Source organism: Acinonyx jubatus, chromosome E2 (assembly GCF_027475565.1).
Source record: "Acinonyx jubatus isolate Ajub_Pintada_27869175 chromosome E2, VMU_Ajub_asm_v1.0, whole genome shotgun sequence".
NCBI classification, from domain to species: Eukaryota; Metazoa; Chordata; class Mammalia; order Carnivora; family Felidae; genus Acinonyx; species Acinonyx jubatus.
The window spans coordinates 53150274-53268009 of NC_069396.1; the positions used below are offsets into that span (position 1 = coordinate 53150274).

Consider the following 117736-nt stretch of genomic DNA (forward strand, 5'->3'; position numbering starts at 1 on the left):
TTGTTCAGAGGTTCAGAGGCTGTTGTTGCTGAGGCCTGTCTGATTCGGTTTTTTCCTCATGGTCACAAGATGGAGGCCACAGCTCCAGGCATTGTGTATGAGTTCGAGGCAGGAGGTCAAAACTTTCTTAGCTTGGTAGATATCTGCCTGCATCTCCTTGTCTGGACCTATGTTACGTGGATATTTCTATAATTCAGTCTTAAAAAGGAGGTGAATTCTGACAGCCGCTACAACATGGATAAGTTGAGGACATTATGCTAAGTGAAATAAGTCAGTCACAAAAAGAAAATTAGTGTATGATTCTGCATGTATTCTATACCATTCCATGCCCTAAAGTTTTATGCCAAAGGATCATATGGTAATTGCATTTTTTTTTTTTTTGGTAATTTCATTTTTAATTTTCTTGCGAAATGCCTAACATCCACAGCGGCCGTACCATTTTTTGTTCCCGCAAACAGTACACAGTTTCCAATTTCTCCACGTCCTTGCCAATATTTATTTTGTGTGTGTGTGTTTTTTTTAATTTTTTTTTTAACGTTTATTTTATTTTTGAGACAGAGAGAGACAGAGCATGAACGGGGGAGGGGCAGAGAGAGAGGGAGACACAGAATCGGAAGCAGGCTCCAGGCTCTGAGCCATCAGCCCAGAGCCCGACGCGGGGCCCGAACTCACGGACCGTGAGATCGTGACCTGAGCTGAAGTCGGACGCTCAACCGACTGAGCCATCCAGGCGTCCCATATTTTGTGTGTTTTTAATAGCGGCCATCCTGATGGTTGTGAGATGTATGCCTAAAATTCTTTTTTTTTCTTTTTTAAATGTTTATTTTTGAGAGAGAGAAAGCACGAGCGGGAGTTGGGGAGCAAAGAGAGAGGGAGACACAGAATCGGAAGCAGGCTCCAGGCTCCGAGCTGTCAGCACAGAGCCCCACGCAGGGCTCAAGCCCGCGAACTGCGAGATCATGACCTGAGCCGAAGTTGGACGTTTAACCAACTGAGCCACCCAGGCGCCCAAGATACATGCCTAAAATTCTTAATTCAAAAAAAAAATCAAGGGGTGTTTTTAAATATATTTTTGATTAGGATACTGATTTGAGGGGCACGTGGCTGGCTGAGTTGATAGAATACTCGACTCCTAATCTCAGGGTCATGAGTTCAAGCCTCATGTTGGGTGTGGAGCCTACTTAAAAAAAAAAAAAAAAAAAAGACATTGATTTCATTTACTAAAGACCAAATAACAGACGCTTTAATAAGATAGAAGATGGGTTAAAATTCTTTTTTAATGTTTATTTTTGACAGAAAGACAGAGCATGAGTGGGGGAGGGGCAGAGAGGGAGGGAGACCCAGAATCCGAAGCAGGCTCCAGGTTCCGAGCTGTCAGCACAGAACATGATGCGGGGCTCGAACTCACGAACTGTGAGATAATGACCTGAGCTGAAGTCAGACACTCAACCAACTGAGCCACCCAGGCACCCCTCCTGGAGTTCTTTTTGTAACACAGATTGCTGGATCCTAAACCCCAGAGTTTCTGATTCAGTAGGTCTTGGATGGAGCCTGAGAATTTTCCTGTCTCACAAAATCCCAGGGGACCGAGCTGCTGCTGCTCATCCAGGGACCACACCTGGGGAACCGTTATTCCAAGGAGTTTCCTTCCTGGGGCACCTGGGTGGCTTAGTCGGTTAAACGTCCAACTCTAGGTTTCGGCTCAGGTCATGATCTCATGGTTTCGGGGTTTGAGCCCCGCATCGGGCTCTGCGCTGGCAGTGTGGAGCCTGCTTGGGATTCTCTGTCTCCCTCTCTCTCTACCCCTCCCCCACTCGCTCTGTCTCTCTCAAAATAGAGAAAACTTAAAAAAAAAAATTAAAAATAAGGTGTTTCCTTGTTCAACCCAGTTGAAGGGAAGTCACCACCACCACGACCTCGTTACTGCAAGCAGGAAGGGGGACAGGGATATTGGAGAGCATGTCGCCTCTTAAGGACAAGAGCTGGGCATTTTCTACATCTTTTCGGTGCCTTTCCTTTGAGCGGAATTTAGTCACATGGTCAAGCTTACCTGCAAGGGAGCCTGGGAAATGTAGTCTCTAGATGGGTGGCCATTTTCCCAGAGAGAACCTAGGTGGTCCTATTACTATAATAAGAAGAGAAAAATCGACGTTAGGGACTATGGTCAATAAGATAAAACTCAAAAGCTCAGCAAGGGTCAGTCAGGAATGCAGGGGTTTCTAGTTCAGCGGTGTTGTCTGGTGGCCTCGGGATCCCCAAGACCCTTTCAGGTGATTTGCATGGTTACAGTTCTTTTCATAATAATACCAAAATGTTATTTGCCTCCGCCCCCCACCAAAATGTGGAGTTTTCCTGAGGTTATGTGATGTGTGATGACATCAATGGTCTGACAGCTGATGCAATATGTGCTTGTGTATTCCTGTGATTTAAAAGTTTTGCAATTTGGGGGCGCCTGGGTGGCTCAGTTAAGCCTCCAACTTCACTCAGGTCGTGCTCTCACTGTTTGTGAGTCCGAGCCCTGCATCGGGCCCCGTGCTGACGGCTCAGAGCCTGGAGCCTGCTTCCAATTCTGTGTCTCCCTCTCTCTCTGCCCCCTCACCTGCTCACATTCTGTCTGTCCCTCTCTCAAAATTAAATAAATGTTGGAAAAAAATAAAGTTTTGCACTTTTAATTGCTAAAATTGTAAAGATGGGTAGATACGACCATGCAAACAAAAGTTCTTTGTGGCCGCTGATATTTATTTATGAGTGCCAAGAGGTCCTGAGACCAAAAAGTTTGAGAACTCCTGTATGAGTATTTAGTTCCACTTAAATTCAAATCTGGAGATTTTGGGCCATCCAAGCGTCGTGAGTTGGGGCTGAAATCTCACCTGAGGGCTGGCCAGTCCTTAGAGCTTCTCAGAGTCAGCTTTTCTCCTTCTCCATCTTTACTTATGACAGTGCTGAAGTTTACCTGAGCCTTGTGCATCTGGAAGACAGCTATGGTTAAGAAATCCTCCCTCGGCTTTTGCGTTCCAGGGACTGGCTTATTGCAAAGAAGCCATCTTCCCCATGATTTAGATAAGAAGACCCACCCCCAGCCCCCCACCGATGACCCCCTTGTTAACCTAAGACAGGGCCATGCACAGCCCCTTCAAATTCCCCACCCCTTTTTTGGAGGGTGGGGATGGGACCCATAAACGATTAGCTGAACTGTTTCGTCCCCACTGATCCATCAGAACAAAATGTTTGTTAACCGAACCTCGGTTAAGCCGCGCCTCCCCCCTACCCCGCTCCCCAGAATCTGGAACTGTAGTTCATTCTCAGCCTGAACTCTCCTCCACCTTGTAATAATCCTTGCTAATAAAGTTTCTCCTGACCAGGTCTGAATTTTGTTTTATTAAACACTTTTATAATTTTTTTAAACTTTATTTTGAGAGAGTGAGAGTGGGGGAGGGGCAGAGAGAGAGAGAGAGAGAGAGAGGCAGAGACAGAGGATCCCAAGCAGACTCCTCACCGTCAGCACAGAGCCCGATGCAAGGCTCAAAATCACGAACCACGAAATGGTGACCTGAGCTGAAACCAAGAGTCGACGCTTAACCGACTGAGCCACCCAGGCGCCCCTAAAACTGATCATTTTATTCTTTTTTTTTTTTTTTTTTTACAAAGATATCCTCTTTACTTTTTTTTAACTTTTATTTATTTTTGAGACAGAGAGAGAGAGAGCATGAACAGGGGAGGGTCAGAGGAAGAGGGAGACATAGAATCTGAAACAGCCTCCAGGCTCTGAGCTGTCAGCACAGAGCCTGACGCGGGACTTGAACCCACAGACCGCGAGATCATGACCTGAGCTGAAGTCGGACGCTTAACCGGCTGAGCCACCCGGGCGCCCCAAACTGATCATTTTAAAGTGAACAATTCACTGGCGTTTGGTACATTCACAATGTTGTGCCACCACCCCCTCTACCTAGTTCCAGAACACTCCCATCACTCCATGCCCATTAGGCAGTTACTTCACATTCCCCTCACCCCATTTTTTAAAATGTTTATTTTTGTGAGAGAGAGAGAGAGAGAGCCTAGAGAGAAAAGGGGACAGAGGATCTGAAGCAGCTGCGTGCACGCTCTCTCTCTCTCAAAATAAATAAGCTTAAAAAAAAAAAAAAAAAAAAAGGAAAAATAGGAAGCCCTCCTGACCGCTGGTTGCTACCTGGCAGGAAAAGTGCAAATGTTGAGGCCTAAGTTCAAGTTCACCTAGCATTTCAGTGCTAACGCCTGTCTTGGGTTCCCACCCCATGGACTTTGGCCTGGGTGGTCCCTGACTACGGCTGCCCAGAAGACAATGTTCATAGTTTACTTGTTGCCTCTACATCTATTTAAGTGGGTTTGTTTGCACGGTGGAGAATAAACACAGACTCTTTATCTCCACCTCAGACTCATTTTGTGACATAATGAATTTGGGGCCTGCTTTGCCACGCCTTTAATTTCCATCGTACATTACAGGAAAACAGGAGGCCAGGGCAGCTCAATCGTGTTGGCCGAAATGGAGAAAGGACTAAATTAAGCGTTGCTCAGCAGTAAAATTAGGAGCATTTAGTGGTTTTTCTCCTGGAGAAGTGAGGCAGAAGCTGGCAGTCCACCGCTGTGTGGACTGAACAAGTGTCTTCACCTCCCCGAACCCAGGTTCCTTGTCTGGAAGTCAGGGGATAGCAGGCAGGGACCCTAGAGGCGGCGTGACATGGAGGGAGATCACCCTGGGTTTGGAGGGAGTCCGGCCTGGGTGCTCACCTTTGCTCCATCATAATCTTTCTTGGCGAGCTGGAGGGGGGAGGGGGGAGGAGAACGGCGCAGCAGGGCGCCCGTTATGGAGTCAAAGAATCAATTTAAAGGATTCTGATCAGCGTTGAAAGACAGGAACAGTATAAGAAAACTCATGCCGTACAGGGTGGCATTTCCCGAAACTATGGTGATGTGAGATGATTTCTTGCTGTGCATCACGGTCAGAAAGGCCTGGAAGCCAATAGACGGTTCCCAGCTTCACACTGCTTTCCGGACCACCGCCGGGAACGTTCTGAGAGCCTCGCCCAGAGCGAACCCCCGTCTCTCGGCGGGCGCTGCGTTGGCGGGACCCCGCCGCCAGGTGGCGCCCGTGTCCCGCCGCGAGAGGGCTCGGCTCGGTCCGACCTTCCAGGCCCGGGTTTCCTTCTGGTTCAGCGTCGCCCAGAGGATCCGTTCGCTGGGACTGGAGGCCCCGCCACGAAGACAGCTCCCGGAGCAGAGCGCGCTGGGAGGGCTTGGGAGGCCGGCAAGGGATGCGGCCATCCTGAGCCCCACCCCTCCTTTCTTATTCCGCAGTGTTCAGCCAATACCTCTCTCTGTGCCCCAGACGGGGTCGCTGCTCCCAGAGCTCGCATCCCAGGGGGGAGGACAGACAAGAAGCCACAGTCGCGACCCCGCCACCGCAGGGACGCCTCCCCGCCTAGGGCTCAAGAGGCTGGTGTAGTATACAGGACAGCCCGGGTGGAATCCCACCCTGCTCCCAGCTGGCCGTGTTATTTTGGGGAGCTTGCTTAGCCTCTCCGTGCCTCAGTTTCCAATGCTATAAAATGGGAAAATAGCACCCACTGCACAGGGTTGTCGTGAGCATTAAACGAGTTGATATCTGTAAAGCATTCAGCGGGGGCCTGGTATGGTTGTTAAATCAATGGATACAAATTCCCATTTTACAGGAGAGAAAACTGAGGACCAGAGCAGGGTAGTGAATCGTCAAAGCCACATTTGTACCCTCTAGGAGGATCTCTGAATAGAGTCCAATGATTCTGATTCCCAGCCCGGAGGTTTTTCCTCTGCATCACGCTTGTAGGAGTAAGCGCAGCTCCCTTTGCATTGGTGGAGGGCAGGGAAAGCCCAGAGTGAAATCCTCAGGCGAGAACCAGGGCCCCAAAGACACCAGTCAGGGGTGGAGTCCGGGCTGGACCTAGAGTGAGACCCTGTGTCTGGGTCAGTGGAATAATTAGACAAGTAAATAAATCATTTTCCTCTTTTTTTTTTTTTAAGTATATTTACTTTGAGAAAGCGGGGAGGGGGAGGAGCAGAGAGAGGGAGAGAGAGAGAGTCCCAAGCAGACTCCACACTGTTAGCACAGAGCCTGAGGCAGGGCTTGAACTCACGAACCTTGAGATCATGACCTGAGCCGAAATCCAGGGTCAGATGCTTAACTGACTGAGGCACCCAGGCGCCCCTAAATCATTTTCATGTTATGAACTGCATCCTGGTTGCAACAGAACGCGGAAGGAAACTGAAGTGAGCTGGCCGATAGCAATCGTGGAGAGGTACCGGCTCTTGGGTGCCGAACTTGATGGATTTTGAAGGTTGGGCATTGAGATTCCCGGCTTCAGAATCTCTTCCCTCAAGAGAAGGGATCTAACGAGGCCAGAGCGCACGGGTCATCTGCATTAACAGATGTCCCAGGTGCCCTATCATCTGCACCTCCTGCTCTGTGATCTCACCCTGAACGGTCAGGGTGACGCCACGACACCCCATGGGGTTCCCTATGACCATGCGACCAAGTGTACTGGGTTGGAGAGCGTTTCCCCCTCTCCTCCCAAATTCATGTCCTTCTCGGAACCTCAGAATGTGACCTTATTTGGAAATAGAGTCATCGCAGATGTAATCGGTTAAGATGAGTCCCCCACCCCCGGGCGCCTGGGTGGCTCAGTCGATTGAGTGTCTGACTTTGGCTCAGGCCATGATCTCGCGGTTCGTGAGTTCGAGCCCCCATCAGGCTCTGTGCTGATGGCACAGAGCCTGCTTCCGATTCTCTTTTTCTCCCTCTGCTCCTCCCCCCCTAAAAAAATAGACATTTTAAAAAATGAAAAAAAAAAAGTGAGGTCCTATCACAGGAGGGTGAGTGATTAACCCAACACGACTGGTGTATTTATAGAAAGAAAAAGAAACACAGAGACAGACATGCAGGGAGGCACGTCGTTCAAAGACAGAGTCAGAAATGAAGTGATGATGTCACGAGCCTGGGATTGCTGGCAACCACCAGAAACTGGAAGAACCTTCCCTAGAGGCTTCAGAGAGAACACAGCCCAGTCCATACCATGATTTCAGATTTCTAGCTCCCAGAGCTCCCAGAAAGAATAAATTTCTATTATTTTAAGCCCCACAGTTTGCAGTGCTTTGCAAGAATTTGTAAGAATAGGGGCACCTGGGTGGCTCAGTCAGTTGAGCGTTTGACTCTTGATTTTGGTTCAGGTCATGACGCCAGGGTCCTGGGATCGAGTCCTGCGTCAGGCTCTGCACTGAGAATGGATCCTGCTTAAGATTCTCTCCCCTACTGCCCCTCTCCCCTGCTTGGGCTGTCTCTCCTTCTCTCTCTCTCTCTCCTCTCAAAAAAAAAAAAAAAAAAAAAAAAAAAGAAGGAATTTGTAAGAACATAGATGTGCTGAGAAAGAAAATGAGCCCTTTTAAAAAAATTTTTAATTTTTTTTAATTTTTCAGACAGAGAGAGAAAGAGAGAGACAGAGTGTGAGCTGGGCAGGGGCCGAGTGAGAGGGAGACACAGAACCCAAAGCAGTCTCCAGGCTCCCAGCTGTCAGCACAGAGCTCGACGTGGGGCTTGAACTCACGAACCATGAGAGCATAACTTGGGCCGAAGTCAGACGCCCAACCGACTTAGCCACCCAGGCACCCCTCCTTCCCTGTTTTATTTATTCATTTTTTTTAAGTTCATTTATTTTTGAGAAAGAGAGAGCAGAGGAGGGAAAGAGAGAGGGAGAGAGAGAATCCCAAGCAGGCTCTGTGTTGTCAGCATGGAGCCTGATGCTGGGCTGAATGCAATGAACCGTGAGGTCGTGACCTGAGCCGAAATCAAGAGTTGGACGCTTAACCCGCTGGGCCACCCAGGAGCCCCGCCCCTACAAACATTCCTATAAGAGGAGATTGGAAACAATCTCCAAAGCAAAGGGAGATCGAACACAGAAGAAAAGCAGCTCAAGGCAGAGCAAGAGGGAGAAGTTGCCGCACCCCTGGCTTTGACGATGGAGGAAGGGACCTCGAGGCACAGAACGCAGTTCTAGAAGCTAGGAAAGGCCAGGAAGTGGATCCTCCCCTGGAGCCTCTCAAGGGAGCAGGGCTTAAACTTACATTTAGTGGCTCAGACAAAACGAATGCATTCGCTTACGGTTCTGCAGTCCAAAGGTCCCAACTGAGTCTCACGAGGCTGAAATCAAGGTGTCGCCAAGGGGTTGGTTCTTTCTGGAGGTTCTAGGGGGAGAATCTGTTCCTTGCTTCTTGAGGTTCCCGGTGGTCGCCAGCACTTCTGGACCGATGGCGTCACTACAGTCTCTTTTGTCATCACATCCCCTCCTATCCCGTCTGTAGTCACATCTCCCTCTGCGTCCTTCTTACAAACTTGTGATTACACTTAGGCTACACCTGGATAACCTCTCCGTCCTGAGATCTTTAACCTCATGACACGTCCCCTTTGCCCTGCAAGCTCACACATTCACAGGCTCTAGGGATTAGCGTGTGGACATCTTTGGGGGCCACCATTCTGTCTGTTACATACTCTGCCTTCTTGAATCCTCCCCCTGGAATGTGGCATTTTCTCTGATTTTCTGTCTGGGGGAGGAGAAAGAAAGAAACGCCCTCTCAGCCCCACCCCCTCGCCACCCACTCCATCTCTCCCTGGGCATTGTCACACTTTCTAGTCTTAGAGGTCCCGCCTCTGCCCCTGGTCTGAGCCCCTCCCTGCCCTCAGCCCCAGGGAGCTCAGCCGAGACCCTGGGAGGAGTCTGGGGAGGTCCCGACTGACTCTGCACCTGCAAATCTCTAGCTTATGTACCGGAGCTCAACAGGTGAATTCACCTGCATGCCCGGAACTCACCTGGGGCAGTCCCAGGACTCCAGGGTTCAAGGGCTGTGAGCGGCTCAGGATTCAGCTCTCCCTGGCCCAGCTAGGGCTCACAGGCACGTTACCGTTGGTAACACAGATCAGGCACAGAGATACCCCTTTTAAGACGAAGAAATGAGTCTCGCTGTGCAGAACGAGTCAGAGGCAGGGGGGCAGCCACTTCTGGGTCTTCTCTAATGAGTGATCAGGCTCTGGAGGTCCACTCAGTATTTTCATTATTATAACCACAAATTTCCTGCTTTTTAAAAAGATATTTATTTATTTTGGGGAGAGTGCAAGTGGGGGAGGGGCAAGAGGGACAGAGGATCCAAAGTGGGCTCTGTGCTCACACGCTGACAGTGGTAAGCCCGACGTGGGGCTCGAACTCACAAACTGCAAGATCGGGACCTGATCCCAAGTCGAACGCTCGACTGCCCAAGCCACCCAGGAACCCCAATTTTCCCACTTTTAAACATTTCATTTATTAAAAAAAATTTTTTTAAGTTTATTCAGTTTTTTTTTTAATTTTTTTTCAACGTTTATTTATTTTTGGGACAGAGAGAGACAGAGCATGACGGGCGAGGGGCAGAGAGAGAGGGAGACACAGAATCGGAAACAGGCTCCAGGCTCTGAGCCATCAGCGCAGAGCCCGACGCGGGGCTCGAACTCACGGACCGCGAGATCGTGACCTGGCTGAAGTCGGACGCTCAACCGACTGTGCCACCCAGGCGCCCCGAAGTTTATTCAGTTTTGAGAGAGACACAGCGTGAGCAGGGGAGGGGCAGAGACACATGAATCCAAATCGGGCTCCAGGCTCTGCAGCACAGAGCCCGACGCGGGGCTTGAACCTACGAACCGCGAGATCATGACCTGAGCGCAAGTCGGACGCTTATGATCCAGATACCTAACATGGTACCCAAGGTGTATAAGGTTTCTCTCAATGTTAACTTCTGAGGCTGGTTTCAAATACCTAGAGTGTGAACATATAGACACACACACACACACACACACACACACAAACAGGTATCCTCACCCCATATGGACACATGAGTACAAAACACACACTCAGAGACACAGACGTGCGCACCCACGGACAGACACACAGATACGGACACATACACATCCAGATGAAACAAACACGCAAGACTGACGCGTACGTACACGCACGCACACACATTTGGGTGTTATTCATTGTGCGTCCGGCAGACTCTGTGCCCTGTTATTTGTCTCAGGAACGGTGGCCTCTGTATCCAGGCAATGGGACTCGGTTGTTAGGCCAAGGAGACCCAGAAGCAACGAATGATGCTTTTTGGGGAAGAGAAGGAATTAGGGTTTCTCTTGTCCACTGGACACGGCCTGGCATTGGGTGACTCCTCGGTCCTCAGCACCCATACCGGGTCAATGCCATGGGGTCCCCGGTCCCTGGGATCCTGCCAGGGGCTCGCCGCTTCACCCTCATTCTTTCTGCTTGCCTATTGGAAAAGTAAGGAATTGCTTACTTGATTTGAAAGGAGGGAAGTCTGAGGGGCCCATCTTGCAATTCTGCAGAAATCGAAAAACTGGCTCAGACCAAGACAAGGCAGAGTGACTGAGCCGGAGACGGCGGACGGTCCTCTGTCCCCTCTCCACAGGGCCTTCCCCGGAGACCCCTTCAGGGCTGCTGTCCGTGGGACCCAGGCCGGGCTGTGGACAATACAGTAACAATGGCAATTGGAGCGATGGGCAAGGAACACAGTGACCTTGGGTCTACATGCCAGGGGGTGGGGACATGCTCTGCTGACACCGTGCGGCGTCCCTGTGGTACGTCCTGGGACCATTTAAAGTGACAAGTTGCCTCATGTTTGAGAGACAAGTGGTTAAGGAGTTAAGTGAGGGCCTGGTTACAGATGAAAAGGAACTGATGCCTTCTCTGTGCGGTTTCGGATTGTGCACATCCTGTTTCCTTTTCTGTATTTGCGATGAACTCGGTGGTTTTCCGGTTCCCCACGCACCGGAGCTCGGGCTGGGGCTCGCTGCGAGCAGAGCGCAGCGTGTCCACGAGGGGGCGCCCCGCGCGCGCGCGCCGAGCCGTGGTCTGCGGGCGGACGGAGAGATCCAGGCCGCGGGGCACCGCCCCTGCCTGGCTTCCTGCACCCGAGTCTGAGGAGGGAGACAGATGTTCCGGGGGTCCCTAAGACCACCCTGCAGCTTGATGAGTCACTAGAAAGACCTGAAGAACGCAGGGAAACTGTTGTATGCATGGTGTATGCATGTATGTATATAATATTTTGTTTTTAAGTGATCTCTGCCCCCCCAAAGTGGGGCTCGAATTTACAGCCCTGAGATCAAGGGACGCATGCTCTACCCACTGAGCCAGCCGGGCGCCCCTGTTGTACTCGTGGTTTTTAACAACGAAAGGTTACAGATTAAAATCTGCAATGGTCGGGGCGCCTCACTGGCTTAGTTGGTAGAACATGTGACTTAATCTCGGGGTTGTGAGTGTGAGCCCCACTTTAGGTGTGGGGCCTACTTAAAATAAGAATATAAAAATATATAAAAATACAGGGCATCTGCTCGGCTCAGTCGGTTGAGCGTCTGACCTTGGCTCAGGTCATGATCTCGCAGTTCACGAGTTCAAGCCCTGTGTCAGGCTCTGTGCTGACAGCTCAGAGCCGGAGCCTGTTTCGGATTCTGTGTCTCCCTCTCTCCCTCTGCCCCTCCCTTGCTCGTGCTCTCTCTCTCTCAAAGTAAATAAATGTTAAAGTATATATAAAATGAAATAAAATAAAATAAAATAAAGTAAAATAAAATAAAAATCTGTAATGGGAAATGTGCACCGGGCAGGGCCAGGAGAGACCTGGCTCCCGCTTCCTTCTCTCCTCTCCTCGTGGAGTCATGTGGACAGCACTTAATTCTCCCAGTGCCGTGGCCTGAATTGTGTGTCCCCCAAATTCATGGGTTGAAGCCCTAACTCCTGATGTGACTGTATCATATCATGTGGGGACAGGGAGGTAATTAAGGTTCAGTGAAGTCACAAAACCACAAGAGGACCTGAAACCACAGGAAAAGTTTTCTTATAAGAAGAAACACCAGAAGGGCGCCTGGATGGCGCAGTCGGTTAAGCGTTGGACTCTTGATCTCAGCTGAGGCCATGATCTTGATCTCTCGGCTTGTCGGGCTCTGTGCTCAGCACAGAGCCTGCTTGGGATTCTCTCTCTCTCTCTCTCTCTCTCTCTCTCTCTCTCTCTCTCCCCCTCCCCCGGCTGTTCTCTCAAATAAATAAACAAATAGATAAATAAATAAAAAGTAAAGAAGAGACATCAAAGATCTTTCTCTACCACGTGAGGACACAGCAAGAAGGCAGCCGTCTGCAAGCCAGGAAGCTGGGCCTCCCCCGGCCGGCACCTTGCTGTCTCCAGAACTGTGAGAGATGCAGTTTCTGCTGTTTGAGCCCCCCATCTCTGGGCTTTCACGTCTGTGGTGTTTTAGGGCCCAAAGCTGACGAATGTACCCAGCGATACCGTGTCACAACACCCGTGGAGCCTTGCCAATCGAGAACTCCCCGGCGTCTTGACGTCCAGGGTTTTATGGGTCCTGCTGTGCATTGTCATCTTGCCCCCCCCACCGCAAGATCCTCAAGTCCTACCCCCCAGTACTTGTGAATGTGGCCTTATTTGGAAATCAGGTCTTCACAGGTGACCAAGTTAAGGTGAGGTCACGAGAGTGGGCCCTAATCCAGTAGGACCAGTGTCCTTATAAGAAAAGGAAGGTGAGACACAGAGGCATAAGCATACTGAGAGAAGCTGATGGGAAGACACAGGGAGAGTGTGGTCTCTAAGCCAGGCCTGCAGCAGCCAGAAGCCAGGAGAGAGGCCTGGACGCATCCTCCCTGCCGACACCGGGATCTCAGACTTCCAGCTTCTGGAGGTGTCAGCCATGAATTCCTTTTGTTTTTGTTTTTGTTTTTTTTTTAATTTATTATTTACTTTGAGGAGGTGGAGGGGCAGAGACAGAGAGAGAGACAAAATCCCAAGCAGGCTCCGCACTGTGGGCACAAGCCCGATCCGGGGCTCGAACTCACGAACCATGAGATCATGTCCTGAGCGGAAATCCAGATTGGACGTTTAACTGACTGAACCACCCAGACGCCCCTCAATTCCTATTGTTGTAAACCTCCTAGTCTGTGCTGCTCTGCACGTAGACAGGGATCGCCAGCATGGCTGACCTCAGTTGTTCAGGTTCTAACCCCCTCCCCCAGAAGTCAAACTGATCCAATGCCTTTGTGCTGTGGCCCAAGGCCCCCAGGTAAACCAGGGCACTCTCATCAGGCAGGACACTCCCATTCCAAGGGCTCAAGGGTTCCCTCAGGCAAAGAGCAGACCTCTCTTTGCTTAAAGGCTAATTTTTTTTTTAATGCTTATTTATTTTTGAGAGAAAGAGAGCCAGAATGAGAGCGAGAGAGAGAGAGAGAGAGAGAGAGAGAGCGAGCAGGGGAGTAGGGGAGAGGCAGAGAGAGAGAGGGAGACACAGAATCGAAGCAGGTTCCAGGCTCTGAGTGGTCAGCCCAGAGCCCAAGGTGGGGGCTCGAACTCACGAGCCGTGAGATCATGACCTGAGCTGGAGTTGGACACTTAACCGATTGAGCCACCCAGGCGCCCCCTGCCCTCCAGATCTTAAACTTTATATAAAGAGAGGCCTTAACTGTGTTCAGTCACCTTTACCTCGCGGGTGTTCTCGAAGCTGTGTCCTTGGAGCGGACTCTGGGAGCAGAAAAGGCAAGCAGGACCCACGTTCCAAGGACGGGGGAGGGGATGCGGAGCCTCCAATGGCCTGGGTCCAGCTCATGGGTCAACTGGTGGTCACATCTTTTTTTTTTTTAAAGTATATTTATTTTGAGAGAGAGAACGAGAGAGAAAAAGCCCGAGTGGGGGAGGGGGAGACAATCCCATGCAGGCTCTGTGCTGACAGCTCAGAGCCTGGAGCCTGCTTCGGATCCTGTGTCTCCCTCTCTCTCTGCCCCTCCTCTGCTCATGCTCTGTCTGTCTCTCTCTCTCTCAAAAATAAATAAACAGTATTTAAAAAAAAAAAGAGTCAGACGCTTAACCAACTGAGCCACACAGGCTCAGGGACTTAAGGTCAAGGACTTAAAGTCAAGTCCCCCTCAGGCTTGACTGGGAGGTGGGCATCACCGGGGGGTGGGCAGTGTAGACCTTCACAGGTGCCTAGGGCTCCCACCTCTCAACTCGGCAAGGCTCAGACCCTCTCTGTGCCCAGGTGGGGCGTGCGAGTGGGAGTGGGGCCCGGGGAAGGAGGAGGTGGGGGCATGGGGGAGGCTTGACGGCGTGTGACCCAAGGTTCCATTTTCTCTAGTTTGTGTTCCTTATCTCATTAGGGCTTCACTTACAAGCACAAATTCAAAAATAAAATTATTAAGCATTTCAAGATGGCAACCTCAGAGCATCACCCGCCCCCCCCCCCAAGCGTGAGGCCCTTCTGAGTGCGGGGACCCTGTGTCCTTGCTTGCTTCTCACCGTGGAACCCGGAGCGTGTGTGGACTGCAGACAGATGGACAGACAGACGTGGCCCGAGGCATGCAGGGAGGCTGAGTGCCCTTGGGGAGCGGGGTGGGCACTGGGTTCTCTTCTTTGTCTCTGTATGTAGCAGATGTTTGCCTGGTGAAAGAAAGACAGACAGACAGAAGGAAACAAAGAAAGAAAAAAGAAAAAGGGAAAGAAAGAAAGAAAGAAAGAAAGAAAGAAAGAAAGAAAGAAAGAATTCTGAGAAAGAAAGAAAGAAAGAATTCTGAGAAAGAAAGAATTAATGAATGAATTCTGAGAAAGAAAGAAAGAAAGAAAGAAAGAAAAGAAAGAAAGAAAGAAAGAAAGAAAGAAAGAAAGAAAGAAAGAAAGAATTCTGAGAAAGAAAGAAAGAAAGAAAGAGGAAAGAAAGGGAGAAAGAAAGAAAGAGAAAGAAAAGAAAGAAAGAGGAAAGAAAGAAAGAAAGAAAGAAAGAGGAAAGAAAGGGAGAAAGAAAGAAAGAGAAAGAAAAGAAAGAGGAAAGAAAGAAAGAAAGAAAGAAAGAGGAAAAAAAGGGAGAAAGAAAGAAAGAGAAAGAAAAGAAAGAAAGAGGAAAGAAAGAAAGAAAGAAAGAAAGAAAGAAAGAAAGAAAGAGGAAAGAAAGGGAGAAAGAAAGAAAGAGAAAGAAAAGAAAGAGGAAAGAAAGAAAGAAAGAAAGAAAGAGGAAAAGAAGGGAGAAAGAAAGAAAGAGAAAGAAAAGAAAGAAAGAGGAAAGAAAGAAAGAAAGAAAGAGGAAAGAAAGGGAGAAAGAAAGAAAGAAAAAGAAAGAAAAGAAAGAAAGAGGAAAGAAAGAAAGAAAGAAAGAAAGAATTCTGAGAAAGAAAGAAAGAAAGAAAGAAAGAATTCTGAGAAAGAAAGAAAGAAAGAAAGAATACTGAGAAAGAAAGAAAGAAAGAAAGAATACTGAGAAAGAAAGAAAGAAGGAAAGAATTCTGAGAAAGAAAGAAAGAAAGAAAGAAAGAAAGAATTCTGAGAAAGAAAGAATGAATGAATGAATGAATGAATTCTGAGAAAGAAAGAAAGAAAGAAAGAAAGAAAGAAAGAATTCTGAGAAAGAAAGAAAGAATGAATGAATTCTGAGAAAGAAAGAAAGAAAGAAAGAAAGAAAGAAAGAAAGAAAGAATTCTGAGAAAGAAAGAAAGAGGAAAGAAAGGGAGAAATAAAGAAAGAGAAAGAAAAGAAAGAGGAAAGAAAGAAAGAAAGAAAGAAAGAAAGAAAGAAAGAAAGAAAGAAAGAAAGAATTCTGAGAAAGAAAGAAAGAAAGAAAGAAAGAAAGAAAGAAAGAAAGAAAGAAAGAATTCTGCCTCTAGTACCTCACCTGGAGCCCTTACTCACTGACTCCCCCGAGAGCCCCCACTGCCAGGACTGTCCTCCCCACCCCCACCCCCCCACCCCCGAGGCTGGAACAGGGCTCCTTCCCTGTTGAGGCCCAGCCTTGAACCCTGTCTGCCCTGTTGCTGCCTTCTGTGAAAGGAGAAGTTGGAAGAAGGGATTCTCCAGGACATTGTGGTTCCCTTCCCGCGGTTCCCCTTCTGTGGATGGTCACCATCCACTTCTTCCCCCACAAGAAGCTTCCTGTTGGAGCTTCCTTCCAGGACAGACAGGCACGCCTAGAAGCCAGACCGTTCGGTGGCGGGCCCAGCCCCCGGGGACCCCAGAGATGCTGCTGCCTTTGCTGCTGCCGCTGCTGTGGGCAGGTGAGTGGGTTGAGGGCCGGGGTGGGGGGTGGGGGCGGGCAGGGGCTTCGCGTGTCACTGTCGCTGAGCCTCAGTGTGCCCCCAGGGTCCCTGCAGGAGAATCCCGGGTACAAGCTGCAGGTGCAGAAGTCCGTGACGGTGCAGGAGGGCCTGTGTGTCCACGTTCCCTGCACCATCTCCTACCCGGGGGTTCGCAGGAGCCCCTCTGCACCTGTTTACGGCTCCTGGTTCCGGAAAACCTACAACTCCAGAGGGGATGTTCTCATGGCCACGAACAACCCTGCCAAGGGCGCAAAGAGGAAGAACAGATTTTCATTTCACCTCGCCAGAGACCCTGGGGACAGGGACTGCTCCCTGAACATCACAGACGCCCAGAAGGGAGACAGTGGAAAGTATTATTTTCAACTGGACACAGGTTCCATGAGACACAGTTACCAAAGTGACCTGCTCACTGTGACTGTAAAAGGTATGGAGGGGCCCCGAGAGTCCGTGACAGGGATGGGGGAGCACGTCTTCGAGGGCAGACATGGACCTCCTGCTGCTCACCTTTTTTTTTTTTTTTAAGTTTATTTATTTATTTTTGAGAGAGAGAGAGAATCCCTAGCAGGCTCCGCACTATCAGCGTGGAGCCCTGCCCAATGTGGGGCTCGAACCCACAAACCGAACCGTGAGATCATGACCTGAGCTGAAGTCAGATGCTTAACCAACTGAGCACCCTCCCCAGGCGCCCCCGGTGCTCACCTTTAAGGGGGGAACAGTGGAGCGTGGTCAATTTAGGGTTGGGGTGCCTCTTTCAGAGGCACACACAGAGAGGTCCCCTCTGGTCTCGTGTCTCCTCTCCAGCGCTGACACAGACCCCAGACATCCGTATCGAGGAGCCCCTGGAGTCTGGCTCTCCCAGCCACCTCACATGCTCTGTGCCCGGGGTCTGTGATGGGGTGACGCCCCTCACCCTCTCCTGGACGGGAGCTGCGCTCAGACCTCCGGGACCGGACCTGGAGGCCTATAACTCCTCGGAGATCCTGCTCACCCCCCGTCCGCAGGACCACGGCACCAACCTCACCTGTCATGTGACCTTCCCCAGGGCTGGTGTGAGCACCCAAAGCACCATTACGCTCAACGTCTCCTGTGAGAGTGGGGGAGGGGGGAGGGGAGCAGGGGCAGCACTCAGTTGTCTACAGATGCCTGCGGGGCGGGGCAGGGGGCTCCGAGGGGCTGCAGGGGGGACACGGGACTTGTCTGTTTCTATTTCCATTTCTGCGTCTCCTGGGGGCGGGCGGCGGGGGAAGGGCCAGCTTTGACTCTATTCCTCTCTGTGTCTCTCTGTCCTAGATGCTCCACAGAACTTGACCATCGGCATCTCCCGAGGAAATTGCACAGGTGGGTCCAAGGGCCTCGAAGCCAACCCGGGAGGGCCAGGGTGATGCACAGCGAGAGCAGAGGCGGGAGGCTTCCCTTTCGCTGTGTGACGGATTGTTTTTGCTTACTATTCATTAGCCGCAAAGACAACTTGTCAAATACGTGCACGTTATGGAGAATCACCACAAAATGAACACCTTGGTGGTCAGTGACGAGGTTAAGAACTAGAACAGGGGCGCCTGGCTGGCCCAGTCGGTGGAATGTGCAACTCTCGATCTCAGGGTCGTGAGTTCGAGCTGCACATTGGGCATAGAGGTTCTTAAAAAAAAAAAAAAAAGGAACAGCAACCCCACTTTTGGAACACCCTAAATGTTCCTTCCTAATTTCAGCCCCTTTCATCTGGCCTCAGAGAAAGCCATCACACGGGACGCTGTGTTATCATTCTTTCTACTTAATTTTACTTTATTTTTTAAAGTGTATTTATTACAAATTTTTTATGTTTATTTATTTTTTGAGGGAGAGAGAGAGACTGAGGTTGAGCAGGGGAGGGGCAGAGAGGGAGACACAGAACCCGAAGCAGGCTCCAGGCTCTAAGCTGTCAGCACAGAGCCCAACATGGGGCTTGAACCCACAAACTGTGAGATCACGACCTGAGGCAGAGTCGGGCACGTAACTGACTGAGCCACCCAGGCGCCCCTATTTATTTATTTTGAGAGAGAGAGAGAGCACGAGTGAGCCAGAGTGGGGGGAGGAGCAGAGAGAGAGGGAGAGAGAGAGAATTCCAAGCAGGATCCACGAGGGGCTCGATCTCCTAAACTGTGAGATCGTGACGGAAGCCAAAATCAAGAGTCAGATGCTTAACCACCTGAGCCACCCAAATGCCTTTATTTTACTTTGTTTTTGACGAAGGTGTAATTGATGAATAAATTGTATATATTTAAAGTGTACAACGTGATGATTTGATATAGGTAGATTCGATATGTGTAGACTTGATACACGTTTACTCTGCTAAAGGATTCACACAATCTAGTTAATTAACACATCCACGTATCTTCTTTTTTTCTTACCATTTTGCCAAATATGTTGGAATCTCTACGCGATGTTTGCTTGCCAGTGTTTTTGAAAGCTTATGTGACACAGGACTGAAACATACGTGTTCCTCTCTGACGTCTGAGTTATCTTTTTAAGTTGAAATTCAGCTCCCATCCCATGAAATCAGCCCTTTCAAAGTGAGCAAGTTCGGTGACATTTAGGACATTTGTGATGTTGTGAAACCACCGCTGTATGTAGTTGCAAGGCATTCTCGTCACCCCCCCCTCCAAAAAAGCCCTGTACCCATTAGCAATAACTCCCTATTTCCCGCTCCCTGCAGCCCCTGGCCACTAATCAACTTTCTTTGGCCGTGAACTTGCCTTTTCCGGATATTTTATATAAATGGAATCTTACAGCATGTGGTCTTTTGGTCTGGCTTCTTCCACTTAGCATGATGTTTTCTTTTATATATCCATCTATCTCTATCTCTGTCTCTATCTCTATATCATCTATATCTATAGATAGATTTTTTTAGGGGCATCTGGGTGGCTCAGTCGGTTAAGTGTCCGACTCTTGATCTTGGCTCAGCTCATGACCTCATGGTGTGTGAATCTGAGCCCTACATCAGGTTCTGCGCAGACACTGTGGAGCCTGCTTGGAGTTCTCTCTCCTCTCTCTCTCTCTCTCTCTCTCTCTGCCCCTATTTTAAAGTGTATTTATTTATTTTTGAGGGGGAGGGCAGAGAGAGAGAGAGGATCCCAAGCAGGCTCCACACCATCAGTATGCGGAGCTGGACTCAGGGCTTAAACCCACGAACCACGAGATCATGACCTGAGCTGAATTCGGACGTTCAACCAACTGAGCCCCCCAGGCGCCCCTCACGTTCCATTTTCAACAGGCACTTGAGTTGTCCACGGGTTTCAGTTTTCATGATAATGCCGCTTGGAACATTCCCCTTGTCAACAGAAGAGCCTTTCTTTAAGGCACGTAGATTTCTCAGGGATCTTGCGACGATGCAGATGTGACTCAGGAGGCGTGTGTGGCCTCTGGTTCTGCATTCTTTTTTTTGTTTTTTATGTTTATTATTTTTTTAATTTTTTTAACGTTTATTTATTTTTGAGACAGAGACACAGCACGAACGGGGGAGGGGCAGAGAGAGAGGGAGACACAGAATCGGAAGCAGGCTCCAGGCTCTGAGCCATCAGCCCAGAGCCTGATGCGGGGCTCAAACTCGTGGACCGCGAGATGGTGACCTGAGCTGAAGTCAGACGCTCAACCGACCGAGCCACCCAGGCGCCCCATGTTTATTTTTTAGAGAGAGAACACTCAGGTGCGCATGAGCGTGAGCAGGGGAGGAGCAGAGAGAGAGGAGAAAAGAGGATCTGAAGCTGGTTCTGTGCTGACAGCAGGGAGCCTGATAGGGGGCCTGAACTCATGACCATGAGATCATAACTTGAGCCAAAGTTGGAGGCTTAAGCGACAGAGCCATCCAGGCGCCCCATGGTTCTGCCTTTCTAACCAGCTCCTGGAGGGTGCCAGGGTACCCGGGGGGATGGGACTGTAAATTTCATGCCCAGGAACAAAACTGTGGGATTTTAGGGATGTGTATTTCAATGTTACTAGATAAGGCTATTATGGAATAGCTCTGGAAGGCCACACAAGAAACTGGCAATAAATGTTGCCTTTGACGAGAGGAATTTGTTGCCTGCAGGTTAGTTAGCATGGAAGGGAGACTTCTCTCAGAACACCCCTTCCTCCTTTGTGACTTTTAGAATGCAAAATGTGGACACCCCACTCATCCTGAGACAACTGGGGGAAAGGAGGTGAAGAAGTAGGGGTCAAGTCCTGAAGAGCCTTGAAGGGTTTGGTATTCGAAGTTTGGGTACTTGAGCCAGGGGTGTTCAGCAGCTGGGGAAAGAGAGAGAAGTGTAGTGAAGGGCGTGTGCCTTGAAGAAGCCAGTGTCCATCAGTGGATGGACAGATAGACACAACGTGGCCCATCCATGCAATGAACATGATTCTGCCATAGAAATGAGTCCAGCACTGGGGCGCCTGGGTGGCCCAGTCAGTTAAGCATCCAACTGTAGATTTCTGTTCAGCTCGTGACCTCACAGTTCGTGGGACCGAGCCCTGCAACGGGTTCTGTGCCGACAGCACGGGGATTGGGATTCTCTCTCTCCTTCTCTCTCCGCTCCTTGCCTGCTCTCACATGCGCTTGCTGGATTGCGCGTGCTCATTCTCTCTCAAAATAAATAAATTTTAAAGAAAGAAAGAAAGAAAGAAAGAAAGAAAGAAAGAAAGAAAGAAAGAAAGAAAGAAAGAAAGAAAGAAAGAAAGAAAGGGAGTGTAGCGCTGACAGGTGCTACAAGGCGGTGAACCTTGGAAACATCATACCGCAAGGCACACAAAAGCCCACAGTGGCATATGATTCTATTTGGATACAACGTCCAGAATAGACAGATCTGTGGAGACAGAAAGGTTAGGGGTTGCCAGGGGCTGGGGGACGGGAGCAACGGAGGAGGCAGCTGAGGGGTGCTTTTTTTGGGGGTGATGAAAAAGTTCTGAAACTGATTGTGGTAATGGTCACCGCAGGACTCCTTTTTAAGTGGTATATACATGGAATTGCATGGTATGTGAATTATATCACAATAAAGCTGCTTAAAAACTACTTGTGAGGGGCGCCTGGGTGGCGCAGTCGGTTAAGCATCCGACTTCAGCCAGGTCGCGATCTCGCGGTCCGTGAGTTCGAGCCCCGCGTCGGGCTCTGGGCTGATGGCTCAGAGCCTGGAGCCTGTTTCTGATTCTGTGTCTCCCTCTCTCTCTGCCCCTCCCCCGTTCATGCTCTGTCTCTCTCTGTCCCCAAAATAAATAAACGTTGAAAAAAAAAATTTAAAAACTACTTGTGGTTGGCGCGCCTGGGTGGCTCAGGTCATGAGCACGCGGTTTGTGAGTTCGAGCCCCACGTCGGGCTCTGTGCTGACAGCTCAGAGGCTGCTTTGGATTCTGTGTCTCCCTCTCTCTCTGCCCTCCCCTACTTGCGCGCGCTCTCTCTCTCTCTCTCTCAAAACTAAATAAACATAACACACACACACACACACACACACACACACACACACACACAAAACCTACCCGTGGAGATCCCTTCCCAACTTATGGAAAATGGAGAGGAGAGAGAAATAGGCCTCGGCCCTGGGCTGGGGGTGCTCACCCTCGCTCTTTCTCTCTCTTCCTCCAGAACTGAAATACCCGGGGAATGGCTCATCTCTTCCAGTCCTGGAAGGGGAATCTGTGTTCCTGGTCTGTGTCGCCGACAGCAACCCTCCAGCCACACTGAGCTGGGCCCAGGGGAGCCGGACTCTAAGCCCGTCCCAGCCTTGGAAGCCCGGGGTCCTGGAGCTGCCCCGAGTGGAGTCGGGCCACGAAGGCGAATTCACCTGCCGAGCTCAGCACGCTCGGGGCTCCCAGCACGTCTCCCTGCGTCTCTCTGTGGTCTGTGAGTGTGGGGACCCCCGGGGGCGGGACGCCCGGGGCCTGGGGAGCAGAGGCGTCGCTGACCCTGCCCCTCCCCCCCCTGCAGGCCCCCCGCGGCTGCTCGGCCCCTTCTGCTCCTGGGAGGGCGAGGCGCTGGGCTGCACCTGCTCCGCCCGAGCCCGGCCGGCCCCCACCCTGCGCTGGCGGCTGGGGGAGGGGCTGCTAGAGGGGAACCACAGCGACGCCTCCTTGACCGTCACCTCCAGCTCCGAGGGGCCCTGGGCCAACAGCTCCCTGAGCCTCAGGGGGCCGCTGCGCTCCGACCTCAGACTCGGCTGCGAGGCCCGGAATGAGCACGGGGCCCAGAGCACCGCCGCGGTCCTGGTGTTGCTGCCAGGTCTGGGGGCTGTGGGGGAAGGGTGGGCAGAGACGGGGGAGAAAGGAGTCTGCATCCTGGAGAAGACGGTCTGGGTGGGCGTGGGGCCGGGGTCTGGATGGGAAGGGGTGAGAGAAAGGAGGAAGGAGGGGGGCAGAGTCCGGGTTTTCTGCAGGTTGGGGGATGAAGAACATGAGAGCCCAAGTTTGCGGGAGGCAGGGGCACAAGCGGCCTGGGGCTTGGAGGGGACTCACCGGAAACCTCACTCCTCTGCAGCGCAGCCTCTGCTTGGGGGAGGATTCGTTCTGGCGGCTGCCGGGGGTGCTGGTGTCGCTGGCCTGCTCGGTCTCTGTCCTTGCCTCATCTTCTTCATGTGAGTATTGTCCCTGGGAGAGAGGGCGGGTGCGCGGGATGGAAGGGGTCCGCGTCCTACGGTCCCAGGCGGCCCCAGCGGGAGGAGCCCTGGTGGTGCCGAGGCTTCGAGATTGGGGCACTGGGGCAGAGAATCAAAGGAGGGCTGTTGCCGCCCTGATCACGCCTGTTTGCGCGGGTCGGCGGGCTCCATGCGTCCCCTTCTCCGGCCGTGCTCAGCCTTGCCAGCCTCTTAAGCGGGGGGCAGTAGCTCACTCCAGGCTGACAGGTCCCGGCCTCCCCCGCAGAGTGAAGACCCGCAGGAAGCAGGCCCCAGAGACAGCAGCTGGCGGCAAGGAAGCTGCCTGCACGTTGGGTCCCATCTCCTGGGTGAGTGCTGAGCCCTCTGTCCGTCGGGGTCCCATGTGGCCACCAACCTGGGATGGCCACGGCCACACCCTAGAAGACTTAGATGGTCATCGCGCTCGGACAGGCTTTTGGTCTCGGGTCCCCATCAACTCAGTCACCCAATCCAGCCACATGGGAGTCGCTTGCCCCTCTGCTCTCCGACTCACCTTGCGGAGCCAAGGACCAGCACAGCCTGTCCAGCTTCCTGTGGACCCTGGACCCTCCCCACCCCCACCTCCTCAGGTCTCTCTGGACCCCGGACCCACTTTCCCTTCCTTCCTCTCTCTCCTCCCTAACACAGGATGCCAGGGAGATCCCACCCCGCAAATAAGTATTGCCAACTACAAAGTTCAGGGGTCCCCAAGACACTCTCAGCTTCAATAGCTCACCAGAAGGACTCCGAACTCACTGAAATGTTAGACGCCCACCAGGGAAGCTCACCCTGGCCGTGTGGAGGGTTGGTGACATAGGCATGGAGCCCCTGTATGGCTAATCTTTGTTGTTGGTGTCCAGCCCTCTAGAGGTCAAGCCGATACTGTGTGGCCCAAGGCCTCACCAGAAATCACGTTGTTAACATAAGCTGTTTGGGGCGTGGTGAGCGCTTGACCGCACAATATCCTTTGATTGAAAAAATATATATATTTATTTTGAGAGAGAGAGAGACAAGAGTGCAAGTGGGGGAGGGGCAGAGAGAGAGAGGGAGAGAGAGAGAGAGAGAGAGAGAGAGAGAGAGAGAGAGAGAATGCCAAGCAGGTTCCGCACGGTCAGCACAGAACCAGACGCAGGGTCGATCCCACAAACCGTGAGATCATCAAGACCTGAGCCGAAATCAAGAGTCAGATGCTGGGTGGCTCAGTCAGTTAAGCATGTGACTTCGGCTCAGGTCATGATCTCCCTGTCCATGAGTTCGAGTCCTGCATCGGGCTCTGTTGACAGCCTGGAGCCTGCTTCGGATTCTGTGCCTCCCTCTCGGTGCCCCTCCCCCACTCGTGCTCTGCCTCTCTCTCTCTCTCTCTCTCTCTCAAAAATGAATAAACATTAAAAAAAAAAAGAGTCGGACGCTAAACTGACTGAGCCACTCAGGCGCCCCAACATTGGTTTTAATTGATTTTAATGTCTGTGCTACAATTTTGTTATAGTGTTTGCCTAAATTTCTGAGATGTGGAGTGGTCCCTGAGGGCAGTTCGGTTCTTCGCAAATCCTTGTCCTTTTCACACCACCCACCCCATTTCTGTGCATCCTATCTCAATTTGCTATTAGATAGTAGTATAATTGACTACTACTTTAATGTCAGTGCCCCCTACTGCAAGCTAGTGGGAGGTAATGGATGATGTCTACTTTGTTCCCCATTGAGTAGCCAGGGTCTGACACGGGACAGCTCTTCCATAAGGTGGCCACTAGGGCCAGAGAGACCTGGGCATTCATCTTGGCCCTACCAACAACTGAATGTGTGATTTGGGAATATTTACCTAGACTCGGTTTCTCCACCTGATGAATGGGGCTAATAGTGCCTCCCTGATGGCTTGTGGTGAGGCATCTAGGAGCCTGGCAATTGATTACCAAGGGCGAGACATTCTTACTCTCACGTATTTATTGAATGAGTGAGTGAATGAATGAATGAATGAATGGGGGCTCAGCCAATGCTTGTGGAATGAATGATGAAAGACTAAGTGGTTTCCAGCTTCTGGGCTTGCTTCCCCTCACTATCTGCCAGCTCCCGTTATCCTAATTTGACCCCCTTCTTTCCCCTCCACTCAGGGTTCCCAGCATGAGGATTGGTCAAGCACCCCCCTAGACCACCCGCCCCCAGCCATGGCCGCTCCCACCTCGGAGGAGGGAAAGGAGCCCCACTATGCTTCTCTCACCTTCCATGGGCTGAAGCCCTGGAACCTTCCGGACCCGGAGGCCACCAGCACCACCGAGTATTCAGAGATCAAGATCTGCAAGTGACGCCTCCAGCCAGCTCCTGCAACCGCTGGCTAGAGGGCTCAGGGCTTCTCAAGAAGGGACACCTCCGGGACAATTCCTGAGTGAATAGTTTTCCACAGAAACGGGTCGCCAACCGGTGTGGTGTGTTGGTGTCCACCTGTGTGGGGATGGGCAGAGCTGGGCTCACATTTCAGCCAGTCACCGATAAATTACAAGCCGGTGCAGAGAGAGCACTTTGCCCGAGGTCACGGGCTCTTCCCAGGGTAACCGACGTGGTCAGGAGGATTCCTGACCCGCCCTCCGCCCCGCCCCACTCTGAGCCTGCTTTCTGGAAACCCAACTTGTGTATTGTCACCACACGGAAAACCATTCCCGGATTTTCTGCAATAAATGACAGGTTATCTAAATTATATACCCTCCTTCTTTGTACGTCCCGGATGTTTTTGGTTCTCCTTAACAGTTGTTTCTTCTTCTTGTAGAATTCGCTTATGGGATTCCTTGCGGTTAGGATCTGTGTTTCATTTACATTGTAAAATGTGTTCACCTTAAAAGAAAAACTGCCAGCTTCGTTACCAGCAAAAATGGGTTCGTTGGGGAAGAAAAGAGAATTGCAGTTGTGGACACACAACTTGCAACAAAACCGTAGGTGAGTCTAGGGAAGGGAGAGGCACACGTTTAATGGAGAAAAGGGGCCAATGGGGGAAGGCTTGGAAGTATGCTGGCTTCCCATTGGCTGAACTTTGGGGGCAGGGGTGGGGATAAGAAAAGCCTCTCCGCTTCCCACTGGATTAGTAGAGCAGTAGCCCCATGCAAGGCCCACCCCGCGCAAGGTCAGGTCGGCCTCTTCCGGTTGGGTCTGCAATTGACTATGCGTGGCAGTGCATTAGTGCTCTCGCGGCCAAATCCTCCCGACTTCACTGTAGCGCAGTTTCTTGCTATTAATTTTCACTATAGTTTTTACAGTGGTCACATCCAATTTATTTTCTTCCATTGAATGTCCGCTTAATTTGTTCTACTGTGTCCATTAATGAGAAAACGCGCTCAATCTTAGCATTATGGGCCAACACAGTGAACATGGGTTGACATAAAGTTAACGGTTCTTTAAATTTGATGTGTCGCGGCGCCTGGGTGGCTCAGTCGGTTAAGCGTCCGAATTCAGCTCAGGTCATGATCTCGCGGTTCGTGAGCTCGAGCCCCGCGTCGGGCTCTGTGCTGACAGCTCAGAGCCTGGAGCCTGCTTCGTATTCTGCGTCTCCCTCTCTCTCTCCCCTCCCCCGTTCATGCTGTCTCTGTCTAAAAAAATAAACATTAAAGAAAAAACTAAAAAAATTTTTTGATGTGTCAATGGGCACCTGGCCGGTTCAGTCAGTGGAGCATGTGACTCTTGAACTCAGAGTCATCGTTTCGAGCCCCATGGTGTAGAGATTACTTAAAAATAAAAATCTAGGGGCGCCTGGGTGGTTCAGTCGTTGAGCGTCCGACTTCGGCTCAGGTCACGATCTCGCGGTCCGTGAGTTCGAGCCTCGCGTCGGGCTCTGGGCTGATGGCTCAGACCTGGAGCCCGCTTCCGATTCTGTGTCTCCCTCTCTCTCTGACCCTCCCCCGTTCATGCTCTGTCTCTGTCTCAAAAATAAATAAACTTAAAAAAAATTTTTTTTTTAAATAAAATAAAAATCTAAAAAAAAAAAGTGCTGTGTCGAATTGTATCTTTCACGGCACAATTTGCTTTGCTGCATCTCTCGATCAATAACTTTTAAAAATGGTGTCTCCTGACAAAATAAGTGCATTTATTCTCATGTCATACCCCTTCTTCAACACTATATAGGAGGATTCCATTTGTTCCCATGCTGGGGGTTAGTGACATTAATGTAAAAGAATAAAATCCTTCAGGGATAAAATCGTTTTGAAAAGCGCATCGTGGAAATGCAGGAACTATCCACTTCAAGTCAGAAATTCTCTTCCTGTTCTAAGTAGTATCTCCTTTAAGAATAGCATTGACACAGGGTGCCTGGGTGGCTCAGTCGGTTAAGCGACCCACTTTGGATCAAGTCATGATGTCAAGGTTCGTGAGTTCGAGCCCCGTGTGGGGCTCTGTGCTAACAGCTCAGAGCCTGGAGCCTGCTTCGGATTCTGTGTCCCCTCTCTCTTGGCACCTCCCCTGCTTGCACTCTGTCTCTCTCAAAAACAAACATTAAACAAAAAATTTTAAAAAAAGTGTTGGCACATAAAGAGATAAATTTTTCATCAATTCTTTAACACATTCAAGATATTCTTGTAAACATGGAAAAAACACTTGGGACACGTGGGTGACTCAGTTGGTTAAGCATCAGACTCCTGATTTTGGCTCAGGTTCATGAGTTTCAGCCCTGCATTGGGCTCCTTGATGAAGCATGGAGCCTGCTTGGGACTCATCCCCCCACCCCCACCCCAGCCCCACCTTGTGCTGCCCCTCCCCCACTGGCTCTCCCTCTCTCAAAATAAATAAATAAACCTAAGGGAAAAAAAAAACCCACAGAGAACTTAACATCATTTTCTGTTCTTTCAATTGGCATAATCCTATTGCTAACCAGATATCGGGTATTATTCTTTTAAAAAATATTTTTTCAATGTCTATTTTTGAGAGAGAGACAGAGCATGAGCAGGGGAGGGGCAGAGAGAGAGGGAGACACAGAATCCGAAGCAGGCTCCAGGCTCCGAGCTGTCAGCACAGAGCCCAACGTGGGGCTCGAACTCACAAACTGTGAGATCACGACCTGAGTTGAAGTTGGACGCTTAACTGACTGAGCCACCCAGACACCTCAAGAAAAATATTTAAGCAAAGAGAAATGATTTGTCCTTCTCAGATGCCTACTGGGGCCGTTCTTGGAGACATACTACATACCTGTGTGTATTGAAGGCTCAGAGGTGTCCTGCAGTAAAAATGATTTAAAAAAACCTCACCACCAGCACCTGCACCACAAACATCTAACTCTGGGCCAGGGTCTAATTTGGGGGCAGAGGCGAGGCATAGAGGACAAAGGGTGGGCTTCAGCCACCATCAACCACATGGTGGCATGTGATTTCTACTCCCCTGGGCCATGTGATTCTCATCTAATGCCGATGACAGCACCCTCCTCTTTCAGAGGTTGGGGGACAAGCTGCCAAAACACACAAGATCAAGGACAGGGCTCTGCAGACAGACAAAGGCAGGATCAGAGACAATGTGGACAGTATCCTAGATGAGAAATCCTCTCGCTGCCTGAGCAGCACCGGGTCCTGGCTGGCTTTGCTCGCTGAGACGAGGGCAGAGGACAGAGGGGCTGCCGGAACTGGGCAAGTGCGCTGAGTGGCCAGAGGATGGGAGGGCCAGGTGCTGAGATTGAGACCGTCCTGTTACCTGATTTGGGGCCCTGAAGGGCAGCTGATGTCCCTGTAATGTTGCAGACTCATGAACAAAGAGAGGTTTTGAGCAGGAGATTTTCAGACGAGTTTTCTTTCTCGTTGAGGAACATCCCCTTCTGGAAAGCGCTACACACGCCTGCTTTCACCCAGGAAGTGATCATCAGTCTGCCAATCTCCCCTGCCTGCCTTGGTCAGGCAAGAATCAGGGTGAATTAGAGCAGGCTCCTCCCCGACCCGGCCTCTGACCTCCCCATTCCAAAGTAATGGTGGACGATTCCAGATCTTTAAGACCGAGTCTGGGAGGTGAGCGTACCCTCCCTGTTCTGAATCCCTTCCAGTCTAGCCACTGGCCAGGCTGCCTCTGAAATCTCTCCCCAGGCCCTCTCTTCCTCTAGCGTCAGCCACTGCCTGGGCCTCACTGTCCCAGGGGGGTGGCTGCGCCAGCCTCCTCCACACTCTCTCTGTCCAGACTCTCTGTAAAGGTACCCCCGGCCCTGGGCCCCTTGGTCTCCATCACAGCACCATGCCTTTTCTCCAGCATGTGGAGCACAACTCAGTCATCTCATTTAATGCCTTCCCCTTCCACTGGCCTGGAGGTTCCACCAGCTCAAAGACCTCGGTGTGTCTTGTTCATCAGGATCCTCTGTGCAGCATGATGTGCGTCACAAAGCACAAATTCAAGAAATACCTGCTGAATATTTGTTGAATTAGAGGAAGGATCAATGTATGGATGGGAGAATGAGGGGATGGAGGAATGGATGAAAGGTGGGTGGGAGGGTGGGTGATGGAACAGTATATGGAAGGATGGATGGAGAGGTGGAAGAATGACTGGGTGCATCAACAGATGGAGGGATTGGCAGGTGGATGGCTGGATGGCTGGATGAATAAATGGATAGGTGGATGGCTGATTACATGGAAGGATGGATGGATGGATGGATGGATGGATGGATGGATGGATGGATAGATGGATAAATGGATGGATGAATAAATGGATAGTTGGATGGCTGGCTAAATGGATGGATGGCTGGATAAGTGGATGGATGAATAGATGGATAGGTGGATGGCTGATTACATGGATGGATGGATGGATGGATAAATGGATGAATAGATGGATATGTGGATGGTTGGCTAAATGGATGGATGGATAGATGAATGGATGGATGGATGAATAAATGGATAGGTGGATGGCTGATTAAATGGATGGATGGATGAATAGATGGATAGGTGGATGGCTGATTACATGGATGGATGGATGGATGGATGGATGGATGGATAGACGGATGGATGGATGGATGGAAGGATGGATGGATAAATGGATAGGTGGATGGTTGGCTAAATGGATAGATGGATGGATGGATAAGTGGATGGATGAATAGATGGATAGGTGGATGGCTGATTAAATGGATGGATGGATGGATGGATGGATGGATGGATGGATGGATGGATAAATGGATGGATGAATAAATGGATAGGTGGATGGTTGGCTAAATGGATGGATGGATGAATGGATGGATGAATAAATGGATAGGTGGATGGCTGATTAAATGGATGGATGGATGGATGGATGGATGAATAAATGGATAGGTGGATGGTTATAAATGGGTGGGTGGGTGGGTGGATGGATGTAAGAATGGTTGGCTGGCTAAATGGATGGGTGGGTGGGTGATGGATGGATGGATGGTTGGATGGATGGAAGAATGGGTGGCTGGCTAAATGGATGGATGAATAAATGGCTGTGTGAATGGGCGGATGGATGGATGGGCATCTACATGAAACTTTGGACATCTGTGGATATCTATCTGTGGATATCTGTGGATAGAAGGGTGGATAGATGGATGAAAGATGAAAGGGATGGATAGATGGAGAAAAAAGAAGCCAACTTTTCCAAAAGGAGCTTCTTTTGTAGACACTCTACTATCCAAGCTCCAACAAAACAATTTATTACCAAATCATAGTAGTGCCAATAGTAGCGGGAAGGGTGCCGACTGAGGGGGCTGGCTCACCCCCGACCATGAGCTGGGGGTCTTCTCTGTCCACAACCCCAGAGGCTGGTAGGTGACGATGGCTGAAAGGATGAGACAATCGAAAGGAGGAATTCACATTATCTGGAGCCTAACTGCTGGGTTCCCTGATGCTATCAAGACTGATTCATAGTGATGCTTAAAGAAGCAGCAGGCATGCACATTCAAGGGATCTTTCTAGAAGCATATCTGTGATACTACAGCAGGCCTTGAGTCACATTTCTTGTTTGGGTTTTTTTCTATTTCAAACCATGAGTTGAAAGATCTGGAAGACAATAAAAATGGCTTGTTAGTGTCCTAGTCATTTAAGGAGCACCCATTAAGCCCCTACGGGCACTTTCTAGAGACTGGCAATACTACCACGAACAAGACCTTTGTTGGATTTATGATTTGGGAGAGTGGGTAAAGATGTTACAAATTAACTTCCCTGCTGCACAGACAGCACTGTGCAGAAAACAGGTGAGGTGGTGATAGCGGGTGGGGAAGTGCCTCACTGGGGCAGTGAGGGAAGGCCCAGGTCTGAGCTACTAGGATGAGAAGGAACCAGTCATTGAAAAATGAAGCGGGGTGGGGAACACCTGGGTGGCTCAATCAGTTAAGTGTCCGACTTCGGCTCAGGCCATGATCTCATGGTTTGTGAGTTCAAGCCCCATGTCGGGCTTTGCGCTGATGGTGCAGAGCCTGCTTCGGATTCTCTGTCTCCCTGCCCCTCTGCCCCCCAAAATAAACATTAAAGACGAAGGGAAAGCGTGTTCCAGACTGTGAGAATGGCAAGTACAAAGGTCCTGAGGTGGGATCAAGCTTGGCCTGGTTTAGAATCTGAGGGGAGGACAGTGTGGCTGGCACAGAGTGGACTTGGGGGGTCAGCCATGCAGGCCAAGGCAAGGAGCTGCCATAAAGCCAGAGGTGAGATGATCTTCAAATTATTCCAAGGTCACCAGGCTCTTTGATTAGCATCCCCTTATTAAGTCCCTAAGTAAGGGACAAACCTGCTACTTACTCAGTTTCAGACCCAAAACATGATGACCCCGGAAGGGGCTGTTGGGTTTCCAGTTTTTGTGGGTTTTTTTTGAGGTTTCATTTATTTTTGAGAGACAGAGAGAGAGAGACAGAGAGAGAGAGAGAGAGACAGAGTGCAAGTGGGGGAGGGGCAGAGAGAGAGGGAGACCCAGAATCCGAAGCGGGCTCCAGGCTCTGAGCTGCGAGCACACAGCCCAACGCCGGAGACCGGCAACCGCCTGGAGGGACAGGGTGGGTGGGCGAGGGGTGCGGGAGGGTAGAGGGGCCACGGGGACAGCTAGGGGTATGGCGCATCTGTGTAATGAGCTGGAGTGACAGGCAGTGGGCAAGCTCCACGGGTGGTCAAGGTCATGCCTTTGCTTTCGCAGGGACTCTGTGGTGGGGGCCGGCTGTGCCTTGTGGGGTGCTGCGTGGTGCCCCTAGCCTCCACCCACTCGATGCTGGGGGCACCCTTTCCCCAGTTGTGACAACCAAAAGTGTCCCCAGATACCCCCTACGGGCAACATGGCCTCCCTCTGAGGACCGCTGACTTAGACACACACTGAACTTTGATTTCGGGCAGCCACGAAGACAGACGTTACAGCTCCCCGGACAGGGCACGGCCTCGGGGAAGCCTCTCTTCAGAACACGTCCATACGGCCTTGCCAGAATTAACTGTCGGGTGAACTTAGTTTCATTTTGACCTTCCCCAAAGTTCTGTGCACTCCCACCCAGGACTAATGGGAGTGTAGACAGGTACAGCCCCGCTAGAGAGGATCCAGTTCTCGCAAAAGAAGAACCCCATGCACAGACACGCGTGCACACCCCAGCGAGGCCTGTGCACGCAGGTGTTCAGGGCAGCGTGGCTTGTAAAACAGAAACCAAGCAAATGCCAGCCACTGGTCATAAAGAGTATCCTTCTGGGGCGCCTGGGTGACTCGGTTGGTTGAGCGTCTGACTCTTGATTTTGGCTCAGGTCATGATCTCACGGTTCATGAGTTTGAGCCCCAAGTTGGGCTCTGCACTGACAGCACGGAACCTGCTTGGGATTCTTTCTCTCTCTCCCTGCCCCTCCCCCACTTATTCTCTCTCTCTCACTCTCAAAATAAATAAATAAACTTAAAAAAAAAAAAAAAAAGAGTATCCTTGCAATCCACAACGGAATACGGTGCCTCCATAAACAAGGTCATGGGTGTTCTGTGCTGACACAGAAGGGCCGTGAGACAGACCGAGAGGCACAGGGCAAAGTGCACCACTGGGAACAGAACCAGCGAGGTTTGTGATGGGGGCGGGGGGGCAGGTGGCGCCAACCCACAGGACAGTGGAGGCTACAGGTGGATGGAGAGAGGGATAGAGAAACAGAGGGATGAAGAAAGAGACACAAAGATGGAGAGATGAGGACGTGTTGGCTCTGTTTTCCCGGCCTTGAATCCAGTCATGCCTACAGCTTCCCCCTTGGAATTTTCTAGCCACAAGAGCCAACCAATTGGCCCTTTTCCTTCGAGCCAATTTGAGCCAGGTTTCTGCTATGTGCGATTCCCCGAGGGCTGGATGGTTCAAGAACCCTGTGGAAAAATCCAGCATCTAACTGGGAGGTCGGCCCTGATGGAAACCTTAAATGGCATCTGGGAAGCAGGGTTGGCAGAGGTGAGGGAGGGGGAAGACTCACAAACTGCTCCTACCGGAACCCACCTATGGTATCATCTGGAGGTCCAGGGGGTCGTAGGCTGACAGCCGCAGATCCTGCAGTAGGGCTTCTAGATTGTTCCTCAGCATGGTGTAGGGCGGCTTCTCGTCGTACTTCAGGGCCATCACCACCTTCAGGTACTCTTGCAGGGTCTCTGCGGTCAAGACACCCCCCACCATAGGAGAGACCTGAGAGGGGCCTCCAACTCAGAGCCGGGGGGGCTGTGCCCAGTCTCCACCACGGTGCCCATTTGTTCAGTGCTTCCTCTGTGCCTGCAACCGCCTTAGGCACTTAGATTAAAAAAGATTTTTTGGGGGGGGAGGGGCGCCTGGGTGGCTCAGTCAGTTGGGCATCCACTTCAGCTCAGGTCATGACAGCTCAGAGCCTGCAGCCTGCGTCGGATTCTGTGTCTCCCTCTGTCTCTTCCCCTCCCCTGCTTGTGCTCTCTCTCCCTCAAAAATAAATAAAAACATAAAAAAAATTTTTTTTTTAAATGAGCTCTTACAGAGCTGGAGGGGACAAGTTATCCATTTCTTTCGGTCTCATGTTTAAATTTTTTTTTTTAACGTTTATTTATTTTTGAGACAGAGAGAGACAGAGCATGAACGGGGGAGGGTCAGAGATAGAGGGAGACACAGAATCTGAAACAGGATCCAGGCTCTGAGCTGTCAGCACAGAGCCTGACGCGGGGCTCGAACCCACGAACCATGAGATCATGACCTGAGCCGAAGTCAGCGCTTAACCGACTGAGCCACCCAGGCGCCCCTTGGCCTCATGTTCAGAGAGCAATGCAGAAGTTCTACAGAAGCGACACTAGGAAAAAAAAGAAAAACAAAGACACAGCCTAAAACTCCAGTAATGGGGACTGGCCATGAAAATGATGGTGTAGGGGCGACTGGCTGGCTCAGTGGGTTGAGAGTCAGACTCTGGATTTTGGCTCAGGTCTTGATCCCAGCCAGAGTCTTGGGATTGAGCCCTGTGTTGGGCTTTGCACTGGGCACGGAGCCTACTTAAAGTTCTCTCTCCTTGTCCCTCTGCCCCTCTCCCCTACTGGCGTGCTCTTTCTCTCTCTCTCAAAATAAAAAAATAAAAAAATAAAAATAAAAAACAAAAAACAAAACGAGGTTGTAGTGGATCTAGGAATAAGAACACAAAAGCCAATGTTAATTAATGAAAAAAAAACAAGATGTTGGGGACGTGGGAGGCTTGGTTCATTAAGCTTCTGACTCTTGGTTTTGGCTCAGGTCACGATCTCATCGTTCGTGGGATCGAGCCCCATGTCGTGCTCTGCACTGACAGCATGGGGCCTGCTTGGGATTTTCTCTCTCTCTTTCTCTCTCAAAAAAAATAAATAAACTTAAAAAAATGCAAATTGACCAAAATGTACGTAAGGCAAGCTTATTTTCATTTTGTACGTGTCTCTCTGCCATGTCTGCCGCCTCTCCCATCCTGAAGTGGAGATACCTGGCCACCCGCTGAGTCTGGGTTGGCCTTGGGATTTGTTTGAATGTGGCCGAGTGCTGTCCAGGGACCCCCATGCTTTGTAGCTTCCGTCCCTGCCCTCTTGGAAAGCTGCCTGAACAGTGCCTCGGGAAGCAGCCCGGAGCTGAGGCCTCCCAGCATCAGCGCCAATCGCCAGACAGGAGAGAGGTGCACTTGAACGAGCCCGCCCCAGTCGAGCCGCCGGCTGGCAGCAGCAATGTGAATTCCCCTCCCCCACTCCCCCATAAGATCGGGAGAAGGTTCACCCGGCTGAACCCGGCCCACACTCCAATCCTTAACAAATTTTCATAGAGAAATACAATACTGTGTGTGTGGTTGTGTATGTGAGTGTGTGTTGTTATTCTTATTCGGAGATGCTTCTGAATTTTGGGGGGAAGGTTTTTTGTTTTTCTAGAACAGGCACGTATGCACACACAGCTTGGAAAACTCAAAGAAAGAAAGGTGTGTGAGGAGGCAAGAGCCGGATGGACCCAGGTCACCTGGTCCCGCCATGGCCCCCAACTGTTCCTTCCCTCTTAGGACATACCTGAGGGACTGATCCAGCGACTGCACTGTCCCACGAGGGCCTCCGGGTTGTCAAGAAACCTGACAGGACAGAGGTGTATGCAAGAGGTCTTTTAGGGAGGCAAGAGCAAACTTTTTTTTTTTTAAGTTTATTTATTTATTTTGAGAGAGAGAAGAAGTGGGGGAGGGGCAGAGAGAGGGAGAGAGAATCCCAGGCAGGCTCTGTGATGTCAGCACAGAGGCCCCATGCGGGCCTCGAACTCACAGACCACGACATCATGATCTGAGCTGAGATCGAGAGTCAGATGCTTCACTGACTGAGCCACCTGGGCTCCCCAGGAGAGCCAATTTTTAAAACAGAAAGTCTAGGGGCACCTGGGTGGCTCAGTCAGTTAAGCGTCCAACCCCAGATTTTGGCTCAGGTCATGATCTTGTGGTTTGTGAGTTCAAGCCCCACACCGGGCTCCATGCTGGCATCATGGAGCCTGCTTGGGATTCTCTCTCTCTCTCTCTCTCTCTCTCTCTCTCTCTCTCTCTCTCTTTCTCTCTCTGCCTCTCCCCAGCTCACTCTCTAAGTAAATAAACTTTAAAAAAATAAAAAATAAGTAAAACAGAATGTCTACTAGATGTACAGTAGACTCTTGTTAATTGTGGTAGTTGTGCCCTGTAGCGTGGCCTCAAATACGGAATTAGTGAATTCTAAACCATGCTTCTAGGGGAAACGTAGTATCACGTTCCTGCAAGGTTCTGGTTACAACGTTTTTATAAACTGATCACTACTTAATTTTGTCTTAGGTGTGTTTGTGCTTAAAGATACTATGTTTGGGGCACCTGGGTGGCTCAGTCGGTTAAGCATCCAACTTCAGCTCAGGTCACGATCTCACAGTTGGTGGGTTTGAGCCCCGCGTCGGGCTCTGTGCTGACAGCTCAGAGCTTGGAGCCTGCTTGGGATTCTGTGTCTCCCTCTCTCTCTGCCCCTCCCCTGCTCGTGCTCTGTCTCTCTCTCTCTCTCAAAGGCAAATAAACATTAAAAAACCTTTAAAAAAAAAAAAGATAGCATGTTTACTATAATGTTTACTTAATCATGTTGAGCTCACAGCCAACTATTTTCTCTGTAAGGCACATCCCAGCCTTCTTGCACCTAGGAACACTAGACAGCTCTTTAGCACCATGCATGGGGCCATTTTTTTTTTTTTTTTTTTTTTTTTGAGAGAGAAAAACAAGAGTACAAACAGGGGAGGGGCAGAGAGAGAGGGAGACACAGAATTCAAAGAAGGCTCCAGGCTTTGGGCTGTCAGCACAGAGCCCGATGCAGGGCTCGAACTCATGAACGGCAAGATCATGACCCGAACAGAAGTCAGACGCTTAGCCACCATTTTAAACTGCAAAAGCGTAGGGGGCGCCTGGGTGGCTCGGTCTGTTGAGCATCCAACTTCGGCTCAGGTCATGATCTCACAGTTTGTGAGTTCAAGCCCTGCATCAGGCTGACTGCTGTCAGCACAGAGCCTGCTTCGGATCCTCTGTCCCTCTCTCTCTCTGCCCCTCCCCCAGCTTGCACTGTCTCTCAAAAATGATTAAACCTTAAAAAAAGTAATAGCAAAATCATCAACAAGAACATCTGGAAAATGGGCGTTAAACAGACTCCATGAAGGACCCCTGTTTATCCTGAGATCTGAAATGAGAAGGCAGAGCATCACCTCGTTTGAGCTCAGCTGGGCCTGTGTGCATCAGACAACTCAAAATTGTCTCCACCCTGTGTGTGTCTGAGGAGGCCTGGGAAGCACTGTGAGTGCTGATTCTGGGGTGACACATGCATTTTAGTGGGCAGGTGAATTCACAAATATGGAATCTGTGACTAACGAGGACTACCTTTCTTTCTATAAACGCACACGTGTACTTGTAAACACACACACACACACACACACACACACACACACACACATCCTCTTGGACTACTCAAGAAAAACAAATTCATCCAATTCCAGGGTGCCTGGGTGGCTTAGTCGGTTAAGCATCTGACTCCTGGTTTAGGCTCAGGTCAGGATCTCAGTTTGTGAGATCGAGCCCTGTGTCGGGCTCTGTTTGATTCTCTCTCTGCCCCTCTCCTGCTTGTGTGCGCATGCACTCCTGCTCTCCCAAAATAAGTAAATACGCATAAAAAAAAAAAAAAGAAAAAAAATCATCTACCTTCTTTGCTCCATTCTCACTTGGAATCTCCACTATCCACCCAGTGCCTGGGGGTGCTGTCCTTGCCTCCCCCAACCGCAGGCCGAAGTCCCCAAGCTCCACCCTCTTGCTCCCCAACCCTCTCTGTCCCATCCCCTTTCTGGTCCAGTTCAGGCCTTATCCTACCTCCTTGGACCTCAGCTTCCGCCCCAGCTTCCTGCACATTCCCCACATGGCCCTGCAGAGTTTCTCTGCCCAGAACGGACTCTGTCCCTTCCTACTCACAGCCCTCAGGGGACTCCCCAAGGCCCTGGGGGAAAACCCCTGGCACACAAGGCTGCCAGCCCCTGTGGCCTTGTCTCTCTGGCTTCCTTCCTCCCTCCCATCTCACACGCCAGCAGCACCAAATGCCTTCTACTCCCCTAACTAGGTCAAGCATCCGTGCCCATCTCCTGGCTTCAGCATGTTGCTTCCTCTGCCCTGAACAGCTTTCTCCTAGCTTGACCCCTGGCCGTGGCTGCTCTCCCTTCAGGACACTGCTTGAGGGCTGGTCTCCTGGAAGTCTCCCATGACCCCTCCAGGCAGAGAAAACAGATCCCGCCCGATGGCCCGTGTGCTCTGTGCATAGTACACGGACGCCCCAAGGCACTGTCAGGACACAGGAAGTGCTGGGTCTGAGCTTCGTGTCTCCTGGCATCCTCAGGATGTGTGTGGCGAATGGCTGAGTGATGGCACCAAAGTCTGTGCCCCTAGGATGTTGTAAATTGTATAAGCGACTCTACCACTGGCTGTCGGTGTCCGTGGGACGTCCTTGCCCAGAGAGCACCCTTAAGAGCAGGGAACGAATTCGACCAGCACCTGTGCTTTCCCAGAAAGGGACTTGCACACCAGAAAGCCTTGAGGAATCAAAACGTCTCTTTTTCTTTCCCTCATTCATTCCATCCTCAACTAGAATGTACAAAAACTGAATAAATGTTGAACGAACGGAAAAAGGCCATGCACACCAGTAGGGCGCCCTAGAGGCCGTTAGGTTCCAAAAATGTGCATGTGGCAACATCGCCCCCTCGTGGTCCTTTTTGTCACTGCCTCGAATCACGGGACAGGGGCTGGGTGGAGCGTCTATAATGAGCTCATCACCACCATCACCACCCCCTGCTGAGATTCTTGATGTTTCAGACCTTCTTCCCTCTGTGGTTGTGGTCAGGCTCCGGGGCTGGGGAATGAACTCATACTTAAATCACGGATGTTAAAATTATTACTAGGACCTATTTTATTTAAAAATGTTTATTTGTTTTGAGAACAAGAGAGTGTGCACGAGCACACGAGCAGGGAGGAGCAGAGAGAGATACGGAGAGAGAGAATCCCAAGTTTGCAGAGCCCAACACGGGGCTCCCATGAACTGTGAGATTGTGACCTGAGCCGAAATCAAGAGTCAGATGCTCAACCAACTGAGCCATCCAGGTGCCCCTTGGGCCTATTTTCTTTACTCTGGACCAATGTGGCAAGTGTACAGCCTTCTAGAGAAGCATATCCCGTTCACTGATTATCTCTTGTGAAGGGGAAGGTGGCAGAGATGTGAAAAGGGGGATAGGGCTGTTCTGGGGAGTTAGAGGAAGTAGTGGCCGGAGGATTCGACCCAGTGGAGCCTCAATGGGTGATTTCACTGGCGACAGGCAGTGCCCTCAGCTGATTCACAACTGGGTCTCCAGCATTTCCCTGGCACAAAAATGCCGCCAGGAGACAGGTTCTAAATGAATGAATAGGTCATGTATGAGCTCTCCTATCTGTCGAGAAATCTCGCCTCCCCTTGCCTGCCTGGGAAAGTCCTCTGTTCTGTACAGACTGGGTCAGGAATCTCTTGGGTAAAGGCACCCAGTGGCCCGAGGCCGGGTAACGTGCCTCCCCTCTGCTCCCACATTGCTCCTGGGGCTGCCTCCACCTCCTTCCTGCCCGTGTCTCCTCCCAGCCTGGGAATCCCCCCACGGCTGGGGCCGCGTCTGCCTGACCTGTCTGTCCACGCTGAAGCCCAGGCCTGTGAATGAAGGCTCATGCGTTCTTTCCTTATTCGTTCATTCCACAACTATTTCATGAGTGCCCACGATGCATCAGGGGCCATTCTGTGAGCAACACGGTGACAAAGAGAGCTGGTGTGGCCCCTGCCCTCACAGAAATGGGACTAAAGGTGGCACCGTGGAAGAGTCTCCGGCTGCCGTCCACTGCCCCTTCTCCCCTTCAAGGGCAGGACCCCAAGGGTCAGCAGCCCTAGGCTACAGAGGTTTTCCAGCCCCCACTGCAGCTTGGGTGGCTATGCGACCAAGGGATGCATGCCACTCCCAGGCCTGCCCTGTAAGAGCAGCGAGAGACGGTGACCAGCAGAGTTAGCGCCAGAAAAGGATATGTGGGTGTTGAAGGGCGCCAAGGTGCCGTTACTGAGAGGGAAGTAATCTTCCTCGTCCGAACCATCGTGTTTTGGGATCTCCTGGTAAGAGCAGCTCAGCCTTGTCTTTAACATGACGGAAATGCACAAAGGAGCTGTTCACAGGCCTCAGGCACACGTAACGCCTTGGCAGTTGGGCCGTATGCTCCTACTAGCCGTGTTCCTAAATTCTGCGACTCGTTTTCCCCTGGCTTCATTTCAAGAATGGAAAGCTACTAGAAAACTAGAGAGTAAGGGCAAAAATACACTCCAAGAAAATAGGGCAAGGGGCTCATGTTCTGGAGGGTTCTGAGGCTGCCTTCTGATGCAGAGATTGCCCGTGAAAGCCTGGGAGCCAGGGGTCTCTCTTTCCCTGTCTCTCCCTCCTCCTGCAGAGACGTCAAGGGCACATAAGCGCCCTTATATGCCAAAATGAGACATCCTCCTTGCCTCACTACCCTTCCGGAGGCGACTCACCTGTCACCACTGTCATGAGACCTGCCTGGCCATTAAATCTAAAGGAGCAGTGAGTGCCCACAGCCACACTCAGGGCTCCAACCTGATGGCCCCAACCAGTCTGGCCTGTGACATGCTGTGTGCTTTACTCATTTATCTCTTTACTGTTTTGTCTCCCCCACTAGGGTGTGAGTTCCCTGAAGGCAGGGATGTTTGGCTCAGTTATTCCTGTATCCCCAGGGACTAGAGCAGAGTGTGGTGCCTAGACGGTGCTCAGTAAGTCTCTGTTCAGGGGCACCTGGGTGACTCAATCGGTTGATTGTCCAACTTCGGCTCAGGTTATGATCTCACAGTTCGTGGGTTCAATCTCTGCATTGGGTTCTGTGCTCTCAGTGCGGAGCCTGCTTCGGTTCCTGTCTCCCTCTCTCTCTGCCCCTCCCTCTATTGCTCTCTCTCTCAAAAAGAAATAGACATTAATTATGTGCCAACATTCCATCCTCCCACATGGCTTTGAGGTGAAAGAAACTTCTCTGGAGTTGAATGGCCTGGGTGTGAGTCTAAGCACCTCTACTTAGTAGCTGTGTGACCAGGACTGATTACCTAAGCTCTCTGTGTCTCAATCATTAGACAGCTTACCTCAGAGTTGTTCTGAGGATGACACAGGGAAACAATGGGTGCAGAGCCTGGCACAGACAAGTGTTATGATAAATGTTCGCCTCGAATAGAGGTCATCAGGTAGGAGCGGGCCAACGTGACAGGGGCAGATCCCTTCCTCTGAGCATGCACAAGCAGGAAGCCTGATGCAGTGGGGGTGAGAGAAGCCCCCCACCCCCGGGGGGGAGTGTTTAAGTAGAAACCTGAGGGAATATAAGATTCAGGGCACGGTACCATTTGTGCCAATTAAATGCACACCGAACAGTGACATCACGTATTTTTCAAGGATACATATACATCCAGACAAATTCACGAGTAGTACTTGGAGGCAGTGAATTAGCAACGTAGCTCAAGTTAAAAAACACAGCAGTAAGTGAAAGGAAGCAAGAAACAATGAAATTCAGAGCTCGGTACCATTTATGCAAATTAGATACGGTCGTCATACATCATTCAAGGTTGCAGACCTATCTACACAAACATATTGAGAAGCAGTAGTCAGAAAGAGTCAACTCAGTACACATGTGACAATGCGGTTAAAATTGAAGAACACAGTGCTGAGTGAAAAATGCCAAAAACATGAGATTTAGAGCAGAATACCATTTATGCAAGTCAAACACACACACAATACCACCACCATCATGCAAGTTTTAGGAAACAAATACAGTTAAGCAAACATCTGTAAAACATATAGTAAGTATGGTTGAGTGGGTGTCCATGGTTGAAAAAGATAGTGGGGAATATAAAAGGGAAAAAATAGAACGAGAGAGAGTCTCAATGTGAACCAGTAACACAGCACATTAAGAACTGAGGAGCACAAAAGGACTCAGTGCTGTTCCCTAGAGTTTTCCCTCTTTCCACTAGGCACACTTCCCCTGGGCAATCTTTCTCTCCCAGGGCTTCTAGTGACAACTTCCGAGATACCAATGAGGTCTGAATCTCTGTTTACACTTCACTCCTGCCCTTCAGACATGGATGGCCAAACCATCTTCTAGGTGGGCCCTCCAGGATGACTCCTAGGCAACTCTCACCACCCCCAGTCTATCTATACCAGGGCTTTCCTGTGTCCAGCTGTCTACTGTCCTTGGTGCTGAGGACCAAAGTGCTCCCTTCCCTCGGAGCCCAAATGCCGGCTGTCCATGGTCCTGAATCTCACACAGCCACGCTTCCCAGCTAGTCTCCCGCTGTCCTTGGTGCTGAAGACCAAAGTGCCAGTGCTCACTTCCCTTCGAGCCCAGCTGCCCGTGTCTGCCTGCGGTCCTCGGTACTGAACCTCACATGGCCCCACTTCCCTCTGCATCCAGCGACTCTACCCCCTTCACCGCTGCCCTTGGTGCTGAATGCCTAAACCAGAACACGCAGGATCTGGGGGTTTTACAAGCAGAGGGTGGGGAGAGGAGGTATGGACACCGGTGGCCGGTGTAGCCAGACACTGAGGCAGAGTCCAGGCGTAACTGCTCAGGCTTTCCATTTGTATGAATGAGTCATGGTGCCCTGTGCATAGTGGGCATTTTCTACAGGTCAGGCTCTGTGCTGAGTAGCTGACTCCCCTGAATCCTTCCACAGACCCTGCTAAGATCTCATCCCACGGAGGATACTGAGGCTTGTGAAGGTTAGGTTGCCCACCCTACACCCTGCAGTGGGGAGGCTGGCGTCTCACCACAGGCAACATGGCTCCAGAGCCCACACTCCTTTCCGCTGGAATGAATGCTAGAGGACACCCCCGAGAGCTGCAGAGGCCTTGAATCTGTGGGACACTGCTTCCCCCTCCTTTTTGTTCCCTGGTGGGTTCTGAGCTTCTGCCCCACCTGTGGGGGTGCCAGGCCAGTGCTGGCTTCTGCTGACCCCTAGACTCACTTCTGTTTCAGCTTCATGATCTTTTCGGTGTTGGGCAGGCAGTTTGTCCATGGCAGGATCCCGTACAGCCACTTCAGCAAACAGTAGCCCAGGGTCTGGAGGTCGCTGCGGCGGAAGGGCCCTGGGAAGGGAGGGCAAGAGGCGGCAGCTCAGTCCAAATGCTCTACTCCCTGACAGATCCACCCGCTTCCTTTCTCTCTCTGACTGAACCTTGCCCTCATGGACTCAACCATCTAAGCACACGAGCTTTAGTCTGTTCATTCACTTTTCATTTGCCTGCTCTCGCGCTGTGACGAGTCTCTTTTACTCTCGTTCACTCTGTCAACCATCCTTACCATCCCCGCTCTCACTAGCTTACTCCCTCATCTCTTGTCTTTCATTCATTCACTGAGTCCTCGGCTCTGTGTACCAGGCCCCATTACACCTTCTTAAATCCCAGACAAGAGTTTGGTTGGGTCCCAGCCCTTGACAGTCTAATGGGGACACAGTACAGTGTGGGATTACCTGAGCTGCAGGGGAAGCAGGACAGGGTGAGAGGGAGCCCAGAAGGATGGGCAATGAACCCAGCCTCAATAGAGGAGGTAAGGGAGACTGTCTGATTTATTTTTATTATGTTTCAGACAACAATTTTTGTAAACACTGGGAGTTGACTGTACCAGACCCTCCGATATTGGAAGCACAGGGGCCACCCCTTTCTTGGGGGAGGTCAGTCTGGTGGGAGGACACAGGCAGGCACATGGATGGCCATGACATCAAGGGATTTGGGACAGAGAGGCTGAGACCTCCTCAAGGAATCTTCTCCTCAAAGTACTTTCTTTTTACTTATTCTGTACATTTTCCTTGGATAATCTCATTCCTCTCCCAGGGCTTCAGCTGACAGCTCCTGAGATACTGCTGATACCTGGGTCTCTGTCCAGACTTACTCCTGAGCTCCAGACTCTTGGGCAACTCTCATGTTCTAAGCCGAAATCAGATCTCGAACCTGAACCTCTGAAACTCTGGGGCCTTCTTGTGTCCAGCTACTCGCTGCTGTCATTGGTGCTGAACGGCTGCCCTACAACTCCCTGATACAGCCCATTCATGGTTCCAAATCCCCATTATGGCTCCCTTAGTGTGACTCCTGTGTCTGGCCACCTGCTGTCCGTGGCTGTGAAAACCCAGAACTGCCCTTATATGAGAAGTGTACCTCCATGGTCCCGAACCCCTTCTCCAGACCCTTACCACATCCCTTGTGCAGGTCAAGGCTAATGAACTCAAGGTCCCCCTCATGTGGGCTCCTGCTGCCTTCCACATTGGCCACGTGTTTGCCACCGGGGGCATAGCGGAAGGTGAAACCATAGCCTCCCAGCATCACCTGGGTGGACATGGAGAGAAGCCATTCAGTTTGGAAATTACGAGCTTGGATTCTTAAGTCAGAGATTTCAATCACAGGTGCAATTTGAAACAAGTGCATGCCGAACAGTACAGACGGGTGTGAAATGAAAAGAACCCAAACTGACCATCCACAGCTTCCAACCCATGCCCAGAAGGAACAACTAATAATCGTTTCTTATGCATTGTTTCGAATAGCTTTCTTTGAATACCTGGTAAACACACGGATGCAGAAGGGGCTCTAGTTTTCCACAAAGGGAAATTATACCTCTTGTTGACATCATTATACCTCTTGTTGGACACCTGGTTTTTGCATGTTTTTAAAGTGGGCTGCACACCTAGTACAGAGCCCAATGCGGTGCTTGAACTCACGACCCTGAGATCAAGACCTGAACTGAGATCAACAGTCAGACGCTTAAATGACTGAACCACCCAGGTGCTCCCCCCCAACAGCTTTTTGCATTTTAATGTTTATTTATTTTTGAGAGAGAGAGACACACACAGAGTGCGACGGGGAGAAGGGCAGAGAGGGAGACACAGAATCCGAAGCACGCTCTAGGCTCTGAGCTGTCAGCACAGACCCCGATGCAGGGCTTGAACTCATGAACTGCGAGATCACGACCTGAGCCAAAGTCAGATACTTAACGGACTGAGCCACCCAGGTGCCCTGTTTTTGGCATTTTAGTAGTAGTTCCGGGTATTAAAATCTGGAGCCAGATAGACCCCCACTCAGCCGTGCCTGAAGCCAGCGAGGTTCTGGCTTTTTCCACTCAATGGGCCACAATTTGCAACACCCCTTAAACATTTTCTTTTTAAAGCCATGTTAAATCAGGTTTCTAACATTTGCAACTGAAAAAGTAATTAGAATTTACTTTAAAAGGTTTTTTAATCAGCATCCCTACCAGGAGTGTATACTTAAGGTTTTCCCTCTTTACTATTACAATCAGTGCTGTCAGAAACATTTTGTACATATATCTTTGCAGAAGCCTGTGAGTATACATATAGGACACATTCCTAACTGGTGGATCAGAAAAACATACCCATTTAAAATTCTGACTATATCCAAACTGCCTTCCAGAAAGGTTGGCCAATTCCCACTTCCAGCAGTATATAAAGAATTTGTTTCCTTACATCCTTATTAGCAACAGATAACCATTCTTTTAAGTTTTGTCTACTCTTAAAACAGGATGTTTTAATTTTCATTTCTATGACTATTGACATTATTTAGGGAGGTTGAGCCTCTTTTCACATACTTAACCAACCTGTGGGTTTCTTTTTCTATGAACTGCTTTTCCTATTCGTTTTTCATTATTCTACTAAGTTGCTTATCTCTTCTTATTTATTCAAAGGAGCCCTTTACATACGATAGACAACAATTCTTTATCTGCAATAAGCATGGTGAAATACACGGATGTTTTGAGACAGATGAGACACTGAGCCCAGAGAGCCCCTAGGGTGGAGGGGACCTAGCTATTACCTGGCTCAGGTCCTCTGGATTAACAAAGATGTTCTCAGCTGTCACATTTCCATGGACGTACTCATTCTCATGGAGGAACTCCAGGGCATCCAGCTGGGGGAAGAAAGACAGCCTCTCCATGAGTAGCTTGACTAACACAAAGAGGTTCTGAGGCAGAGCCCAGTGAAGGAATCTCCACTTAGGCCTAGGGTCAGAGGCGCTACTTGTGGTTGGAAGGGGAAAGACTGTTTAAGCCTAATTCTGAGTGAAGCATTAGGAAGCCCCATCTGCCAACACACCCAAGCATGTCTTGTTTTTTTGTTTTTTTTAAGTTCTTAAAATTTTTTAGTAATCTCTATACCCAGCGCGGGGCTCGAACTCACAACCCTGAGATCAAGGGTTTTGTGCTCCACTGATTGAGCCAGCCCAGGTGCCCTGCAATTTGCATTTCTTATGTCCAGCTCTGACTTCTCTACTGAACTCTAGACCCATACACTGAACTGCCTGGGTGGTAGTTACATCCTGAATATATCCCCAAGCCTACCTTGACCCCAAGGCTTACCTTTCCACTAGGTTCTGCTTGTTCTACAAACTCTCTGTCCCTACAGCCCATCTTCTTCTCAGGCCCTGTCCGCTCGTGCCAACCTCGCCCGGTCTCCTTGCCCCACCAGTCCATCCCCACACGGGCCACAGGGCTTTTCTGCACGCAGAGCTGATCCTGCTCCTCCCTTGCTCCCGATCCTCCTATGGCTCCCTAGTGCCCTCAGGAGAGTCCCAGGTCCTCAGCTTGGTGTTCTGAATGATCTGGTCGCTACCGACCTCTCCACATCAAGCCCGCCTTGTCTACCCCTTCCCCCTCTACATGTCATACTGAAGACACACTGAGCATGTAGACCTTCAGGACTCTTAACATGTCACTCCCTGGCCACTTCCACCTCTCCGGCAACTTAAATTGGGTCTTCTTATCCTCCATCATAGCAGAGGGACATTTCTATTCAGAGGACGTTTGCGGCTTGTCAAACTGTTTACTTTAAGATCCTCCTCCCCCACTAGACGTAACAACCACGTCTGTGCTACTCCCAGCCCCTGGGATGGTGTCAGACACCCAGCAGGGACCTGATAAATATTTAATGAAAGGATGGATGGATGAGGGAATGAGTGAATGAATGAATGAATGAATGAACAAATGCCTTCTGCTCTCTCCTATACAAGCCTCTGCCCAAGCTGTATCCTTGGCCTGGAATATTCTCTTCACAAATCTCCACTCCCACTCCACCTGGCACCTTGCTATTTCCCACTCGTGGCTTCTACTAGGAAGCCCAGCTGAGCCCCTCTTTTTAAGGCTGGGGCCCCTTCTTCCACCTCTCACCTGGGAATGCTCGTCACTCTGGTTCTAATGGCCTAGTGCCCACCTGTGCCTGTCAAGCACTAGCCCCCGGTGTCTAGCAGAGGGAGACACGGGTTGAATGTGTCAATGAACAGGCCAACTGGTAATCTAGGACCTAGTGCGCCATCCCCTGGATGGGAGCCAGCAACTTCTAGGTACATACCAGCCGGCAGGCCATCTGGAACACAGACCTCACCGACATTATATGCTTTGGGTTGTCATCCAGCACCGACTGAAGGCTCCTCCCCAGGGTGGGAAACACCAAGAACCTGGAAGATAGGAGTATCCCAGGAGGTGGGAGAGATGACCGGGGCAGGGGGGCAGAATCCAGGCCACCAAGGAGGGACCGTGGCTGGGTGGCCACAAGGTCCCGGTCCTGGGCAAGATCAAGGGTTCCTGATTGGTAGGGGATCAGCGTGGCTCAACACTGTGGAGAAAGAAGCAACTGGCTGGCCAATGGCTCCGGGGTCCCAGCCATGCCTGGTCACGTGACGGGGAGAGAAAGAACGGGACCAATGAGGTGGCTGGCACGTGAAGTGACTCACCTGTACCTGTCCTGGTGAATGCCAAAACCGACACAGGTGGGGATGGCCAGGAGGGGGGTCGAGTTCAGCTTCTTCCACTTGTGCACTGTGGGAGGCAGGGAACTGAGAAGTTAGAGTCCACCTGGTCCCGGGCCCATAGCCCGTTCTCAGAGCGGAAGCAGAGACTGCTTGAGCCCAGGCAGGACCCTCAGTACTCCCAGTCAGAGACACCACCTCTGCGAGTGGGTGACAGCAGGGTGGGGACAGGGTGGGCATCGCTGACCTCGGGCTGTCATCTGTATCTGCGGGTGACAGGGGGTGAACGAGGCGGAAAGCACATACAAATCTGGAGCGGGAGGCCTCAGAACAACAGAGTAACCTCTGGATTCACACGTGTGATTAGTAAGATCAGGAAACGTCTCCGCTGGTCCTGGCATCATTGGATGCCTACCCACCTTCCAGCATCTCAGTTGGGTGATACAGATCCAGGGGTGTGCTAGCCAGGGGGGGGACAGCCCTGAGCTGCAGTGCTTGCCAACTTTCGTGGTGTAAACACTTCCCACCGTGGCCGATTTCGGGCCACTGATCTGACGTGACAGAATGTGTGGCTGGAAGAGATGCCAGCACGCCATCGCACGGTGTTTTCACCAAGCAGGCACAATGGCTGTAAACAACCCCGAGAGTATAGGTCATAGACAATGTAGACAAGTAATTAGGAAGTGATGAGTTCTGAGTATCTGAATATTTACTACTGTTCTTAATACAATGTAGTTGATTGTAGGCTGATGCGATCGATTTTAAGTAATGACTACGTTGAGCAACTGGCCGTGGTACTTCTGATAATTCAACACTAGGCTCTCCAGGCCCACGGTGTCTGTCCTCTGAGGCCCAAGGCCCAAGGCCCAAGGGGTGATGGGGCGCAACTGGGCCTTTTCCCACACCTTCAGGGGGAAGTTAGTTGCTCTGACCAAGAATTCACCGCTCTCTCCCCCTTGTCCATTTCCCTGCAGAATACCTTGCAAAGGCTTGGCCGCCCGCTGGAAGAAGTTCTGCTCAATGAACAAGCGCCCGTCCTTGGCATCCTAGTCGGGAACGGCAGGGGGAAAGGTGTCACAATGCAAGCTCTCAGACAAGGGCTTCAAGGACATTACTGGCCAGGTATCACCCCAGGTTAGTGCCAGCACAACCATCACCAAGTCCCCCACTTCAGAACCAAATCCCCTAGGGTGCTGCATGTGAACATGTTATTTCCATTGCCCAGATTTCTTTTCTGATAGGATCCACAAGTTTCCCTAGACATGTGGCCTTCAGCTAAAAACAACATTTCCCAGCCTCCCTGGCAGTGAGGAATGACCATGTGACCAAGTTCTGGCCAATGGAGATGTAAGCAGAAGAGATGTGGGCAACTTTCAGGTTATGCCCTCAAAGGGCTGGGCAGGCTCTCCCTTTTCGCTTCTGTTCCAGTTGGCTGGAATGCAGAGGAGATGGTGGGAGCTGAGGCAGCCATCTCAGCCCATGTGGAGCCGCCCATGTTGGAGCAACGAGAGAGAAAGTGGGCTCCCCTGTTCATGGAACCACAGTGATAGCCCTGGACTACTGCCCCAGACTTACGTGAATAAAGTAAACTATTACTTTTGCTGAAGCCATTAATAATATCGGATCATTTTTTCTACAATGCAAACTGAGTATTTTAATTAAACACAACTAGTACAGCTGGGTTCTTGAGAGCACAGGGCTAAAGAACTAGGTTCAAAGCTCAGCTCTGCCATTCATTCATTCTTTCTACAGAGCACCTATTATGTGCTGAGCACTCTACTGGCAATGGAGATACAGCAGTGAAGAAAGCAACTTGCATGCTGGTTGCCCCTGGGCCAGTGATGAGTCCCCATTATCTCACCTATTAAATGGGGAAACAGAGTAACCAGCTCACAGGCTTGCTTGTGAGACTCTTAACCCAGGGTCAGGCATGGAACAGGCTCTCGACGAACAGGGGCTATTACTCATCTGTGAGCCTGGCTCCGGAGTCCTCGCTCTGAACCACTCACACAGTCTCTGTCTAGGGCCAGGGGAAGGCACCCGGACTGGCTGCCACAGTATTCTGGGGGGGGGGGGGGGGGGGAAGGGGGCGGGGGGGGGGGAAGGGTGAGAAAATCTGAATAAATGAAGGGAAGACAATAAAAGTCACCTACAATCCCAGCTTTCAGAGATGATGAGGCTACTAACCAAGACGATACCCTTTTATCAGATTTCATGGACTCCTCAGTGCAAGGACCCCATCAGATTGCTTCTCTGATGGACTCCAACATCCGGCACAGTGAAATACAGTGGGTGCTCAACAAATACATGCTATGAGGCAGACAGGTAGTGGGCAAGTGGGCCACACAATGTGGGTACTAGTGGCTTCATTGCAAGGGTGAGGACACTCAGCCCCTCCAGACTGCACAGCCCAACAGCACCAGAACCAGGGCTCAGGGAGAACTTGACTGCAGCTTCCCAGGTCCCCTGTGATAAAGAACCTGAGGCTGGAGGGAGATGTGCCCCACCCAAGGTCCCACTGCCCCCTGCAGGCTAAGGTGGAGCTCTCCTGCCTGTGCCAGCCCTCAGAGGGGGCTTGGAGGTCAGTGGTGCCCAAGCCCCAGGCCCTCCCCTTGTGACTGCCCCCCAGGGACACTCACTAGTTTAAGCGAGAATCTTTGTTTCTGGGGACTTGACTTGCAGGTGAAGGTGGAGACAGGCTCAGCTGTGGGTGGACAAAACGAACAAAGTTATGATCACCAGGGAAAGTGAAAGTCATAGTCCTGAAACTTCTCAGTGAAGAGCAAGCAACACTTCCGCTTGTCAAGTGCATTCTTGGCTTTCAAGACCTGTTCCTTCCTAGGTCTTGGAAAAGTTCTGTTTTTTCCTCCTTTCTCTCTGCTAATATTCAGCTACACAAAAAGGGTTATTACCAAGCAGGCCTGACTTCTGTCCTTGGAAAGGCTTGCTTGCAAGGGTGGTCCATGGCTGGTGTCTGGGTACTTGGATTTCAGGAGGGTTCCAGCATCACTGAACCAAGCAGAGGGGCCCCCTGTGCCCAAACTATTATGCTGAACACCTGCTTTCCTTCTGGGAGTCTAGAACGTTGGTACGTTCCAGGCAGAGTGTGCCTAAGTGACCAGCTACCAATAAAAACCTGGGGTATGAGATGCCTGGGTGGCTCAGTTGGTTGAGCGTCTGAGTTTAGCTCAGGTCCTGATCTCGTGGTTTGTGAGTTCAAGCCCCCACATCAGGCTCACTGCTGTCAGCGCAGAGCCCGCTTCAGATCCTCTGTCTCTCTGCCCCTCCCTTGCTCATGCCCTCTATCAAAAATAAATACATATGAAGAAAAAAAAAACCGGGTGCTGGGTCTCTCAGGAGCGTCCCTGGTAGACAACACTTCACGTGTGTTGTCACACTTCCTTGTGCATCCTCCGGGAGCCCCCGGGGAAGGGACTCTCAGAAGACTGTGCTGGTCTCCCCTCAGATGTCACTCCGTGGGCCTTTCCCCTCCCTTGACTGTGCTCTGTGTTCTTTTGCTGAAATGCACTGTGGCCCAACTATGTGCTGAGGCCTGTGGGTCCTCCTTGTGAATACCTGAGCCTGGGGGGGTGGTCCTGGGGATCCCCAATACACCAGATATTTGCATTTGTCTACACATGTGGGTGAGTACCATGGGACGGATGAAGCCTTGTCCCAGCCCCATCCCCACCCGGGGAAGTGCCGTCACAGGTTGACTTCTGCCCCTCGGGGTCCTCTGAGCTGCAATCCCGGGGCTGCCCAGATCCAATGGCTGATCCAGCCCTGCCGGCTCAACATGGAACCGTGCTGAACCACCACTTCCGCCCCCGAGTCCCCATGGGGCCATCTGAGCCTATCGCTGGGTGGGGGGCGCACCATCCACATCCTTCCTCCTCTTTTCCTCATAAACACCCTGCCTGCTTGTCCCATGCTGCTCAAGGATAAACCCCGTGCTAAGTGTCGGCTTTACACGCATGGTCTCCCTTTAATGGTCTCAGGACAGCCCCGGAAGGTCTACTACGTTATGATTACTGCTGCCGCCGCCATTGTTGTTAGTGCCACCTGCCGGAGGAGAGGAGAACTGCGGGTCAGAGAGGCCAAGAGAGGCTCCTCGCAGGGCAATCAACTCTCTGTGTGACTCTACGCGAGGTGCTAGACTTCTCTGGGCCTCCACTCCCATGCCTGTGAAATAGGAGTGACGAAGCCCGTCCCCAGGATTGGATACAAGGGCTCAGGTGGCCCAGCAGGAATGAGCACGGCAGTAGCTGAGCGCATACCATACATTTGAAGCTAGCTGCATCCTTCACATGCACCGCTCAGAGAACCCACTCAGCCCCGGAGCTCGGCACCAAGCCAGGCTCATCACGAGTGCTCAACATCATCCGGGGCCCATAAACCAACACACTGTTGTCCATTCCCGAGGCTCTCTGTGCCCTCCTCCACCCTTTCAAATCCTTGCTGCCCCTTGCTCAGCCAGATTGGCGCTGTCCAAGGTGTGGAAATAAGGGAGGTGACAGTTACCCAGAAGCCATCCTTGCCCTCATGAAGCTCCAGCCAGAGCAGGGTGGGAGTCCAGGGTTTACAGAACCCAGGACCGAGGGTGACCCGAGCCAAGCCTAAGAGAGGGAAATGTGGGGGGGGGGGGGGCTCAAATCTCAGGAGAAAGGGGGGTCCTTTCCACCTGTGAGAAGGGGGCTTGGGGAGATCACCAACGGGTGTCTGGAGCTGGCTGTGGCACCTCTCAGGCATGCTAACAGTACCCAGCTCACAGAGTTCCCACACAGACGGGTGACACATATGCTCCTGACGCTCAGAAGCAGGCAGGGACAGTTGGCAATTTCAGTGCGATCTCAGGCACTACTCTGCAGATTATGAGGGGCTTTTTCTCTTGAGCTCCTCTATGTGGCCCTCATGCCAACAGCCCGCAGAGCCAGCTGGGCGATTCCCATTATAGAGGGGAGCCCACAGGGGCCCAGGAAGGGCAATGAGCTTGGTCACTGGCCCCTGCAGAGCCAGGCTATCAATCCAGGGCTCCAGACTCTAGGACGTGGGGAGACTCCTGCCTGATGCAGACCTGATACATGGAGAGCATGCAGACAAGAGCATAGCAGGCAAACAGGTGGAAGCTCCCAGCTGCCAGATGTTGCACCTGGAGCAAGAAAGTTGGTCTGGGATCCAGCATAACCAGAACGAACCGACTGAGCCACCCAGGCGCCCCACAAGAGTTCTTACAGAGAAGGGGGTTAGGGAAGGTATAACTAGAGAAAGGGGGGGAAGGCATGGGCATAATGGAAGCAGAGAGGAGCTTGATACATCTTGAAGCTGAAGGAAGGGCTATGAGCCCAGGAACACGGGCGCCTCTAGAAGCCCGAAAATGCAAGGAAACAGGCCCCTCTCCACCCCCAGAGCCTCCAAAAGACTCGTGAGACTGATTTTGGACTTCTGACCTCCACACCTGTAAGAGAACAAACGAGTGCTGTCTCAAGCCACTAAGTTTGTGGTAATTTGTTATGGTGGCCACAGAAAACTGACACAAGCCCCAAATCTCCGTCCACAAGGGCACAGACCCAGAGGGTAGTCCTGAACTTGAGCCCAGGCTACTTTTCACAAGCACAGCGCGGTGAGCAGCTGCGGGGATTAGAACTCAGGAACTGACAAAGGAAAAGGGTGGCCACTCATAGGGCTGTATGAATAAGGGAATAAGATGGGGGGGGGGGTGCCTAGGCGGCTCAGTCAGTTGTGCGTCTGACTTTGGCTCAGGTCATGATCTCATGGTTCATGAGTTCGAACCCCACATTGGGCTCTCTGCTGTCAGTTCAGAGCCTGCTTCAGATCCTCTGTCCACCTCTCTCTTTGTCCCTCCATCATTCTCTGTCTCTCAAAAAAAAAGGGGGGGGGGATGCAAGCTGGTGCAGCTACTCTGGAAAACAGTATGGAGTTTCCTCAAAAAACTAAAAATAGAACTACCCTACGACCCAGCAATTGCACTACTAGGCATTTATCCACGGGATACAGGTGTGCCATTTCGAAGGGACACATGCACCCCCACGTTTATAGCAGCACTATCAACAATAGCCAAAGTATGGAAAGAGCCCTAATGTCCATCGATGGATGAATGGATAAAGAAGATGTGGTATATATATACAATGGAGTATTACTCAGCAATCAAAAAGAATGAAATCTTGCCATTTGCGACTACATGGATGGAAGTGGAGGGTATTATGCTAAGTGAAATAAGTCAGTCAGAGAAAGACAAATATCGTATGACTTCACTCATAGGAGGACTTTACAAGACAAAACAGACGAACATAAGGGAAGGGAAGCAAAAATAATATAAAAACGGAGGGGGACAAAACAGAAGAGACTCGTAAATATGGAGAACAAACTGAGGGTTACGGGAGGGCTTGTGGGAGGGGGGATGGGCTAAATGGGGAAGGGGCATCAAGGAACCTACTCCCGAAATCACTGTTGCACTATATGCTAATTTGGATGTAAATTTAAAAAAATTAAAAATAAAATTAAAAAAAAAAAAAGATGAGCTGATTGGTGTGGTGAACTTAGAGCGGGGCCCACAGTGAGCTAAGAGTGTCAGCTGCTGTACTAAAAATTGCAATTCTCGGGGTGCCTGGGGGCTCAGTCAGTTAAGCTTCTGACTCTTGACTTTGGCTCAGGTCCTAATCTCACGGTTCATGAGCTCAAGCCCTGCGTCAGGCTCTGTGCTGAGCACTGGAGCCTGCTTGCTCATCTAGGAAATGGGGCAACGACAGTGCTGACATCCATTATGAGTTAGCAAGTACGAAGCAAAACACGTCCATGTGAAAACGTGTGTGCAGATGCTCACAGCAGCACTAGTCACCAGGGCCAAGTGTGGAAACAATGCACACGTGCACCGACCCATAACATGAAGAAACCAGATGTGGTATGTGCACACCCTGGAATACTATTCAGCCGCAAGGCAGAATGAAGTTCTGACACGTGCTACGATGTGGATGGACCTTGAAAACATCACGCTGAGGGACAGCATATAGACACAAAAGGCCATGATGTAGTGTATCACTGCATTTATCAGAAATATCCAGAACAGAGGAACCCAGACAGACAGAGCAGATTAGTGGTTGCCTGAGGCTGGGAGGAGGGGTGTGGGGAGTGGGTGCTTTGGTACAGGGCTTCCATTAGGGGTGATGGGAATGTTCTGGAACTAGATACACATGATGGCTGTGCAGCATGATGAATGGACTACAACTCACTTAATAGTAAACTTTAAAATCGTCATTTTGATGAAAGGTCAACCTCATTTGACAAAATAACAACACCCCCCACCCCCAAAATCACGTAAAGCACTTGGAACACGGTGCGGCCTTGAATAGGCACTCAGTAAACATTAGGTTGATTAATAAATACCAATCAGTGCACGGTTTTTGTTTTCTTCATTGTAACAAGGTATCGGACTCCCTTTTTTTTTTTTTTTTTTTGAGAGCGAGCAAGAGAGAGTGCAGGAGCAGGGGAAAGGGGCAGAGGGGGAGAGAGAATCTTAAGCAGGCTCCTCGCCCAGAGTGGAGCCCGACACAGGGCTCAATCTCATGACTGTGCAATCATGACCTGAACTGAAATCAAGAGTCAGACGCTTGACCGACTGAGCCACCAGGGCGCCCCGGACTTCTTTTTTTAATCTTTGACTACTGCCAGCTTCCAAGCCCGGCCCTGCCTCTTCCGCTCCCCGCTCCACGTCTGGGCAGGCTGATAAGAAAGCCAGGGGCTCCCTTCTGTGGTGCTGGTAGGAGAGGCGAAACACATGAGGCCCCGGCCCCTGTGCGGGGAACCCTCGCCCAGGCCTTGCCCTTTAACCAAACAAAAACCCCGATCAGGCACCTTTCCTTCCTGGTTCAGAGCGGTTCAGAGCCGCTCTCAAGCAATTAGCCTTTTGCATTCTCTTGGTCTGTGTCACTCTTAACAATCAAACCAAATTGTTTTTTTTTTGGGGGGGGGTTCCATGCTATCTCTGCAGGGTTGATAGAACACTCATCATCGTCCTCATCATTCACCCTCACTGGGCCTGAGCTCCCATATGACAGAGGTGGACACGGAACGGCGGGGGGGGGGGTGCCTTGTTACACGGGGCACAGAATTCCCAGATGTCCCCATCACCTTTTAGCCTCCTGAACACGCTTACTCTACCTGCGCAGCCCCTGCAGGTGGGTAGGTTTGCAATCCCAAGTCTAAGAGAAAGCTGTCTAGAGGCAGGTGGGCAGCTGGGATATGGCTCTCATTTCCATTCTCAGAAAGGGGGTCCCCGCCCCTTGCCCTGGCTCAGAGATGCCCCTGCCAGACCCAGCACCCGCCGGCCAGTGGACAGCATACCTTTATAGAGAATGCCCTGGCTGTCCCTGGTCTGGAGGGATCCCAGTTTCCAGTGTCGCCCATTCTTGTCTGTCACCACCGTCCCTGTGGGCAAAGCCTCAAGCGAGGTTGTCACCCGGCTCCGCTTCAGGGTCTGAGGGCTTTGCCTGGTCGCCTGTGGGCTGCTTTTGGGGGTTGGGGGTCTGCTCCAGGACCCTGCAGGAAGATAGTCAGAATAAGGAAAAAGCAGCAACAGGGAGAGACAAGTTGGATGGGTAATGGGACAATGCTCATCATAGGGTTCGTTTATTCATTTGTTCTTTCAACAAATGCTTCCTGGGACCTTTCATGAGTCAGGCCCTTGTGCAACAAAGCTGGGGACCTGGACACGAGTCAGACCTGGGCCCTTCCCTCAGGAGCCCCTAATTTGGTGGGGGAGTCTGATCTGGACACCGTCAGTCAGAACTGAGTCCAAAACAGGACAATACAGAGGGATAAGAGAGAGAAACTGATACCGCCTAGAGAAGTCAAGAGAGGCTTCCTGGAGGAGGGGATGTTTGAGTTGGGTCTTGTTGAATGAAGAGAAGTTTACTGAGGGGAAAAAAGATCTTCCAGACATTCGACCAAAAATATCCTGAAACAGGACCTGGCCACCCTGTGCTGAATATAAAGAGTCAGAAATTTGTTAGACAGAGGCCCTGCCCTTGAGAGGCTCCCAGACTGGCAAGAGAATGGGGGGCAATGGTGAGGAGAGAGACAACGACACAAGAAGAGATATTATCTACTCCATTCTTCCCACCCACCATCCACCCAAGGCGTAGAATGGCAAGAGGCAGAGGGGCCTGGAGACAACAAGGGACAGAGGGGAGGCACTGGGGGCTGTGACTTTAGATCCAAGGGCCCACTAGGAAGGAGAGGGTACACGGTCCTCAAGACTCCCAGGCTCGTCGGCTGGCTCCAGGCCTATGCACATGAGTCTTCCTGGTCCCTGCCCACACAGGACTCTCAGTCTAGCAAGTGAGGCAGAAAGGGCCATGGAGCCTGGAGGAGACATGTGCTCAAATGAGGGTGTCACTGGCACTGGGGGCTAAGAGGGCAAAGAGAGGGAGACGAGGCAGCCTTGATCTAGCCTGTGGTGCTCAGGAAAGGCTTCCTAGAGAGCTGCCCCTCGATGCCAGGATGAAGAGCTGGGGCTGGAGGGGCGATAGGAGGCAGGAGGCTATGCACAGGTGAGAACAGGGGCGGCTCTGGCTGTGTGTAGACGGACTGGAGGCTAGGGATGCTGCAATGAGGGTCCAGGTGGGGTAGGGGATGCCCGGGCAGGGGAAGGATGCCCCAAATACTGTCCGGTGACCCACCTTTTCCCCGTCTAGTCAGGCCAGGTTGACCCCAACTCTCACCTTTGGGTCTCTCACAGGGTCTCAAGGTATCTTCAGACCCAGAACTGTCACCATCAGAGAAGACGGATGACGAGGAAGAGGTGACAGTGCTAGACCATCTCACTTTCTTGGAAGAGCTTTCAGAACTGGTGTTCCTCTTTCTCTTTGAGCCTGGAGAAAGGAAGACAGGATGCAGACTGAAATTACAAAGGCCTTTTCCAGGGAACCCTAAACTGGAAAACCCTGAGGGCACATTCAACCACTCTTCCCGCCGATCCCCAGAGCCAAACCTCGCTTCTTCGGTCACCTAAATACCTAAGCAAACTATCCCTTCATTTTCTTTTTTTCCTCCTCTCTTGTATTTTTTTGTGTTTATTTATTTTGAGAGAGAGAATGCACTGTGCGCGAGCAGGGCAGGGGCAGAGAAAGAGAGGGGGAGAGAGAGTCCCAAGCAGGCTCTGCCCTGTTAGCACAGAGCTGGACGTGGGGCTTGATCCTGCTAACCACGAGCCGCAATCAAGAGCCGGATGCTCCACTGACCAAGCCAGCCAGGCACCCCCTGAGTTGTCAACTTGAAAACCCAGGGGCCGATCAGATGCCAGGAAACTGAGTGTAGACAGAGTCTGAGTCCTGGGCAGCCGCAGGATCAATGCCGGGTCAGACAGGCTGCAAAGGTTTCCGGCCTTCCTCCCCCGATGCATATATACATGCATTCGTCACCCCTCAAAGGGCTGGTTCTTACCTCGGAAGGATGACGTAAGCGGTCTGACAAAGGTCTGGCACCCTTCATGCTCCTCCACAGGCAATGGTTTCCCACAGTAGGGGCAGAATTTGAATGTCGCTTCGATATTTTTGCCACAGTTTGGACAGAAGGTGATCATGCTAGAAAACAAAAGGTGGGGGAGGGAACAGGGAGCTGAAAGCAAAACTTCACCCACTGCCAGTGAATAGTTCATCTGCGCTCCCCCTGGTGACAACATTGCAAAAGGGAGAAAAGTTACTACATTGGAATATACTCTCTTAGGAAGTGACCACTTCTATTTTTTTTTTTTAACGTATTTATTTAGAGAGAGAATGGGGAAGGGGCAGAGAGAGAGGGAGAGAGAGAATCCCAAGCAGACTCTGTGCTACCAGCGCAGAGCCTGACGCGGGGCTTGATCTCACGAACCGTGAGATCATGACCTGAGCTGAAACCAAGAGTCGGGCGCTTCCCCAGGAAGTGGCCACTTCTAAAACAAATCCACCCCCCCACCCACCCACCACTGCATCCAGCTTCTAGCCACCCATCTCTCCCCTAATGGCCCCGGGCAGGTCAAAAGCAGAAAAATGCAATGCGAAACTGCAGGTTTCACAGAAGATACGGGAATTCCTTGGAGTCCATGAAAGTTACGCAGAACCGCTCAGGTCACTGAAGCACTGAGGGTCTTCCCCTGTACTTCCGATGTTTGTTTCTTGAAACACACAATCGGTTTGGGAGAGACCGTGAATGCTCACCAAATATCCACGTGCTCCCCTACCCTTCCCGGGGGTCCCCTGCGGTTACACCGGGGCCACATAACTAATCCTGGTTAATGGCGTGTGAGTGGAAGTCAATTCCCAGCTGAGGCAGTTAAGAGCCAGAGGACCCCCTCCATCCACCCCTTCTCAGCACGCATGGCCCCGGAGGCCGCATCACTCCCCTGGCATAGCTACAAGATGAAGGAGGGCTGTCGGGTCCACGCTGGAATCTCATGATCAGTGAATAAATACACGTTGCATTAAGCCCCGAGGACCGTAGCATCCGCTACTGCAAACAGCCTGTCTTATCCTGACTTAGTGAGACACGGGTGTTGACATTATCCTTTAGGCTTTGTGTGTCTCTGGGATATTTCCTAACACTTGTAAAAATCAAAACCAAAGGTACACACAGAGCCTATTAAAAAGGAGGACACGGCAGGTGTATTCGTCTGCTCGGGCTGCTGTACCCAAACACCACTGCCTGCGGGGTTTGAACCACAGAATTTATTTCCTCAGAACTCTGGAGGCCAGAAGTCGGAGATCAAGGTGTGAGCAAGGCCGGTTTCTTCTGGGGCCTCTCTCCTTGGCTCACAGATGGCTGCCTTCTGTGTTCACATGGCCGTCCCCCTGACGGCGTTCCAATCTCTTCTTGTAAGGAACCAGTCATATGGGATTAGGGCCCCGCTTTGGTCTGTTTGGGCTACGATATTGAAATATGACAGACTGCGTGCCTTATGAAAAACAGAAACTTATTTCTCAGAGTTCTGGAGACTAGGAGGTCCGAGGTCAAAATGCCACCATGGTTCAGTTCTGGTGAAGGCCTTTGGGGGTCCAGACTGACAATTTTTCCTCAGTCCCCACATGGAGGAAGGGGCTAGGGAGCTATCTGGGGTCTCCTTCAAAAGAATACTGATCCCATTAGTGACGGCTCTACCCTCATGACCTACTGTCCTCCCCAAAGGCTCCCCTCCCTAATACCATCACACTGGGCATTAGCATTTCAAAATATGCGTTTTGGGGGAGGGGGACACAAACATTCAGACCGCGGCTGGCCTACCCTAACAACCCCGTTTTAACTTAATTACCTCTTTAAAGGCCCTATCTCCAAATACGGCCACATTCTGAGGTACTCAGGGTCAGGGTTTCCACATGATGGAATTCTGAGGGACACAAGTCAACCCATAAAAACAGGATTAAACTAGTTAAGCGAAGAAGAGAAAATCAACAAGGATGCCAGTGCTATGGGTACTTCAAGTAGATATATTTTACTTTTTTTTTTAATTTATTGTTTTTTTTCTTATTTTAAGTAAACCCTACACCACACGAGACTCGAACTCATGACCTCGAGATTAAGAGTCACGTGCTCTACCAACTGAGCCAGCCAGGTGCCCCTCAAGTAGATATATTTTATTTTACTTATTTTTTAAGTAGATGTATTTTATTTGTTTATTTATTTATTTATATACTTTAAACTTTTAAAAAAATGTTTAATTTTAGAGACAGAGACAGAGCACAAGCGGGGGAGGGGCAGAGAGGGAAGGAGACACAGAATCCCAAGCAGGCTCCAGGCTCTGATCGCTTAGCACAGAGCCCGAGGTGGGGCTCGAACTCATGGACCGGACTGGGAGATCATGACCTGAGCGAAGTCGGAGGCTTAACCGACTAAGCCACCCAGGTGTCCCTATTTATAAATCTCAAATAGCAAAAGAAAGTAAGATTATTTCCTTCGCCCTTTATTGTAAGACTTGGCATACAGTACTGATTACCAACTGGCTATGGAAACACAAGCCAAAGTAAGTTTGCTCGTGACTTCATGTCACCTCGCAAGAGAAAGTTCTCTCCTCTTTTATTTTTGACAAACAAAAACTGTACATATGTGGGGCGTACCACACAATGTGCTGCAATTTGTCCATATTGTGAAATGGTTACCACAACTGCCTGATTAACATATCCGTGACCGCCCATAGCTGCCACTATTTTTGTGTGGGTGGTGAGGACCCTTGAGATCCATTTTCTTAGCAAATTTCAGGTATTTGATACATTATCATTGACTACAGTCGCTATGGTCTCCAGAATTTGTTAATCATAACTGAGTTTGTCCCCTCCCCAACACTTTCTTTTAAAAGTAGGCCCCACGCCTAACGTGGGGCTCGAACTCACGACCCTGCGATCAAGAGTCGTCTGCTTTTCCAACTGAAGCCAGCCAGATGCCCTGAAAGTCTGTCCCCTGTGATCAATATCTTTTTCCCCACAGCCTCTGGTAACCACCATTCTACTCTCTGTTACTAAGAGTTTGGCTTTTTTTTTTTTTTTTCCTTAGATTCCACCTAGAAGTGAGATCATGCCATAACTATCTTTTTGTGTCTGGGTCAGTCTGATCAAACACCTTTTCCTGTATTCACCGTAGAGCTTGGTGTCTGTTGCACCTGTAAACAGGAGAGTCCTTAAAGTCTGGCTCTGGCTCCAGGCTCCTGGATTTCGGTTCCATATCCGCTACATGCTGGGCATGTTACTTACCCTCTCTGTGCCCCAGTCTGCCCAATGGTAAAATGCGGCTTCTAACAGTACTTTTTTTTGACCGCTAGAGTAGTTGCTGGGGCCTAAATGAATACATTTATATCAAGCGCTGAGAACAGGGCCTGGCCCCCGGAAAGCCTTTTATGTTAGTGGCTCTTATGACCGGATCATGCCCCGTATCCAATTTACATTCCAGTTGTCAGTCCTTCTCTTCTGCCCCTTCCCTTTCCGGAAGTTCCGCGCCTCCCAGGCTTCTCCATTTCCACTTGGTGCTGACTTATGGACTTATGGTGCTGACTTATGGCTTGCCCTTGAAAGTCACAGGCCGTCCAAAGAGCTCAGGAAAGAAATCGCAGCCAGAGGAGATGAGGGTTGTGCTTCCCCTTGGTCTGCAGAAAAGCAGAAACCACACTGTGGTAGAAAACTGCCTTTCCTTCAACTCCCACCAAGGAGCTGTGTACGATGTCAGACCGCAAAGGCTGTTGCCAAGTGTCTTTTAAGGAAACCTGTAGGTTGGTTGTGGCACTTAATTTGTTGTCCTGGTTGACATCTGAATGGACAGATCTCTCTTCTCGAAGGGATAAACATGGGTGAGCATTTTTGGTAAGCTAGAGGAGTCACTCCTCTTCTCGCTTCAGGCCATTGCACACCTGAAGCCCTTCTGGTGACATTGGAGCCACAAGATCAAAATGGCCTGGAGGGCGGCTACCCTGAAGAGTGGTTCCAGGCTTTGTATCCGTGAGAAACTTGAATTTGGGTTCAGCCACTGAGATATGGGGGCTGCTGCTAATGCAGCATAGTCTGGCCTCGTCTGACTAGCAAACTAAGACTTTAGTTTTGTTTTGTTTTTTAATTTATTTATTCTGAGAGAGACAGCATGCACGCACATGAGCAGGGGAAGGGCAGAGAGAGGAGAGAGAGAGAGAATCTAAGCAGGCTCCCTGCTGTCAGCACAGAGTCCAACACGGGGCACGAACTCACAAACTGTGAGATCACGACCTGAGCTGAAATCAGGAGTCAGACACTTAACCGACTGAGCCACCCAGGCACCCCTAAGACTTGGCAGTTTTTTTGTTTTTTGGGGTTTTTCTGGCTTTACAGTGTTAAGTGGTTTTGCCTTAAGTGGAGTTTTCCCTCGGTGCCAAGTGCCCTTGGCTAAAGATGGCCTCTAGGATGGGGCAAGCACCTAATCCAGTGACCCTGTCACATCCATGATAACTTTCCTCCTGGGAGTGAAGTCTGACAGCAGCAGCACAGAGGAGGCGGAACAGGAGCAGGCTGTTGGTGGGGAATAAGCTATAAGGGGGCCTGTCCCTGAGGGGATGGTACCTTAATGGGGTCACAGTCTGCCCTTCAGATTCCCTGGGCTGGAAACTCCATCTTAGAAGAGTCCTGTAAGTGAATAAAAGTGGAGAGGTTGACTCGGGCCCATTTCACATATAAGTGAAAGATAATGGTTAATGTTTACTGATCACTGGCTATGTAGCCCGCAAGTACTAAGTTCATTCACTCACTCAATAATCCCTCACCGAACTCCTAATATGTGCTAACCACTGGGGATACAGCAGCAAAGGAAACAAACGAGGCCCTTGACCTGAGGAAGCTCACATTCTAGTGGCAGAGGATGAGATTAATAAGCAAATGAACAACTGTTTAATAGGTCAGATGGAGGTAGTGTTACAGTAAACGCTCAATAAATATGGATGGAAGAAGGCAGTTTCACAGTAAAGTCACCTGTCCAAGGTCACATGGCTAGTTCAGGACTTAAACCCAAGGCTCCAACGCTCAGGCCAGTCTTTATCATCCATTCACCCGTTTATTTTATTTGTTCAACCAATATTTACTGAACATTTGCTATCTGTTAAGAATTGCGTCCCTCCTAGGAGGTTCTCAGCCATTGTACAGCAAAAGAGCTAAAGGCTACTAGACTCCATCCACCTCAGGGAAGGAGGGACAGTCTTCTGGATGACCACGACTCGCCTAGCCCCGCCCTCCCAAAAAATCGGGCATGACGTCGTGTCAAGACAGGACGGCCGACAAGCTCCCTATGAGCCCCGCCCATCTCCGTCGTAGCCACACCCGCCAAGACCCCACAGGGGCCTGAGAGGGCTGCAAGGACAGATCAGTAATCGCGGCGACAAGAAGCTTCTTTCATAGAGACCCCCAGCCCGGGGGCCTCCGTCTCCCACAAAGGGTCGTGCTGACGTCACAGGCAGCACGACCGAACTGTGGTCACTGCATCAGGAGACCTCTCCCTTCTCCGCCTCACTTTCCCCTCACCTCTGGACTTCGTGAGCGGGGTTGGGAGCCAGGTATCTGCGGCCAGATTCTCCGACCCTTCGCGGAAGTAGGACTCACCTTCTTAGTTGTCCCGCGTAAACTTCCGGGAGGCGGAAAGCGCTGCGCGCGCATCCTCGACCCGAGGAAGGACAGCGCCCGCGCAGGCGCTGCTGGCCTCCGGACTGCCCTCGGGCAGTGACCGGGAGGGATTATTTCCTCATCGCCCACCCCCATTCCACCCTCTTTTGGAGGGTTTCTGGTTCTACTGCGCATGTGCCAACGTGACCCAATGGTAAGGAGGAGTGAACTATGAAGCATCTCTCCGCCTATCAGAGAGAAGTCTTGTAATTTTCCCGCCTCAAACTCCGCCCCTTGCTTCCAAGCGTCTTTTCAGGAATTTCCGCCTCAACGCGTTTCCATGGCAACCCGCCGTCTCCTTCAGGCCAGAGTACGCTGCTTAGCTTGTCCTTTAACTGGGTAAAAACTGGACTGCAATTCCCACATGCTACCTGGTCCCGATTTTGTTTCTACTCTCTTTCCTCCAGTGCTCAGCGGCCAGAGAAGAGGGCGGGGAAAGAAACACAGATAAGCGGAGATAGGCGTCAGCACAGCCTTCTGGGAAACCGAGTCCCGTTGGCGCGGAGGCTCCTGGGTGGAGGAGCTCGAGGAAGTTCTCGCGGCGCCGGAAGTTGTTACAAGGCGCGAGTGGGAGGAGTTGGGTCTGCGTCTTCCTCGGGGCGGGAGTCGCTTCTGTTAACGCGACGGACGGCAGTCTTGAGAGGTGAGGCGACGCCGCAGGTGGGGTCACTGAGTACTCCCAAGGCTTGGGGGCTCGGTTCTTCTTGAGGGGTGACGGAATGCCCACGGGGTGACTTCGGCAAAGGGCGCGCCTTCTGGGGGCGGTGGGTGTCCAGGTGGGGTCTTGACCGCTCTCTGTTCGGAGCGTGTTCTGGGCCGGGCTGTCGCTGAAATGGTTTCCAGTCCTCACCGGCAGCCCTGAGAGGAGAGGTTACATTTACTTTTGAGTGAGGAGATGGAAGCCGAAGGAGGGGTTCGGTTGCCTGAAGTTGATCGGGCAGATCTGGAGGGATGAATGAATGGGAGTTCTTGAGAAGGGCGAAGCATTTCACATTTGAGCACTTGCTGGGCGCCAGGCGCCGCGCTGTACTCGGATTTCCTCCTGTAATCTCCGCAGCAGCGCCAAGCGCGGTTCCTCGGTTTTATCGGCTCCCTTGGCACCGGGAGCACTTCGGGAATCACAGTTTATCAGAGTTTGGAAAGTTAATAGGGTGCCTATTTCATAGTTAGGCAACGCCTCAGAGCGATCTGGGGCAGTTCTTGGAAATCGATTATTTCTGCCCGGGGAAAGGCGTGAATATTCACACTATATACAGCCTGTGGCAGTTCGGGTTCAGTTTTGCAGCCAATTTACGAATGAATAAGGTTCTGCTTTTCAGAGCTGTTTTGGTTTTTAGAATTACAGCTGCGGGGCTGTGGATCTGTTTTACTTGTCCCATTTCGTACACGTGGAAACCAAGGGTGAATGATCTGCTCTGGTCCCACACTAAGAAGCAGCAAGAGTTCTCAATTCTAGAGCGCTGGATTTGCCAGTCCTGTAATTGTTTGGCTCAAGTTCATTCTGAGAGGCTGGGTGACCTTGAGCCTCACAGTAGGGCTCCAGTTTGTTCTGTCCCAGGGCTCAGAGTGTATGAGATATGGACAGAACGTGATTTGGAAACTGTAGACAGAGGTCCGAAACTCAGATGTCTATGAGGGTGAGGCAGATTAGGTAAAAGAGAGAACCGCCTGGGGGTGGGGGGTGGGGGGGCGGAGAGCTGTGGGGCATCAGGGAGCACTTGCCCCACTTAAGGGGGGTAACTTTAGGCCCCAGCTAACAGCTTTGTTAGACCCGGTGAGCCAAATCCTAGAATTTGGCAGAAACTGGAAATCGTTGGTTTTTTTTTTTTCATTTTTATTTATTTTGGGGGGGGGAGAGGGGGAGAGAGTCTTAAGCAGGCCCCATGCTCAATTTCCCAGTTTTCAAGGTTGAGACTACTTAAAATAATTTTCTCTCAAAACCTGCTATCCACCAGCACTGTGAGCAAAAAACCATATCTGTGGACCAAATTACACCCTCAAGGCGAGACTTAACCTCTGTCATGTGAGGAAAGTCACTGTTGAGTAAACGTTAGCACTTAACACGTCTGCCACATCACCTTACCTGCAATCAAAATCTGGAAAGCCCGGAAGATCACTTTTTCCAGAAGTTTGGTGTCCAGACCTGACCAGAACTACTGGGATTTATAACCTTTCATTATCCTACCTAGAGAGAATATCTATACCCTTCACTCTAAAAATATCGAGGTGTTCAAGTACAAAATGCTGCCTGGCCCACACTGCACTGTGATTTTATTTTATTATTTTTTTTAATTAGGTTTTTTTTTTTAATCTTTATTTTTGAGACACAGAGAGAGACAGAGCATGAGCGGGGGAGGGGCAGAGAGAGAGGGAGACACGGAATCTGAAGCAGGCTCCAGGCTCTGAGCTGTCAGCACAGAGCCGACGCGGGGCTCGAACCCATGAAACGTGAGATCATGACCTGAGCTGAAGTCTGCCGCTTAACTGACTGAGCCACCCAGGCACCCCCACACTGCACTGTGATTTTAATGAAATATATTTGTGTGTGTGTGTGTGTGTGTATCACCTTTTTAAAAATCAGAAAATTTCTTGGGGTGTCTGGGTAGCCCAGTCAGTTTAGTGTCCAACTTCGGCTCAGGTCATGATCTCATTTTTGTGAGTTGGAGCCCTGCATCGGGCTCTGTGCTGACAGCTCAGAGCCTGGAGCCTGCTTCGGATTCTGTGTCTCCAGCTCTCTCTGCCCCTCCCCCATGTGCGCGCGCGCGCTCTCTTTCTCTCTCTCTGTCTCCCCCTCTCTCTCAGAAATGAATAAACATTAAAAATTTTTTTTAATAAAAATCAGAAAATTTCTGAATTTCAAAGCACATCTGTCCCTAGAAGCTTAACAGTTGTGGACCTGACGTTAAATCATCCTGCTGCTTTGTGATACGGAGTGTTTTCATCACTCTGTAGATAATGTGCCACTTAGGAAATTCACAGCAGCTACCAACGTGTAAGAAGCCCTATGGTACAGGGCACCTGGGTGGCTCAGTTGGTTGAATGTCCGACTTCAGCTCAGGTCTTTGGAGCCCTACGTCAGGCTCTGTGCTGACAACTCAGAGCCCGCTTTGCCCCTCCCCACTCTCACGTACGCATGCTCTCTCTCTCTCTCAAAATAAATATTAAAAAAAAAAAAAAGGCCCCATGGTACAGTGTTTTGTATATTATGGGTCATGAAAATAACTCACTGGGCAGTGGCCATAATTTTTTTTTTTAATGTTTATTTGTTTAGAGAAGGCACATGTAGAAGAGTGGCAGGGAGGGAGGGAGATCGAGAATCCCAAGCAGGCTCCAAGTTGTCAGCACAGAGCCCAGTGCAGGACTCGATCTCACAAACTGTGAAATCATGACCTGAGCCATGAGCAAGAGTCAGACGCTTAACCGAGTGAGCCACCCAGGTGTCCTGGCCATAATTTTTTTTTTTTTTTTTAAATGAAGTACAGTGAAAGAGACTAGAATAGAAAAGATCCTAGCACATTCTACTTTGTAAGATTCAGTATTATTTCGTGAAGTTTTGTTTTCGTTTTGTGTGCGAATGGACAGTCATGGTATATGTCTTTGTTACTGTGGGTCATGTTTAAAAAAAAAAAAAGTTGGAGGAATCTTGCTACTGTTGAAAAAATAGTAAAATTTTTGGAGGCCAGCTCTCCTGGACTCAAATTCTAGAGCCAGTAATCAGGAATCCCAGAATCCTGGGGCACCTGGGGTGGCTCAGTCGGCCGGGCGTCCGACTTCGGCTCAGGTCATGATCTCACAGTTCACGAGTTCGAGCCCCACGTTGGCCTCTGCTGACAGCTAGAAGCCTGGAGCCTGCTTCGGATTCTGCGTCTCCTTCTCTTTGCCTTTTTCTCTCTCGAAAATAAATAAACGTTAAAAAAAAGAAAAAGAACCCAGAATCCTCATCCCGGGGGTTCAGTTGGAGAGACACTGTGTTCTGTCAACAAACGTTCCAAAAGCGCCTACTGTACGTCAGGGGTCGTGTCGTGCTGAGACACGGTCGCGAGCAAGACCGAAGGTCCCACCCAGGTGACCGACCTTAATCGCCACCTCTCCCAAACGTTGATTTATTGACTGTAATAAGTGCCAAGAAGGGTCATGAAGTTGCCTGTGGGCCCCGAAGCACAGTGGAAATGAGGGGCGTGGAGTAGTTTCGGCCGATACAGACGTGTTGTTGTGATCCCCGCAGGGAGACTCCCATCCTGACTCATCCTCCTACTTCCGGACATTCTGGGGGCTCATCCGGCATGGCCAGGGAGCCAGCCCTAGAAGGAAGGGAGACTTTCTCCCGGCTCCCTTGTGTCTCCTGCGGCTCTGCCAGACAGGAACATGGAGGGGACGGAGAGGGATCTTAAGTGAGAACTCTGGCCACCGAGTCCCAGTCGGCTACCACCAAGGTGAGTCGAGGGCCCCTTGTCCAGGCCCCATGCCCTGAGGCTGCATGGCCGGCCGGCCTTTATTCTGGGCTCACTGACCCACGGTGACCCCCAGGTGATCCTCTTGTTACGCTGTCGCTCTCCTGCTCAACACCCTTCCAGGCATCCTTTCTGCTTAGAAGATCAAACCCAGGTTTCCCAGCCCAGTCCTGCACGACCTGAGTCCTGCCGCCTTCCTCAGCGTCTCCTCCGGTTCCCTCCATAACCCAAACTCCCTTCCTGGCCTGGTGGTAAACTGTTACACTGTGGTTGTCAGATTCCCAGCCTTTGCTCGGGCTCCTCCCTCTGCTAGAATACCCTACCCGCCATCTCCGGCCGGTCTTACGCAGCCTTCAAGACCCAGCTCAGCCCCCACTTTGCGTGGGCAGTGAGCTCTTCCCTGCTCCGGCCTCATCATAGCACAAATCACCTGGCTGTGGTTGTCCCCTGCCCCCGTCTATCAGCCCCACCAGACAAGGTGCTCCTTGGAGACAGGTACTGATTGGGCCTCGCCTCTGGGCCCCCAGGGACCAGTGTGGGCCCAGTACACAGCGGTCCTTGAGGTGTTTCTTAAATGATGAATGAAAACCTTCCTCTACCACCGATACCTGCTTATCCTTAATGACCCAACTTGAATATCTGCGCCAACCAGGAAGCTTTTCCTGACTCCAAGGCAATGTCCTCATGCCCGTCCCTGGCCACACAGTCCTGGATACTGCCCTCTGTCACAGCCCTATCTCCTTATGCTCACTGTCAGCATCCCTGGGTGTCCCCTGTAGGCCAGGGAATGGGTTTGACATCTCTCTGCCTCCAGCATCCTCAGAGGGGTCTGGCACACGGGAGAAATGACTGTTGAACGAATACATGCTCTGACCTTGTCACTGTCCTGTATAAAACTCTCTGTGGCTCCCCAGTGCCCCACGGATCAAGTCCAGGGTCCTCCCACACCCCCACCGCTATTTCCAGCAAAATCAAGGAGTCCAGGGAAGGAAGCTTCTTGGGGCTCTCTGATCTGGCTCCTGCTGACAAAGCCTCTTTGGCTGATCCCTTCTGACCGGGTATAGATAGCAACAGTTTCAGCCACAAGTAACAGAACACTTGGCTCAAAGCAATTTAAACAGTCAATGGATTATATAGAACACATAACCAGAAAGGCCAGAGCTGGCTTGATCCGCCAGCCCACTCAGTGTGATCGAGACCCAGTGTATTGTCCCCATCTCTCAGCCCCACCTCCTATTGGTTCCATCCTTGATGAACTCCTTCCCTTGTCCCAAAACAGCTGCCAGGATCACCATGTCCCCACATGCCTCCTACATGAAGGCTTTGTTCTGGGTGCTGGGTCTACTCACTAGGGAACCAACTGATGTGGTCCCTGCCGTCATGAGCTCACATGTTATTGGCGGGGTAACACCATATTTGTTTGCTAGGGCTGTTGTAACAAAGTGCCTTGAATGATAGAAATTTATTATCTTGGCTCTGGAGGCTAGAAGTATGAAGCCAAGGTGTCAGCTGGGCTCCTTCCTTTTGGAGGCTGCAGGGGAGAACCCCTTCCTTGCCTCTTCAGCTTCTAGAGATGCCTGTGTTCCTTGACTCGTGGCCACGTCACTCCGACCTCTGCTTCTGTCATCACATCACCTTCTCCTACCTTCGACTCCTTCTGTCTCATTTTTTTTCTAAATATTTATTTTATTTATTTATTTATTTTTAACGTTTATTTATTTTTGAGACAGAGAAAGACAAAGCATGAACGGGAGAGGGTCAGAGAGAGGGAGACAGAATCTGAAACAGGCTCCAGGCTCCAAGCTGTCAGCACAGAGCCCAACGCGGGGCTTGAACTCACGGACCGCGAGATCATGACCTGAGCCGAAGTCGGCCGCTCAACCAACTGAGCCACTCAGGCACCCCCTAAATATTTATTTTCGACAGAGTGCACAAGCAGGGTAGGGGCAGAGAGAGAGAGGGAGACACTGAATCTGAAGCAGGCTCCAGGTCCTGAGCTGTCAGCACAGAGCTCGACGTGGGGCTCCAACCCATGTACCGTGAGATCATGACCTGAGCCGAAGTCGGATGGCCGACTGAGCCACCCAGGCACCCCCCTTCTGCCTCTTATAAAGATATAAGAAAAAAAAAAAAAGATATGAGATTGTCATGATCGTGACAATCGGGCCACCGTGATCATCCAGGGTAACCTTCCTATCTGAGGATCCTTAACTTGTCATACCTGGGAAGTCCCTTTTGCCATACAAGGTGACATTCACAGGTTCTGGGGATTAGAATGTGGATGTCTTTGGGGAACCATGATGTCTAAGGTTTAAAAGGGTATCTCGAACTTAACCTGTACCAAACCAGACTCACACTGTGCCCCAAAACCTGCTTCTCCCCTGTCTCAGGCAGCGGCAGCTCTGTCCTTCCAGTGCTCAGGCTAAAATCTTACGGACGTCTGGGCTCCTGTCTGTCTTTCATTACATTTGCTCTCTTGGGAGACGTTGTCCCCAGCAGTGTCAAAATGTCCACATCTTGGGGCACCTGGGTGGCTCAGTCAGTTGAGCGTCCAGCTTTGGCTCAGGTCATGATCTCACGGTCTGTGAGTTCGAGCCTCACGTCAGGCTCTGTGCTGACAGCTCAGAGCCTGGAGCCTGCTTGGGATTCTGTGTCTCCCTCTCTCTCTGCTCCTCCCCACTTGTGCACACGCGCGCTCTCTCTTTCTCTCCCTCTGTCAAAAATAAATAAACGTTTTAAAAAAAAAAATGGCCACATCTCACCTTTTCACACCCCTTCCATCCCTGTTCTCCTTTCTCGCCTGAATCATGGAATTCACCTTTTTCCTCGTCTCCCTGCCTCTGCCTTTCCACCTTTTATGTTTTTCCACGTAGTGGCCAGAGGAGGATCCTGGTTAGAATATGCTTAATCAATTTGCTTACTTTTTTAAGAATATTTGTATTGTAAAATCGAGCACAAACATAGAAACCCACGGCGGGTTTCTGTTACGTGCAGATCTCTACTGTGTGTGTTAGAAAATTTCCATAGTAAAAACTTAAAATCTTGAATGAACGCTAAAAAGCAAAAGCCAAAGTAAGTAGATTTTAGGAACAGGCCGACGTGCATTTAAGTCCTGCCTGTGTGACCCTAAGGGGAACGCACGTCCCCTCTCCGAAATTCCATATCTTGCCTACAAAATATGGGGATGCCCGGTGTCCTATGTCTCAGGGCTCCCACGAGAAGATTTTTGTCAAAGACCTAGTACATGGAGGGCAGGGTGCATCAAGTGAGCCGTTGGGTCCATCGCTGACCCCAGTCCCATGGTCACTAACAGTGTATTACATTTCAGGAATTTGTGACCCACAGGGATGTAGCCATGGACTTCACCTTGGAGGACTGGGAGCAGCTGGGGCTGGACCAGGGGGACCTGTTCTGGGACACGGCGCTGGACAACTACCAGAACCTTTTCCTGCTGAGTGAGTGTCCACTCCAGCCCCGGCGGCCCGGTCCCTGCCCTGCTTTTGGCTATTGTCACCCACAGGATAAATTCTCGGCTCCTGAACACCTCAGAGCTGGCATGATGTAGCCCAGCAGTGCTCAGCTGGCCAATTCTGCCTCCCCGGGGGCACTGGCAGTGCCTGGTGACCTTTTTGATTGGTCCGCACTTAGGAGCAGGGGGTGTGCACCTGGCGTCTCATGGGTAGAGCCCAGGGTCGCCGCCACATGTCTGGGAATGCAAGGGCAGCCCCTACAGCCGAGGATTACGTCACTAGTGTCACTAGTGCCGAGGCTGAGAAACGCCATCAGCCACCCGCCTGCCGCTCTGGCCTCCTTAGCGCTTTCCTCTTCGTCCTTGTGGGGCTGACGTTTAGGGTCTTTGCATTTGCCTTCCTGTCTCGTCCCCTCCCTGCCTCTGGGCTTTCCTTTTTTAAGACTTCTGCCGCGACCTGTTAGCGAGTCCTCTGTCCCGTGCCCCACAGGCCCACCACCCCTGCGCTTTCGAACTGCCCATTTTATGCTCTGTCTCCCTCTGCTGGGACGGGCACTTCCTGAGGGCGGGGACTCACTGAATGGTGGCTCAGTAAACGAACGAGTAGCAGGAGTCACCGGCTCAGGAGCCGGGTCTCATGCTGGGTCAGCGCTCAGAACTGGCCTTCAGTCCTGCCGTCACCCCACAAGTCCGACTCCCTGTTTTGCTGGTCCTTTTAAAAATGAGGTCCAAAGAGAAGTCACCTTCCCAGCTATGCGGGGGTTCCCGGAAGTACCCTGTGTTCAGTGACTTACGAGGAGGGGACTTGAAGGACTCAGCATGTGGTCGTACTCACGGCCGTGACATGTTACAGAGAAAGGACACAGCATGGGCGGCAAAGGGGAAACCAGAGCCGGCTTCCAGAGCCCTCTCCCTGCGTGGAGTCCCACACAATCGTAATGAGGGACAAATGGTGTGAAATGTCTACTGGAGATGCTCACTGGAAACTCAGCACCCACAGTTTTTATTGGGAGCTGGTCACACAGGCACCCTCTGCCTGGAAAGTACCAAAATTCTAGACTCCCAGCCGGAAAGCAGGTGTTCAGCATGATAGTTGAGGCACAGGGGGCCCCTCTGTTCGGGAATGCTGGAACCCTCCCGAGATCCAGGTTCCCAGACACCAGCTGAGGGCCAGCCTCCCAGATTTTTCTCTAAACTCTACTGAGCATGTGCGGCAGAAGCAGCTTCGGGGCGGCTCAGACCTCAGCGTCTTTTCTATTTCTAAACTACATCCCACAGTATAGGCACGTCTCCCTTGACCCCCCGCACACGCTTGTGTGTATGTCCAAGCAGCGTATTAGCTTCCTACGGCTGCTCTTAGAAATGCCACAAACAGCAGCTTAAAACAACGCATTTATTCTCCGACGGTTGTGGAGGTCAGAAGTCTGAAACGGGTCTGACCCGGCTGCAGTCAGGCTGTTGGAAGGGCTTGTTCCCTCTGGAAGCTCCGGGGAAGAGTCTTATGCCTTTGCCCTTTTCTGGCTTCTAGAGGCGCCTGCATTGCTTGGCTCGTGGCCCTTCCATTTTCAAGCCAAGAAGGCGCTTTTCCTCCACGGTAGCACAGTTCCCCGGGATTAGGATTCTGCTTCCTTCCTCGAGTAGTTTGCCGAGGGCAGGGCACAGGACCGCCTGGGCTCTGGGAACCCAGCATATTCCACAGAGGCCTTGGGTGATGTGGGCTCCGTGGGTGGATGAGGGGGTGCGTGCCTCTCCACCTGGCAGGCTGCTCATCCCTCAAGAGCTGTTGCAAGTCCTTTGTATCCCCGGCCCTGGCTTTCACAGCTCTGATCACCCTGGACTGTGACTGTCTGGGTCTCTCTCCTCCACCGGACTGGGAACCCTACGGGGCAGGTGTCCCCGGAGTCGCCCAGAGCGGCATTTGGCTCTCACGAGCTGTACACTGGACACAGCACTGATGGTCAGGACAGCCAGAAGGTTCCCGCTAAGCAGTCGGCTGGCCTGCCGTGTCCTGGTTGATGACAGCGCTCTTCTCTCCCTGCAGACCCCTGCAAACCCAAACTGACCTCCTGTCCAGATGGTGGCGAAGAGCTGGAGGCCGTGGTCAGAGAAAGCCCAGAATCAGAGGGCCTTGGTGAGTGGGCGGGGCGGGGGCCGGTGGGACAGGGCCCTTTGTCTGCCCTCCGTCTTTGGAACTTCCATCCGGACCCCAAACGTCTGCCTAGACATCTTGCCCCTCTGCCACGTGCTGGCTTCTGTCCCCTCGTCCCGGCAGGGCTGGGGCCCTCGTCTTGTCTACCTCAGTGTTCAGCATGTGGCTGTCCTGGTGCCCTGAGTCAGTCTCTCCACCTTCATGTCCTGTGCCCTTTGAGCACCATACATCCCCAGTCTGTTTCACCCTGTGTTTGTACAAGTCTGTCCCGGAGGGCACAGCAGATGGCCACATCTGCTAATGACTCAAGCCCAGGCCTTAATGCAGCCAAGAGCATTTGTTCCGTTCTCTCCTAGGCCACAGTTCCTTTAGAGGGAACAGGCTAGGCAGCGAGGGTGTCACGCTGGTTGACGTGTCCCCAGTGGGAAAAGGCAGAGGCAGGGGCCTTCCCTGGGGCGCGGGACACTTTCCTCACGGTCAGGTCATTAACATGAGAAGGGCCCCTGAGTCAGAGACCACAGCGTGGTGGCTGCGTGGCTCAGTCCGGGCCTCCACCACCCAGTCAGGATGCAGCTCACCTCTCGTGAGCTCGCAAATGCGGACCCTCCGTGGCCTCCTGACGAGCACACCAGTGTTTGCGCGCAGGTGACCAGCACGGACCCCTGCCACCTCTACAACATGTGGGGGCGCCCGGGTGGCTCAGTCGGTTAAGCGTCAGCTCTGGGTTTCGGCTCAGGTCATGATCTCACGGTTTGTGAGTTCAAGCCCCACACTGGGCTCAGTGCTGATAGCGTGGAGCCTGCTTGGGATTCTCTCTCTCTGTCGCTCCCCTGCTCACTCACGCTTTCTCTCTCTCAAAATAAATAAATAAATAAATACTAAAAAAAGAAATACATGCTCTTCCCAGAACCGCGTAGCCACGCCTTTACCAACCAAATCTGTCCTCCAGCAGTTATATCATTTCTACCTTCTTCCCCGTTGAGCAGCGCCCTTCTCCAAGAAGTGGGCCATGGCCGATGGGGGCAACGGCATCTGCTAAGAGGCTCCCCTTCCCTGTGGAGCCCCCGCGGCTGCCCAGCTCCCCACTTAACCATCTTGGAAATGGGCTCTCTGTTTCCTGTGCTGCCAGTTCCAGCTGGGTCGCCACTTTGGCCCCTTCGCCTTCATCATCCCCTCGAGGGACAGGCTTCCTGGGGAGCCGTCACCCGTTCTCCCTCTTGTCTGTGTTCTCACCCTGCAGCTCCTTATGTTTCGCCGCGGGGAGCGGGAGACACCTGCACTTACCCTCTTTCGGACATGGCCGAAGTCAAGAACCGCCCTCTGGCACAAGACTTCTTGGAGGAAGGACTCTCCCAGGAGATCATGGAGACTTTGTCCAAGGATGGCCTCGGGAACTCCAGTCTGGGGAAAGCCTATGTAGGTGAGAGTTGGTTAGACAGTTTGCTAGGAGATCCAGAAAGCCTTCTGAAGTCTGACGTTGTTACCAACAAGGGAAGTCCCACAGAATGCAGGAGTCGCGAACTCCAGAGAGACCTCGGTCCTGAGCCCCTCCTTTCCGTGAGGGAGGATTCTGTGATGCGTGATCTTCCTGAAAAGAGCCCAGCTAAGTCTCAGGAACGTGGGAAAGACTTTGGCTGTGACTTAGACCAGAGCCAGCAGGATCCTGTCCAGGGAGGCGAGAAACTGTATAAATGTAGTGAATGTGGGGAGAGCTTCAGTCAGAGTTACCATCTCATCCAGCACTGGATTGTTCATACTAAAGAGAAACCCGCTGTGCACGAAGAGTATGAGGAAGGTTGCAGCCAGAGGTCTTGCCTCTTTGTGCCCCTGACACCTCACACAGACTACAAATCCTGTGCGTGTAACGAGGGCGGGAAAACCTGCACTCAGAGCACACACCTTCTGTGGCATCAGAAAATTCTCACTGGAGAAGAACCACATAAGAATCAAGACAGTGACCCTCCGTCAGGTCTCAGCTTACAGCCTGCTGAGCAGCAGAAACCCTATACAGGTGATGAGTCCTACAAAGGTAACGAGCCTGGCGAGGGTTTCAGCCAAACCTTTCACCTCACCCAGCATCAGAAGACCCACACTCAGAAACGCTATGAATGTGCCAAATGCAAGGCGACCTTCAACTTCAGCAAATACCTCCTCCAACATCAAAAAACCCATGCTACGAAAACTACCTCTGAGCATCAGGAATGCGGGAAGGCCTTCGGGCAGAGCATGCTGCTCGCTGAACACCAGTCCATTCACACCGGAGAAAAGCCTTATGAGTGTGATCAGTGTGGGAGGCCCTTCAGGAATATCTCGACCCTAAAGGTCCACCAGAGGGTTCACAGTGGAGAGAAGCCTTACAAATGCAATGAGTGTGGGAAATCCTTCTACCGGAGCACTCACCTTAATGAACATCAGAGGATTCACACCGGCTACAGGCCCTACAAGTGTCATCAGTGCATCAAGAGTTTCAGCCGGCCCTCCCACCTGATTCGACACCAGTCTGTTCACGCCACAGGCAAGTCCTACTGCTGTGCCAGATGCAAGAAAACCTTCAGCCATAATGAATACCTTGTTCAACACCAGAAAATGCATGCTACGGAGACCCTCCACGAGTGTCAGGAGTGTGGCGAGCGCTTCTTCTGCAGCTCGACCCTAGCATGCCACCAGAGTGTTCACGCCAGAGAAAAACAAGCACTTGGCGAGAGCGGGAGTATCTTGAGTCAGGACTCAGAATGGAGAGAACATCCAGGGGTTGGCGAGAAGCACTTTAAGTGTAGCAAATGTGAGAAAACCTTCAGCTGCAGCAAATACCTGACTCAGCACGAGAGGGTTCACACCAGAGTGAAACCCTTTGAGTGTGACCAGTGCGGAAAAGCCTTTAGCAAAAGTACACAGCTCCTTCGCCACCAGAACATCCACTCTCGAGTGAGGCCGTATGAATGTGGGGACTGCGGGAAGGCCTTCATCCGCAGCACTTCCCTCACCAAACATCAGGCCACCCACAAGAGTGAGCACCCCTTTACATGTAATGAATGTGGAAAGACCTTCAGCCAAAGAGCACACCTCTCAGAACATCAGTTAACTCACACTGAGGAGAAGAATCTCTGTAAATATAGCAAGTGTGACAAAGCCCTTGCCCAAGGTAACGGCCTTACTCAGCATCAGAGAACTGACGCCGGAAAGAAGTCCTTTGAGTGTGATGAATGCGACAAGTCATTCCATTTGAGTTCGTGCCTTTCTAAGCATCAGAGAGATCACACAGGTGAGAAACCCCACAAATGCAGTGACTGTGAGAAAACCTTCAGCCTGGGTGCTCAACTTCTTCAACACCGGAGAGTTCACACTGGAGAAAAGCCTTACGTTTGTCAGAAATGTGGGAAAGCTTTCAGCCAGAGCTCATGCCTTTCTGTTCACCAGCGAGTTCACACTGGAGAAAAGCCTTATGTTTGTCAGGAGTGTGGGAAAGCCTTCAGCCAGAGCTCGTGCCTTTCTGTTCACCGGAGGATTCACACCGGGGAGAAGCCTTACGTGTGTGCTGAATGTGGGAAAGCCTTTTCCCAGAAAGCAAATCTGATGCAGCATGAGAGAGTTCACACTGGGGAGAAGCCTTATGCCTGCAGGGTCTGTGGGAAAGCCTTTGGCCTCAGCGCCCATCTCAGTCAGCACCAGAGGGTCCACACCCAAGAGAAACAGTAGTAATGTCAATATTGTCAGAAAGCCCTCCGATGCAGGTCTCAGCAGACATCAGCAAGTTCATACTTGAAGGTAACAAGGAGTTACTTAGCAGTAAGTGACAAGTAGCAATACTACAAGGTCCCAGCAGCAGCAACAGGGTCCCAGACATCTAAACACATTCGTCTGGGCCCCAAGGTTGAAACCATCGCACTGTAAGCTCCTCCGCCACGAAATAAATACATCTCTTTATTAAGAAGGAGCAATTAGAAAATTTGCACACATGAGTCTCATGAAAACACAGTAGTGGAGAAGCTGTGTAGAATGGCAATTCAGCGGTAGACTTGAGCCAGTCGGCTGAGTTAAACCCCAGCTCTGCCATGTGCTGTCCGCGGGGAGAGCCATGGGACTTCCTAGGGCCTCCGTGTCCTCACCTGTAAGATTGGCACAATATGGTTACCTACCTCAGAAGGCTGTTGTGAGGATAAATGAATAGAGATAAAGGTGCACTTAGAACTGAGTGCCCAGCACATAGTAAGTACTTACCAAATGTGAGCTACGAGTACTCACGAGATACAACAAATATATTAAAAAAAAGGAAGAGTTAGCAATCCTCTATTTACTGCAGTTAATGTTCTTACTAATACTATGCACGGCTTTCATTTTTAAAGTTTTTCTTCAAAACGCCTCTGGCTAAATTTGGTCCCCCAAACCCAGCACCTTGCTCTTTTCTTTAAAAAAAAAAAAAAAAAAAGGGCGGGAGCGGAGGGAGACGGGGTGCCTAGGTGGCTCAGTCGGTTGGGCGTCCGACCTTGGCGCAGGTCATGATCTCCCAAGTTCATGTGTTGAGCCTCGTGTCGGCCTCTGTGCTGACAGCTCAGAGCCTGGAGCCTGCTTCGGATTCTGTGTCTCGCTTTCTGTCTGCCCCTCCCCTGCTTGCACTCTGTCTCTCTCAAAAATAAATAACCATTGAAAAATTTTTTTCAGTCTAACTTTTCCTTCCCTCTGTTCTGTCGCAGTATTTTCTTGACTCACCCACAGAAGCCAACAAGAGCATGTAAACTAACACCAAATAGCTAGAACTTTCCACTCCTAACCTCCAGAACGTCTCACTCAAAAGGACGTTCTCCCACATAACACATGCCCCTTCTTCCTGTAATTTCCTTCCCCCACTTAAAGTTGGATCTGTGGAATGAGACCTAGTGTGTGGTGGGAGTTCCTCGTACTAGAAACCATGGGATTCAGTTGGGAAAGCTGCACTGGATGTTGCCACGCGGTTCCCAGAAGATGTGCTCGATGGTGAAAACCGTGTATGGAAACTACTGGCGGAATGTTCCTCATGCACCGTTTGTCCAAGAGCCAACCACTCACCAGGTGCTCTGCCAGGCTCCGGGGTGGGGAATACCAACACGGCAAGCCCTGGTCTGGCTGTGAAACTCCTGGAATCAAAGGGAAGCGGATGGCCCCATTTCCACAGAGAAGTACTGTTCATTGACAAGTGACATCCTAAAATGCCACATTCCCTCCTGTCACAGCAAGTTCTGGAACCGTGAAGGGTTGCTGGATAGCCCAGGGAGGGCCCCATCCTTCCTGCTGGAGCCCTCAAGTCGACGGGTCAACCTTGGCCAGGCCTGTTCTACAGCTAAGACACCACATGGAACCATGTGCCCTCTTGAGGGCACCTCCTCAGCTCTGGGTTTTTGTGTCCCACCCACTGAGTGACCTCGTCCCATGTCTGCTGAAGCACAAAGAGAACTTTACGAAGACACTGACACTTTTGATATCATTCATAGTTTTGGTGCTAAAAAAGTTTAGGAGTATGTGCTCTGAGTTCTTGAGTCTTTTAAACCTTGAAACTGGGGTGCCTGGGTGGTTCAGTCAGTTAAGCATCTGACTTTGGCTCAGGTCATGATCTCATGGTTCGTGAGTTCGAGTCTCATATCGGGTAAGCCCACACCCCACTTCTGCTGAGCTCGAGCCCCACTTTGGGTGAGCCCAGCATCTCCCCTCCCCCGTTCTGCCCCTCGCTCACTTGTGCCCACTCCCTTTCAAAAAAAAAACAAAAAACCTTGCACTTTGAGTTCTGCCGGTTGGTTTTGTTGTTGAAACTGGGAACCTACACGCTCGCTACTGGGCCCACACCACAGCAGGGAGCATATGGGTTTTCAAAGGGCCAAAACACTGAACTCCCTGCACCTGGTCCCTGCCCCCAGATCGCTGTGTAGTCTGGGCGAGACCCATTCTATACCACAGGGCAGGCCAGAGGCGGGAAACGTGTTCAACGAGAGTTTTGACACCAAAGATGGAGGTCAGGGGTCCTGCGGCAAATTGGGAACGTAGCGGGCGGACTCTCTAACTACTGACCTGTGTAGCTGTGGGCCAGCGTAGAGATGGCTTTTATGTGTATGTGTTTGTTCGCCGATTAAAGTTTTGAGTCTGTATGCGTTGGTTGCTTTTTTCAGCCTGGTGCCGCGTACCTGGCCAGATGCTGGGCGTGCAGAGGCTCCCATCCGGGGCAAGTGCCCGCGTTGTGGGGGAGGAGGGCTTATCCTAGTAAAAGCTGCCCCATGAGGAGGGATGGTCACGTCCATTTTCCCAAAGTGTCGGTGGGGCAGGGGCCACCGGGGAACCATACAGTTCCAGCCGGTCCTCAGATACCTCATCAGACAACACTTCATTCTAGCACGATCCTGACTGACGAGGAAGCACGGACAGCCTGTCGTTCTCTCCTCTCTAGTTACAAAAACACAGCAGTCCTCAAGCTCAGGCGATCGTTGGAGCTAGAAATTAATCTTACTTTCCTCTCTTGGTGTTTATTTTAGTTCCCCACCCCGCCCTTTCTGTAATGACCAGAGATGCTAGTTTCCCACTCAAGGGCAGTAGTAGAAAGCCCTCTTGAGAAATAAATTGATTTGGGGTGCCTGCCTGGCTCAGTCGGAAGAGCATGCGACTCGATCTCGGGGTTGTGAGTTTGAGCCCCATGTTAGGTGTAGGGGTTACTAAAAAAATAAAGTTACTTAAGTAAAAAAGTGAGCTGGTTTAAAGGGAAATGCATGGCACGCGTTTATGACAAAAAATGGACAGTGGTGTCCAACTGAATGAGGTGGGGAACGCGGATGTGACTAAGGCCTGGCATCCTGTCAGTGGATAACCATCGCCGGGATAATTGTGTCAGGACGAACCAGATTAATGCTGTGGCTGAACAGGTTTCACTCACCCGTGCTACGTGTCCACTGTGGATCGGTGGCGGTGGGGAGGGGGTGGGGCTGGAACTCGATCCACTAGAGAGGCCAGGCTTTCCTTTTTGAGTCTGTGCATCCTTCAGGTCACCTGAGTGAGGAAGCAGCTTCAACACCTTGCATTTCCCCGTCTCCCCCTTCAGGCAGAGCAGGACTCCGGCTCCGCCCTGGGGCGGGGGGACAATGCAAAGTTTTTGCTGTATTTTACTTACGGCAAACTTCCATTCATGGCAAGTGATACTGGTTGTCCACTCGCAGTCGTGCTTGAAAGGCTTAAGGGGTGTTGATTGAAATAGGTGGGTGAGGAGGGTCCTGGTGCAGGCAGCTGGTGTCTCAGGCGGGCAGAAGGTGGCCATTCTGTGGAACCCAAGCCGGTGGCGGCATGCGGACACCTAACGTTGAGAAGATCCTGCTCTAGGAAAACGACCTAGGAACCCACTGTATAAAAAAAGATGAAGGTGGGGGCGCCTGGGGGGCTCCGTCGGTTCAGCGTCCGACTTCGGCTCAGGTCACAATCTCACGGTTTGTGGGTTCGAGCCCCGCGTCGGGCCCTGTGCTGACAGCTCGGAGCCCGGAGCCTGCTTCGGATTCTGTGTCTCCCTCTCTCTGCCCCTCCCCCACTCATTCTTATTCTCACACACTCTCTCTCTCTCTCTCAAAAATAAACATTAAAAAAGATGAAAGCGGATGTGCCCTGGCCAAAGGGGTATGAGGAACACTCCCCCCCCCCCCCCAACCGCCACAGCCCCGGGGCACAAACCTCTCTCTGTGAGGGGCTTTCGGATGCTCCCTTGGAAAGAACACGAAGCCCTTTGACAATATCCCAGGCTGGGTTGATCACCGAGATCTGAGCACCCGGCAGAAATCTTGTGGTGCTCCCTGCCAGGGGGACTCCCCAGGAGGCTGGGAAGAGCAGTACTCCTGAAGGAAGTGGCTCTCCACCTTGTGCCACCGTGACCCAAGTGACCAATCCCCCGTGCACCTCACGGACACCGGGGTACAAGATAAAAGCTGTTGGCGCCGCCGGTTACAGCGAACGCCTATCACTCACCTTTCTGAGATCCACCCTTCACCTCCCCGGCAGCCCTGTCTTCTCTTGGCGACACATGTAGTTCGGCATCCCCCCGTATTCCCTCCCTGTTCTACGCAAAGGATATATGGCCTAGTTTGGCCAGCCAGCCATTCCCTCCCTCCGCCACTGTGATTGATGCAGAGATGGGCATGACCCAAGCTGGGCCAAGCACAGTGACTCTCGGAACCTTTGCTGAGGGGCGCCTGGGTGGCTCACTGGGTCAAGCCAATGACTGTTTTTTTTTTTTTTAATTAAAAAAGGGTTTTTTTAATGTTTATTTTTGAGACAGAGAGACAGAGTGTGAGCGGGCAAGGGGCAGAGAGGGAGACACAGAATCCGAAGCAGGCTCCAGGCTTCGAGCTGTCAGCACAGAGCCCGACGCGGGGCTTGAACCCATGAACTGCAAGATCATGACCTGGTCTGAAGGCAGACGCTTAACCGACTGAGCCACCAGGCACCTCTAAGTGTATGACTTCTGATTTCAGCTCACGTCATGATCCCACAGTTCGTGGGGTCAAGCCCCACGTAGGGCTCTATGCTGACAGAGCGGAGCCTGCTTAGGATTCGCTTTCTCTCACAAAGTAAATAAAACATTTATTTTTTTAATGGTTTTAAACTTATTTTTGAGAGAGCGGGAAAGGGGCAGAGAGAGGGGGACAGAGGATCCAAAGCAGGCTTTGTGCTGACAGCAGCAGGCCCAACGCAGGGCTCAAGTTCACGAACCGCAAGATCATGACCTGAGCTGAAGTCGGATGCTCAACCGACTTAGCCACCCAGGCATCCCAATAAATAAAACATTTTTTTTAAAAAGCGTCTGACTCTTGATTTCCACTTGGGTTGTGGTCTCATGGTTTTGAGATCAAGCCCCGCGTTGGGCTCTGTGCTGGGCGTGCAGCCTGCTTGGGATTCTCTCTCTCCCTCTGCCCCTCCCCCTTCCTCTGTCAGAAAGAAAAAAACAACCCACGAGGCAGTTGCTGGTGCAGCCACCTAGAGCTGCTAGGGATGTTAGTGGACGAAACAGTGCCCAGAACTCACACTCATCTGGAAACAACGTGGCCTTATTTGGAAATAACGAATAAAGGATTGAGATGAGATCATACTGGGAGTCGGGTGAGCCTGAGAACCTATATGTTCTACGCAGTGCTCTAGGTGCTGGGGACATAGTGGTGAAAGACACACGGACCCAGCCTTCAGGGTGTCAGGGAGCAAGCGGTCAACAGGAGACCTGTCACAGGAAATTATGATACGTGCTACAAAGTAAACGGGCAAGGGGCTGAGACGGAAACAAAAGGGCAACTCTGATCAGGAAATGAAATGATTTGAGAACGTAAATATGCAATAAACACCATATAAACCTCAAGTGCACTGTAAAGAAATACAGTAAAACCTTGGTTTGCAGGCATAATTCATTCCGGAAACGCACTTGTAACACAAAGCACTTGTATAGCCTTTAAAGCGACTTTCAAGAACCATTGGCTCAGTTGTGATCATGTGACAGTCAGCATCACACAGCTCACGTTGCAAGACCTCGCTCGTTTATCAAGTTAAAATTTATTAGAAACGTTTGCTCGCCTTGCGGAACACTCGCAGACCAGGTTTACTCGCAATCCAAGGTTTTACCGTATTAATGTACGTATAGAAGCTGAAGGTTGCCTACCTGCAGATTTATTCTTTCCAGTGTTTATGACAATCTGAGTTGGGGTTTTCTTTTACTTGCCGTTGAAGGCATCCAGAAGTGCCAGGATAAACAGGATGAATGCCTTGCTTTGGGTCCTTCTGGCTACTTGGGTAAGTATATTATCCCTATGGTTTGAGCTATTTTGAGTTTTCTGTACTTGAAACCCAGGCGTCCTTGGTAATATAGTCTTAAACTATTCTGGTTTAAAAAAAAATAAGGAAACTGGATCAGACAACAAGACTGGCAAAGGCAAGAATAAAAATTAGCTTCGTATGGGGAGCCTGGATGGCTCAGTCGGTTAAGCGTCAGACTTCGGCTCAGGTCATGATCTCACAGTTCGTGAGTTTGAGCCCCACGTTGGGCTCTGTGCTGACAGCTCAGAGCCTGGAGCCTGCTTCGGATTCTGTGTCTCCCTCTCTCTCGGCCCCTCCCCTGCCTGTGCTCTGTCTCAAAAATAAAAAAGCAATACATAATTAAACGGAGCTAATTAAAAAAAAATTTTTTTTTAATGTTTATTCTTGAGACAGAGACAGAGCGTGCAGGGGAGGGGCAGATAGAGAGGGAGACACAGAATCCGAAGCAGACTCCAGGCTCTGAGCTGTCAGCACAGAGCCCAATGTGGGGCTCAAACTCACGAACTGTGAGATCATGACCTGAGCCAAAGTTGGACGCTTAAATGACTGAGCTACCCAGGTGCCCCCAAATTAGCTTCTTTTGTACTAAAGTTATACGTATTCTACATTAGTATGTTAGTTAAGGGGTGGGAGTGAGTCTTTGTGAAGGGAGTGGGCTAAATGTGCTAAGAAAGGTACCTACATCGAGGAATACATTATGAGGAGGGGCTTAAGGATGCTACCCTGCTGGCTTTGAACATGGAAGGGGCCACCAGCCAGGGAATGCAGGTGGCCTCTAGAAACTGAAAATTCATACCATAAGACGTGTTCAGAAATGCAGATGGAGGGGCACCTACGTGGCTCAGTTGGTTGAGTGTCCGGCTTCGGCTTTGGTCATGATCTCATGGTTCGCGAGTTCCAGTCCCACATTCAGCTCTCTGTTGTCACCACGGAACCCACTTCAGATCTTCTGTCCCTGCCTCTCCCCCTGCTGCACCTCCCCGGCTTGTGCACTCTCTCTTTCAAAACCAAATAAGCATTTAAAAAAACAAAAAGTAAAATGCAGATGGAATAAAAATTTAATTGTCAAAACGTCATAAAAGTACGAGAATAAAATATAGGATAATCTTTTTCATAATCTTGGGGGTGAGGAAGGCCTTCCTTCAGTAGGCTGATAGTAGGCCAAAGAACTATAAGAGACAATACAAATAGATTTGAATACCTAAAGATTTTTAAATTCTGTATGGCAAAATACATCACAAACAAAATTGAAAGAGCAACGACAAATCAGGGGAAAATATTTCTAATGTATATGCCAAAAGGTGAATATGTGTAATACATAAAGACTTGTTCCTATAAATCAATATAAAAAAGCAGCCCAATTAAAAGTGGGCAAAACACAGAAAAAAGCAATTCAAAGGCTAAACGTCAACAAACACATAAAAGACCATTAATCTCACTATTGAGAGGACATATTTACTTATTAGAAATATTTTTAAAAGGCTAATAGTGCGTAATTTTTGAAGAAAATGGGGGAACAAGTAGGCATTTGTATACACTTCCAGGAGTCCTGTAAATTGGTTCATCCTTTTTTGGAGGATTATTTAGCAATAATTATCAAAATTTTAAACATGGACATTATATGGTCCCAAAGGATTCTTTCTAGGCGTTCATCTTATGGAGATATTTTGCACAGGTGTCAAACAGTAAATTCCAATGATGAAAAAGAAAACAAAAACTATCTCAATGTCAATTAATAGGGATTGGTTACATACATTCAAGAAACCCTAGTATGAAGTATTATGCAATTGTTAAAAATGAGGAAACATATACATATATATGTGTGTGTGTGCGTGTGTATGTTTTGCATTATCATGGGAAAATACCCACATTATACCAAGTGAAAAAGTGAAAAAAGTTACTTCTAAAATCATATGTGTGGGTGTGCCTGGCTGGCTCAGTCAATAGTGCATGCGACTCTTGATCTCGGGGTTGTGGGTTCGAGCCCCACGTTGGGTGTAGACATTACATAAACAACATAAAAATCTTTAAGAAAAATAATATCGTGTGTGTGTGTGTATGTGTTATACCAGACACATTGTGTGCTATCTTTATGTGGATATACCTTTGGAATGAAGATTTATAGAGAGCCATAGCTTTCATTTTTGTGTTCTATGAATTATTCACCATAAACAAGTATTTCCTCAATCATGAAAGGTGTCATACGTTAAAAGAAATACATGGGAAGATTTTTTTTTCCATTTTTTAATGTTTTTATTTTTGAGAGAGACACAGAGCATAAGTGGGGGTGGGGGGCAGAGAGAGAGAAGGGGGAGACCACAGAATCCAAAGCAGGCTCCAGGCTCCGAGCTGTCAGCACAGAGCCCGAAGTGGAGCTCGAACCCATGAGCCATGAGATCATGACCTGAGCTGAAGTTGGACACTTAACCGACTGAGCCACCCAGGCGCCCCTAGAAATACATGGGAAGACTTTTAAACATGGTAATAGTTACCACGGATGACATTGGTCAGACGCAGTCCCAGCCGATGCTAGTCAGAATGCCAGTTGCTACAGAACTTCTGGGAAGCCATTGGCACACGTGTCTGGGATCGTTGAAACATGCTTTGACCCCATGACCTCCCTGCCAGGATTTCACTTGGAAACTGGTCAGGTGCTCAGCCAAAGACTTCAGTAGAAGGGATGTTTATAATAAAGTCAAAAACTGGAAACAACCAAAATGTCCGACAGGGGATTGGCTAATTCACTGGCTGGATAAACATACACTATGCAAATCCCCCAAATGTCTGGTTGTTAAGGATTATTTGATGACATGGGTAAATCATGATATTTGAAGATAGGGGCCTGTGATATAAAGTTGAATACATTAGAAGTATGCTAAGTGGCATATTCAGTATACCCCAGATTTATTTTAAGCATTTTATAATATCATAAAGTTTTTAAAGTAGCAGAAATGTATCCAAACAGTTAACAGTTATCTCTGGGGAGCACTGAACTTTGGGTGACATCTGGATTTTCCAGATCTTCTAAACTTTCTGTAGGAAGCATGCATTGGTTTTTATAGTAATAAACATTATTTTAAGAAGGAAATGTTATACATGCAATGTGCTCAATCCCAATAGAAGGACACAGCCTCGCTTCTGAGCCTGACTATGTGGGCTTGAATCCATACTCCCTGAGCTCATGGCTGTGAGGCTCTGGCTACTTCATCTCCCTGTGCCTCAGTGTCCTCACCCACAAAATGGGACGATACAGCCCCGAACAGGTGGGACTGTTGGAAGAATGAGAACTCATAACATACCAAGGGCTTGGGACGGAACCTGGCACACAGTTAAGTTACCGAAAACACTAGCCATTTGATATGTGTGACATAGGAAAAAATTACGGATGATCAGTGCTGGTAAAAATGTAGTGGAAATGAGTGGAAATGTGGTCCCCATGCCCAGCTTGCCAGGTAGACAAGGTCCAGCTCACTTGGGAAGCAATCTGACAAAACGTTCCAGGAATCAGGAAAATGATTGGAATCTTGCTCCTGTTATTCCCATCCTGGGACTGCGACGTAGAGAAATAATCTTGGAGATGCTCATTATAACATCATTCATAACTGGGAAGAGTGGTGAACAACCTGTCAATCAGGGGCTTAGAACAAAGCCTACACAGGGGAATGGATTTGTAAATCATCTTACACCCACCAATGAAATATCGTTAGCCCCAATAATGATGAGTACGAGGTGTCTGTAGTTACAAAGGACAATGTTCATGATATAATAAGGACAAATCAGAGGAGCCAACATTGTTCCTACACTCTGATCACAATGAAATAACATTTATTTTTAAATGACATTTGAGGGCGCCTGGCTGGCTCAGTCGGTCAGGTGTCCAGCTTTTGATCAGGTCATGATCTCGCGGTTCAAGGGGGTGTGAGCCCCGCGTCGGACTCTGTGTGCTGACAGCTCGGAGCCTGGAGCCTGCTTCGGATTCTGTGTCTCCTCTCTCTGCCCCTCCCCTGCTCACGCACGGGTACTCTCTCTCTCTCAAAAATAAACATCAAAGAAAAATAAAAATGGCTGTAAATATGTGAAACGTATTCAGTATTTAAGCCAACTGCGGATTTTGCCATGAGATTTGTAGCTTAAAGTTTCAAAGGAAACTAAAATCATCTAGTGTTTACGTTCAGCTGGCTACGTAGCTTGTACTTGAAAGGGTTTATCTTTCCAGCTGTGTTTTTTTTTCCTTGAATTTTCAGGCTCCGATTTCATGAACGATCAGTAAATTTGAAAAGTTCAAAGAGACCTTATTAAAGATATCAGATGAAGGGGCGCCTAGGCGGCTCAGTTGGTTAGGCGTCCAACTTCAGCTCAGGTCGTGATCTCGTGAGTTCGAGCCCCACGTGGGGCTCTGTGCTGACAGCTCAGAGCCCGGAGCCTGCTTCGGATTCTGTGTCTCCCTCTCTCTCTGCCCCGTCCCTGCTCACGCTCTCTCTCTCTCGTTCTCTCTCAAAAAGGTATACATTAAAAAAAAGCTATCAGATGAAGTTACATTCCATTACACCACCCTTTGGGGACACTGTAAGGCTGAGAAACAGGAGAGAGGCTGCGATTTTAGGAGGGGGGGGGGCGCCAAAAACGATCAGAAGCTGTCCCAGCTGGTGACACCCGTGTCATCTTTTTGTAGGAAACAGAGAAACCAACTCTCACCATACGTGGTGTTAGGGTCCCTCTCTGGGAGGGAGGAGGTTCCCGATGATGAAGGCCGAACGGAACCCAGCAGCGGGACCACCAGTCGGCTCCCTTCTCAGGCTCTCTGGCCAGCAGGCACTCTCTGACAATCGGCAAGCTGTGTGCCCCAAGCCAAGGCTTTCTCCAAACCATCGCAGACGTAGGCGTCGCGCACGGTGTGGAGTCTCCGGTGTTCAGTCAGGCGTGGACTCCAGCTGAAGTCCTCCCCGCGTGCCTTACTCACGTGGCGACTGCCACCCGTGTGAACCTTCTGGTGTTGAATCAGGTGTGAAATCTGGGTATAGGTTTTCCCACAGTTGTTACACTCATAGGGCTTCTCCCCGGTGTGAATCCTCTGGTGCTGAATGAGGTGGATGCTCTGGTTGAAGGCTTTGCCGCATTCCTTACAGGCGTAGGGTTTCTCACCAGTGTGAATCCTCTGGTGCTGAGTGAGGGATGAGTGGTGACCGAACGTTTTCCCACACTCTTCACACTTATAGGGTTTCTCGCCCGTGTGGATTTTCTGGTGCTCGATAAGGTGGGTGCTGCGGCTGAAGGCTTTCCCGCACTCCCCACACTCGTACGGTTTCTCTCCGGTGTGAATCCTCCGGTGTTGGATGAGGTGGGAAATCTGGGTGTAGGCCTTCCCGCACGCCCGGCACTCGTACGGCTTCTCCCCGGTGTGAATCCTCTGGTGGCGTGTCAGCGACGAGTTCTGGCTGAAGGTTTTCCCACAGTCGTTACATTTGTAGGGCTTCTCCCCAGTGTGAATCGTCTGGTGCTGGGTGAAGGACGAGGTGTGACTGAAAGCCTTCCCACACTCGTCACATACGTAGGGTTTTTCTCCCACGTGAATGCTCTGGTGCCTCATGAGGTGGGAAATCTGCGTGTATGCCTTCCCACACTCGTGACACTCATAGGGCTTCTCGCCGGTGTGAATTCTCTGATGCTGAGTCAGGGAGGAGCTGTGGCCGAAGGCTTTGCCACACGCGTGACACTCATAGGGCTTCTCGCCGGTGTGGACGCGCTGATGCTGGGACAGGGACGAGCTGTGGCTGAAGGTTTTCCCGCACTCGTTACATTTGTAGGGCTTCTCTCCGGTGTGGATGGTCTGGTGCTGGGTCAACGAGGAAGTGTGACAGAAGGCCTTGCCACACTCACCGCATTTGTAGGGCTTCTCCCCCGTGTGGGTTTTCTGGTGGCGGCTGAGGTGGGACACCTGCGAGTAAAACTTTCCGCACTGGTTGCATTTGTAGGGTTTCTCCCCCGTGTGGCAGCGCTGGTGTTTGATGAGGGAGGAGCTCTGGGTGAAGGCCTTCCCACACTCCTTGCATCTGTAGGGTCTCTCGCCCGTGTGGATCCTCTGGTGCTCGGTAAGCGAGGCGCTCTGGGTGAAGGTCTTGCCGCATTCGCCGCACGCGTACGGCTTCTCTCCCGTGTGAATGACGTGGTGCTGGATGAAATAGGAGCTGTTGCTGAAGGCCTTCCCGCAATCCTCACACTTGTAGGGTTTCTCTCCGGTGTGAATTCTCTGGTGCAGGATGTAGTCTGAATGGTAAACGAAGGCCTTCCCGCATTCCGCGCAGCTGAATGGCTTCCTCTCTACCAACGTCCTTTGGCGTTTCAGGCTCTTTCTCGGCCCGTCCCTCTGCCGGGCTCTCTCCCCGCCCGGCCCTCTTTGCTTCTGGACGCGGGCGGGGGCCCGCCTGAGGCTTCGCCCAAGCTCGTGACCGCCGAGGCCTCTCTCCCCACAGACGGCTTCCTTGGGAGTAGCCGACAAGCACCTCAAATGCCTCTCCTGCCTTCCCCGGTCCTCCGACCGGAGGCCACACGCCCGGGATCCCCCCAGTCTGGCATCTCCCAGCGCTGCCCTTAAACCGCCCCCCGTCTTTCCCACTGGGGAAGCGGCCTCTGCAGAAATGCTCTTTTTTACAAGCGTCTCCTGAGTCGGTGCAGACCTCGTCTCCAAGTCTGAAAGAAACAGAAAATGTGAATATTGCCCACGTCGGGACACAGGAAGCTGATTACACGGCACCGGCGCTGGAGACTTTAGAAGACGAGTTTCAGGGACGCCTGGGTGGCTCGGGTGGTGAAACATCTGACTTTGCCTCAGGTCATGATCTCACGGTCCGTGAGTTCGAGCCCCGCGTCGGACTCTGTGCTGACAGCTCGGAGCCTGGAGCCTGTTTCGGATTCTGTGTCTCCCTCTCTCTCTATCCCTCCCCTGCTGGCACCCTGTCTCTCTCTCTCTCTCTCTCTCAATAACAAATAAACAGAAAACAATTAACAAAAATGAAAGACAAGTTTCACGGTTTATGTTGCTGTTTCAAAAGACATGACACAGATTCTTGCCGTGGCCTCGAGATATAAAAAGGACTGAGTTGTACAGGTGTATCTACGTGTACACGTGCGTATGCACGTGCATGGTGGACTGGAGGGTTTTCCATTTATCATATTTGCTTTTCGATTGTGACAAAACACATACAACATAGAACATGACATCTCAGTCGTTTCTAGATGTACCGTCCGGTTGCATATATACATTCACGCTGCAGTGCAACCAGCCTCGCCATCCATCTCCAGAACTTTCTCATCTTCCCAAACTGAAACACTATACCCATTAAACACTAACTCCTGTTCCCCCTTCCCCAGCCCCTGGCAAACACCATTCCACTCTGGCTCTACGAATCTGCCCACTCCAGGCACCTCATGTAAGTGGAATCATATGATGTGTATCCTTTTGTGTCTGGTTTATTCATGTTTTTATTATATACTTTTGTAATTAAAAAATACAGTTGAGCTTTTGGGGTAACATGTTAAAAGCAGGGGCACCTGGACGGTTCAGTTGGTTAAGCATCCGACTCTTGATTTCAGCTCACATCGCGATCCCAGGGTCATGGGATCGAGCCCTCCATGATGAACGTGGAGCCTGCTTAAGATCTCTCTCTCTCTCTCTCTCTCTCTCTCTCTCTCTCTCTCCCTCTCTCCCCTGCTTGTACTCTCTCAAAATAAAATAATATAATATAAAATATAAAATAAAATAAAATAAAACATGATAAAAGTAATTTTTTGAGAAGTAAGCATGATTATGGGGAGATTTCCATTTCCTGCTTTATTCCTTCCTTAGATTTTCAAAGTTGCTGAGATGAACACAAATAACTTTAATTTGATCAAAAGATATCAATAAATATTCAATGTATGTGAGGCTTTTATAGCCCAACCTCGCAATTTGGAGAAAGGGGAGTGTAGAGGAGAGATGATAAGCAGGAAGTAAAGCCATATGGAATCTGCTGAAGGGGATTGATTTTTTGATGCTAGCAGATTTGTTCATGGGATACCTCTTTAATGCAGTTTTTTTAATTTTTTCAAGTTTATTTATTTTGAGAGGAAAAGAGAGAGTATGTGTGCGTGAGTGGGGGAGGGGCAGAGATAGCATCCCAAGCAGGCTCCGCACTGCCGGCACAGAGCTTGGTGTGGGGCTCAATCCCACGGACTTCAAGATCACGACCTGAGCTGAGATCGAGAGTCAGATGCTTTAACCAACTGACCCAGGTGCCCCCATGAGCTACCTATTAATTGTACAGTTGTTACTTACTTGCTAACCACAGTGCTGGGGGTACACGCCTCTGTGCTAAACGAGACATCTGACCCTTGTCCTCAGAGAGGGGGAGGGGCAGGCTCACACTTGGACATTTTGGACATACCCTCCTCGTCTCCATAGCATCCCTGCCCTTGAAGAACCACTGTTACTTAAATAAAATAAATAAATAAAATTTAAAAATACATAAAATGAAATGAAATGAAATGAAATGAAATGAAATGAAAAAAGAAAAATAAACTACTCTTATAAAAAAAAAAAAAAAAAAGAACCCCTGTTCCCCTTTCCATGTAGTCTTGGTGGGGCTGTTAATCACAGTCTCCCCCACCCCCACTTAGAGTAGGCATGAGACCCAGGCTCGCCAATCCGAATACCTGAGTGCCCGCCCAGGAGTGCCTGGGTGGCTCAGTGAGCTAAGCATCCGACTCTTGGTTTCAGCTCAGGTCATGATCTCACAGTTCATGAGTTTGAGCCCCACATTGGACTCTGCACTGCAGGTGCGAAGCCTGCTTGGGATTCTCTCTCTTTCTCTCTCTCTCTCAATCTCTCTGCCCCTCGCCCACTCACACTCACACATGCGCGTGTGCTCTCTCTCTCAAAATAAACAAACTTAAAAAGTATATATTGATTAAAAAAAAAAAAACGACGTTCAGACAGGGACAAACAAGTGCTTCAGCGGGGTCAGGACATGGGGTACAGCCATGGTGGACCGGGATGAGACGTGAGGCCAGAGATACCACAGGCCGGGCCACACGGGGCCTCCAGTTTTGGGCCTGAGGGGCTACGACTTGCTCTCAGGGGTACTAGGGAGCTACGGGGTGGCCGTGCGCAGGGGAGTGGGATCAGCTCTGGGTGCAGGCAGACCCCTCTGGAGCTGTGTGGGATGCACTGGAGGGCATAAGCCTGAGGGTGGAGGCCGGGGGGAGGCTGTGGTGAGGGGCAGGGGGGCAACCCCACCCACAACACAGTAAGACAGCGACAGAAACAAAGACGCTTCAACCCTCATGGAGTCTGTGGGCCAGTGGCGGCAAAAACCCGGCTTCCTGTTGCCCAGCGCGTCAGGCCGGGTCCCACTTCTGGGTCTTTATACAGATGCTCCCTAATAAACAATCACCAATAATCATCGTAGCCTGTTCTGACCAGGGGTTACCGTGAGCCAGGCACTGGGCTACACTTTACGTGTTAATCCGTTTATCCTTTCCAACCCTGGGTACTATTATTCACCCCACTGTGCAGGTGAGGAAACTGAGGCACAGGGGGGCTAAATGACTTGCCAGAAAGTCAGTCACAGAGCCAGGAAGTGGTGTGGCTGGGATTCAAACCCTGCGCCCACGATCATGGCGTGTGCTGCCTCACTCCTGTCACTGATCACGACAGACAGGGGAGGAAGACGGCTTACACCTGCTGGACATCCTCACCCACCTGGACAGGCCATTTGCCAGCCTTCTCTCTTCTCCATACTGGGCTCCTCCCCTCGCTCCAGACGGGAGATCACGTCGGGTTTGAACCCTGGAGGCCCTGCCCCTAGAAAAGACACAAGATTTGGCCAGTTATAGGGAGGCCTCAGGGCTGGGTCCCAGGCCCTGGGTGTGCCGGGGAGATGCGTACATTGGGTGCTTACTGATTAGAGGTTCTACTGGTCAATGCAAGACTCATTTGTTGAGCGCCTACTACATTCCAGAAAGAGCCTGAGCCCTGGCGTCACTGTTTAAGGCTCTGGCTCTGTGTTGTTCAAGTTCGATGTGAAATATGCACCACATTTTGAAGACTTATTATGGAGAAAGATGTAAAACATCTCATTAGGAATTCGTGTATTGGTGATGATTGCCACACATAGCAAAATGTTCATATTTTGGACAGATTGGGTGCAATGAACCATATCACTGAAATTAATCTCATCAGTTTCTTTTTACTTTTTTCATGCCGCGATGTTTAAGCTCACTGATTTCTCTCTTCCTATAGGGGGCTGAACAGTGTTCCCCCCAAACTTTGTCCACAGAAACCTCAGAATGTGACCTTACTTGGCAAATCGGGGCTTTGAGGATGTAATTCGTTCAGACGAGGTCCTGCGGGAGTAGGTCGGGCCTTAGGGGATGATGCACAGACACCCTTGGGCAGGGGAAAGGTCATGTGAAGATAGAGGCTGAGATCAGGGTGATGGGGATACAAGGCGAGGAACAGCAAGAGTCACCCGGGACCTCCGGAAGCTGCATCCAGGAAGGACTCCGCCCTGGAGCCTTCAGAAGGAGCAGGACCCTGCCTCCGCCTGGATTTTGCACGTCTGGCTTCTGAACCATAAGGGAACGAATTTCTTCCGTATTAAGCCACCAGGTTTGCGGTGATCCGTTACACAGCTGTGGGAAACAAACACATCTCCCTACTGACCGTTCCCAGGAGTGGACAAGCTCCCGCCTGAGAAGGCGAACCTTCCTCCCACTGGAGAAGTGAGGAAGGGAGAGAACGGATGGAGATGAGATCGAGGAGGCCGGCAGGGGCCAGGCCACACGAGGGTCTGAAGCCGCTGAAGGCAGGGCCCAGGACTGGTGGGCGACTGTCCCTGAGATGGGAGGGTGAGCAGACGAGGAGGGGGTCTGTGGGGACGTCGTGAGCTCAGGGGAGGCCACTAGCTGCATCAAGTTGGAGCTCAGGGGACAGACCAATGGGACGTCGTTCTGTACACACGAGTTGTGCAGAAAAGGTTCACACGGCAGGCTGCCTGCTCTTTCTGGAAAGCCCTGCTCACAAGGCTACCCTTGGCTGGCATTTGGGAAGCTGGATTTCAAGAGGGTTCCCAGTAGTTCCTGATCGACAGGAGAGGCTCCCGGCGCCTCAGCCGTTTGTGCAAACACTGTGGCTTCTGCCCGACACCTGCTTTTCCTTCGGGGAGTCGGGAGCTTGGTCCGTGCCAGGCGGAGGCTGCTGACATGACCAGACCTCAGCGAAACCCTGGGCGCTGACCGGGTCTCTAGCGAGTGTCCCCAGTGGACGACACCTCACACGTGTTGACACATCTTGTTGTAGGTCCTGTGTGACTCAACGGGGAGGGGACTCTGCCCTGGTTGCTGCTAGACTTCGCCCCACGTGCCTTATCCCTTTGCCGCCCGTGCTCTGTGTCCTCTTGCTGCAAGGAATCTTGGCTGTGAGCACAGCTACATGTGAGGCCTGTGGGTCCAACGAGAGAACCACCCGAACTTGGGGGCTCTCCTGGGGCCCCGACACAGGTGCTTAAGCGAGTTCTTGGTGACTTTGTCCAGGGAACGTGTGTAAGTGAGGACGGCTGAGGAAGCGGCCTTCAAACCACCATTGCTTCCAGGGAAAAGGCAAGACAGAAGGACCAGAAAAAGAAACTGAGGGGAGAAGGAGGCGGACAGAAAGACCACTGAGGAGGCCAGAGAAGGGCCAGGGGGTGAGGATAAGGCCAGGTCAGGGCTGAACTGCAGGGATGGAGGGGGGGCGACGAGCAGATTGTTGGGGGGCAGAGAGGACGTGGTGGGCTGCTGGGGAGGGGGGTGGGTGGAGTGAGGACGGTCTGGGCTGGGGGATGGGGGTGCCCGGAGGATTGGAGCAGGTCTGTGTGCAGACGCTGAGCTCAGGGTAACAAATGTGAGAGGGACTCGGGCACAGGAGGCGGGTGGGCCGACAGTGTAAGGCCAGGAAGACACATTTGGGGGACAGCATTTACGTGCTTTGGAAAGATTCTAAGATGCAGCCCGATGAACATCCAAGGAGCACTTGGAGTCCAAGATTCTGGAACAGGCATTCCAAGAAAGCGTGAGAAGAAGGTGGGGGCACAGGCTGAAGATTATGCAGGACAGGTAGAAGACTCGGGGCCCTTGGAGACACTGGGACTCTAGGAGAAGCCAGTGGAGAGAGAGAGGGACAGCCGGAGCCCAGCCAGGAGGCACCAATTAGAGGAACAGAGAGGGAACCACATGACCTCAGCAAATGCCCCCAGTGGGTGGGCACAAAGGAGATGAAGGCAGATGGGGGCAGGGCCTCACCCAGTGAGAGAAGGTTCTGGTAGTTCTCCAACATCACGTCCCGATACAGCTCCCTCTGGCCAGGACCCAGCCAGCCCCACTCCTCCAGGGTGAAGTCCACAGCCACATCCTTGAAGGTCACTGATTCCTGCAAAGGCCAATTTTACAGGGTGGAGAGACCCATCCTTCTAGAACTCTGGGGCTGGAGAGGTCATGGGCCTAGGGCCTACCACTGCTGGTGGTTGAGACAGTTGGAACATTCTAGGCTGGAACATACTGACTCAACTGATTTGAGACGACTGAGTAAAGATGGCCTACAGAGGGTCACCTGGGTGGCTCAGTCGGTTAAGCGTCCGACTTCGGCTCAGGCCATGACTCACAGCTCGTGAGTGTGAGCCCTGCGTCGGGCTCTGTGCTGACAGCTCAGAGCCTGGAGCCTGCTTCGAATTCTGTGTCTCCCTCTCTCTCTGTCCCTCCTCCACTCATGCTCTGTTACTCTCTCAAAAATAAACATTAAAAACATTTTTTTTTTAATTAAAAAAAAAAAAAAGGCCTACAGAAATGCAGAAAGTCTAAGGCAGCTGCTAGCCCAAAGGCACCTTGGAAGAAGACAGACAAAAGCTCCTTTTCTGCGTGACTCTTTACTGCCATCTGTTGGAAAGTTGTTACAATATGCCAATTATTTTAATATATGACAGTTGACTGCCATCTGCGTGAAAATTGCCATAAGGGGCACCTGGGTGGCTCAGTCGGTTAAGCGTCCAACTCTTTTTTTTTTTTTTTTCAACGTTTATTTATTTTTGGGACAGAGAGAGACAGAGCATGAACGGGGGAGGGGCAGAGAGAGGGGAGACACAGAATCTGAAGCAGGCTCCAGGCTCTGAGCTGTCAGCCCAGAGCCTGACAAGCGTCCAACTCTTGATTTCATCTCAGGTCATGATCTCCCGGTTTGTGAGTGCGAGCCTGCATGGAACTCTGTGCTGACAGCCCAGGGCCTGCTTGGGAGTCTCTCTCCCTCTCTCTCTGCCCCTCCCCACTCGCTTTCTCTCTCTCTCTCTCTCTCTTTCTCAAAAAAAAAAAAAAAAAAAATAATAATAATAATAAATAATGATAAACACTAATAATAATAATAATAATAATAAACAAATAAATAAATAAACTGGAAAAAAATTGCCACAATATACCAGTGTGTGAGGTGTGAGATGTGAATCCCGCCACTGAGATGAGACACCCTTGTGCAGTGTGTAACCTGCATACCTGTATGTGACAACCCTAAGAAACGCTTTTTTTTTTTTAAACTCTCAAGCCATTGTGTACAAGAGCGATTCCTGAGTGGCACTCCATCCCAGACTCAAGCCAGGATCCCAATTCCCATCCCCAACTCCAAGGATAAGGCTTGGGGGTGAAGCAAAACCATCCACTGCCCTCTTCATCTGGCAACCCAAAGGCTCCCAGGCTTTAGATGACCGATTTTTAGACTGTGTCCCAGCTCAGGGCATCCTGCCCCTGGGCCCTCTCCTCCCCGTACCTCCTAGCCCCAGAGTCCCTCCCACACTCGCCCCTTCCCCACGATTAGGAGGGGCGGAAGCTCTTCCGGCCACAGGCAGAGATGAGTATGGCTCTCTGAGGGGGCCGTAAAATCATCTTGGGGAAGAGGAAACCCAGACTCACCTGGTCCTCAGCCATCAGGGTCCCGGTGGCCACTGCTGGGTCCTGGGCATGTGCCTCCAGGAGAAAGGACCAGGTCTCAGTCCGCAGGGCTGGAGGAGGAGAATGGAGCAGAGAGGGGGTCAGTTGTGGCTCAGACAAACAGACACTCTCCCAAAGATGCCTCATGACAGTGGGGGCCCTGGTCTCCTAAGAGCTGGAGCAAAGGTCAGGACAGGCTGCCTGAGGCCCCCATTCCATACCAGCAACCACTAGCAAACAGGGGGTTCAGCTCACTGCACTACTTCTCAAAGAAGTAGCTAGAGGGGCGCCTGGGTGGCTCAGTCGGTTGAGCGTCCAACTTCGGCTCAGGTCACGAACTCACCGTTCGTGAGTTCGAGCCCCTCGTCAGGTTCTGTGCTGACAGCTCAGAGCCCGGAGCCTGCTTCGGCTTCTGTCTCCCCGTCTCTCTCTGCCCCTGCCCAGCTCATACTCTGTGTCTCTCTCTCTCAAAAATAAATAAAATATTTTTTTAAATTAAAAAAAAAAAAAGAAGTGGCTCGACTTATCCCCAGATGAGGAAATAGAGGCACAAGAGGTCAAAGCCCTTGCTCAAGATCGTAGAGGTGTCGAGTGTCAGAGCAGGATTCAGACCCAGAAGTCTGGCTGCAGAGGTCAAGCCCCCTTTTGATCCTGACTCTTTCTCTTACGGTAAAATACACGTAACACACCCTGTACCATTTTAACTACTCTAAATTCTACAATTCAGTGGCATTTAGTATCTTCTCCATGTTGTGCAGCATCACTACTATCTGGTTCCAGAACATTTTCATCATCACCCTAAGAGGAAACCGTGCACCGTTAATCAGTGACTCACAAATCTCCCTGTTCTGTGCTGCCCCTCCAAGGTCAGCCCCAGACAACCACTCATCTTTCTGTCATAATGCATTTGCCCATTCTGGACATTTCATAGACATGGAATCGTGTAATATGTGGCCCTTTGTGTCTGGCTTCTTTCGGTTTTTACTTAAAAAAATTTTTTTTCATGTTTATTTTTGAAAGAGAGAGAAAGAGAGGGCATGAGTGGGGGAGGGGCAGAGAGGGAGACACAGAATCCCAAGGAGGCTCCAGACTCCAAGCTGTCAGCACAGAGCCCGATGCGGGGCTTGAACCCATGAACCTCGAGATCATGACCTGAGCCGAAGTCGGACGCTCAACCGACTGAGCCACCCAGGCGCCCCTGGCTTCTTTCATTTAGCCTGTGTTCAGGGTTCATCCATGTTGTACCACGTGATAGGGCTCATTCCTTTTTATGGCCGAGTAGTATTCCATTGTATACGGATCTGCGATTTTTTGGAAAGCTGCTACTATCTGTCTTATCAATCCTGCATGAGGATCCTGATCTCCTGCTGAAGATGTTGTTTAAAGAGGGGCGCCTGAGTGGCTCAGTCAGTTAAGCATCCAACTCTTGGTTTCGGCTCAGGTCATGATCTCTCGGTTTGTGAGATCAAGCCCCACATCTGGCTCTGTACTGAGCGTGGAGCCTGCTTGGGATCTCTCTCTCTCTCTCTCTCTCTCTCTCTCTCTCTCTCTCTCTCCCTCTGCCCCTCTCCCCCCACTCATGGTCTCTCTCTCTCTCTCTCTCAAAACTGCTGAAATAAAGTTTAAAAATCCCCAGGGCACCTGGGTGGCTCAGTCGGTTAAGTGTCCGACTCTTGGTTCTGGCTCCAGTCACGATCTCATGGCTTTGCGGGTTCAGGCCCCATGTTGGGCTCCACGCTGACATTGAGGGGGGACTTGCTTTGGATTCCCTTTCCCTCTCTCTCTGCCCCTCCCCCACTTGTGCGCACCTGCTCTCTCTCTCTCTCAAAAATTAAAATGAAATTAAGATTATAAAGCTTCAAACTGGTACAGCCAATCTGGAAAATAGTATGGAGTTTCCTCAAAAAACTAAAAATAGAACTACCCTACGAGCCAGCAATTGCACTACTAGGCATTTATCCAAGAGATACAGGTGTGCTGTTTCGAAGGGACACGTGCACCCCCACGTTTATAGCAGCACCATCAACAATAGCCAAAGTATGGAAAGAGCCCTAATGTCCATCGATGGATGAATGGATAAAGATGTGGTATATATATACAATGGAGTATTACTCGGCAATCAAAAAGAATGAAATCTTGCCATTTGCAACTGGAGGGTATTATGCTAAGTGAAATTAGTCAGAGAAAGAGAAAAATCATATGACTTCACTCATATGAGGACTTTAAGAGACAAAACAGATGAACATAGGGAAGGGAAACAAAAATAATATAAAAACAGGGAGGGGACAAAACAGAAGAGACTCATAAATCTGGAGAACAAACTGAGGGTTGCTGGAGGGGTTGTGGGAGGGGGGATGGGCTCAATGGGGAAGGGGCATTAAGGAATCTACTCCTGAAATCATTGTTGCGCTAGATGCTAACTGATTTCGATGTAAATTAAAAAAAAATTTTTTTTAAAGATTATAAAGCTTAAAAATCCCTCCCCCCAAAAATATCTCTGCCAAAGACAAGTTGGTGTTCAGACTATGGTCACCCCCGCTCATTCATCAAATACGCTCTGAGACTCATGTGAGGGTGACATACTCATCAGAGGACAGAACGATGGGTGACGTGCGGCTCTGCCCTAAAGGGGCTCCCTGCCCGGTGGGGGAGGCAGGCCTAGACATAGACCAGGTGGTGGGCTGAATAGTGGCCCTAAAAAGATATCTTGTAGGATGGACCCGTGATGTGATTAAGTTAAGCACCTTTAGATAGGAGATTATCCTGGATCATCCGGGTTGGGTCCTAGGTGCAATTCTAAGTGTCCTGATAAGAGGGAGACAGAGGAACATTTGACTCAGAGGAGAAGGCCACGTGAGGCAAGTCAAGAGAAGCGGAGTCAGAGAGAGAAGACACTCTCCCTCCAGCTTTGAAGCCAGAGGAAGAGGCCTCACCTAACGAACGCGGAAGCCTCTAGAAGCTGGAAAAGGCAAGGAAACGGATTGTCCGCTAGAGCCTTCAGAGGGAGCACCACTCTGACCCCCTGAACTGTAAGAGAACAGATCTGTGTTGTTGGAAGCCACCAAATTCGTGGTAACTTGTTACGGCAGCAACGGGCAACTGATACAGTCTAGAAACAAAAAGACTCAATCTCATGTGTGTTTCCAGGCAAACGCCTCACTACACCCGGTGACACAGGGGCGCTCGCAGCTCAGGCTGAAACCAGTAGGTGAAATCCTGATGCGGAACAGAGTCTTACAGGCTCTCCCGTATCTCCTCACAAGTCACTTAATAATTACAAAAAAGAAAGGGCTCCTGGGTGGCCCAACCAGTTAAGCCTCCAATTCTTGATTTCGCCTCAAGTCATGATCTCACAGTTTGTGGGATCGAGCCCCTCGTCTGGCTCTGTGTGGACAGCATGGAGCCTGCTTGGGATTCTCTCTCTCCCTCTCTCAAAAATAAATAAGGTATTCCTGCATAAGGTATTCCGCCTAAGGTATTCCTGCCAAACCGAAATCTAATCACAAGGAAACACTGAGCAAAGCCAAACTAAAAGACATTCCAGAAGAACCTGGTCCATAATCTTCAGCATTGCACAGATCATCAAGACCAAAGAAAGACTGAAAAACTAACTGTTCTAGAGACCTAATACCTAACGCGGTGTGTGATATGGGATTTTCTTTTGCCATCGAGTACGTTATTGGGACAATGAGCAGCATCGGAAGGTCTGTGGATTAGCTAATAGTTTGTACCGATGTTACTGTCCTGATGAGATCACGGTGCTGCGGTTTTGGAAGAAAATGGCCTTGTTTCTAGAAAAGACAAACAAACAAAACCAAAACACAGACTCCTGAGGAAGGGGGCTGTGCAGAGACACAAAGAGAGGGGGGCTGAATGGGGGTTGGGGTGGGGGGCAGGGAGATCAGAAAGTGATGAGAGACCCAGATAACACGCTCAGGATAAGGAGGACAGAAGCGGAGGGCGTGACTGTGCGGAGCACGCGGAGGCTTTCGGGTCAGACATCCCAGGGTGTGATCCCAGGCCGACCCCTGGGACCTGGGAGAAGCCGCTGAGTCTGTTTCTTGACCTGCGAAGTGAGGAAACGTACAGGATCCCTTCGGGGAGACCGCGCTCGCCTGACTTCAGGCAAACAGCAGGCGCCCAATTCCTGCGCGCTGAGATCCTCCAAGCGGCGCGGGGGGCAGAGGCGCCCGGGGGCCCCCTCCAGAGTGATAGGAGGGGGCGGGACGCCGCCCACAGCGCCCACCCAGGCACGACTCGGACCCGCCTCTGAGTGCCCGCCAGCCTGCCTGGCACGGCCCGCACCCACCAGCTCAGACTCCGGGCCACCAGGTCGGGACTCACCTGTGCGCCCCCGTGGGTGGCGCTGGACGGCCAGGCCTTTACCCTCCCTCTGGCGGGCCGCGGAATGCGCCTGCGCGGTTGCGGTCTCGGAACTATTTAAACCTTGGTTCTTTAAACGCGGCTTCGCAGTTGGACTACATTTCCCAGGAACCTCTGCGGGTTCACCCTCCTCCAGACCTAAGGTCTCCACGGGCGGGGGAATGCTGGGAAATGGAGGCTGGGCGTACGATGCGGGGCCGGGGGAACCCGGTACTGAAAAATATCTGGCTGTACTGACACCGTCAGTAATATTCCCATTTTAGCTAGAGTCTTTTAACTGCCCTCCACAGGAGGTGACGTCAAAGTCCATTTAACCCATTTAACCCAAGTTTCCCCTGTAGCTGAAGTCCACAGGACACGTGTAAGTTCACCCCATCTAAACTGATGGTGAACGAATTGAGTCTGTCACTGAATTACGCAATACCCCTGGGCATCCGCTCCCTGTTTGCCTCAGTGTCACCTGTCACCTAACATCTCTATAGGAAATAGACCCCTACGGTGGGAGCTGGAAGATGTGTGTCCAGGAATGCAAGGATGGTTCGATATTGGGCTATTATATAATTTGCTAATTGATATACAAAGTAATATATAATCATGGATATGAAAGGGGTTTTGAGAATGTTCAGTAGTCATCCATTTCTACATAAACTTAATATATTTAAGAATGGGCCCATCTTGAACAGTAATGACAAAAATCTTAAGGAGTTACTTGTCTCTCCCTTGTTTTTAATTATATACATATAATCAAAACCCAAAATCAGGCGTAATGCTAAAACACCAAAAGCTTCCCCATGAAAGTCAGAACAAACTGTCCGTCCAAATAGAACAAACCATCCAGCATTACCACTTTTGGAAAAACTATCGGTGCAGTTAGACAAGAGAAAGAAAGGGTATATAATTGGAACGGAGAAGTCTGGGATTTCATCCTTCTTTGAATATGATATGATTGCTATTTTGGAAGTCAGAGAATCTATTGAAATGTTATGATAAACCATAAAATAATTAAGTAAAATTACTGGGTACAAAATTAATCAATAAAAACCAATAGGTTGGGGCGCCTGGGTGGCTCAGTCGGTTGAGCGCCTGACTTTGGCTCAGGTCATGATCTCGCAGTCTGTGAGATGGAGCCCCGCATCAGGCTCTGTGTTGACAGTTCAGAGCCTGGAGCCTCCTTTGGATTCTGTGTCTCCTTCTCTCTCTGCCCCCACCCCTCCACTCTCTGTCTGTCTCTCTCCCTCAAAAATAAATAAACATTTTAAAAAAACACAATAGGTTTTCTCTTTTCAAACAAAAATGATGAAAACTCTAATGGAAAAAAAGGGGGGGGTATTTGGATTTTAGTGCCAATAAAATTTGCCTGATAGATTTTAATCTCTTTGTGATCTGGGGAAGTTCTCTTCCACTCTCTCTGCACCTACGTTTTCTTCGCTATAATCCCTCATTAGGATAATGTGTGGCAAATAGCTCTTCCTCAAAGCCTTTTCCCTACTTTCTGTGCACACAGCTAGACTACATTTCCCATATGCCCTTGCAGGCGGGGTGGTCACGTGACTAAGTTCTGGCTAATGAAATGAGAGAAGAGACACGTATGCCATGCCCAGACCTCCCACTTGTTACCTTCCCCAGTCTTTCTTCTTCTGCTGAAGTCTTATGTGAAGATGGGAGGAGCCTAGGTCCCTGAATTGTCACTTGGAGGGGGCCATCTCCCATCAGAACCAACTAATAAAAAGTTATGTTCAGTTATATCGACTCAGGGGAGTGATTAAATAAAGGTATATCCTGCCTATGAAATGTTATCAAGCCTGAAATAATTATGATGACTGCACGGTCACATGGGGCGACACTTGGAATGAAGGTTAAAAGAAGAAAAATCTCAAAGTTATAGATCCTTCATGTTTGTAAAGATGTAAAACATATGTGTACACATGAGTAAAAGTTAGATGAACCATGGGCAAAACGGAAGGAAAATAGCTGTCACTTACTGACAACAGGCAGTGAGTTTTATTAGCTTATTTAACTCATACAACCACCCCGTGAACATGTGTCAAACAGCCCCAGAGAGACCTTTGCAGCCCCAACACTCAAAGAGCCAACGAGTGACAGAGAGTCCAGTGAAGCCCCTCTTCTTACTGCCAGACTCCTCAGCTCTGCTGCCCTCTCCCTGCCCGTGAACTTGGTCCCGGCTCAAGCCTTGTCCTCACATCCTAAAACTTCACTGCGGTCTCATCCCAATCCTCCTGGCCCCCCAGTGTCTGCCCTCCAGGCTCTTTCACACACAGCCCCCAGAATGGTCTTTCTGCACCCAGAGCAGACCCAGCCCTTCCTCCGCCCTCTGTATCTGAAGTTACGTGAGCCTGGAGTCTGCCTTGCTTTGCTTCATGACATTCTATCTTAGCTCAGACAGCCATCACAAAATACCATAGACTGAACAACTTAAAAGAACTTTATGGTTTTTCCTTGGTACAGGAGCATGTGGAGAGAGAGCTCTGGTGTCTCGTCCTCTTTTTACATGGACATTAGCCCTACTTCTGTCCTTAACTAGCTCTGGGCCTTGTATGGGTTACTTGAATCCTCCCTGTAGGTATCCTTGTGTCTAAAGTGGGGGAGCAATGCCTCCTTCACTGGGTGGTCATGCAAGTTAAATGAGCTCAATGACATATGTCACTTTCATCTGCATTTCATTGGCTGATGCAAGTAGCACGGTTGCAATGGAGTTCATATAGCAATCCCAGGGAAGGGTCCTGATTGGTCCTTCTTGGATCTTGGGCCCACCCCTTGGACCGATCACTATTGCTAGGATTAGGATACAGGATAAAGACATGGTTACGGGTAGTTAGGACCTAGTGTAATAATATGTGTGCTTGATGGGAGATAGCCCAGGGCAACGTATGAACAGAGGAGGGCCTTCAACCCAGTCTGGACAATCACGGAGGACTTTTGGAGGAGGTCTCAACTTGGCTGTAACTTGGAAGACAAGAACTAATGGGCGAAGAGACATAAATGTGACCAATGAAGGCAGAGAATGAGGTGGGTTGTTCCAAGCAAAGGGAACACAGCCAACAGAAGCCTAGAGGGGAGAAAGAGATATAAGGAGCTCTTTGTGGCTGGCATGCAAGGGTGGGATGTAGGAGTGTGCTATAATTGAATGCTTGTGTCCCCCCAAATTCGTATATTGAACCCTAACCCTCAATTGATTTTACTTAGAGGTAGGGCATTTGGGGAAGTAATTAAGATCAAATGAGGTCAAAAGGGTAGGGCCTTGGTCCAATAGGATTTGATGTTGTATAGAAGTCAATCAGCACAGTGCTTTGCAGGTAGTAAGGGATCAATTACTCTAGGACCCCGGGGCAAGGGACACACAGCATAATGGTTAACCCCACGTATTCGTTGTGTAACACTGAAAGTCATAAACCTCTCTATACCTCCGTTCCCCTATTGTATATGGGGAGATAATAATTACCTTAATAAATAAATGAGATTTGAATCGGTTGATATAAGTAAAGCCATTGAAACAGAATGTTACAGGGACGCCTGGGTGGTTCCTTCTGTTAAAAGTTGGACTCTGTATTTCAGCTAAGGGCATGATTTCACAGTTCGTGGGTTTGACCCCTGCATCAGGCTCTGCACTGACAACACGGAGCCTGCTTGGGATTCTTTCTCTCTCGCCCCCCCCCCCCCCCGTCCTTCCCCCTCCCGTTTGCTCTGTCTCTCTCTCAAAAATAAATAGGGGCGCCCGGGTGGCTCCTTGGTGAAGCGTCTGGCTCAGGTCATGACCTCGCGTTTCTTGAGTTTGAGCCCTGCATCAGGCTCTGTGCTGACTCTGCCCAGACTGCTTTGGATCCTCGGTCTCCCTCTCTCTCTGCCCCTCCCCTGCTCTCTCTCTCTTAAAAATAAACATAAACAAACAAACACTTAAAAACCAGTATGTTACAGACACCACCACCTTCATGTTTGCCATCAATATTATCAACATTAAATATTATTTTTAAAAGTTATTAATAGTTCCGACCTCTTGACCTTTGTGTGCGCTGTTCCCTCTGTCAGGAACGTTCTTTCTATCTCTCTTGGAAAACGGCGGTACCTGCAACAAGCTGTTACAGCCATTCCTGTGGGAACGTTTCCCCTCTCCCCCCCACCCAGCCCGGCGGGAGCTCGCAACTCTGCTCGCTCTAGGGATTCCACAGGACCGTCCCAGTAAACCTAGCGCTGACATTATAATAATTTGTGTTGTTACCATTTGATAACTGTCTCTCCCGCCCCAGACTGTGCTCTCCTGGAGCATTCATCACACTATAATTTCTGCACAATTTAATTATCCGTTTATTGTGCACTGTTGCGAGGAAGGTAAGGGAGTACCTGGATTTGCAGAGTGAACAACACTGCCAATTTAAGACTCCCAGGCTAGAGCCTTCGCCGGAGTGCGCTTGGGTCAGGACACCAGCTTACGAAATGAACGCGAGGTCGAGTATCTTTGACTTCTCTGCTGTAGCCCTGCTCCCCCCGCCACCCCCTCCGCCAGGGCGCTTGGTGAGGGTGACGTCATGCGTGCCCAGAGCGACGTCACCAAGGCGACCAGGATCCGTTGCCTTAGGAGAAGTGCGCCTGCGCCGGCAGGGGGGGCGGGGAGAGGGAGAGGAGGCCGGAAACTACCATTTCCAGAACCCTTTGGGTTGGAGCTTCTGCTCCACCTCTCCCAAACGTCCCCATTCCAAGCGCTCTCTACTGAGCATGTGCCAAAATTGGTATCTTGGCAACGGATTGCTGGAGTCCGGCTCTTTAAAAGCACACTCTCCTACCTTTTACTGTAGTGGATTGGTAGTATCTATGGCAACGGATGTAGTTGTGGGGGCGGAGAGGATTCTGGGAAATGTAGTTCATTAGAGTCCCACGAGCTAGTTCTACACTTAAAACTTCGTTCGCCAATCTCTAGCATAAAAATATAAGCAACACTCAGCCCCCCATGTTTCCCTGTCACCTCATAATGGTAACAAAACGTGTCTTGGGTTGGGATTCAGTTTCTGAAAAAATTAGTTGCCCACACTGCTTATGGAGTGATTTCACCTTTTAAAAAATCTGACTATCTGGGTTCTCTTGAAAACTCGGAAGATCTGGGGCACCTAGGTGGTTCAGCCGGTTAAGCCTCCAACTCTTGATTTCCGCTCAGGTCATGAGATCCGCTGAAGCTTCGTGAGATTGAGCCCCATGTTGGGCTGTGCGCTGACAGCATGGAGCCTGCCTGGGATTCTCTCTCTCCTCTCTCTCTCTGACCTTCCTCTGCTCGCTTGCTCTCTCAAAATAAATACTAAACAAAACAAAACAAAACAAAAAAACTCTGAAGATCTGAAAACACTGAGCTGTTATTTCACAGCAGCCACAATGGAATGGAACTGAGTACTTTTCTATCCTCTATGAATGTGACCTGCCGTGTTAACTTTATCTTCCTCGACCCAAACAACATTTGGGGTTCCAATCCCAGAACCTGAGGAAAGCCACCAAGCTCTTTTCCCTGGCATGTAAAGGCCCTCAGTGTACGGATCAATATAGTTTTTGCTTCCTCCTCTTCCCCCTCAACACTATTCTCCTCATTTACTCAACATATATTTACTGAGAGCCTGCTCTGGGCCAAGCATTGTGCTGGGCACTGAAGCTTCAACTGGTCTTTCTTATCAACCCCTATCCCTCCCACCAAACACCCTCATTATCCAAATCCTGAATGAGATAGCAATAGTTTTCCTAGTAAGTTCAGAAACATAAGGACACTATATTATCCAAATGTCTTTGCTTCCTACTTTGGTTAGCAAAAGCAAGAGTTCAGACAGCAAAAGATTTACATGAAAATTGATCTGAATCTATTCAGGGACACAGATGGTGAAAACTGAACAGTTCAGATAGGGAGCGGAACCTGTATTCTCTATATTGACCACTGCTGTTCCTTCGCCAGACCATCCTTGAGGGTCCCACTAGGACACATTCCTACCCAGAGTAGGAATGGTTGTCTTTTGAAGCCCTCATCATGGGCCGTCCATGCCTCTTGAAGGTCCAAATCACTCCTGCTTTGATGTAGGGTAATTGGCACCTACAGATGAGTGAGACCTGGCCCCAACCCTTGGGGAGCACCCAGTTGGTGAGTCCTCCAGAAACTGACAGAGACGTTAAGGAATTTGTCATAGACTTTATTAAACTTCTTTTCCTTTCCCCTTACAAACTCCCAAGCCACCGCCCTACTGCAGCAGGAGTTTTCGGTTTTGCCTGTAAGTAACAGCCCTGGTCGGAGAGAAAAAGCCTGGAGGTTACAAACAGAACTTCAGGTCCCTCCAGGTCAACTGTCCCCCGCCCCAAAACTTCCCGCCAATCATCAGCCTTATTTGGTGACATCATGGGTATCTGGGCGGATTTCTAGGGTTCTCAGCCAATCAGTGTTGGTACAGGAGGAGGGAGGAGAGAAAATTTGGGACAGGAGGTGAGGGTAAAATGTGGAAACAGAAAGAGTGGCAAGACCAGAGGAGACTCTGAGAAACACAGACACAGGGCGAGACTCAGAGAAGGGAAAGACAGAAGACAATGAGGAAGAGACAGAAGCAGGTGCACCGAGTTGAAGTGTGTCCCCACGCAACATATACCCAAAACCTAATCCCCACGACGTGCAAATGTGACCCCATTTGAAAATAGGGTCTTTGGGGCGCCTGGGTGGCTCAGTCGGTTAAGCGTCCGACTTCAGCTCACGTCACGATCTCACAGTCCGTGAGTTCGAGCCCCGCGTTGGGCTCTGGGCTGATGGCTCAGAGCCTGGAACCTGCTTCGGATTCTGTTCTCCCTCTCTCTCTGCCCCTCCCCTGTTCATGCTCTATCTCTCTCTGTCTCAAAAATAAATAAACGTTAAAAAAATTAAAAAAAAAACAAGAAAATAGGGTCTTTGTGGATGTAATTAAATTAAGGTAAAATGAGATCATTCTGGATTTAGGCTGGACCCTACATTCATTCAAAGACTGGTTGTCCTCACAGGAGAAGGGGAGGGTGACACAGAAGTAGAGGCCAAAGCCATCTGAAGATGGGGGGGGGGTGTGGAGGGAAGCCAAGGAATTACCAAGGATGCCAGAGGGGCGAGACAAAACTTGGGCAAGAGGCTGGGGCTGGGGGGGGGGGGGGGGGGGCGGAGAAACAAGATTCAAGGCAGAATGGGAAATCCAGAGATGTGAAAAGGAAAGACAGAGCAAGACAGAAATGAAGACTGAGTGAAGACAGCAGGAGAGGTTCAAACCTGGGGGAAGGGGAGAGAGAGGTGGGGAAGGGGCTGGAGAAAGAGAGGGTAGATGGGAGGGGAAGGGAGGTGGCAACAGTGAGGGAGATTTAAAGAAGCCCGAGAGAGCTGACAGGGCGACAGTCTGCAAGGCAGATGGGATGGGAGCCAGAGACCCAGAGACAGGGAGAGACATTCAGAGACAGAGGCAGAAAGAGACTGAGAGGCACAGATTCAACGTGGGGGGCCCAGGGTGGAGAAAACCACGTGGGAGAGGCAGAGAGAGGGAGGGAGGGAGAAGGGGACACGGAACAAGGTCACAGTGAGAGCTGACACTCATGACTTAACTCTCCTCGCCAGGTGCTGGGGAGAGGAGGGGGAGGGGCAGGAGGGGGAGGCAGAGACTGACAGAAAAGGTGCCGGAGAGCAGAGGAGAGGGGCTGGCGGGGGCGACAGGAAGGCCAAGGTGAGGGAGTCGCTCAGAAGGGCAGAGAGGAGGGCGAGGGCCTCTTCTCCCCTGGGCCCACGGGCTCAGTGCTTGGAGCCTCTGGAAATGTAACCACTTTGCAAAGCAGGAGAAAACAAATTAACACAACAATAAGGATAAAGAAGAATATATAACAACGAATTCAGCTCGGATGACATCTGTCTTCATACCAGCACATTCACAGAATACAATGTTTAATATATATATACACACACACACACACACACACACACACACACACACACATATATATAAAATATATATATCAGGTCATGATCTCACAGTTCGTGGGTTCGAGCCCCCAACTGTGCTGACAGCGTAGAGCCTGGAGCCTGCTTCAAGTTCTGTGTCTCCCTCTCTCTGGGCCCCTCCCCCGCTCGTGCTTTGTCTCTTTCTCTCTCTCTCAAAAATAAAAGAAAACGTTGAAAAAATAATAAAGTGAGCGCACAGGGGACTCCCAAATGACAGAGGGACTGAGCCAGGGCAGTGCCGTTTTTGAGGGGCCCAGTGGGGCATTTGGAGGCCTCAGGAGACGGCCGGGATGACTTACGAAGCCAGGATGACCCCAAAGGCAAGGACAGCCAGGAACACGGAGATGGTGGCCCCAAACAGCACCTGCTGCTGCTGGTATCCACTCCCCTTCTCATACTGCAGGCTCATGCGGGGCTGCCCGTCAACTGGTGGGTGGGGTGGGGAGACAACCTTGACTTCCAAGTCATCGCCCTTCCTTGGCCTTGCACCTACACCCACCTGCTCCCCCGGCAACCTGAGCCCCCCTCTCCCTCCTCCCTCCCCATCCCCTGCCCTCTCCCGGGGTCCGACGCCACGGCACCCATTCCTCAAATTCTGTGCCCAGGCGCCGTCCTAGGTGCTCTGGATACTGCCGCGCACCCCACCAGTATACATCCCTGCCTTCACGGCACCGACTGTCTATATGGCACATCACAGGGACCGCCGAGAGTCTAGCGCTAAGACAGTCGTCTGCATCTTAGCTGGGGACCCTGAAGATCCTTGGGAGTCCCATTCTGCATCTTCCAATTGTCCCTCCCACCCCACCCCCCGCCTTTCATTCTGCCAGCAGAGCTTCTTGGCCTCACCTTCGGAGTGGATCCAGAGTCTGATCCACCTCCTGGGCTCCCGACCTGGTCCAGCCCCCATCAAAGCGCCTCTCCTGGTTCCCGCTTCTCCTCACCCTACAGTTCCCCACATGGCCCCCAGAGGGCGCCCATTAACACCTAAGCCCTCTCACTTCCCTCTTCCCTCAGAGCTTTCCCTGAGGTCGCCTCTCGTTCAGAATAAAAGCCCAAGTCCTCACCATGGTCCACCAGACAATCTGGTCACCATGGGACTAGCTAGCTACTACCCCCATCTTCACTCGTTAGCTTCCTTCTTGTTGTTCAACCGTGTTGCTCGACCAGGATCATTGCACCTGCTGTTCCCTCCCTCATTCACACTGTTCCTTACTCCCTCTCTTCCTCGAGATCTCAAACACCACTTCTTCAGAGAGGTCCTGCCACTTGCACCCTCCAAAGAAGCATCCCCCCACCCCACCCCCCCACCCCCCAGGCACTTTCTATCAAATGGTTCTGTTTTCATTAGGGCACATTTGCTATCTGAAATTAATCCGTTTATTCCTTCATGTAATTGTCTAGCAGTGGTTCTCAGCTGGGGACAATTTTGTGCCCCAGGGGACATTTGGAAATGTATGGAGACTGGAAATGATTGTTAGGACTTTGGTGGGGCGGCAGGGGGGGTGTACTATTGGCATCTGGCTGGGAAGAGACTAAGGGTGCTGTTGAACATCCTACATCCACAGGACAGCCCTTATGACAAAGAATTTTCTAGCCCCAACTGTGTGTAGTGCCAAGGCTGAGAAACCCTAGTTAACCCTTCACCCCATTAAAATGTGGGCAATACGAGACACTTGTCTCTGTTCTGCTGATCCTCGGTTTGGGGGCATTACAGGGCTTAGTCGGTTAAGTGGCTGACTTCAGCTCAGGTCATGATCTCGTGGTTCATGGGTTCAAGCCCCGCATCGGGCTCTGTGCTGACGGCTCAGAGCCTGGAGCCTGTTTCGGATTCTGTGTGTGTCTCTCTCTCTCTGACCCTCCCCTGTTCATGCTCTGTCTCTCTCTGTCTAAAAAAATCAATAAAAGTTAAAAAAATTTTTTTTAAAAAGAAGTGGAAAAAAACTGTAATTGAACAGTATGAGAAGTCCTTTCATTGGGTCCTGGTTGGAAATAATTAGCTGTGAAAGATATTCTGGGAACAATTAGGGAGGTTGCAAAAGGGACTCAGAGTCACTTGATATTTAACAATTGTTGCTAGGTTTTTTGGGTATGAGAATGGCATTGTAGTTTCATAGGAAACGTCCTTATTTTTTAGAGGTGCACACTATGGGTGAAATCTCACAATGCTTGAATACTTTCAAAATGCCATGGCAGCGGGGCACCTGGCTGGCTCAGTTGGCAGAGCATGTGACTCTTGATCTTGGGGACATGAGTTTGAGCCCCACGTTGGGCATAGAGATTATGTTTTTAAAAATACCACAGCTATAAATAAAGTGAAACAAATATAGAGGAATGTCCATCGTCAACATAATTTGATAGGAAGTGCTCCTTTAGAGGGTGTGATCAGGGAGTCCTGTTTGAGGTGGTGAACTTGGAGACTTTATTGAAATGAGGGAGTAAGAGGAATAGTGTGACAGAGAGGGAACAGCATGTGAAAAGTTCCAGCATGATTCTTCAAGCTTGATGGGTATATAGGGGCTCACTGTACTATTCTCTCTGCCAGAAAGATACATTTAAAAAATCTCTGAATGAATGAATGAGTGAGTGAGTGAATTCAGCAGATCCTCTGGACTCCCCAGGTATGGCACTGGCTAAGAATGTTTTTCTAGAATGCCATTCTGGCAGTAGAGACATTTTTTTTTTAATGTTTATTTTTGAGACAGAGCATGAATGGGGGAGGAGCAGACAGAGAGAGGGACACACAGAATCCGAAGCTGGCTCCAGGCTCTGAGCTATCAGCACAGAGCCCGACGTGGGGCTCAAACTCATGGACCGCGAGATCATGACCTGAGCCAAAGTCGGATGCTTAACCGACTGAGCCACCCAGACACCCCGAGACATTTTAAAGTTACAGGTGTCTGACTGGCTCAGTCAGTGGAGCATATGACTCTTGATCTCAGGTTGTGAGTTCAGGCCCCACGTTGGGTGTAGAGATTACTTAAAAAAATATTTTAAAACTCGTTTAAGAAAATAATAAATAAAGATAAAGTTACAGTGGAGTCTTCCTTATTTCACAGTGGGGGAACGCAAATTTCGGAATGTGGAAGCGACATCTGGGCCACTGTAAGCAGGTGGTGAGTGCAGGACTGAAGGCTCCCTGTGGGAGAACTCAAAACCCATATCTGTGGGGGTCACGGCTGTCTTCACCTCTCATGCATCCCTGTCTCCCCCACCCCCCAGGAGCTTACCAAAACAGTACTTTTTTTGGATACAGCTGGGACTGATCTTCTGGCAATGTAAACAGTCCAAGACTTCCTCTTTTAGCAAGCCTGGCCAGGAGGGAAGGGAGAAGTGGGGTGAGGGCAGGTATCAGAGGAATGGCAAAGAGCAGGAAGGCCGAGGGGAAAGAGGGCATGACATCCCTTGGCTCTCCTGGATTTGGAGGGTCCACGTGCAGCCGAGCAAGCTGAGCACAATGCACCGATTCGCATTAAAAATAAATTTTACAGGGGCGCCTGGGTGGCGCAGTGGGTTAAGCGTCCGACTTCAGCCAGGTCACGATCTCGCGGTCCGGGAGTTCGAGCCCCGCGTCGGGCTCTGGGCGGATGGCTCGGAGCCTGGAGCCTGTTTCCGATTCTGTGTCTCCCTCTCTCTCTGCCCCTCCCCCGTTCATGCTCTGTCTCTCTCTGTCCCAAAAATAAAAATAAACGTTGAAAAAAAAATTAAAAAATAATAATAATAAATGAATAAATTTTACATAGGGGCGCCTGGGTGGCTCAGTTGGCTGAGCATCTGGCTGGATTTCAGCTCAGGTCATGGTCCCTGGGTCGTGGGATGGAGCCCCGTGTTGGGCTCTGCACTGAGCGTGGAGGCTCCTTACGATTCTCACTCTCTCTCCCTCTACCCTTCTCCCCTGTTCGTGCTCTCTCTCTCTAAAGAAAAAATATATATATAATCATTGAAGAGTTGAATTGAATTGCAGTTGTCCAGTTGACCAACATTTGTTTGTAGACATTCGATTAACTAAACAAATGTTTAATTAAATGTCTACAAATAGAACGTTTGCATTCCTACACTCCTGTTTTGCAGCCCCTGCTAGATGCTCACTGATCGGTCTCCTCCACTTCCTATCGCATGAAAAGACTACATTTCCCAGGCTCCTTTGCAGTAGGTTGCAACCATATGACCAGAGTTCTGGACAATCCATTAAAGTCCCTGTAGGAGTTTTCTCTATTCTCTCCCCCACTGAAGCTACCTTAGAAGCCACAACAGAGGGGCGCCTGGGTGGCTCAGTTGGTTGAACATCTGACTCTCGATTTCTGGTCGGGTCACAATCCCAGAGTCATGGGATTGAGCCCCAGGGAGGGCTTTGTGCTGAGCATGGAGCCTGCTCAGGATTCTCTCTCTTTCTCCCTCTGCCCCTCTCCCCGGCTTGGGCTCTTTCTAAAATAAAAATTTTTAAAAGAAGCTGCAACATAGGTGCAGTCTGTATCCCTGAGACAGCACTTGGAGGAACTGTTCAACTCTCAATGGAATTTGGGTAAGAGAGAAATAAATCTTTCGTTAAACCACGGAGATGTGGGGTTTATTTGTTACTATGACATGGCCTATCCCATCAGACTAACGTTGCCCCCCCGCCAAATACTTTTTTTTGCAGGTTGCAACCACTTCCACAATCCCTCAAAAATCAGTGATCCCTGGATACTAACTAGAGCTTTGGGGAGGAGGACGAACCGCCAGACGGAGCAGATGATAGTGGGGCTTGACTTGGGGGAGACAGGGTAAAGAGGTGAAGGAGGGTAGAGAAGGGACGATAAATCCAGGACTCACGGCAAATTTTGCGGCTGCAGGCTGCGAGAGAAAAGAGCGGAAGTGAGTGAAGTCAAGAGAGCGATCTGAGAATTTGATGGGAAGGGACCAGGGGGGAAAGAGAGCAGGGAATATTGGGGAGAGGCAGGGAAGGCTGAGTCACGGGGGGGGGGGGGTGAGCAAAGAGTTTGGGAGAAAAAGTGGGAGAAGGGGATGGGATGATGATGGGGGAGAGGCAGGGGGCTTGGTGGAGAGAGATGCCTCACCTTTTGCTTCGTACAATTTTAAGACTTTCTTGAGTTCCTTGATTACTCTCCCCCTGAGAGCTACGAGTTCTTCCAGCAGAGGCCCATCTGAGGAGAGACAGAGAGATCCTCGTGGGGTGGAGGCACCCAGCAAACCCGTCTGCAGCTTCAAAGAGATGAGGAAACTCCTTTTCATTCACCAGGAGTAACCAAGACCGGTTACTCAGGTCCACTGGGCAAATCTGTGGCCCGGAAGGTCCTGCACCTAGCTCCTGATCCACGGTGGGCGCTCCAAGAAGGACCACCTTCCATTGGCCTCAGTTTCCTCATCTGGTAAGGAGTAGGAGGGTGAACTTGGCCACCTCTCCTTTCCTTTCTTCTGATCCACTCTCCTGTCTTCTCTGTCCACACTCACTCCTTCATCCAGCTGACCTCATCCAGGCTCATGGCTTCGTATGTTACCTGCATCTTGCACCGTCCAATATGGCGGCCGCTAGCCACACATGGCTATTGAGTACTCGAAATGGGCTGACCTGAATTGAGATATGCCGTTAGTATAAAACATGCTGTGTGGTACTGGGTGGCTTAGTCAGTCAAGCGTCTGACTTCTGCTCAGGTCATGATCTCGCGGTTCGTGAGTTCGAGCCCCGTGTCGGGCTCTGGGCTGATGGCTCGGAGCCTGGAGCCCGCTTCGGATTCTGCGTCTCCCTCTCTCTGCCGCTCACACTCTGCCTGATGTGAATCAAATAACTATAAAACACCTCCACAATTTTTATGCTGGTTGCACGTCAAAATGGTAATTTAGGTATGGGGCTAAGCAAAATAAAAGTTAATTTCCCCTGCTTCTGTTTACCCTTCTAGACACGTGGCTACGAGAGAATTTAAAATGACGTGTGGCTCCCATGTGCACCTCCCATCATATTTGCACTGGACAGCGCCGTTCTCTACACACTGATGCCCCCCACGTTCGATCAGTAGCCTAGACCCTCATCAAAGTCCGCATGCAGGTTGCCAAGTACCCACTTAGGATCTCCACTTGGATGTCTGATGGGTACCTTCCACTCAGGAAGTCCCAAACGGAACCTTGATCTCCTTCAAACCTCCTCCCGACCCCCAGGACTTCTCCGCCTTAGGAGACAGGAGCCACCTGATTCTAATGGCTCAGCACAAAGCCTTGGCGCTTCGGCTTCGCACCCCCGTGTGCCGTGCGCTTGTCAACATGCACGTCAACAAAGCCTGTTTGTTCGACATCCAAGATAGATCCAGGAATCCCATCACTTCCCATCCCCTCCCCTGCACCGCCCTGGTTCCCACCGTGATCATCTCTTTGCCTGGGCTGTCACTAAAGTTTCCTACCCCTTGCCCTGCTCAAATCTCTCCTCCACAGCCAGAGGGACACAGGGACGCAGTCAGCTCACCCATATCGCGCGTCCGCTCAGAGCCCTCCCATGTGACCCAGAATAGAAGCCAAAAGTCCTCACCATGGCCTAGAAGCCTCTTCCCCATCTACCCCTCCCCGCCCCCTTACCTCTGGGACCTCATCTTCCACATCTCTCCCTCTTTCTACTCCAGCCTCCCTGGCTTCCTTGAGGTTCTGTGAATATGCCAAACATAGTCCTGGCTCAGGGGTTTGTAGTAACCGCTTTCTGCCTGTGGCCTTCTACCCCTCTCCTTCAGGCCTGCTCACATGTCGACTGGTCAGTGACGCCCCCCCATCCCGGGCTGCCTGGCTTTACGCTGCAGCCCCCACCCTACCCCTAGCACCCCTTCCTCTCCCTTTGTCCCTGCAGTATTTTCTCCATAGTACTTGTCCTCATTTGATACATTATATTGTGCAGTAAAGGGTTAACTCAGGAGTCCGGGTCGTTCAAACCCTGTACATCCCCCAAAAAGGTTTGGCTCCTCCAGGCCTTTGGGATATCCTGGCTGTGAACAGTGTCTTTCTTGGGGTGCCTGGCTGGCTCACTTGGTAGAGCATGTGACTCGGTCTTGGGGTCATGAGTTGGAGCCCCATGTTGGGCATAGAGCCTACTGAAAAAAGTGAGTTTCTTTTTCTTTTAATGTTTATTTATTTTTGGGAAAGAGAGAGAGAGACAGAGCACGAGCGGGGGAAGGGCAGAGAGAGAGGGAGACACAGAATCCCAAGCAGGCTCCAGGCTCCAAGCTGTCAGCACAGAGCCCGACGCGGGGCTCGAACTCACGAACTGTGAGATCATGACCTGAGCCGAAGTCAGACACTCAACCGACTGAGCCACCCAGGAGCCCTTTTCTTTCTTTCTTTCTTCTTTCTTTCTTTCTCTTTCTTTCTTTCTTTCTTTCTTCCTTTTCTTTCTTTCCTTTCTTTCTCTCTTTCTTTTTTAAGTTTATTTATTTTGAGAGAGAGAGTGAGCAGAGGAGGGGCAGAGAGAGAGAGAGAGAGAGACAGAATCCCAAGCAGGCTCTGCTTGGAAAGTATGGAGCCCAACGAGGGACTCAAACCCACCAACGGTGAGATCATGACCTGAGCCGAAACCAAGGGTTAGATGCTTAACCGACTGATCCACCCAAGCACCCCATATCTTTTTATTTTTCCCCCCATATTTATTTATCTATTTTGAGAGACAGAGAGAGCGGGGGAGGGGCAGAGGGAGAATCCCAAGCAGGCTCCGTGCTGTCAGCACAGAGCCCGACACAGGGCTCGATCTCATGAACTGTGAGATCATGGCCCGAGCTGAAATCAAGAGTCAGACGCCCCAACTGACTGAGCCGCGCAGGTGCCCCTGGAATGTTTTAAAAGTTCTCTGGGGGATTCTAACGAGCCTTCCTGCTCCAAACCTTGTCTGTTAAGGGTCAGATAATAAATATTTCCAGCTTTGAGGGCTAGACGGTCATTGTCACAACTA

General features: G+C 50.6%; 5 protein-coding genes, 1 long non-coding RNA gene and 1 other non-coding gene across 21 annotated transcripts in view; 2 read left to right on the forward strand and 5 right to left on the reverse strand.

Annotated features, from left to right (window-relative positions):
• The first annotated feature begins 15919 nt into the window (after positions 1-15919).
• SIGLEC11 (sialic acid binding Ig like lectin 11) lies at positions 15920-25465 on the forward strand. Of its 2 annotated transcripts, none has more exons than XM_027038188.2 (9): positions 15920-16127; positions 16213-16593; positions 16971-17255; positions 17460-17507; positions 21754-22011; positions 22096-22386; positions 22642-22738; positions 23025-23106; positions 24883-25465. In XM_027038188.2, exons 1-9 carry the CDS (start codon positions 16091-16093, stop codon positions 25072-25074), a joined length of 1671 nt encoding a protein of 556 aa, XP_026893989.2. In that variant the 5' UTR covers positions 15920-16090; the 3' UTR covers positions 25075-25465. The 2 variants fall into 2 exon arrangements, with proteins under 2 accessions (XP_026893989.2, XP_026893991.2); XM_027038190.2 differs by having other exon boundaries at positions 15999-16127; positions 22647-22738; positions 24883-25030.
• A 4893-nt stretch (positions 25466-30358) lies between these two features.
• On the reverse strand, positions 30359-63746 carry VRK3 (VRK serine/threonine kinase 3). Of its 2 annotated transcripts, none has more exons than XM_015081319.3 (15): positions 63557-63746; positions 62528-62590; positions 57927-58066; positions 57206-57355; positions 55827-56021; positions 50108-50172; positions 48448-48514; positions 47454-47538; positions 47072-47177; positions 45543-45635; positions 43916-44048; positions 42695-42815; positions 35171-35229; positions 33147-33295; positions 30359-30720 (listed from the first exon to the last, which is right to left on the reverse strand). In XM_015081319.3, the coding sequence occupies exons 3-14, from the start codon at positions 58063-58065 to the stop codon at positions 33147-33149; spliced, it is 1362 nt and encodes a 453-aa protein (XP_014936805.1). In that variant the 5' UTR covers position 58066; positions 62528-62590; positions 63557-63746; the 3' UTR covers positions 30359-30720. The 2 variants fall into 2 exon arrangements, with proteins under 2 accessions (XP_014936805.1, XP_014936804.1); XM_015081318.3 differs by having other exon boundaries at positions 63479-63746.
• On the reverse strand, positions 59996-60070 carry TRNAK-CUU (transfer RNA lysine (anticodon CUU)). The gene has a single exon. It is a non-coding gene; the product is annotated as a tRNA-Lys (tRNA).
• Positions 63747-63831: 85 nt separating the features above from the next.
• ZNF473 (zinc finger protein 473) lies at positions 63832-82627 on the forward strand. 5 transcript variants are annotated; one of them, XM_053210913.1, is made up of 6 exons: positions 63832-63926; positions 64024-64259; positions 67842-68049; positions 71413-71522; positions 73578-73667; positions 74926-82627. In XM_053210913.1, the coding sequence occupies exons 4-6, from the start codon at positions 71423-71425 to the stop codon at positions 77379-77381; spliced, it is 2646 nt and encodes an 881-aa protein (XP_053066888.1). In that variant the 5' UTR covers positions 63832-63926; positions 64024-64259; positions 67842-68049; positions 71413-71422; the 3' UTR covers positions 77382-82627. The 5 variants fall into 5 exon arrangements, with proteins under 5 accessions (XP_053066888.1, XP_053066889.1, XP_026892831.2 ...); XM_027037030.2 differs by having other exon boundaries at positions 63926-64259; positions 71396-71522; XM_027037029.2 differs by lacking the exon at positions 63832-63926 and having other exon boundaries at positions 63927-64259.
• On the reverse strand, positions 72916-80843 carry LOC113593316 (uncharacterized). The gene is made up of 3 exons (XR_008293777.1): positions 80809-80843; positions 80575-80687; positions 72916-75097 (listed from the first exon to the last, which is right to left on the reverse strand). It is a non-coding gene; the product is annotated as an uncharacterized LOC113593316 (long non-coding RNA).
• A 1888-nt stretch (positions 82628-84515) lies between the features above and the next one.
• Positions 84516-101958, reverse strand: LOC128310919 (zinc finger protein 883-like). 2 transcript variants are annotated; one of them, XM_027037047.2, is made up of 5 exons: positions 101808-101958; positions 97446-97547; positions 95796-95922; positions 93217-93318; positions 84516-90167 (listed from the first exon to the last, which is right to left on the reverse strand). In XM_027037047.2, the coding sequence occupies exons 2-5, from the start codon at positions 97458-97460 to the stop codon at positions 88273-88275; spliced, it is 2139 nt and encodes a 712-aa protein (XP_026892848.2). In that variant the 5' UTR covers positions 97461-97547; positions 101808-101958; the 3' UTR covers positions 84516-88272. The 2 variants fall into 2 exon arrangements, with proteins under 2 accessions (XP_026892848.2, XP_026892847.2); XM_027037046.2 differs by having other exon boundaries at positions 97446-97638; positions 101808-101906.
• A 5949-nt stretch (positions 101959-107907) lies between these two features.
• The window catches only part of IZUMO2 (IZUMO family member 2), an 11262-nt gene continuing 1433 nt past the window's right edge, over positions 107908-117736 (reverse strand). The window contains exons 3-7 of one of the 8 annotated variants that reach the window (XM_027037050.2): positions 114876-114962; positions 114631-114651; positions 113049-113129; positions 110121-110247; positions 108004-108110 (exon numbers count right to left, since the gene is read on the reverse strand). In XM_027037050.2, coding sequence (XP_026892851.1) covers positions 108068-108110; positions 110121-110247; positions 113049-113129; positions 114631-114651; positions 114876-114962 — 359 coding nt within the window. In that variant the 3' untranslated portion in view covers positions 108004-108067. Of the gene's footprint in view, positions 108111-110120; positions 110248-113048; positions 113130-114509; positions 114652-114875; positions 114963-117736 lie in introns of those variants that run through there. The other 7 variants (XM_053211006.1, XR_008293768.1, XM_053211008.1 and 4 more) reach the window with 7 other exon arrangements.

Coding starts and splice junctions, on each gene's coding strand:
- SIGLEC11 (XM_027038188.2), top strand. CDS start 16,091: ATGCTGCTGCCTTTGCTGCTGCCGCTGCTGTGGGCAG. Junction 22,012..22,095: donor CCTGCGTCTCTCTGTGGTCT/GTGAGTGTGGGG, acceptor CCCCCCCTGCAG/GCCCCCCGCGGCTGCTCGGC. Junction 22,739..23,024: donor CCTTGCCTCATCTTCTTCAT/GTGAGTATTGTC, acceptor CCTCCCCCGCAG/AGTGAAGACCCGCAGGAAGC.
- VRK3 (XM_015081319.3), bottom strand. CDS start 58,065: ATGATCACCTTCTGTCCAAACTGTGGCAAAAATATCGAAGCGACATTC. Junction 45,636..47,071: donor TCCAGATGGCCTGCCGGCTG/GTATGTACCTAG, acceptor TTCTTCCCCCAG/CTGGATGCCCTGGAGTTCCT. Junction 42,816..43,915: donor TGACCTGCACAAGGGATGTG/GTAAGGGTCTGG, acceptor CTCCCTTCCCAG/GGCCCTTCCGCCGCAGCGAC.
- ZNF473 (XM_053210913.1), top strand. CDS start 71,423: ATGGACTTCACCTTGGAGGACTGGGAGCAGCTGGGGCTGGACCAGGGG. Junction 71,523..73,577: donor CCAGAACCTTTTCCTGCTGA/GTGAGTGTCCAC, acceptor CTCTCCCTGCAG/ACCCCTGCAAACCCAAACTG. Junction 73,668..74,925: donor CCCAGAATCAGAGGGCCTTG/GTGAGTGGGCGG, acceptor CTCACCCTGCAG/CTCCTTATGTTTCGCCGCGG.
- LOC128310919 (XM_027037046.2), bottom strand. CDS start 97,610: ATGAGGCATCTTTGGGAGAGTGTCTGTTTGTCTGAGCCACAACTGACC. Junction 93,319..95,795: donor CCAGAACCTTCTCTCACTGG/GTGAGGCCCTGC, acceptor TGTCTTTTCTAG/GGGCAGGGCCTCCAGGGTTC. Junction 90,168..93,216: donor CTGGCAAATGGCCTGTCCAG/GTGGGTGAGGAT, acceptor TGTTTCTTTCAG/ACTTGGAGACGAGGTCTGCA.